The 144,179-nt window shown below is 39.2% G+C and overlaps 2 protein-coding genes across 6 annotated transcripts; one reads left to right on the top strand and one right to left on the bottom strand.

The window, feature by feature from the left end:
• The first annotated feature begins 9,498 nt into the window (after nt 1-9,498).
• On the top strand, nt 9,499-38,731 carry PLEKHG7 (pleckstrin homology and RhoGEF domain containing G7). Its single transcript, XM_042779155.1, has 17 exons — nt 9,499-9,690; nt 9,817-10,514; nt 11,666-11,688; nt 16,866-16,993; nt 18,287-18,327; nt 20,213-20,308; nt 20,942-21,091; nt 23,058-23,153; nt 25,336-25,431; nt 26,705-26,818; nt 28,486-28,660; nt 30,031-30,146; nt 30,932-31,025; nt 31,493-31,572; nt 32,829-32,988; nt 36,754-36,851; nt 38,345-38,731. The coding sequence occupies exons 2-17, from the start codon at nt 9,855-9,857 to the stop codon at nt 38,450-38,452; spliced, it is 2,235 nt and encodes a 744-aa protein (XP_042635089.1). The 5' UTR covers nt 9,499-9,690; nt 9,817-9,854; the 3' UTR covers nt 38,453-38,731.
• A 3,947-nt stretch (nt 38,732-42,678) lies between these two features.
• EEA1 (early endosome antigen 1) lies at nt 42,679-134,849 on the bottom strand. 5 transcript variants are annotated; one of them, XM_033056905.2, is made up of 32 exons: nt 134,769-134,849; nt 121,094-121,192; nt 119,899-120,095; nt 98,109-98,201; nt 95,557-95,679; nt 86,513-86,640; nt 81,863-81,917; nt 81,669-81,734; nt 80,741-80,780; nt 79,830-79,937; nt 79,622-79,743; nt 78,080-78,235; nt 75,704-75,820; nt 72,937-73,275; nt 69,381-69,530; nt 68,272-68,391; nt 67,842-68,045; nt 66,984-67,184; nt 66,666-66,779; nt 65,294-65,449; nt 63,424-63,563; nt 62,552-62,882; nt 61,014-61,115; nt 59,737-59,931; nt 58,346-58,528; nt 53,085-53,270; nt 52,517-52,648; nt 50,565-50,750; nt 50,033-50,271; nt 48,445-48,565; nt 48,002-48,100; nt 42,679-46,952 (listed from the first exon to the last, which is right to left on the bottom strand). In XM_033056905.2, exons 5-32 carry the CDS (start codon nt 95,656-95,658, stop codon nt 46,830-46,832), a joined length of 4,215 nt encoding a protein of 1,404 aa, XP_032912796.1. In that variant the 5' UTR covers nt 95,659-95,679; nt 98,109-98,201; nt 119,899-120,095; nt 121,094-121,192; nt 134,769-134,849; the 3' UTR covers nt 42,679-46,829. The 5 variants fall into 5 exon arrangements, with proteins under 5 accessions (XP_032912796.1, XP_032912795.1, XP_032912797.1 ...); XM_033056904.2 differs by lacking the exons at nt 119,899-120,095; nt 121,094-121,192; nt 134,769-134,849 and adding exons at nt 114,844-114,984; nt 116,084-116,216; XM_033056906.2 differs by lacking the exons at nt 119,899-120,095; nt 121,094-121,192; nt 134,769-134,849 and adding an exon at nt 114,844-114,990.
• Nucleotides 134,850-144,179: the final 9,330 nt, after the last annotated feature.

Here is a 144,179-nt window from a genome sequence, read left to right as displayed (position 1 = left end):
CTCGGCGCCCTGGCTGGCACGTCTGGGGTTGTAAATGTCAGAAAATTATTCACATATTGGCCGCCCCCGACTATTAGCCGCACTTCCGGGTTTCCACCAAAATTTTTGTCAAATTGCTGCGGCTTGTATTCATGAAATTACTGTAGTTAATTAGTTAATATATTAGAGATGCTACCATTACAAAATTTTGCTTTCTAGTCATCGTTACTAGATAATGTTGTTCCTACAATGATGGCTCACTGAACAACATTCTTTATGTTTTAAACCTGTAGCTTTGACCTTTCAGCTTCTGGTTTGCAGATCTCTCAAAGTCCTGTGAACTATTTCCAAGGTGCCCAAGAAAACAGATTTCTTAAAGAGCACATTTTTAGGAAAGCATATCTCTTCAGTAATTAACTGTCTCTGCAAAGTTTTCAGAAGGTTTTCTTTTCCATGGGCCAAAATTTAAAGGTCCATAAGCTGAAGGAGGTAGGAAAGCATTGAATTAAGGCTCAAAACTTTGGGCACCATTCAAATCACAACATTTTTTTAAGGACACCACATACTTTTACCTTCAGACTGTTGAAATCAGTAAAATGTTACTATCAACTTAACTACTTAGTATGGTGTCAAGCAAGTTGTAAACTTCTTGAGGATTTTCAAGGTTGCCATACTACCATGGCCATGGATTTCTTTAATATAGTAGATAACACGATCATCAGACAAGCCTTTAGTATATTAGGAAGTATCCTGGGGTGATAATATTGATTGGTGAGAAGTGGTTCCACTAATTCCATCATCATCAAACAGTTCATATGAGCATTACAAAATAGTGGTGGACTAAAGTTGTGCCAGCTCCAACTCCCAGCAAGTCAGTGTCTGCAGTGCCTGTATTCCCAGCACAAAAGAATGGAAGTTGTAAAGCTTCACCTAGAATGATAAACGCATTAAGTAGTTACTTAACTCCCTGAGCATGATAAAGACTCTTTTCAGACATTTATGATGGTTGCTACCCAAGGCCATAAAAATGAGCTAGCTTAATGCACTTGATAGAGGCACGATGCTGTCTCTCAAGGCTCCACTGGCTTCAGTCACTGCAGCCTGTCCTCAAGGTATTATGTGCAGGGTTTGTCAAAGTGCTGCTCCAGTAATTTTTTTTAAAAAAGTTAAAATCAAACAATAATAATTAAATATGTATAATATTAATTACTACTTTGGTTTTGAGGTCTGTGACAACTTCCTACTGATGTATTAACTCTTTGATCATTATAAGAGATTTTTATATTTTACTGTTATTTCTAATAAGGAAAATCTATGCTTCAGGCAGTCACGGGAACATACTAAGATTTCTGCTGGATGAGGAAATGTTGGAAGGCAACTCTCCTCTTATTTCTGCTGTATTTGTTACTGGCCTTTCCTTCCTTCATTTAGTTTAATTTCCTTTCCTTGTTGTTCTCCTCTGCTCTCTATCCTCCCCTTTAGTTACAAAAAAAAAAAAAAAAAAAAAAAAAACCAAAAAACAACAAAGCAAGACATATGCCTTTTTAAACCCAAAAAGTGCTAGGATCACCTAAGTCTGATACGCCTCTTGTATATAAGCAAGAAAGATAACCGTCATGGAGAGATTATCAGACTTTTTTTCTCAGGACATCTTCCATTCTGTCCCTCTAAGTCCTACTTGACTTTGGGACTCCTAAATTTGTAATAAGGTAACATTTTTGTTTGAATCTTTCCTAGTCTGAAGAACCCACTCCATGTACACATTCACAGAAATGCTCAATGGCTTCATTCTAGATCCTGAAAAAAACTACTATAAAGTCAAATACCAAGAAGACATTAGAAATGCATTCATTTAAGTATCCTGAAGTGAAGAGGCGAAGAAATTGAGGTGCTCTCTTCAGTGGCAGCACTGTCAAGCTAGCAGTGCTCATCCAGATGCCATGCAGGACAAGGACATAGTAAAACCTACTAAAAACAGTTGTTAAAACTGAAGGTGTCTCTTTCATACTGCAGGGAGAAAACTCACCAATATCCACAGGTGAAATACCCATCAATATCAAGGTGGTCCACTATGGATTTGGACTATAAGTCCATGAAAAATCTAACTGCTGCCATCTGATCCCAGCAAACCCTTGACTGTGGCCAGAGCCTTGAAGGTTTTCAGATGGAAAAGTCTATCTGGAAGGCCTGGCATACAAGCTATGCCTTTGGAGGTCTTTGAATCAGACTTGTTTGATGATAGCCATCAGTAAAACTTTTACTAGACTACTTCTGTCTGTAAATCCAGAAGGTGAGAAGTCTATAGGGTGAGGGGGAGTGGTTTAAAACTGAAAGACAGTAGGGTTAGATTGGATACCAAGACGAAATTCTTCAGTGTATGGGTGGTGAGGCACTGAAACAGGTTGCCTGGAGAAGCTGTGAATATCACACTCCTGGGAGAGTTCAAGGCCAGGCTGGATGGGACCCTGAGTAGCCTGGTCTAGTGGAACAGGTCCCTGCTCATGGCAGTGAGTTGGAACCAGAGGATCTCTAAGGTCCCTTCCAATTCAGACCATAGTCTTCTTCTATGATAATTCATTCACTTAATTACAGGAATGATGTTCAGCTGCTTTTTCTTACAAGAGTTAGAAGTATTTATTTGTTAAATTGTAAATCCTTTATTCAGGGTTTGGGACTGAAAAAGCTCTATAGCTTTTCCTATAGCTTGAAAAAGCTCAAGGTGTTGTAACTTGCCAGTGAGAAAGGAAACTCGAGAGAAAATGTGTGGTCACAGAGCATCCCATTGTGCCTGTGTAGATTCACCCACACTATCATGGACAATGGCTACTCAGCTGCCAGTATTAAACAATAAACAAACATCAACAAACAAAAATGTTTGACAATTTATTTAACCACTATTGAGACAGTAGTTTGTTTCTTGTCTTACATAACACTGAGAAAGAATTTGCTCAGGAAGGACAGTCAGTATTTCAAGCACAGGGGCTATTGAAAATACATCATTCATGAAAAGAGTCCTGCATCTGGGACAGAAGATGAAAGGGAGCTAAACAGCCAGCAGGATGCAAAATGACAGCTGTTTAAACCACATTTCTAATGCTGTGGTCAAGGTTTGATATCTCTGGGGAACAAGCAGGCAATCATAGAAGGGCGGGACACAGAAAAACAGAAAAGATCAGCATATTATTTCTATTGTGATCAGTCTGTCTGTTCCTGTCCTATAACAGCTAATTACCCACTGCCAGAGTTTACCCTGTTTACCCAGTCCAAACATCTGGTTATCCAGACCCTGTGTTTCTCTCTAAAGCTTTAATGGGTTTTAGCATGTTTGAAAGAGCATTTCCCTCTGGCTTACCAAGATAAACCAAGGTATAAACAGTCCCCTTGGGCTGATGCATCCTCTGCTGAGTAGTGTGCCAAATTCCCCTAACCTCCCAGGCAACTTACTTGCCCCCAGACCTCCTAACACCTGATTTACTGAAAAAAGTATCTGGTGAAGTAAATGTCCTATGTCTTGTGAGAGAGAGCATTCCCTATTCTGTCCAGGAAGAATAAAGCTGCTTGAGAGCATCTTACCACCAAATACTGTGGGGAGGATTTGCAGCAATGAAGGATGGTACCTCTGGCTCTGATACTCCTCTGCATGCTGCCTCCATCCATGACAAAGGAAATCTCCCATCAGCAGCATCCCATCTGCGAATGCTCCCAGCCCTTGACTGTTTTTTTATACTGCTTGCATCAGCCAGACCTCCACAATTCTCTCTAATGAGAGTAACTATGACCCACCCTCTCTAAATCTGTCTCTCTGACAGGAGGAAGCTGGAAATACAGCTGGAAAACCAAGTAATTGAGATCAAAACCAGTCTTCCAGGAAAATGTAGGGTCCTATGTGGCAGTGGGAAAGGATGACAAGAAGGGAGGTAGGGCACATGACCCAACTCCAAATTCCTAGAATTACTCCAAATATGCTTTACAAGTTCCCCATTGAACCAAACATCTGCCTTCACATGAAACATTTATTATTTTCTCATCCAACTTTTTATTCTGAGCACACAGAATATCTCACAGGCAGGCAAACTCTAATGTAGCACTTTGTACTGTCAGCAGCTGGAAGGTGAAAAGAATTGTGCCAATTAATGTTTTCATCCAAATTTCAGTAAGCAACTCCTACACTGCTTCAGAAAGTTGCATTCAGCTGTTTATTCCCGTTAGTTTACACTGAAACCAGTTACAAAACATTAAAATCTGGCTGCAGTACCATATGCAGAAATTGATGGTGAACAATTTGGCAAGGTGTTTGGTGAGAAGCCACAGGGTCCTGGATGAAGCTATTGAGTTTTTTTGCAGCTTACACAGAACAATCATATCAGAGGAAAAGTGTTTCTTTACACAGCCCAGTACACCTGCTGCTATTCCCACCCAGACCTCACTCCATCAAAGACACTCTGAAAATAAGAAAATTCAGAGAAAAAGAGAGAATAAGTACATGGCTGAAGCGTGGATTTTTCCTGCAGGCACTTGCTTCAGAGCATGGATGATTACCACAGTTACTGCTACCACAAGTTCCTGTTTCTCTTAGTTCCTAGACTATTCATAAGTGCTACGTCTCCTGCCTTCCCACTACACCTGTCCAACAAAATATCTCAGCTACCCCTCTACCCCTCCCAGGTGCTGTGGCATACATGTGAGTTCTCTCAGCTCCTCAAGCATGCTTCACTTCAGACCTAGCCATGAGGAGCAAGGCTGAGAAGAGCAGAAACCTTGTGACTGACACCACTACATCTTAGAAAGCCCCTTCCCCATGCCAAGGCTTATAACACCCCATGAATCTCATGCAAATCCCTGAAAATCCCATCCACTTTGATCTGGCTAGAACGAGAAGAGAGGGAAACAGCACAACTGAGATGGTGCTATGAACAGTTTCTAGGCTCCAAAATATTTAGATTGTACAGAAAGAAAGCAGAGCTAGAAATCACATCACATACTGAGACACTACAGCTGTTGATTAAGACATATCAGCTGTTCTGCTTCATTCTTTAGTCAGGAAACAGTATAAGGCTGCAAGTAAAGCAGAACTTTGTGTCTGGATCCAAAACTCATTTTAGAAATGAGGTATACCTGTCCCTTGACCTGCAAATCCATAAGAAGAAGACCTTTATCCCTTCTGCGTCAGGAAGTTAACTGACTTAATTTTCATTTGCCCATTTCGTATCCCTGATATGATCCTTTGGTCTCCCAGAGAGCTGTTCTTTTCTGGACTTTTCTCTTTTATCTTTTTCCTTTTTCCTTCCATACATAGGCACATACACACACTCAAAATGCTTCTACTATAGTTACCTGAGTCTTGTAGCTCAGGTTATGGGAGGGCTTATCAGAGAAACAGGAAAGATGAGAGATTCAGCTTAGGGAACCTTGTGCCAAAATTGAATGCAACAGCAACAGATCAGCATAGCAGGGGGTGTCAGCAATGGCTGCAAAACTTGAGAGACTGTGTCACAGGTGAACACTACCTGTAAATCTCACAAGTGGTCCCAGCTGGAGGCCAGCTTTGAAATCTCAACTACTGGTCTCCATTTGAGGCAGGACTTTACGGTTCCATATCCCATTCAACTTGGATTCCATATTACTAGGAAAATGTGTTAAATTGCAGCGTCCAGGCATATTTTTAATATATGTTTAATACATTTTTAGAAAGTATTTTTTAAAATACTTTTGTATTTTTTAATACTCTTCTGCATGAGCATTCAGTCTCTATTCCAGATCTGAGATCCCCTTACAGAGTTCTTTGTGGCTCTTGAGATTATGGAGATGATGGCTTTTATTTTACCAGAGTTCTCTTAGTCATGATTTGAATGCATTCTTATATCCACCTGATACCCACAAATTTGTCACTGGTTACAGACGTATTGGTGAGAAATACTGAGCACATACATCGGTTTATATCTGTGTGAGGTTATTATATCTGATAGATTATGTTTAAGGGACTTCAGGCACCCATGTAATCAGCCTGTGAGATACTGCACAGGAAAAAGCAGCAGCACAATGACACAGCCAGACTGAACTGTGGCATTTCCTGGTGTTTAGTGGTTAATGTCAGCCTTTGTATTTTATTTCCCTTGGATTTGTTGTTTGATTGTGATTTTCTGTTGAGGATAACCTTTCAAAAGCCTAATCCCTTCTGCTTTGAAGCTGTGCTGCTTAGACAATAATTACACAGCCTCCATGAAATGTTGTTGGTGTTTGACTCTACATTACTCCAATTCTATCATGTTATTCTACTTCCCTGTAATCGAGCTGCCTTTAAAGTAAGATATAAGTGAATTGTGAATAGCATCTTTCATTACACTCTGGACTGGCATATTTTTTTAAATTATATCCTATATAGTTTGAAATTGGTTTTGAGTTCAGGGAGCTTGGTTTATACTATGCAAGCATAGACTATTTCTTTTTAAATAGCTTTTTTCTTTTTTTCATTAATTACATGCTTTCAAAATGCACATACTTTAATCAATTAAAATCAGTTTGCAAAAAAATACAGTGCCCTGCAGTCCAAGAAGGGCTATTTCTATATCAGTTCCAATCTTTAGTTTTTAGCTTTTCCTTGAAAATGAGGCACCTTTTGCACTGAAAATTTTAGTGAGCTTTACTACATCCAGTATCATTAGCTGAGCAAATGTTCCTAAATTCTTTCGAAGTCAATTGTCTTTCCATGGAAAACTTCAGAGCATTTTAGAAAGATTTTCTATAAATAGCAATTAAAAAGGAGTATTTTTGGCTTTGTTTTGTGTTTCTTCTATAGATGATATTTTCATTTGCTTACTCTCCCCAGCTAAGAGGTAGATTTTCCCCTCTTTTGGAAAGGGTATGGCTTTGCTTGCTGCCTGTCTGAGCCCTTTCCCCTGAGAGTGTACTCCTTGGAGATCGTCAGCTCCTCAGTGTGTCTGGAGGGGTAGGAAAGGACAGCTTTGAACACTGTAAAATCTGCAGATATTTGCATATTAAGGAGTCAAAACAAAGTACAAGAACAAATAAGATACCACAAACACACACATCCCCCCCACCCCCTCCAAAAAAAACCAAAGAAAAAAGAGAGAGAAAAAAATTCTTACATTCCTAAAAGTGCTTCTTAAAGAAAATACATCTGTACTATCAACTATCAGACAGAGTGAGCACATCTCTTATTCCTAGAAACCAAACTGAATAAATACTGATAAAAATGATGTAACATTGTCATGGTTTTGCAAATAAAGTCTTTGAGTTTGTTTTCTCACTTCTGTCTCTCAGAATAATCCTCCCTCAATCCACAGTCACATCCAATACTTTGCAAAATCAAAGGCACACTATGTTAGGGGTATCTTGACTTGGTTTGTGGATGAATTTTGACAAAAAAACCTTTACAGAAAATGAAAGCATTGTACTGCAAAGGTTGCCTGCATTTTCAAGCAAGCAATTTCAAGTTCACTAAGCCCTCTGAAAATGTGTCTTAATTACACAACAGAGTTGAATATTTGCACATGTCAGTGTTTCCTCACAAGTTATCAAACAAAACCATCTTTTCCCAGGTTTCACTTGCAATTAATTAATCTAACCAAATAATCCCTTAATCAATTTTAGTATTTTCCAATCAGTTCTACAACACAATAAAACAACAAATTATCAATGATGAATTCTCAAATAATCTGGTACTAAAATCTGTGTTCAAAATGACTTAACTAGTCAGCACACTAGTTAAAATTAAAAACTAATCATAAATGATATAAACAAGGGATATACCAGTATTATACTTCCAAGAAGGATGAACAATGCAAAGTTAGATCAAGCTGAATTAATCAAGACAAGAGGGAGAGAAAAAAAGTTTGGAGGAGTGGAAGCATTTAATCTGCTCTTGCATGAGGTTTATCTTCCCAAATTTTCTCAATGTGAAAAGTCCAGAAACATAAAAGGCATTAAATTTAATCCAATGTATGGATCCTGTTACCTTTTGTTTAGGGGTGTTAATCCTGAAGCCACTTCCATCTGACCTGAAAAACAAATCCCCTAGAAACAAATCTACAAGAAAAAGCTTGTTCCCTATGTCAGCATTCAGTATGGAGCTTTTAAGAGACAAAATGCTACTGTCAAAAATGGCATCACTTAATCAAGGACTTGTTGAAAATTTGATTTAAAAGGATATGACATATTCAATTGGCTATGTTGGTAAGTTTGATCATATAGTTTTTCTGCATGAGTGTGATGTATTTCTACACTTTTTTTAACAGTGTATTTTCTTTACAAATATTTTGCTGATGAGAGATTCTACTCTTGAAAGTAACATAGAGATACCCAAAAAGAAATATGCAAATTTTTACTTCTTTTAGAAAAAGCTTGCTAAACTGAAAGCAAAAAATGGTTCTATTTTTAATATGAGACTTCCACAAAAAGATGTCTTTAAACTTTCGACTTATGGAACAGATCCCTTTTCACATGAATATCTGGAAACTGCTTGCCAAGTTGCAAAATTCTGTCTGGAGAAGAGAGGATTACCAAAAAAATAATATTTTTTTTTTTAAAAAGGCAATGAGAATAGTTGGCCAAACAACAATCTGTGTGACATGATTGTACATCACAAAATAAAAGTCTTGAAATATTAAAAAGCAATAACAACAAATCTCAGAGCAATGGTATGCCATAGCTTCATTCAAAAGGAGAACATAGTAGTAATTTCTCTTTATCATTCTGCAATATATTAAATTAGGTTTTTAATAAGCATATGTGTAAACTAGTTCTTACCTATTAAAGAGAAATTAATAAATGCTAGTATTTGTGGCTATTCTCTGCAGTTGTGAAAGAAACCATTTCTATCATAAAGATATGCTTTTCTCTCTCTAATGATCTGAATTATCATCTTCTGAAGGTTTTGATAAAAGTAATGCTACAAACTGGCAAACTTGATAAATTAACATCTTTCTAATCACTTTGTAAATCAATCTGATGGAACTATATATATAATCAGATTTTTAAAAAAAATATTCAATGTATGATATTCAATAATTCAAGAAAGAAGTCCATATAGATTTGAATAAACTAATTCTAGTAAATGACGGTTCCCCAAATAAGCTTGCAATCATGAACAGGTTCAAATTCCTCTTAGAAAAGAAGCTAAATTAAAGAGTTTGAATTAATAATCTTCATTATTACTTGACATGTCAGTCCAGTTTTAGAGAATATGTTGAAACAAAGCTTCATGAATCAAAGAACATATGACTAATTACTGATTAATCAACAGATAAGTTACTAGTATAAACAATTTTCTCCCTTATTTGATTATAACATGTACATAATAAAGTACTTTTAGGCTGAAAAGAAAGCAAGAGTGATGAGACATACCTTAACTAAGTGTTAAATTTGTATTTGCTTAAGAATTCAGCAAGAAATTAGTATTTGTGCACAAAGAATTTCGTCACTTTGCACTGAGAGCAAGTGACTTCACTTTTATCCCACGAACAGCAGTGCTACAATCTCATTTATTGATGGGGGAGTGGCAACAGGAAATCAGGTGCCTGCAGTACCAGATGAGCAGAGGTTCTAAATACAGCTACTCTTTACCATCTGATTAGTTCTACGGACTGATGGTGACACTGCTGGCACACTCAAAGTCAGCAGCTATTTAAACAGCATGCCAAAATTGGTCCTGAACCTGTTGAAGCGTGCATTTAAGCAGGATTCAATGCAAAGGTAATTTTTTCTTTTAGTGCACATATCTACTTTGTTTTGTTTGGGTATATTTTCCATTTGCATGTTTCCCATCTCAAAAATTCATATGGCAAGTTTGTAAGAACTGCTTCTGATCATGTTTCCTAGGTACGAGTAGATAGAAATCTTCACGCTGCAAATTAAGAATGCAACAACCAAGCTCTGATTATTCTCTAGATCTGGTCAAAGAAACCTGCACCAGTGTGGAACCTCTAGACAGGGAAGCTGATCTCCATAAGGAAAATGCTGACATGCAGACAGTACCAGTTTGTATGGACACCTCCTTGCCTCCAGGGGACTTCATCCTCAGAGGAGGGTACACGGAGTCTTCACTGCTGAGGCTTCCGACAGAGGAGTGTGTTGGGATCCACCACACGCCTCTCCACTTCGACCGTCATGCTCGGGCCAGAATTTCCACTTCTCCAACTTTGAGGCGTCTAAGGATGGCCTCTGCCTCACAATCACTGCCATTTCCAGACTGTTCTGACACAGCTCAGCTGGGGTATCAAAAGGAATACACTGGCTCTCTCCACCACATTTGTAAGAGCCCACCTCGGTGCATTACAATTTCTTCATTGTCACTGCCTTCTTGTGTCCATGCAAAGTTATTGTCGTCCAAAGCCAAGTCTGAGAGAAGTGTAGCAGTTCCAGAGTCTGACCTACCCAGGTCAAAGCTTCCAAGCCAAGAGGATTCCTTCAGCAATAGCAGTCCCAACAAGACACCCAGAAACTCTTGGAGAGCCAACTCTGCTACGCTGCCTATGAGACTTCCCCGCCCGAGCCCTACACTTTGGGCAGGTGTCCAGGTAAGAGGAATAGGAGGATACAACCTCTTTTTCAGTCTTTCATGTTCAGTGTTGGTCCATCATGGGCCAGTGCACAAATAAAACCCCAGCTCTTAACCTGAACTGCAAGTTGGGTCATGATCCTTTAATACAGCAGACCAACTTCTACACTTAACAGGAAGGGACATTTTTCTTTCAGTTCCAGCCTTGTCCCTTGGTGACCAGGTTAGTTTAGTCCACTCCTGTACATGGCCACTCTTTCCCACCTCTGTCCATTCACCCTGGTACTGCCGGTGGGGATATGAAAGAACAAGACTAAGTAATTAATCCTGTTCAGGATTGGGTTTAGAAGAGTATTTTCTTTCAACCCACTCTTTAACCCCTTCAGCAGGATTATTCCTTAGACAGGGAAGTTCTCTCTTCTGTTTTACTAAATGGCATTGCTAACACTAATAAGTTTAGTTGGTTGAGTCAAATTTAAGATCTGCTACTACCAAAGGAAAAGGTACCATTCCCTTTATTTACTTCCATTTATTCTGCCACTCACTGGCACCCCTCCCTTTTTATGTCCAGATCCATAAACAAAGAAGCAATTGTGCAATCTCTTCTGAAAAAAAAATTAAAAAAAAAAAAAAAAAGGAAAAAAAGAAACCCTGGTGTCAGCATCAGTAAAGAGAAATAAACAAGGGAGGAGCAAACCCTGCATCTTTCAAGAGGAAACTACAATTCAGCTCTCCACAAGGACAAAAGGAGAGGCTTTTTGTATAAGTCAGGTTTGCTACTAGATCTGCTCTCAAAGACCTTCCACTGTGTGCAGAGGCAGCTAAATTCACACACTCCCTTGACTCGGTCCTTATGCAAACCACCTACACACACATTTTATTGAAGGTGGATGGTGCAAATAGGTATAGAGTTCTTAACTAGCTGGCTAGCTTTGCACTACAAACCAAAAGTTATTTTCCTCCTCCCCCCACCCCCTTCAAATATGGAAAACATTCTGCATATCAAATCAGTTGTTCCTCAACAGTGACATTATTAAGTGCATGCCCAAGTCTATTACACTATTATTAGTACATTTCCCTTCACAAATGAGTTCTTTTTTTTAAAAAAAAACAACTGATTTCTTGCTTGTTTTCTGACCAAGTAACTAAGAATATCTCACTTGCTTTCAGGAGAATGGACTGCCCATGCAAAGGTATGCACATATTTATTTTATCTGATTCTAAACTTGACTCTCCTACATTTTTAATTAATTTGCTTCACTCTAAAACAATTATACATTGCATCTATATGTTGAGTCATGTATATATAACTCAACCTTAATTTGTAGATTGGCTATGTGAAATGCCTGTCCCCAGCTCACTAAACTTTTTAATGTGACTTTCTTTCTAAGGTAGCCCTCTCCCTAGCATGTTTAGCTACATTTCACACAATATTTCATCCAGATCATCGGGGAGCTTTGCACTAGGAACTAACTGCCAAAAGGTCTGGTTGTTTGGCTTAGCAGTGTCAAATTTCAGCTTGAAGAATGTGAAATATCTCATAATCTTGAGTGGCATTCTTCTAAAGTTTGTGGAAGGGAAAAGGGAGCAAGGGCATTAGCAGAACAGCTCAATATTGTTCTTATACATAAGTAAAGAAGATCTAGGACTGCTACTGGAGAGGGGGATTGTTAATCCTACAAACCAAGAGGAGTACATAGAATACATTGATTTTATAAGTTAGTGCAGACAAGATGGATTGTTGCATACCATAGACCTGCGCAGGGAATTGTGTCAAGGCCTTTGAAACAATTACCACAAAGTAAAAGTTCTATTACAAATTTGATTTTTATCAAGGTATGTTTCTTTCTTTAAGAAGTTCAGATGTTTACAGAAGGGAAAGGAAGTTTTATTTTCTCCCTTCACAACACGGAAGCAGGAGATAGCACCTCCATTGATAACCACCCCTCTCTCATTGATGGAGTAGTACTCACTGTACTGCGTAGTCCCCTCAAGGGTGTTTGGAACTGGTGGTGTGGAGTAGGCTGATATATTTTAGGATGTATGTGTCCTTACACAATGCAGTCCCCTAGACAAGATTCAAGAGATGTGTGCATGCATGTGAAATTACATGTTCACTGTAGAAGAGGCCTCCTAGATGTTCTGAACAGTTGCAATTTCCAACCCACTCTTTACCATTTTGAATTTACAGTGGAGATAGAGAGAGAAGGGGAGGGAAAGATCTTTTCATCTGGATGTGAAAACAAGTGAACTGTACCTTTTGTGGGAAGAGTCTGCTCAGATCCAACTCAAAACGGGAATACATAAACATCTCACTGTCACTGTGAAGATTTGCATGATGTGTAACAAACTTCAGGGGAGAAATTGAAGATACTAAACACAGATGGCTTAACAGGAGAATACTGAACATTTAGTGTACACACCTTCTCTTGGTGCTGCTTGCCTATAGTGGCTTCAAGAGGGAAGTAACTATATGTCAGCTAGGGTATTGGCCTTGGACTTCTATCCAGACACCTTTTAAAATCAAGAAACCACAACCCAAGGAAACAATCCAAGATTTTTTCCATAGCCACCAGCAGGAAAGATTGTCAAAAGGTTGTTGGGTGGATGTATTATTAATTCTATCTAGATAAATATTAGAATGTGCAAAAATATTTTAAAATGCACCAGTTTCTGCTTTAAACATTTTTTGTCAAATTTAATTTGGTCCAAGGTCTGAGTTAAGCCTGTATTCAGCTCCTCCTTTATTAAGATCATTAGCCTAACTCCTTAAGACCTAATCCCTTCTTATCACAATCAGCAAAAACTGTTGGCATGTCAGAGTATTGTCTCCATCTAGAAGCTCATTAGGACAGTTGGCAACCCTTCTCCAAGACTTACTTACATATTGTCCTGGGTAAAATCATGCCTCTGTCCTTCAGTTCTAATGGACATCTCTTCTCTCCGCTCCCAAGCTGTACTTTCAAAAAACTTCCTTAATGCACTCATTTTAAAGAGCCTTCCCCCACAGAGTCCTCAGTGAAGAATGACAGCACATACCTGTCAGCATGGCAACTTGCTGAATTGATGATGTTTATAAAGAACCATCCAAAATAAATAAACAAAAAGGGCAAGAGGGGCAGCACAGACAGAGGTATATGTGGTGGAGAGAAAGTGAGATGCTAAATCAACACTGACAAAGAAAACATTGATAAAACTAAAGCTCAAGTTTAGTCTGATCTCCTTTTCTACTTATACCATTCACCATTATCAGAGATTGGGTGGAAAACTGCATTGCACTATTTCCTACAGCAAATCAGCTAATGACGAACCTTCACAGTAACTGCCAAGACAGCTCATATTCAATGCCTTGAAGGAGCTGGCTCATCTATCTTGAAGTACTCCCACTCCTCTTTTAATATTTCACACAGCTGTAAAGTGTCACAACATCACAGAATCATAGAGTGGGTAAGGTTGGGAAGGACCACAGTGGCTTGTCTCTTACAACCTCTCTGCTCAAGCAGGGTCATCCTAGAGTACATTGCACAGGATGGTGTCCATTTTACTAAACCTAATCCCTTATACAGTCATAGAAATATTTCACTCTTGACAATAGCTCATTTTCCATGATAACTTTTTGAGTCAGGGAGTGCAAACACCCTCCCTGAGTGGCTTGGGAAACACAGTCACCGCCTGGCAGTTATTTCAGTACTGTGACCACCCTATAATACTTACCTTAGTAACATCCTCTGTTGCTTTTATTTGCATCTAGTGGATATTCCTTTAAGTAATATATCTGCTTTGTGTGTAAGGTGATCTATATAGATGTTTGTTCCCTGGGATAGCTAGGCTAAGATTAGGGACTTTCTGTGCCTTAGAAATAACTATAACTATATTTTGCCAGACCATGACCTACTTCAATGTCTTTAGTAATTTTCCATAACTTTGCCATGTAAATCTGTGACATTATCATGTATAAAAAACCAAGTGAATTTTAAGAACAAATTATTACAGATGATATCTCCTCAGATGCCTAAGTTTGTCCCTAAAACACAAGCACTTCTTTCATTCCATCACTGCAGTCCACTACCCCAGTAAGTGAAAAAAAAAAAAAAAAGCAAAGAAAAAGACAAAGCTACAGAGTCTGAAGGCATGAGAAGATGCTGAAATATTGCAGATTTAAAACCTAGTAAATTTTACTACATAGTACTTCAGTAATTTAATTTCTCCAGAAGAAAAACAACAGAAGCATCTATGTATCTAATATGTCTACAGGCATCAGGCCAGGAAACCACAGAAACCTGTGCTCCCATCTCTGAAGCATGAGTATATCATTTAGACATGGAAGGCATTAACCAGCCCAGGTTCATCAGATTGCAAAGGTATATTGTACCCAAGTGATCTTGCCATGGCCCCACATTTCACAGGCTTGTGCGCCTGTGTAAGAGCTTGTTTAGCCGTGTGTGTGCCTGATGATCAAGGCCTTTTGATCTGGGTGACTGTGCTTCCATTATTAGTCTTCATAAGCCACAGCCTGCAGCTTCAAATATATTGTGAAAATAGTAGTAGGCTAGGTGCTTTAAAAATCAATAATATACTGACAAAAATTCACTGTGAAGCCAACCTGAAATAAACCTCCTGAATTTCCTAGTACAGAATAGCACCTTTGAGGATTATCCTGGCACAATATTGCAATACTTGACTGGTATAATAGCCCAGCTGTCCAAGAGATTGCATCATGGAATCACCAGAGGTTTCAGTGGCATCTTAGTACACTCATTACCAACACTGAAAATTTGCATTGGGTAGCACTCAGTGCACATCTCAGGAAAGTACTCCTGAGCGGAATACTCCTCTCCTTACTCTGGTATGGGCTTGGACAGCCAAGAAACAGGACCCCCCACCCAATAAATCTGTTAAACCACATACTGAGGGTTCCATTTCATGAGAAAGCATAGAGTTTCATTGTAAACCCTAAAGCCAAATAAATAAATCCAATGTTCCCATTCCGTAGGACTAGCAGAAAACTTTCAAAGAGTTCTTATACTGCAAATTGTAACCTCCTGAAGATGTACTTTTTAAGCCCTGATATGTCCATGGTTCAAGTGTTCAAGTCCCAGGCCTGGTCCTCTTGATAGCCTACAGACCTCTCTCTTGTTAGGAGCAGCTTTCATCTAGACCATTCACTTACAAAAGGCACAATCTCCATGTCTGACTCCACGTATCAAATCCCAGTTCTCTCCCTCAGAGCTCAACTGTCAGTTGATAAAGTGTCAAGTAACTTTTCATTCACTTAAAGGAAAAAACATACCTGCCAGGTTTCACACCAAGTGTGGCAAAGGGCTAGATATTCACAGTAAGATAACTGCTTAGACAAAAAAGAGCTCTCAGCAAGAGTCATGCTTAACTGACAAAATCTACCATGCACAATAGGTGGTGACAGAAAAAACAGAATTTTTATATATGTACATGTACTTTGTGCCTCCTCCCTTAGCTACTGAATTACTGACCCTTTGAGCCCTAATGTAGTATTCATGTATCAGTCAATTGAAGGCAACACAACAGCAGCTGCAGACAGCAGTCCCTCTGCAGCGCATACTAACACAATTCATTAGGTATCAGAGTGAGTTATTAACAAAATACAAAAAGGTTTTTAAAAGGCACCAACAGTTTGTGTGTGTGAATGCAAGCAGCCTCTGGCACAAACATGCTGCTGGATACTGAATGCCTGTGTCACTTAATGGATCTAGATCCTGGACAGTGTTTCCATTAGGAACAACAATAGCTGGAGACATTTGTTTTCAATCAGTAGGGCCACTGAGTCATATTACATTCAAAATATTTGAAATAGCAGAAAAAAATGCCAAAAGTTAGAAGGAAAACAGCACAAACTAGCCAAAAGGTTAAACAATTTTTTAAAAACCCAACATTTTAACTGTTTCACTAGTGTAGTGTCTTTTCTTGAAATCACCCAAGTTATGGGAAGGTTAAAAGTAACAAGTCACATGTCAGCTAAAAACAGTACTTAATTGATCCTTTAAACTCCACTGCCAAAATGTAGATTCTAAAATCCCACTCACTTCTTGTCTAACCTCAGAAGAAACCAGGAATTTTCAATATTTAAATGCTCTAGTTACTTATTATCTGAGGGAAGCCATGACCGTAAGAACCTTGATGTCAGCAACAACATGGAGTTGGAAAGACAATTGGATTTTGCTGTCAATCACTGAAATTCTCTACTTGTTGCTTTTTTACGACATGATACCATAGCCCCTATGATTTGGGTTTTTATCTGATTCCCTCCTGTATGAGCAAGGAGCCCCTCAGCTGTTGCTCTGCATCCCCAAGCAGACAGAGATGACACGAGATGTGTTGTTGTTGTGTCTCACAGATCAGCCGAGCGCAGGCGAAGCTCCCTGGTGGTGAGTCTGCCAGGACTCGAGGTGTTCCCTGGAGACCTCCTGGTGTCAGACAGTGCCATGGACTACCTGCCCTACTCATCCTTCCTGCTCACTGCAGGTCAGATACAGGGTGGGCTTTGCTCCTCTGAGCCCAGCAAAAGCTGGGACTGGAACGTGCGTGCATGTGGCATGGGAGGGAGGGAGGTTGTACACGACGAGAACGTGCGGTGATGCAGCCTCTGTGGGGATCCTGTTATCCCACACCAAAGTGACTGCACTGCCAATTTTGAAATTCCTATTTTTTCCCCATTTTTTTCCCCCTGCATTTTACTGTTGAATACAAAATGCAAGTGGATGAGAGGGTAGGGCACAGATCACATTGCACCTCCACATGCTAGAAGAAACCAGAGTCCAGGTCAGGATCTTCATCTGGAAGCAGTTGAGGTGCAATTCCCTACCTCCACAGTTTCAAGCAGACAGAAAAGCAGCCCATGCTGTAGTAGTGTAGTAGTGCCCTTTGCAGTAGTGTTCTGATCACAAGGGTAGCAAAGTCAACTCATGGCTGGAGGTTGCTCACAAGACATTGCAAAACTGAAATCAGACTTGCAAGCAATCTCCACCAATAGGTCTCACAGAATACAGTACAGTGTGTGGTGTGATCGACAGGGATCCTGGTGGCCAGGGGTCAAAAAGTTTCTCAAAAAAGCAAGTCAGCCAAGGTCACAACCAGAATTTTCATGACAGCAAGTAAGCCAGCCATTCCCAGGATGGACAAGGGCATCAAAATCCAGAAACACAAAGTTTTGACTGTGATTCCCTGTCACACACCTGAAGATGGGTGCCACATAAAGAAAACCCTTTCAGATTTCTTGCTGAACAGTCATTCCTCCCAAGTCACCAGTGCATTTCTAAATCTAGATCCCCAGTTTTCCCTGTGCCTCACCAAGGATCCCAAATTACAGTCTGCCTCCCTGTACCAGCCCCATAACAGATCTGAGGCTTAGGGCTCGTAGGATTGTTTATTCACTGGAGATTTAAATACCTGCACAACTCCAAGTTATCACAATGAAAAGGCATAGACTAATTCTTGCTTTAAAACATGGTCAAAAATTGGCTTGAGGTGTGATGGTTTTCCCGAGTAAAGAACTGGCAATCACATAGTGATCACCTGCAACAAGTAGGAGTGTTTAGCATCATCCAAGATCCCACCACAGATAGTCATAATTCTTCTGGGAGGAATCCAACAAGCTTAATGGGTTTTAAGTCTGGTGCCCAAACTGCCTAAACTCAAATATTAAATATGAGCCAAGTAGAGTGTATATAGTCTATCAAGCTACATATATACATATTATAAATAACAGTTTTCTTTTTTATCTGTTTCCTTACCAATAACATTTGTTTTACCCATTAGAGTCCAAAAAGTCAAGGTGGCCATTTGCCAAAAGAGGAGTTGTGAGTATTTTTACCATTTTATTTTTCCTTGCACTGACCTTGCCTTTTCCCATAACTAACCTGGGTAAAAATAGCTTCTTTATTTTCTTGTCCTTGGAGAAAGGTAGCCCAGCAGGTGAGTTGAACTCAGAGGTCTCATCCCTCCCTGGGACTGTTTGCCCATTAATCTGCAATGCAGATCGGGTGGCTCCAGTGCAGCCATTGCAGGCGATGCACATGAAAACACAGCCAGTGACCCTGCTCCCCATCCCTGTGGGTGGTGGGAGGACAGGAGTCCTTGGCACAGGAGGGCAGCATGGGATGGACAGAGACAGCAGGGACTCTCATTCAGGGGTGGCAGCAGGCCCAGTGCATCTCCCTAGGGTAAGGTAGCACAAGGTGGACAAATCAGTGGCATCATTGCTTTGACCATGGTGTATCCTGTATTTTCTGCATGCCTTAGGGCTTTGGAGAGTGTGATGAACTCCCACTCACATGGAAGGGATCTTTAGCTTTATATACTTTTACAGTTTTACCTATCAAAGTAGTGTTCCAGGACACTTTCTTAGGCCTTTCCTGTCCTCATGTGTGTGCCCCCACACCCACTAGTGAAGGCACAACTTAGTGAATTTCCCTGTCTAACACAACTCCTTGTCTTTCCCATGTATGAAAAGTTTCTCTTACTAAGGTATCTGAACTTCCTTTCTGTTCAGCATTCAAAAAACTATTTACAAGTGTCTTGATAACTTTTTCTCCCTAAGCATGTAATTAAGAACAGTCCCTTCCCATTATTTTTTGCATTCTATCAAAGAATAGTTTGTGCATACAGAACCAATGCCAGTACTCAGGTTCATATGTACAAGAATTTTTTCTTCATTTGATAGCAGTTTCATAGCATTTGAAGGAGCATTACCTAAAACTGAGGATTTTTAAATTCAGCAAAATATTTTAAATCTGCTATAAAAAGCATTTGATATTTAGACAAAAATTATTTCTAAGCTATTAAAAGGCATAAAATTTAATTCATGAAGATTCATCTGCTGGTACACTAGTCCAGTGTGCATATATATTAACTGCATCATTTTTTCTGCTCCATTTCAATCTAGCTTTCAGAATTAGAAGCTGAACTTCAACCCTAAGTTTCCAATATTATACTCAATCACATATTTCAAAATTGTCTTGAGTTCAGTGCCCAAAGTTCAGACAATAGAAATCCATGAAGTGGGAATATACTGTTAGAGAGAACAGATAAAAATTAGGCAAACACCTTATAAGTCTGTGCCCACAGCTCTAAATTAGGGTTCATAAATAATGTTTAAATTTTTTACAAGGCCTGAATAAACAAAGACAAAACAAAAGCAATTGTTTTTATTTCATGGTCCCTCACACAAACTCCTGCTGCTCTTTCAGATTTCTGAAAGCTCATTTTACAGGCACTACTCTGCAGATGACCAAGAGAGCTTTTTCCATATGTAGTTCAAAAATTTAAATAAATAAACAAACGAACACATAAATTTGTATACCTATGACAAGATTTCAACTATGAATCTGTTGTCCCCTATCTCTGACAGTGCTAAGGGAAGCAAAACATTTCATTTGATCTGTCTTCCAAGGGTAGCCCATTGCCTGTTGCCATACCAGCACCTTGCCCTGTCAGAGATTAGTATATTACATAAATAAGACCTTACACATCCAAACCTGAGACATTTACACACCCCACCCACAGCTACAAAGAAAGCTGCCATCACTGCCTTGGCTCTATGTAGAAGAGCCTGGAAACATAAAGAAATAACTCATTTAAGGGCTAACTCTTTACAGATTAGGGCAAGGTTACAGAGCTGGGCAAACTTCTTAGCAGACTTTAAAACACCGTATGAATCAGGGGTGGTTTTTTGTCATCCAACAGGGTAAAGACAAACAGAAGCAAGCATCTGATCTGGAAAATTGTCTTTCAACTGTTAAGATCATGGACTGCTGCACAGATGAATTTTTCTGCTTTAAGGTATCAAAATACTCGGTACACTGTATCGGGGATACTTAAGGATGAAAGGCAGAATTTTGTGTTCTTTATAAGCTAACATTTTTCAGTTCATTAATCTGGATATGAGACCTTTCTGTTAAATTAATGCATAAGTATATGGTATATTTTTGTCATTTGAAATGGAGGAGCAAGTGAGAAACTGAGAGTTGCTGAGGGCTCCTGCCAATGCCTAACTTCTGTATGAACATCTGACTTTGGAGCAGGTCCATAATGTGATAGCAGCCACCTTAGGAATAAGCTAAACAATTTCCAAGTGCCTATAAAGACCTAGTCCTTTGGTACTCGATTTTATTATCCACCCAAGAGCAACACAACAGATCAAATTCCTTAGCATTTGCAAGCTTTCCACTAATTTTTGATACAGCATACCTAAACATAGACTATCATTTGTGCTGCTTTCAAATTCAGTGTGTTTGCATTTAGAGAAGAATGGCAGGTTTTAAAATATTTTAAAGGAACTTTTAAGCCTTCAGGAGAAAAATCACTAATATTGGTAGATGAGATTTACACAGTAAATAGGACACAGATTATTTCCATAAGGTCTGAAGCAGCTGATGCAAAAATCGGTAGCTTTCTTTCTTCTTCAATCAATAGAGTAAATCTTGGCACGAATTTATAAATGAGCAACAGACTGAGCAGAAAGATGGCAACAGTCGGTTAGAAGTGGAAAAAGAAGCAGCAGTGTGGGAACTTTTCACAAGTGAATGCACTTACTTTCTGGATCATTTGCTGGTTCTCAAGATGGTAATGTCATATTTCACTTTGCAAAAATAATGAAACATTATTTGTTCTGCTGTGATGGACACAAAGCCACCTGAAATCTCTCATTAAAGGTCTGTGGGGGAATGACTTAAGCACCTGGTTTTTCCTCCCACCTTGCCTGCTCATCCTTTTTCCATAGCTCCCTTTTCTGTTTTATGATGGTATCTCTTCTTCTAAACATCACTTTGAGTGATGCAATCCAGTGCTTTGTAATTACCATCTGACTGCAGAGCCTTCCAGGATATTCAACTGATAGTCCATTAGTCCTCTCACTAACACTGTACTGAAGCCATGCTCCTACCAGCTATTTCTGTACTGGACTATTCCAATTGCTAATGTGGCTAGCGTGCAACACTATATTTGGCATTTAACTTTATATAGAACTGAGGTTAGATTATCCTGACTGGAGCATGAAAGCCTCAGAATTCAGCAGACGTGTAGTTTTAATGTTACTAACAACAAGTATACTAAAAACAACTCCTCTCCCAAAAACTCTGTATTACCTCCAATACAGTGAATTTTAAGAGCTTGAAATATGGACAGGAATATTACACACTGTTACAAGAAAAGCTGCACTATTTATATTCACCACACATCAAAAGTTAATGTATCCATTTAAAAGGATGGAAGCTTCCATAAACATTTTCTTATCATTTTTCTCTTACTTGGCACAGACAATTTCTGATTTTTTTATTAAGTCAAAGAAAAGAGATTTTTGAAACATTTTCCATGTTGCTGAAAATTTAGCCTGGACAATACAAGAACTACTGCAAAGTAAAGGAAATAAATAGAGGAGTGAGCTGAAATCCTCCTTGGTGGGGCAGAACAGGAAGGGACAGAAAACAGGATAACAGGATCAGCTATTGGTTCAAGGCAGGAGAAGAGCAACCTTCTTTCTATACACTTTGTTTAGAAATCTGGAAAGATTAAAGAGTGGTGAATACTGGGAAGAATGATGATAACAGCAGGTATGCAGGCTCCTTGTGAGTCTGATGTAGGAACTCAGACAAGCCTTAGTCAGCCCTGCATGGCCCATGAACGATGATTCAGTCCATGCCAGCTTCCCAAACTCTCCTGCTAAAGAAAGAACCCACTGCATTTGGGCTACCAGTGTTAAAGTTACCTGGTTACTTCCAAGTATAGAAATATTCCAGTGATTTTAATGAATCTCCACAGGGAGCTTTAAGACAACCATAAATCCCCTTTAAGTTCTCAGGACAACCTGATCATGGTAACTAAAGAATTACATAAGGCTAAGCAAACACTCTCTCTAGCTACTCAGTCTTGGCACCTAGGTGACAGGTTTTTTTCATAGTGCTTTATTCACATAAAAAAATCTACTCACTAACCTATAAATTTTAAGCCTTTTTCAGATTCAGTACAGCTCAGTCAGTTTAAAAAAACCAAAATCTTAAGCAGCCAATAAATACACATGCAGTTTTCACTCAATACAGGTTAATAAAATAATTCAAAGACATGAAAAACCTCCACAGGACCGCTACTTACCTTAATCCAAGAATACCTTTTTTCCCTCAGAGTAACTCTAAACAATTTAGACAGCAGCAGATGCATGGGGTAGGAAGGAAAGCATTTAGAAAGGTCATGGAAATCTGTAATTAAGACTCTGATGTTACTAAGTCCTTCACACAGGGATCTGCAGGGAGCTCATTTACCCTTCTTGTGCCCAAGGGCACAGCAGGGACACAGTGCCTCCTTGGTCACCAAAGAGAAACCCCAGAGACATCACTCATACCCTATTCTGCACAAAACCCAATATTTAACCTTCAGGCAAATCAGGAGACTTTTCTTACAATGACATCTTCTGCCTTCCCAAAGCCAAATAATCCTTTCATATAAATTTCAGTAAAAATGTTATTTTCGGGGGGCAAAAAAAAATTATTGAATTGGCACAAACCGTAAATAACATTGATTTGTTTTGGTTTTAAAGATATTTATGAACACACTAAAATACCTCCAGAATAATGAATTTCTCTTGGATGTGGATTTGTGGAGACTTTTTGCAAACTTAGAGGAGTTAAACAAGGTAAGTAGAAAAAGAGAAGTGTTTTTCAGATCAGAAATCAATCAGCCCAGTAAAAGAAGACAACAAACCGAAAGCTTCTATTTAGTTTCAACAACTTGGAACTTAGTTCAAATAATCTACCTTTTCTTCCTTTCTATGTAATAGATCAGTGAGAGTCAAATACCACCCGTGCAAATCATTCTCTTGTATCTTCAGCCAAAGATACATGGTATTTTAAACATGGAGGAGAGCTCATTTGGCAGCTGTTTCTGAAGTAAACACAAGTTTGAGACTAATTGTCATGAGCAGCAACCTTTTAAAAGAGATGAAGAGAAACTACTATCCAATCCTTACACCAAAAATGTAAGCATGGCAAAATAACTACATCACAAGTCCCCTTTTGCAAACAGTTGGGCACAGACACTTCACCATCTATTCTGCCACTCCAAAAGAGAAAGTTCAAGAAAAATGCTGACCCCCTCTCTCCAGCTGAGGTTTCCCTTGGCATGTGTGTAAGGATCTCTCCCACAGAGACTGGATATTCTGTGCTCACGAGCTACTTACTCTGCACTCTCCAGGAGGAGGGAGGCTACAAGGCTTGGCTATGATGTGTTCCAGCTCTTTGCTGCTTTTGGCCAGTTCCTGGGAAACCATTTCCAGCTCCTGAAAGTTAAAAATCCCTAAATCAAAAATAGCCTTCACATCACTTTAGAAACAAAACAATTTTTCTTAGCTTGGGGGCCCTTTTACAGGACACCTCACCCTTCATTGCAAAGTGAATTTCTGAAAGAACACTGCAGCTGCCTTAATTGAATAACACTCACAGTCACATCACATGCCCTAAAGCAGCTGCTGAGTTCCATTTATTTCCCTTTCTGTAATTCCCTTGCCTTAATACTGAATCTCTCCCTTCTTAGCCAAAACAGGAAAATGGGAAATGTCTTCAAAGTAGAGACAATTAGTCAGAAATCAAACACACGCAAGGCACTGCTGCTCAGTCACAGACCTCACACCTGGTGAGCTGCTGAATGACCAAGCAGTAGATTTGGAAAATATTTTTAGCTGATAGGTTTCACTTTTGGCCTATTGTGGACTAGGACTGTACATACTACTAGAGTTCATCAGATGTGTGGTTATTGATTCCCTTGTTCAAAGAAGGGAGTGGGATCACTCAGCGTGTTTCACTTAGTTTCGAGCTTGGTCATGTCTTGAGAAAATTATCTTTAAAAAATGTCTTGCTTTACTTTCTAATTTTGTTGTCCTTATTGATGAGGATAATAAACGATTATCTGTTATGCATACTTTAAATATTGATTAAATGTAGGAGAAGCTGCTCTCAATGTCTTTGGTGCCTTTTTTCATACATTTTACAGTATGCATATCTTCTTGACAGCAGGCTGAATCTGTGAAAAAATGCGTGCTGTAAAATTGTAAAGGTTAAAAATAAAGAATGAGCATTATCCTGTAATCATCCTTACGCCCATAAATACACCAAACAAAGCAGTCTGCAGCTACTACAGTCTGTAGCAGTATCGCAGTGGATTTATGTGCCCTTCTGGCCTAACATTTGGCCAATAACTTAGCCCTGCCATGGATTTGTGTGAAAATGGTGTGTTCAGGATGAAAGTGTGGGCTTAGGAGCAAGTTTGCAGCCCCATCTGACTGATGAGGTTAGCACTTTTGAATCCAATATAAACATGCAAAGTTAACTCATGGGGAATATGTGAGTTTTTGTAGTATTTTATAGATAACTCCTTCACCTTCAATTTACAAAACAAACTCAAGCCATGGAAGATATCGTCTTCCTCAAATGACCACGAAGACTTCCTGTCACAGCTCTGTCATACACAATCATTGTTTTCCAGCAGATACCATTCACCCATTGTCATTTGTAATGTCAATCCATGTTCAATACAGCTGCTACCCCAAGACAAGTTTAATGTTCTAACTAATCTTGTTTCAAAGCTTTTGTCATCAGGCATTATCACAATGTAAGTGGGTATTTGTATAGATTTGTCTTAGCTTCTGACTAATGAAACCATTCTGGGCATAATTCTGAAGACAATTCTGGCGATGTTAGAGGTAAGTATAGACACCCATTACACTTGGAGCCTGTAGAGAGGCCAGGGATGGGAAATAAAGTTGTTTTAATCTTAATTTTGGATCACTGATGCTAATTTATCCTTTTTTTCCCCTTACTTAGATAAGTCTCAGTTTTCTGAAAGCATTTTTTGAAAGTGTGAAGAAGCATATCAGCAAGTCAGCCTCTCCTATGGATTTCAGCTCTGTACTCAGAACGGTACCATTATTACAAGTATTCTTGCTTTTAATACAACCAGCAGACCATTTAGCATGACATACAGGTGCTCCAGAGCAATCAGCTCAGTCAAGTCCATGCCATCTGCCATGGGCAGTTTGGTCTCAGTCTCAGGTTGCTCCTATCAGAAGGATTTTATTCATTGGCATGTTTGAAGCAGTCATAGAAAGGCGCTCTGTGTGTGGAATGAAACGTAGAAAGATTTTCCCTTCCTGAGGAACAGCAGCCCAGACTCTGAGGAGACTTGTCCACTGGCAGAGGCAAGTTTCCCACTCTGTGGAAGGTGTTTCCCTGAGACCAGACCCCAGCCCCATCACTGCCTCCTTCCACTCCTTCACACCAATCCTCCTTTACTCCATGGACCAGAGCCATAAGTGTTTATAATTGCTTAATTAAGCAATTGGGACTGAAATTACACTTTGGCAAGAGAGAGATAGCCACAGCTGTCCTGCCACTGCCATGCCCTGCCTGCTCTACAACCTTCTTGGTCAGCCTGGGTGGTAAACAAGGCAGTTATCTGAACAGCAGTCTACAGGAGCTCTAATTTCTGCTCAGCTTCCCACAGTTTGTGAAGGTGGAAATATTAATGAAGACAGAAAATTAGTAGATTGACCAGAACCTTCCCTTCCAGTAGAGGCCATTGGAAAACTTCTGGGAAATACTAAAAGATCCTACCTCAGCATTAATACTTTTAACAGAGAAATTATGGCTAGAGCTTGGTTTCTTGCGCCTGTGACCTCTGACTTCAGGTGTTCTCATTGGTAATGTTTGTGTGGACAGACAAAATCCCAGACAAAGCAGCATTTTATCATGCCAGACATTCTACATCTCCAACATAAATGAGGCTATTCTGTTTTCCTGTTATTTCTAAGAGCATACTCAGATATAAAACACCATGCTACATGAAGTCTTCAAAGCTGTTTCACAAATAGTGGGCTTCATCTTCAACTTCCATACAAATTTCACATCATTTATTTCTAATGAGAACAAAGTCTAAGAATGTGTTACACCTCTGCAAAGCTGTTAAAACTGTACTCTCATGCATTACTGGAGCATTGTTGTGGTGTTTTTACTACTTTAGTTTTATTGCTGTTTAAACTGCCCTTTACTTTTTTAATTACCTCTTTCCCTATTTCCCATTTTCCTAGGTACAAGGAAATCTCAGATAAAATGCGCATTACAAACCCAAAACTCCTGTCTCTCCCTTTGTCATTATTTTTTCCTTTCTTGATAAATTTCCAAACCTTTTCTGCAGTTTTTCCAGGGTGACCTCTGCCAGACACACCAGATTTATTGCCTTAATTATACCTCTGCCATCTTCTACTTGGAGAATCTGAGACAGAGAGAAGATTTTGGCATCTACCTGAAGGTAAAGTGATGGTTTTGTTGTTGTTATTGCTATTGTTGTTGTTGTCTTCAGCCTTGCTACCTTTTTACAGGATTTCAACAGCAAACTAGGAATCGTCATTAGAAGCAAAACTGTGTAGATGGTGTTTCACAGGGATTTTTTGAACTGCAAAGCCTATCAGCAATTGGAAGTCACCCTTCTGAGTGTACAATTCACCTGCATGTGCGAAAGTCTCCCTACTTGTAATTTAGAATAGATAAGAGGGGGAAGAGCTGGGCTGCATTTTTGCAGGCAGAAAATACAAGCCACTAGCCTCTTTCCTATGTTTTGCATATAATTCCGTGACTCGGTGACCTCCACCTTGACAAAGTGAAATGGTTACAGGAGAAAAAAGATACAAAAATCAATTTCAAATGTTTTACTTTGGCATCAAAACAATACCAGTAAGGGAGAACTCCCTCTAAGGCTGGAAAGAGGTATCAGTGGACTCTATCAAGTTGCATCAGTACAGCAGGTTCTGTCCTTGCTGACACTGCATCTACCTGAAGCAACTCCAGCCAGTGCACTGGTGGGGATCTCAGTCTCTGCTCTTTCTGACATCATTATCAGACCTGTGTGTCCTGTAAATACTTCAGATTAATCTTCAACATTACAGGCTTAGAAAGAGAAACCTGAAGTAGTGGGCTTTTCTCACAGGTAGCCCAAAACTGGAAGAACACCTTTTTGTGACAGGCAAGTTCTGCCGCTTGGAGTTTCACATTGCTTGCTCCTTGATGAGGATCTCATACATTCCCATCTAGGAAAAATGTTCCCCAGTGGCAAGTAGCAGTGACCCTAAAATATAGGGTGGCTTTCAAACCTAACAGGCTAATTTTCTCAGGTCTTCCTGAGAAAATTAAACCAGCAGATAAATAAGAGCCCTACTTGATGTGATAGCATGGTCACAGCATCTGGTAAGCAGCAATGCAGAAAGTGAATCTGGACGGGCAATGCAATTCCCCCTGTAGAGAGCTGTCCTTGGCTTGGCTGGCATAGTGTTAATTTTGTTCCTAGTAGCTGGTATCATGTTGTGGTTTGAATTTAAGATGAGAGTAACCTTGATAACACACTGATGTTTACTTGTTGCTAAGCAGTTTGCTTTAAGTTGAGGACTTTTCTGTCTCTCACCACCACCAGTGAGGAGTCTGGTGGGCACAAGAAGTTGGGAGGGGACACAGCCAAAAGAGGTGACACCAAATGACCCAAGGGGTATTTCACAGCATATGGTGTCATGCTCTGTAGATAAACTAGAGGGAAAGTTGGAGAGGCCTCTGCTCTGGGACTGTCTGGGTATTGACCAGTGGGTGGGGCGCATTGTGCACCACTTGTTTTCTACATTCTGGGTTTTTTCGCCTTCTGTTTCCATTCCATTTAAACTGCCTTTATCTCAAACTACAAAGTTTATTTTTTATTTCCCATTTCTCTTCACCATCCCACAGGAAGGAGTGAGTGAAGAGTGAATGAGTGGCTGAGTGGTTTAGATCCTTGCTGGGTTAAACTATGACAAGACCCTTTGTACTGCCCTTGCTCTCACTGAGTGAGAAACTCATCATTCATTAGTCCCTGTCTTGTAATAGTCAGCTAATGATGCAGAAAACTGTTTGCTACCTCCTAGCCAGAAGGAAGCTGATTTTCTTTGTCTTCAGCAGTGGTGTGAACAAAATGAACAGTGCAAGAGGTTGCATCTACCAGAGCTGCTGGTTGCTCCTCTGCATCGACTGACGCGGTATCCCCTCCTCCTCAACAATATCTGGAAGAGGAGCACTGATGAAACAGAGAAGAATTTTATCCAGTCACTCAAAGAGAAGGTGGAAAAGTCTATAAGTAAGTAACAAAGGTTAAAAGTCAGCATGCAACTACAAATTGGAAGGTTACATGGTTTTTTTGTGCATGTCCTTTGAAGTGTGACTTGGTCAAGTGTCTTCACAGAAAAGCAACAAGGATGTGTGTGCCTTTCTACAGTCCTGACCCTCATTCTGTAGGGAATGATTTGAGCCACCTTGTGTTGCCAAAGCCTCTCTGAGCAATGTCACAGGACTCCCAAATCAGTGAGTCACTTGTATTTTCTCAGAATCATCTGCAGTGACAGGCAAACAATTAAAAGCAGATCTCAAATTGGAACATACAAGAAAAATCTCAAACAAGGAAGTCTTTCAGTTGGATTTATATCTAAGGAGGATTTTTTAGGGCTGATCCTTAATAGGATAAATTTGCACTCACAAGGGGAATATTATGTCCATGACCTTTCACTAATGACAGGGTCCTACAATGTAAAGTTGTCTCAGCTACAGATTTTCTCTGGCTATTGTGGAAAACAAGTGGCTGGTCCAGACATTATTTTTTTTCCCTGCAATTTGTTTTAAATATATAATATTTATATATTTAACATATAAAAGGACAGCAGTTTTACGTGTGGCCCCAAAAGACCATGGGATGTCTGGAGAGTATTACTGGCATAATAAATAAGTCCTTCCAGAAATCAGACACCTCTGGATCAAGGAATGCAAAGATAGAAGGGTGACCCCCTCCTTACTCACAGACTCCTGACAAAGATCTGCCTTCATTTTTTGATCAGTGAACCAGTAACATAAAGAACAGTTGCAGCCCAAGCATTTCCCTTCTGGTGGGGAGGTATGGGTCTGAAACCATTATCTGCACCATCACTCCACCCAAAGTCTTGAAATTTAGTTTGCAGGTCCATTAAAGCTTTTCCCATAATGGTGTTGAATCAGAAAGACACAGTCCCGATTTTTCACATTTTGAGGGACTCTCATCTCAGTCATTTCTGGCAACACTTTCTCAGAAATTAATTCTCATTAATTTCAACAGTCTTTTCATCAGGCTATATGTAATAAAAATTATTTTTCTCTCACTGTACCAAACAGTTTAGAATGACAGAACTTTTTTGGAAGTAATTTTTACAATTATATGATTTCCTGTTCCCCAGACAGATTAGTAAACACAACCTTTTCATTTAGCAGTGAATTTAAGCATCTTTGAATGCATGAATTGAAATTCCATCCCTGCTGATGTAAGTAGAGTTTAGGCATTTTTTCAATGAGATCAAGATTTCATCTGGGGCTTCACATGTGAGGTACTTCAGCTTTCACTGGAGAAAATCAGCATTCAGCATCTTCTAGAAACAAGACTGCTTTTGCCAGCCCTGGTAGTAACTGGTGTTTCACACATTTCAGGGGATCTGGAAGGTAAAGTCAAATGGTTGGACAACTTTCAGAAGTTCAGGCAGTTGCAAGAGGTTATAATTTGGCCTCAGGTCTGGGATCGTGACAAAAGGTTCTTTGTCCCAGAGGTAAGCAGATTTCAAAGAGTTTTTTTTTTGTTGGGTTTTTTTTTTTTTTTTTCCTAGAGGAGAGTTTAGTTTCCTGTCTTCATGGTGTGGTCCAAAGTTGGCTGGTTGTCTGTATTCTAGTTAGTGGGGATAACTCTGCTCTAACAGAAGCAGCTGCAGCTTGTGCACTGAACGCACACAGTGCCTTGGATGGCAGCATGGGTTGCTCTCAGCAACCAAGAGAGGGCAATGATACAGTCCAGGAGGACTCTATCACATTTGCTTTTAGGGGACAGCATGAAAAAGGATAGACGTAAGTATTACCAGCATTCAATAAAGTAGAAATTATTTGCCTCTTTCACTTCTCAAGCTGAGCCAAATAACTTTCCATTCAAACTTAAACTGCATTACAAAAAGTTACACAGCAGACCTGGGTGTGCACATTTCTGCTGTAGTTACCCCATTACCCAGACAGACTTTAACCAGTCCTATGGTAAGTAACATCATCAAGTGGGTCTCATCTCAAGGATTATGTCTGTTCACACACAGGGCTGCAAACCCTATTAAACTCAACTTGGAAAAATAAAACACAGCTTAACATTTCAAAAGCATAAACACATTTAAGCAATAGCACTGCTGAAGAAACACAGGCATGCTCAGTTATCAGCTGTGTGATGTACTTAGCCTGAGGTAAGAACACACATAAGCTCATCTTGTTTAGCTGCTGGTAGCCTCCCAGTTCATCATCCATTATGCATGATTCCCCATATTCTCTCTCTCTCTCTCTCTCTCTCTTTTGGGTCAAGTGTTTGAAGCAAAACTTAAGAGAAAACAGCAATGAAAACATTTTGTCTTCAGTGAACAGACTTCTCCTTCATGAAGGGAGGCTGATGCTAGCAGGTAACTTCCCTGAATCTCCTGGTGTCCAGAGATAGCTTAACAGAATTACACATTGTTATGGCAGGTCCAGAATGAACCTCTGCGGCAGCATTTGGGGAGGTGCAGGAAAGAAAAAGCAACTGTATAGTTTAACAGAGAGACTGAGATACAGCCAAGTTGCCAATAGGATGAGTAGTCTGTATGATCGTTTACTGTCCTTTTTCCTGGCAAGCAAGCAGTTGTTTAATCAGAATGAGGTAGCTGCTACAAGGTACAAATTTAGTAGCCAAAATGACTGAGACATATGGTTTTGTGCATTTGAGAATGCAGACTGGAGGATGAAGAGTTGTGAACTACACTGGAAACAAGGCTTCTTTGTTAAAAGCATTCTGTAAGGTGCAGTGATTCATAGATGTGCCTCATCTTAGAAGTAGCAATACCTTAAAACAATCACACCATAAAACTGATTTTTTTGTTTTCCTTCTCAGAAAGCACAAGACTCCTTGATGTCTACCTCTTTCTATTTGATGATTTCCTACTAATTACCAAAATTAAACGTAATAAAAAGGTAATAATGTCTAGAGATAGACATGGTTGCAGTTGTCATATTTTTTAGCTTTTGGATGGATTTTGAATGTACTTTGGGAGATCAATCTAATGATAAACTACAAGATGACTAATCAGCGTGAAGAACAGCTGATACTTCCTTATGTGACTAGCAATAACACTGATTCAAAAGCCTGCTTCTAGGCTGAGTATGGTACAGGAACACTGTTACATGCAGAATTTACATTACAAGACCTTAATATCTCACTAATGTCATTCTGATGTGCTGGTTCCTAAAGCTCAGAAAAGTTTCAGGAATGTAAGACTTTTTCTAATGGTGCCTGCCACCTGAGAATTTTCTTATCACAGAGATATCAGAACTGTGGGAAAGAAGAAAAAAAATAAAAGGAAAATAATCAGGGAAAAGCTGAAATGATAGAAGATTGGTTAAACTGCTTGTTGTGCTCTCTTTGCCTTGATTTCCCCCAAGTAGAAAATTGAGCTATAAGGACTCCTTTAAAGAAAATGTTTCTTCATGAGTGATTCTATAGAGTTCTCTAGATGATAAATATCTGTATTTAGACACCAACAGAAGAACTGGATGACCTGAAATTCCTAAAGCTTCAGTGTAGGAGTGCATTTAGCTAAATAAGTTTATGAAGCTGATGTAAAGGGAGTCTAAATGAACCTGTGATAAATCTCCTAGGTTTGTTTTTTAAGAAGTGAGTGCTGTGCTTTAGAGAGAAAGGAGATGGAGAAAGCATGCAGAGAGAGGTTTTAGACTAGCAGCACCATCTCTTAGCAACGGGGTTGGTGAAGGAAGCAGAAATTCAAGGGACGTGGTACCTAAGGCAGATCTCTTTGAGGGCTTTCCCATGTACATGTGTTGGTGAGCCTTCTGTGAAGGGCTGCTAGTCATCTGGAGCTCCAGGAATTCTGTCTTGGGCACATACATAAGGGGAGATGAGGAAACTTACCCCCAAGGAATGGAGAAAAAAACCTGCTATTAAAATAAGGAGGGAAAGGGGGAAAATACTTTTGGAATGCCTGTGACTGTCTTCTGGTTGGGGACTTGTGTTTATTTTGTAGCTTTGTAATGCAAAGTGTGACCTTGCAGGAGAGCTCCAGGTGCAAGTCAGTTTTTTGAAGATTCCTCAGCAAATAAGCTGTCTGTGTATCTTTGATAAGAGAAAGCACATAATTTAGAGTTGTTTAGTGCCTATACTTCTTAAGCAGATGACAGACAACCTGCTAACCAGCTCCATTTTCTCTTCCCAGAAACATGGAGGCTCAGACACCAGCTTAATCCCTGTCTGTCCTTCCCTCACTCCTGAGCTTCAGTCCTTCATAAGAGAGGGGGGATTTTGCACAGTCCTAGACCAGCCCATTCCACTAGACAGGCTCATACTGAAAAATGTTGAACCCATCCAAGTTACAGGTATGTGCCTACATGCACTTGAATGCCTTCATATACACCACGTCAATGCAGTGTGTGTGTGGTAGCATAAGGACAAGCTGCTGTTTGCCCACAAACCACCCCCAGATGCCTGGGGTGCAAACACTGGTGCCTCAGCACTGCCTGGCTTCACAGCTCTGCTCCTGCTGTGAGGCATGAGCTTCTCACAGCCTCAGACTTCACAGCCTGCAGCCCTGGCTGCCAGCAGTGACTCACACACGCACCAGTGACTGTCACATATCCACTCACCCCAAAGGAGGTATCAAGCTTCCAACGACTTCTTTCTCATAAGCCAAGTATTCTATTGTCTTATCTCATAAGCCAAGTATTCTATTGTCTTAACTGTCCTAATACACTGCATCAAACATCTTTCCCAAGAACATTTTCAGTTTCATACTAGTTATGCAGCATTTTTTCAGCTGTACCATACATTGTTCCCCTAGGTGTCCTCCCACATACACAGCAGCCATTCTCAAGGAGACTGGAGAGGAGATTTACCTCCTGCTGCTGCTCCTACTCACATCTCCACCAGCACTTGAGAGGATGGAAATCACCCAGCATACATCAATGCTTCCTTGCTCTCAGACATCCAAAATGCATCACTGGGGAATACACCTCCTATCCCTGCTGCTGTGCAGTTGGGTGTGGAGTGAAGGAGGGCTGACTGCCACAGAGAGCCTTACCCTGCCAAAAGAAGATTCCTGAAGTCACCAAATCAGATTTTGGGTTGGGCATCAGGCATGAAACATCAGGCCTCCCCTTGGTCTGAGGCAGTGACATAGCAGGCTCTCACACACCTCACCTTGGTGGTGAATGGTGCCACATCCAGTTGGTGGCCAGTCACTAGTGATGTTCCCTAAGGGTCAGTATTGGTGCTGGTCCTGTTTAACACTTTACAGAAGACCTGGATGAGATGATTGAGGTATATCCCGTAGTCAGTTCATAGCAGGCATTAATTTGGGTAGAGTGTTAATCCACTGGCAGGTAGGAAGGCTCTGCAGAAGGATCTAGACAGGCTGCATCAATGGGCTGAGGCCACCTGCATGAGATACAGTAAGGGAAAGTGCTGTGTGCTGCACTTCAGTCACAACACCACCATGCAGCATTATGAGCTTGGGGAAGAGTGGCTGGAAAGCAGCTCAGAGGAAAAGGAGTTGGGGGTGCTGGTTGACAGCCAGCTGAACATAAACCAGCATGTGCCCCGGTGGCCAAGCAGCCCAATGGCATCCTGGCCTGTATGAGCAATAATGTGGCCAGCAGGACTAGGGAAGAGATCTGTACTCGGCACTAGTGAGGCCACACCTGTGTCCAGTTCTGGGCCACTCACTACAAAAAGGACATTGGGAATCCAGAGTGTGTGCAGAGAAGAGCAGTGAAGCTAGGAAAGGGTCTCAAGACTAAGTTCTAAAAGGCGTGGCTGAGGAATCTGGGAGTGTTTTACCCTGAAGAAAAGTGATGACATCATCACTCCCTACAACCACCTGAAAAGAGGCTGTAGCCAGGTGGGGGATGGTCTCTACTGCCAGGCAACCAGCGATGGGACAAAAGGAAATGGCCTTAAGCTGCACCAGAAGAGGTTCGGGTTGGACACCAGAATTTTTTCACAGAAAGGGTGGTTAAGGATTGGAACAGGCTACCAGGGAAGTGGTGGAGTCAGCACTCCCTGGAATTCTTCAATGAACAACTGGAGGTGGCACTTAGTGCTGTGGTCTAGCTGATATGGTGCAATTCAGTCAAAGGTTGGATTTTGGAAGTCTTTTCCATCCTTAGTGATTCATTGATTTAGTCTAACACTGCCAAGATCAAAGGAACCTCCTACATCAAAGAGAATGAAAAGAAATACAAATCTCTGGGCTCCAGGGTCATCCTAATCCTAAAGACTGAGAAGAAAAGCTTAGGGAGCTACAGTGAGAAAGCAAAACATAAGGAAAATAAACCTAGAGTCTGTAAAATTTACAATAGCTTTGAAATACATTCACCCACTCAGCATCAATGCTGAGAGGATATAAATGTAGGCAATAAAAGGCAAATTACTGAAGACAAGGGGATGAACACAAGGAATAGTTACCTTTTTTAAATACATGTTCCAGGCACTGTCTACCTGCCTAATAAATTCCCCCTACCAAACCCACAGAAATGGAGCAAATGTATCTCTTGCCTACAGGGTGGAGGGGAGGGCAGCCCCACATCCTACATTAAGCCCAGGCAGAATGCAAGAACAACAGCTCCTGGGTGCTGGAGAAGGTAGTGCAGCCACCCTTCAGTTTGCACCTAATCTATTTACCATACAAACCCTAATGGGGATGGAAATCATATTTTTGGATTTTTTTTTCCAAGGCAGCATTTTCCATAGTGATTCCTAACCAGGGTCTTTCCATCTCTGTGATCTAGCTGCAATCATGAGAACAGAAAAAGCTGCCTTCTGCATTCCTAGGCTGCCAAGGCTCTGTCCACTGATTATAACCCTTCCCTGCACCCTTGGCCTCACTGCTTGACTTCTCTCCCATATATTCTTACCAGCTTTATTACAGCTGTAGCCATGGCAGTCTCTGTTACTCACTTGTAGTCTTATAGCACCTTGGAAGCCCTATCCTAATGCAGGACCCCTTGGGGTGAGGTACAATAAAAACAGTGATTAAAATTGCTATAGGGAGATTGCAGTTCAGATTCCCACCATTCCCACCATTCCACAACAAGCAGTCATTCCAATGTCAACAGAAAATGTCCCTTTGCAGGAGAAAAAAAATATTTAATATTGTCTGGAATGTGTGACCTTGGGGAATGTTGCCAATATCTCTCCAGTCTCAAAGAGACTTTTATTACTGGCAGCACTAAAAGATTAGTTAGCATGTTCTCAGAAAGTTCATGTGATCCATCACATTAATCAAAAATGAAATTATGGTTTTTGATCTAGCAAGTACTTTTGCATCCATTAGTTTGCTGAGGGTTGACATCAATTTGAAAATAAACAAAGCACAATGCAAGTACTAGAAAAAAATATATGTTGCAATATCCTAGAAATACCCTTTTGGTAGCAGGAGGTTGATAATTATGCAGGATAATTCTTGTCCAAAGTCTTCTATGCATTAGTGAAGGAACAGAAGATAAAATGGTGTGCTCCTAACAGCAGGAATGTACCCTAAAAGCAGAACTATCTACAAACACCACGTACAAGATACGTAACTTTACATGTAAATATAATAGTAGGAACCCAGCTCTGAAGGTTGTAAGTAGCAACATACCTTCTGGTTAGGAAATCACTAGCTGACTTAATCCCCCCTTTATTCCAGATGTGTGACACAGGTGTCACTTTTCCCCTTGCAGAAAAACACACTACATGATGCTCACAGTCATCTCTAGGAATCCACATGCCAGCCATCATATGGACTTAAATAAAATTAAAATGGGACCTCTCTTTAATTTTTGGTATTTGTTTTTCTCTAACTTCAGTTATGATTCAGGCCATTTTGAAGAGAAATATTTCTTAATGATCCTCAGATAGACTCAAAAGCACCTTAGTTGAACCATGATGAAGCAATTAAAAATAAAACAAATGCAAATACAAATGTTTTGAAGTAAGAAAACTTCCTACATAACAAAATTAACTCACCCTATGAGGGTGCAATTGCCCTTTTAGAGATCAGAAAATATGCTTACACACATCATTTCTTCAATCATGATCAATGTGATATAAAATTAGACTGACAGTTGTATGGTGCATTTATATCACTTCTTACATTTTTCCAGTCTTCAGCCTGCGAAACGCTTTTCTAGTTCAGCATGAGAACAGGTATCGGCAGTGCATAGCAGTCTTCTTGCTACAAGCTCAGACAGAGACTGCCAAGGTAGGTAACATTTTTCTGGTTTTCTCCAATTACACAACTATGCTTTCCCTAAAGGAGGGTGGCAGCCTAAAAGTGGTCATGCTGTGATAAGAATTTCTTACAGTTGTGACACTTGACCAAAACTAAAAGAAAACAAAATAACACCCCAGTGCTCTGGTTTACATATTTGTTACACAATTTTTGCTGCTGAACATGATCCAGTTTTCTATCAGGAGTTGATAGCAGGTCATAGTCTTGTTGAAAAACATTATCAATTCTGATTGTTAAAAAAAAAAAAAAAAAAATCCATTTCTTGTGTTACAGAAGATGGTCAGCCCCTCCACAGAAGTCAACACCAAAACAACACCCCCTATCATGCAGTAGTACTTGGATCAGAAAGCTGTTTCATGCTCATCTATTCACATGCATTTTGCAATTTCAGACTGAACAGATGGGATGATTAATTCCACTGTTATAAAAAATTTACCCCTCATTTTCACACCACGTCACATTTCTAGTAACCGCACTGTATATAACATCTGAAAGTGTGTCAGGCACTTTGGAGTATTTTGCTTTCTCATGTAAGTCGAACTTCCCTCTCTAATACCTAATAACAGAAACTTGACCCTTGCTAATACTAATTCTTACAAGTAAATGGTGGTAGAATTTTTCTAAGAGAAGCACTGAGTGAATTCGTACCATTTTCAAGTTACTGGCTGGTACTAGGAATAGCTATTCACTCAAGAAGTCATTACTTTCTCCTATTACTGAAATATGACCTTCCCTTTCCAAAACTGCCTTCATAACAGGGCTACCATCTTCTCAATGTCACAGAAACATAGAATAGTTTGGGTTGAAAGGGCCCTTTAAAGGTTTTAGGCCAAAAGATAAATCCTTTTAGGGTTAGTCCAATGCCTAATCATAGAAATTCAGAGACAACTCAAGTTCTGTGACCAGACTATCTGGACTAGCAGAGAGAAGGAAGTTACATATTTGAAATTACCTCTCCATCACCCCATCCTCATACCTGGATGACAGCAAACATAGACCTGAATGCTGTCAGCATGATAACAGAAACTGAAATTCAGTTAGCAGAACATGGCAAATCTTGGAGGGGGACAGAACTTGCGATGCTGATAGGACTGGAGCTGTCTTAATCAGAAAAATTAGAAACCCAAACTGCAAGGACAGCATTAAGCTAATGAATAAACATTACACAGAAAGGGGTAAAATAGCCTGCAACAAACTTCACTATTACAAGCAGAGCATTAAAATCCTACCTGCCAACCAAAAATGGAAATATACACTGGAAATCCCTGGCCCCAGATACAGATTCCAGCAGCCTGAACAACTGGGAGGGTCTCAGCTGTGGGATAATTCATGCTTCCTAAGCAATTATGAGCACAAGCTTGAAGAGACACTAAAGAAAACTAAAGGCTTTGGATGTTTATGCATCTAACTTACTGGAATTTTTTTAAGTTGTCTTGATTTACAAATATTTTTTATTGTTACAGAAAGCATGGATGTCGCAGATAGAAACAGCAATCTCCAATTACACCACACAACATGAAACCAAGAAAAGCACTGCTTTCTGCTTCCCTGTTGAATCCTCTGAAATTTGATAATGTCAGCACTGCCCTGACAGAGCCAGACTATTGTGGTGACAATACAGTTATTTCTTTCAGAATGCCTTAGGTATCTGAATTTCTGACTTGACAAAAGTATGGTGCATAGACCACACCATGAAGGAATAAACTGGAGGAGGGGAATGAGCCATGCCACAAATATATTGCTCTTAGATGCTCCTTTGCTTCACCTAGGGAAGGTTCTTGTCACCCAGGGAAGTTTTAATAGAGCTTGTCTTTTCCTAGAAAGCATGACAGGGGAAAAAACCCTGTGTTGGTAAGGACAGCTCATCCACTAGAGAAGTTAGAAGGGTTATTGCATCCTTCAAACTGTATTAATAAATTTCATTAAATTAGAATTGTGCAGCCATAGCTTCTGATATTTGTGTGTCTCTACCCACTAACCTGTAATATCAAAAGATGTTTTTTGCATTAATACTGTGTGTTTATATATGTATACTTATGTATGCACTTACCTGGTCCAGTGCTCTCCAGATACAGCCTGGCCACTGTGATACACAAATTCCTGCTCTTCCCCTGTGTCTATCATGGGCAAGATTTTGTCATAGCTTCCTGGGAAGGGAACAGCCATCAAGCTCCATTCCAAATGGTGAATGTGTGAAGGTGGAGGGCAGAACAGAGTGCACCAGGGCATGACACAAGCTGCCAATGCCTCACCACAACTTGGTTGACATAGTTGTGCTCCATCCCCCTGATCCCATGCTTACCAGCACACTGCATCTCACCAAGGCTCACCAGAACCTCACAGCATCCTGAAACCAGTGCTGACAGGACAAAGATATTTCAAGCCCAGAGGAGTCACACCTGATAGACTAAGGTCTGTGCTTTGAGAGCTGGCTGAAGGGAGAGGATATTTCAATTTGTATACTTTTTACCAGAACAACCTTTATCCAGAGGTCTATTCCCTTTACCAGACAAGCAGTCACTCCTGGCGACCAGCATGTCTCCAAGGAGGACAGCCCAGGGGAAGTATTTTCACATTTATTTTTATGGACACATGAGCTCAATAGGCTCTTCGGTGGTGACAAGATAACTCAGGAAGCAGTCGAGGCAGAAATTGACTTCCCAATTCAAACTGCCTTTCAGAGGAGACCTCTCCTCTCCATCTTTCTCCATATCTACACAGAGCCCCTGCTTCAATAGCTAAACATGGTTGGTTGGTTGGTTGTGCCTCCACAATTCAACAGTGGCTTTGTCACAGGACTGATCTCCCATATTAACCATCTGGTTTCTTTCTGCAACACAGTTCCTCCCTAAAAGAGCTTTCCATTTCACAAGTGAGACTTTTATCAGTCTAAAGAAAACCCAGGTGCCACTTTTGAGTTTTCCAGTTATGCCAATTGTCCAGCTGTATCGAATGTGATGTCAGAACACAGCCAGTGACAGAAGGACTTTCACAGAATGTGGGATACTCGGGAGCCTTGCATAGCTATTGGGAATGAAAAGACCGCTCTGAATTTAACCTGTGGGAAAAAAACAGATTTGAAAAATAGTCATTATTACTGTGTCCTCAGCAATGTGAAAGCCTTTGTTGCAGCTCCCTGCAACTCTAAGAAACTGGAATATTTAGCTTGGTCTTACATCTGTGGCTTCCCACAGTTCATTTGTAAAACTATTCACCTACCATTTTGAAGTAGCTTTGCTGTCTGAAACAGGGCAAGGTAGTTTTGAATGATATAATCTGGTCTATTAGAAAGGTCTAATTTTTTATTATTATTATTATTAATAACCATTCCTTTAACAGATTAGAAAACAAAAAAGACATTTTAGCAACAATTCATCATAGTTTATACAGAACCTGTTGATGCATGATGCCACCTTCTCATTCAAATCCACAGCCACCTTCCAGATCACAGAGTTTAAGAACTACAGTGGACACTGGACTAAATCCTTTCACAATGTAAGGCACAACTACATGATCACAAGTAGTAAACACAAACACTGAAAACAGAACTTAAGAGAATAAAACTTCAATTAAAAAGAAATAAAACCAAAACAGACTCATGCAAAAAATCTATCTACACCTACCAAGATAGTATGATCCAGTTTAGAAATACAGTACTCTGTAAGTAAAACTGCAACATAAGTCTTTTATAATACATTACCGCTAAATACCAAGTAAAAACTTATATTTTTTCCATTTATATTTTATACAATTATACAGAAATTAAGCTGTATGAACAATATTCACATCTGCAATAATAAACTGATCATTACAAGTCAGAAAAGAGGCAAATGAGACCATGTAATTTGTGGCACGCATCCATTACAGAACACCATTCATCAAGTTCACATCTCAAGTACAGAAGAAAAAAACCATGACCAAATGAATGGTACATTAGGTGACTGAGGCTATCTGCATCCAAACAACAAAGCTCCATACAAAATTGGTTTTACCCAGCACACCATAATTATGAAAGCTTGTGGTTATAATTTATTTCCTGTCCAACACTGGTGTTTGCAAAGTTGAAACTACAGAAGTTAAAAGAATTTAAGAGAATTTATAATAACTTGAAACTGTTGGATATTTTCAAATACAAATTAAAAAAAAAAACTTAACTCTTTTTCTTTTTGGTGATAAACTTCTACAATTTTGGCATTCACTATAACTTTTACATAATATGACAGTGAGAAAACCTTATTAAACTTACCTAATGTTTGAATTTCACATTGAGAGGTAGCTTAAATTAAATCTTATGTAATGGCATCAAATGGGGGTGTGGGGGGTGTGACTTTATTTTTGTGACTTTTTTTCTTTTCTTACAAAAGTGAATATTTCTATACAAGCAGCATTTTGGATATATTACTATAGAAAGTTGTGGTATTTGCTAACCTCGTGAGACATTCTTTCAAACATCCCTTTTGTGCCAGGAATCAAGCTCCAACATGATACAATGTAGAACTTTGCCATAAAGCAAACAGCAGTAGCCTGGACCTGCCAGCACTGACCTGTTGACATATAACAATGAACACTCTTTCCCAGCCCTCCTTACAAAAAAAAAAAAAAAAAAAAAAAGGCAGGAAATACAGACGGATTTGGTTTTAGTGTTAACTTTCAGTCACAGGGGGAGGGAATATTGGAAAATGTGCCTTCCATGCTCCTGCTTTGATACAACATTGATCCACAGGGGTAGCAAGGCTTCATCAATCTCTAAATGCACAAACACTTCTCTATCCACTGCACAGTGAGTGCATAGTATGTGGAGAGCTATAGACAATAGGCAGAGTTTATAACAACCTAGTACCTACAGTCTTCATTATTGTGAACTTAAGTGGCATCTAATGTTCCCTCTAAACATGCAAACTTTTTTATTCAGTGTCCCTTTAAAAATAAACGGAAAAAATACCTCAAAAAACACATTTCTGTGGCAGGATTTACATGCAATTATAGCTGGTTTTAAAAAGTACACCCATTAGTGCTTTTGGAGATGCTGTGTTTGGACAATAATTTAAAACTTATTCTAAAAGGGATGCTGAGATCAAGACTTCAAAAACCAAAGAAATGGACAACTGGCAATATCCTTGCAAATATATAAAATTCCTCTTTTCTCATTTTATAATCATAAAATTAAGTTCGACAAAGACATGCATGTGATGAATATGGTTTTTGTTATATGGGCTCTCAGATGGCGATTGGTTTTTTTGGTAAAAGGAACTGTGAGTGCAATTCTCCTTAGGGCCAAATGTATACAGTGAAAAATCCAGCTGATTATAAACCTGCTGTCCAATGATTACAGCTAACACATGCAATGCACATGATGCCATTCCACTTACTCTGGATTCTCTTAGACAGCAAAAAGTGCACAGTGCAAATGACAGTGTTGTTTCCTAGTTCTCTCTGAGAATGTAAGAGCAGGAGGGATGGTGCTTGGAAGGGTAATTTATCAGTTTCAACATGGTCAAATCATTATAGCATTCTTCTTGGCATAGTTTAGACACTATTTGAACTTCAGCTCCAGCATTTTTCTGAACATCACTGAGTATTGGCCATAATTTTTTTTAAGTTTTGCAACAAGCATTTGTTCCCACTCCATGGTTAAACGATACTTAACAAACCAGAAAAGCAGTTGAGTTTTCCAGGTACCTTTCTGAATGTCACTTCTCTTAATCTAGCATGAGAAGCTCAATTGTTTTGGCTCATGTAATACAAACACAGAGAGGTTACTTCATGCTTCTGCTCCCAAATCCCTTCTTTCTTCATTAATAAGAAAGCTTTTCCAGTGAGGATTCACAAACAAACCTAATGGTCCCAAAGCCAACAAAAGTAGTTACTCGTAATTCTAGTGTACCTTGCACTCCACACTCCATGGCAACTTGGTTACTTGACACCTTCCAAAAACAGAGGCAAAAACCCTCATTTCAACCTCATTTCATTTGGACTCTTGTGCCAGACAGTGAAGCCAGCTGAAAAATGAGATCCTACTAAACCTCTTGCCTCTTTTGGAAGCTGCAGTAGAAAATTCCTTTTGTCTCTTCATCTCCAGACAGCAACTTTTCCTACTGTGACTCATTACTTTTATCCTCTTCATTCAACCTTCGCAGAAGGGGGAAGATTACATTAGGGAGTACATGGGGAGAAGAAATAAATAACAGTGAAGCAGAGCCAGCTAACATCAAACGCCTGCCACTGACTTCTGCAATGCTACCTGTCTCCAGCATGATGTACTGCTCACATGAGGCCAGAGTGGAAAAGTAGGATTTGGCATTTATGGGGCAAAAAAATGCAAGGGACTGTGGGTCTTTGACTGGGAAGAGAGGTGTTGTCTCCAAGAAGTTAAAAGAACCTCTCCCCACCCTTAGTAAGACTGTCCTTTACACATTTAAAAAAACTTCCATAGCTTGTCTCTGCCCATAAAGCAGCTGGTCTCTCACGTTTTGCTTTCACAGTAACTCTGAATGTGGATGGAGTATCCTGCAGATGGGACAGTTTCAAGAACAAAGCCCACACTTCACTGTCCCATTCCTGATGCCATAGTAATAACTAGTAACCAGAGGTTGCTTGAGGATCCCACAAACCTACTGGTTTGAGTGCTGGTTTTGCCATTATTTTCACCTCTTCCTCTATAATGGCTGCTCCTCAGTGAATCAGAGCAATCTGCCTATTGCCAGGTGCTGTAAAAACACATCACTGTACATCCTCCAGTTCCAAGACTCAGTCTCTTCTGCCATTTTATTAGTTTTTCCCTCCGTTCCTGTGTCTGCAGTCTGAAAAGCCAGTGAATAAAACTGTTTTGCCTGGAATCCTTCATTTTACTGTGGTAAAAGTCACCAGGCTTTTTTCTTGGTTTTCCTGTTACTTAGATTTTAAGGCAGTGGAACAAAAAGCCCACATTCTACTGAAACATGCTGATCAAAACAGTCAGACTCTGCAAGCATATTTGTAAATACACAGCTTTTCACCTTCCAGTTTCCTTTATTATGGGATATTTTCTTGGGCTTGAGCACAGTTTCCAACCTGGCAGTGAAGCCAAGTATTATAGAGTCAGTATACCATCAATTTGTTCACAAATACAGACCAGCACTAAGAATTACAAGTACAAAAGAAAGAGCATAAGACTCAGCAATGGAGTCATAAATTCACTCCACTGAAAGCTGTAGAAATCATGAACTATTGCTGCAGAATCAAAATTCAAGCATGAAAGTTTCTACCCAACTGTTCCTCCATATTTTAACAATCCTTCTTTCTACAAATGTGTGTTCAAAAAGCATTTCCATCCCCTCAAAAAGTTGGTTATATAAAACAGCCAGCAAAAAGCAACTTTCAAAAATCAAGCTGTTTTTGCCCCTGAAGCTGAAGAGCTCCCCACCAAGGTGAGCAGCAGCCTGCTGAGAAAGGTGATTCTGCTTGTCTTTTCACAATGGCATCCCAAAAGGCTGAATTAAGAACAGCCCTTCCAGAGCTTCTACCACTGCAGAAGTCTCTCCTGAGCTTTCACACATTCCCAATCAAAAGTAAAACACCTAAACACAACTGAATCTTCTAAGCACTTTCCTAGCTCCCCTGAAAGATCTCTATCTTCCTCTGCCACAAGTGTTTTGATCTTAGGCAGCTGTGGGAAGTTTCTCCCTTCCCTATAAAAATCCCTCCTGTTCTGAGATTGTCCTTCACTCTAAGAACCACACAAGGCTCTTGTGTGATACACAAAAGGGCAGAATGCATCTAGGCTGGAGCATAACTGTCACATCTCTATTTTTCCCACATTTCTATAGTCAGACAAAGAAAGACTCTAAAGCAATTTTTTTTGTTTCTCTCAGTAAACAAATAAATAGAAAAAAAAATTCCCAGAGGCAGAGATTCTATTCATATTTTCTATTCAAAAGATTCTTATGCCAAACAGTTACAGTTACACTCATGAGGAGAAACAGGAGTCCAGAGGCTCTGTTCATATGGAATTGTGGCAGCAGGGTTTTTTTTTTTCTCTCAAGCTCAAACCAGAAAAGCAGGTCAGTGTTTTGTACGAACCACAGTTGTAACCCAAACCCTTTTACAGTGACAAGAACAAGTTACATCAGTTGGCTTTTGAGAAATAGGAACTGAATTTTAAGAAAACTCCTTGACAGTGCAAATGTAGAACTTGCTGGGTAAGTTAAAAGGGCATATAAAACACAGATCACTTCTTCTGGAGTAGAGGGATGAAGTTTCTTCACTTGACAGTTAATCAAGACAAGTCTTTTTTTATAAAGGAGACACTTCTTCATTCACATATAGAGCTGTAACTAGATAAAAGCAAATAAGTCTTCCTAATGATGACTAAACTACCATCATTGTGACAAAATTTGATTCCTTGCCTCAGGAAAGAAGTAGAGGAGTTCAGAACACAACCTTTTTCTCTCAACAGCTGGCCAAATTTGGTAAGATACTGAAGCATTTGAGGGGTGAAGAATTTATTAGGGTATTTAAGACAAAAAATTCCTAAATATTGGAAAGCATAACTCCTGCTTAGAAGAAATAATCTTAATGGTTTTGAAAAACCAGATACAAAGGGAAGAAAAGTTAGAGACAGGTAAGCAAAAATGAAGAGATGCAAACAAAATTACAAAAAAGAAGTCTGGAGCCTACATGAGCTCTACAAGAAACTTCTGTTCCCAGTACAGAAAACATGAACAAATATTTATAGTCATATATATATATAGGCATCTTAGTTTGAGCTGTTTGGCTTATAACAAAGCCAGTTTTCCATTCTAAGCAGACTAAATCACATAACTAACATAACATTTCAGAGACTCTGGTAATGGGGGGTCACATGGAGTAATGGAATAGTGAGGTTTGTTAGATGTAGCAGGAGTTCAGCTTCTTCCACCAAGAGCTGAGGGAAGGGATAGAAGAAAAGGCCAGAAAAATTAAAGTTGTCTCAAAAAATCCTTTTTCTTAGTTGGAAAAGTTCTAGCTTGGAAGGTCTGGATGTCCCTTAGAACTGTTTCCAGAGTACGGGCGGGGGCAGAGATGTACTACAGGCTTCTACCAGCATTGTTGGTTTGCTTTTTAAAACCCACATGAAAGGATTTCTTGAATATTAAAATGTGTCAAACAAATTCGTAAAACTGAAGTCAATCACTAGGGAATTAAATATTGTAATGTATCATATAATATTGCTACAATGCCACATAAACTTTGTCTCATTATTTGTTCACACATACTTTCTCAGAGAGACAGACACACTCACACACCAACTATGCAATGTAGTATGTATAAAGATGTTACAGTACCCAAGTGTTGTATTGGATAAGGATTTGGGTGCTGATACTACTGATTTACAAGTGGGCAAATAAAACTGAGTTGAAGTTGAGTCCAGCCATTACCCTCACTGTGGACCTCAAACTTTAGAAAGAAAAATGCAAGAACCAGAGAGATAGAAAAAAAACCAAAATCACAGGGGGTTATAAAGACCATCAGATATGCAATTAAATGCAACAATTAGTTGTTTTTACAGCAATATTTGATACATAAAATCCTCACAAGTTTTAGCATCTTCTTTTTTTTTCTTTGAAGGAAACAAGAATAAACTTCAATATCACATAAATGCTGTTTCTCTTGAACAAAAAAATAAAAGATAAAAAAATACATTGTTATTCCTCTGTTTAAACTTTATTTACAAATAACGGGATATTTCTAATCTAGACATAGAAGCTCTTTCCATGATTAATGTCAGTAAGCTATGGATGATCTGAGCCCATGTCTCACAAAAAATACAATAGTTTTGCTTGGTATCAATAAACATTTTAAAATATACTAGATTTTGCCAAGTGTTACAATCATTGTCCAAACTGAATAGTAGTCTGAGTGCAGAATGAAGTGCATCAACAGAAATAGTAAATTTTAGTGTAACATTTCTTTGTCACTCACGATAGCCAGTTATCCTTGCAAGTCATTAAAGCAAGTATCACAGACTCGGACAGGCTTCTTGGAAGAAGGAGTTAAGGCATTCTTTGCTGAGCACTCAGCACAAAAGATATTTCCACACTGTCTACAGTGATGCTGCAAAAGAGAAGAAACATACATGCTGAACATCAGTAGCAGAGCAGTGACCACTAATAGAGATCACTATCATGTCAACTCTCAGCCAAATCAACTCTTATGTTTCAAAAATTAGTCTTAACTTTTAATTGGCAGTTACCTAGCACAGAGAAGGTCATTTAAGTAAATCCTTTCTTTATACCCTTTAGGGTATAGAGTAAAACATTCAGAAGTGCTTCACTGAGTCAAGAGAATATACCAGTTTCAGAAAATAGATGGTTATAGTTCAACCACCTCCTGAATTTGTTCTCTTGAACTTTTTCTGATCACAGGAAATATATTCTTATATGTAATCACCTGCTTTCACACTGAGAAGTATCCTTGAATCAAAGGATCCAGCAGCCTTTGTTCAAAGACTACCCAAAGAACATCACCAAAATAGTGCAGGCCAAGGGGAATCACCTAAGACTATATCAGGAAGCTCTGTGAAAATGAACCTCACAAATATCTCTCATCTACTTCATTGCTAAGTCACCTGTTGGAGGGGTGCTCATCTCTGGATGAAGGTCAGACCCTGCCAATTGATGCCACCATCTTAGCTGACCACAGCAGTTTTTCAAGCAAGGTCTGACTACAGACCCAAAACACATCCAGTTGTTTCTTCTGTTCCATGTTTACAAATGTAGTCACAAAGCACCAGATCAAGGTGATGCCTCATATTTCACACATACCTGATTTCAACCAATCTACACTCCTTTTACACCCATAAATTACATTTTCTGTAAATATGCTTACAACAGTGTAATTTTGCCTGCTTGCTTACAGGATTGAAGCATTTTAATACTGTTTATAAACCAATCCTGTTAAAATGGAAAAAGAATCATGAATAAAGCAAGCTCCACAGCCCTTATTTTTAATAAGTTAAGGCACCTAAAACAATAACTGTATTCTGAGATGTCTTGAGAATCACAGCACTACTCAGGCCATTTTCTGAAGTCTGTATCCCATCTAAGAGTTTGAAAACAATACAAACAGAAAATCCCCATAGACACAGAGTAGAACACACCTACCCTTCTTACTGTCACCGAAAAACCTTTTCCACAGGCCATACAATTCTGTACCTCATTGTCTTCTGCCCACTTCCTGTTGAGAGCTTGTGTATGTTTGATCTGTACAGAAGACATAAAAAAAGCATCAGGCTTTTTAGAAAATGCATGTCTAATTGCTTCTAATACTATTTCCACAGCATGCACTACCCATTGCAAAATATAAGCACTGATTCTGTCATGATACACAAGGCTTATGTTTGTTCAGAGAGAAAACCTTCCAAGCTTCAGAACTATAAGCAGATTTAATAATACACAGACAGAAGTATGGCCCTCATACACCACAAATATAACAGCTTAATTCACCCTACAAAGGCAACCCACCACCAATCTGACATAAATTTGAATTTCTCCCAAGGTCCCAAACAGAAAATCAACAGGCTTAATAGCTTCAAATCAAATTATACCTGCAATGACTGGTTTTCTCGGCCAAGTTCCTGCATTGCAGCAGTTGTATTGTCCAGCTTTTTCTTCATTTCTACAAGTTTGGCTTGAAGCTTTTCAATTTCTCCCTCACTTTTTATACACCTGAGGTAAAATAATAAATAGTCAGTTCAAAGCATTTAAGACAATGTACACTGCTCATCCTTTGGGCTGGTTGTCAGATTGAGAAGTTACCTGCATAAAATCCAGCCAAAAAAATCCTTGCTCTGAAAAGTTCTTGGATGCCTTAACTAGGAAAACATTCTGCTGTAACAATCAGTTAAAGATTATACTGGCATTGCTCCTAAGTATCTGCAGCTTATCAACACCTGCAGTTACACCCCAAACTAGGGACAGTGCTGAATGCAGTCCCTTAACAGAAAGTCCTGATAAATACCCCTGTGCAACAGGATACTCTTGCAAACCAGCTGCTGCAGATCAGATCAGGCAACAGAGCAGAAAAGAAATGTTTTTCTTCTATCAAGGCCACCTCCCATCAGCTGAAATTCAGTTAGCTGCTCAAAGACAAATTTCAAAGGATATTTTTCTGCCAAGCTAAGTAAACAGCTACTGGATGAGTTAAACACAGTACAGCAAGGGATTGCCCAAGAAAGACGATCTCACTTGAATTGATCCCATCCTTTTCCAAGGTCTACTGCTCAACAAGTCAAACCACCAAGCTTGACAGTACTGACAAAATTTTTCCCCTCTTCCTTCACCAAACGCATCAGGAAATGAGGACAAAGAAGCTTCCTGTCTTACAGATGTTTCTTCTACCCTGGAAATCACTGCATTCAGGTAGCTCCTGCTGCCTTGCAAGGACTCCTGCTGCCTGAAGGAAAAGCGCTCTGCTTACCTGAGACTTAAATACATTGTAGAGACAACAGCAGGACTGGAGAAAATAAGACTACAGTTTTTTAGGAGGAAGAAAATGCCTCCTTTGTGAACTTTAGTCTATCTCATCCACACAGCGATTACATACTCACTCTCCTAACACAGAGCAGTGGGCACACCCAGGAGTCCCTATGCAAATTCTCTGTTACTTAAGGGGTCTCTTCCAGGCTTCTGGATGACTAGGGCATGTATTCGAACTGAATCAAGCCATGGGAGCCTCAGAGTGATGAAGGACAGTTAGCTCAGGTAAGAAAAGCTCTTTCTGCCAGGTCTCACAAGGTTGACACAACAGATGAGAAGCCACAGCCTGTACACCTGAAATCTCAGAGAATTTAAATCTGAATCATGGATTTAGAAGGCTCTTACAGATGGACATAAATCTTTGAGAGCAAGCACAGAACTGTGGATTTGGTGATAAGTAAAGATCCTGATAAGCCTGCCTTATTTTCTATAGAACGATCACAAAGAGCACAGTTGGTTCCCAAAACCTCTTGCTGTGCTTTGGCAGGGATGACAAAAGGTTGCACTCTGGAAACTGCACCCACAGCCCAGGCACTAAGAACAAATGCACATTTTAATAAAGCAGGAATAGAGAATCCCAAATCAACTCAACCAAATTTTCATTCTCAGTTCACCTAATCTCTCAAACCACACTTCCACATCATCACCACAGCTTACCTCTCCAGCAATGCTCTCCTCTCATCCTGATTATTCTGGACTGTTGCTTCCAAGACAGCATTGTCCCCACGTAAATCATCTGTCTGTTTCTCCAGCTCGCTGACTCGTCTTTGACTGCTTTGCCACTCTTTCTTCATGGTAGCAAGGTTTTCATTCAGGGCTGTGACCTGCATGGTAAGCTTAGTCTCCTTTTCCTCATGTTTCCGTTTTTCTTCTTCTTTGTCTTTTTTCTCTGTGTGCTATAAAAACAATGGAAAAATGAAAAACAAGCTTCCAAGCATTCTTTCCCTATTCCCTACATTTAACTGAGTCAAAGAATTTTACTGCAATAGAATCACTACTTTTAATCAACATACTCTACCAGACAAGGCTTTCACCTCATAATATTAAATGCCTCAAAGATTTTTGATCTTGTCATTTAAAAACTCATGTAAAGTGAAACTAAAGTCAACCCATTGCTTCTTTTCTGTCCCTGGAAGAATCCAAAGGCATGTTCACAAAACAACAGTCTCATTCTCTCTAACATACTAACCAGTTTGGCTTCAATTTCATCACATTCTTTCTTCAGCTCCTCTTCTCTCTTTTTCAACTGATCTTTGACAGCTTGATGTTTTTGTTTCTCCTGTTCCAGAGCTGAATTTGCATTATCTATTTTGCCCTGCAGTTCTAATTTCTGTTGAATCAATAGCTGGTTTGCATCCTTGAGATTTGTCACTTCCTGTTAGGATGCAGAGTTCAAAGTTAAAGTAGTAACACTGTATAAATGGATTTAAATTCAAAAATACTGTAACCCTTTCCTAGGAGAGGACAGCAATAATTTTTCGTTTTATCACTGGAAGAAATGATGATTTTATAGAGCAAAGTATCTGTGATTTTCATGATCCAAGATTTTAAACTTATATTATGACCAACATGCAATTTTAAACATAATTTTAATGCATGTTTCTGCTAAAGTAGAGAGGAAGATCTGTTGTATTGTTTTTTACCATTCCTTGAAGAGATGCATCCATCATCATTTTCTAGGTACTGTTCTAAAATCTACTTCACATTGTTCTCTGGTTGCAATAATGAGGTTAAAAACTTCGTAATGACAATGTAAAACTGAATGCTCATGGAAGAAATTTAGTTTCTATTAGTCTTCAATGCATAAAAAATTACACTGTTTTAAGCAAGTGGGATGATATAAATAATGTCCTTACTTGTTCTTCTGTAACTGAATTCAAGTATGATAGTTTAATTTATAGAAATCATCTTTCTTAAAATTACACAGCGAAGCATATAGGTACTAACAGACAAATATGGGTGGACCATTTTCCATAAATCAAAATTCACACTACAAATTAAAACCAAACCAAGTGAAAAGAACATATCCTCAGAACATGAGGACGCTCTACAGATATAGATACATCCATTCCTTGCTAGGACATGGGGAACAGAATTTAAGTCTTTAGGAGACTTTCAGTCTGATTGCTTGTAGGGAGATGAAGAAATTACTACTAAGCTGATAATGGTGTGCACACTTTTTACATCTTTATAAATTTTATTCTTTAGAGTAGAGATTTTAGGAATAACAAGAATTAGAATACCTCTCCCCAAGCACAGAGTGCTCAAGAGAAAAGAAGTACAGACTTACACCCAAAAATTACAGACCATTTTTTCCAAACAGTGGAGAACAAAAGAACAACTGAAGATCATAAGTTATCACGTTACCTTCTTTTTATTAGTGTATATGGAATTGTATTTATAGTTGTGCAACAATTTAAATTAACACATGCAAATATAACTGCTAAGAGTACAGTATGGAAAACACAAACTGCAGTCTTTTAGAAATGTTAGTTTTTATAGAGACTAAAAAACAGAATATGTAGAGTGCAGTAAGAAACAGTTTTACTGAAGACAAATTATTTCATTAAAGCCTCCCAACTTTTACCCTTTAGAGAGCTCAGCTGATTGTTATGATTTTGAAGATAGTTTGTCTTTTATGAGGCTCCTGACATTTGCCTTTTATGAGGCTTCCCCAACTGTGACTTTTTAACACATTTTAAGAAACAACACTAGGGGACTTTCAACTCTACCATGCATCCTTGAGGAGTCCCAGATGTGCTTACAAAATCTGGAAAACTTCACCATCATGACTCTTTTGGACAGCTTTTCATTACAGAATAGTCAAGCAGGGGTCTGCAGAGTGAATTTAGAGTGGAACTGAAGGAAAGCCAGGACATACAACCCATCCTGAAGCTAAGACAAGTTATGCAGCCCACCTGGCTCACTAGGCCCTGGTGCTCAAGGATTATCATCAGCCAAGATATCATTGCTGAGGAATCTCAATAAAATCTGGGCTTTGGTTCCCTTACCTAATAATACCAATATTTACAGTAACCATCTTTGCAAAGCCATTCCACCTAACATCTACTGAGTAGGCATGTATTTCTCATCAGATAAGCAAACACATGAAGAAAAAAACCTTAGTTTGTCTCAATGTACCTTCTCAAATTCTTGCTTGCAGGCTCTAAGATCTTCACCCAGCTTGGCACTTTCCTTTTCAAGTCTACTCCTTATTTCCTGGAGTTCTGCCGTTTTATATTTTTCATTAGCCAAATCTTTTTCCTTCAAAATCTTGAAGAGAAATAGAAGTGCTAGAAAAAATAACTCTTCCAAGTTCACAAAATAAAAAACCCAACCAATCAAAAAACATCCAGGGCCCAAAAAATACTTGGTGGCTTTCTAATTATGCGGAAACAACTGCCATAAATGTATCCACAGTTTGTAATGCAATTAGCAGCATGACTGCAGTTTTAGATTTAAAACTAATCATGTTTTCCCACCTGTCTAGCCACAGACCTGTTGAGAACAAACTAACAGCATACTCTGAACTAAATTCACTACAACTGTCACTTTAAGTCTTTTCAGCAGAGGTTCAGTAAAACTATCACTGTTATGCACTACAACAGTGTAATGCTCTCAAATTAGGGACATAACAGAAAATAATAAAGGGTGCCTGCATAGGGTGAAATCTCCCATTTAGAGATTTCAAAAGGCAAGAGGCATTTACCCTGTCATTCTGAAGATCTTGTAGCATTTTGGTCTTCTCACCCAGCTGCTGTTCTTTCTTTGATGCATCCTGCTCCAGTGTAGACTTAGCTTTCTTCAGTTCTTGAATCTGTTGATTATTGGAGGCAATTCGATTCCTGCTGGAAACTAATTCTTCTTGAGCCAGAGCAAGTTTTTCTTCTGTGGACTAATTATAAAGAGAGTTCTGCAAGTTATCTGTCAGTACAAAAGTTTCAGATACTAAACAGCCACTCAAACATTTTCCAAGTAGAAAAACTGCTATCTAGAGTGCCGCATTTAGCTTCGAATGTTGAGAGAGCATAATTACAGAAACTTCTCATTTACAAGGTTACCTAAGTAAAAAGAAACTATGCCAGCCTCATTTCCAGGAAAAAACTTTACTGTACATATTCCAGCTTACATCCTTACACAGACAAAGGGTGAAAACATGCAGAAGGGCAGAGAACAAAAGATAACTGACAAAAAGAATACACTTGAATTTGCTCTCACAAATTGATTTTATTATCTAGGCAAAACTGTTCTATAACTCTAGACTGCTGTTACTTAAGAGGCAGTAAAGCTATACTTTGAAGATGTCAAAAATAATTCGATATTCTTTTTTACCAATGATTTAATAAAATTAGTGCTAGGACAGCTGTAAAATTTTTTTAAATTCTGAAATGAAATGCATAAGATAAAAATGCTAATATTAGGATAAAATGTTTCAGTTTCTGCTGCATAAGCATTGTAAACACTAAATTTAAACTTTCATTCAAAATCCACAGATGATACTTTATTTGCTTCTAATTTCGCTAGAAAAAGAACTTTGATTTATCTCTCTGAAACAGGTCACAAAACCCCAAGAAACAATCCAAAACTTGCACCCAAAGCCAAAGCTCATTCTGTTGGCTCACAGCAAAGTCAAACTTTGGGGTCTTTTTAAGTTAATATCCTAAAGGTTTTTTAAACCTTCTAGCCTAGATAAAGACTAGTTCCAATTGAAATCAACAAGAAAAAAATAACCAAACAGAAAAAAAACAATCAAACTCATCCTCCACTTCTCAAAAATATTGGTATTTTATGGAAATTTTTGATTCTATGATACAGGTGGTGAGGCGAGATTTATCATTAGTAATGACATTATAGCCTTCAGTGCAGCAGTAAGGATTTAAATTCTTTCAAGACAAACTCAATTCTTTTTGAAGTTCTTGCTTAAATATTAATCAAACCTCTTGTCGAAGGTTAGTTGTTTTAAAAGGAACTATAAGCAGAATTTTCACTTCATTCAATTATGCATATGCTTTAGTCACTTCCATGTTGATTTAAAAGCTAATTCATTTCTGATGCCTCATGACCCTCCTTTGTAATATCTAAAGTATTTTGCTTGTAGAGTCAGACTTAATTTGAAACAGTAGTGATGGAACATTGCTGATTCAACAGCAGTTTCAAAAATCCCCACGACTCTCAAAAAGTTCACATCAGATTTTAAAACTAATTTTCAGACAAATTACTTTACTTGCTTTCTGAGATATTAGAGTATACTACTTAATACTTTGAAAGGTGTTGACTCAGAATATTTAAAAAAAAAGACAGGAGGCACTTTTGCAGTTTCAAGGTTTCAATAGGGTGAGTATTTCAGAAACCAAAATTATCTCCCTCTGTTCCATTGTGTGCAGTGGAATACCATAATTTCCTACACTGAGGAACGATAGAAAGTCTAGCATCATCATATAACATCTTCACAGGAAAACCCAACAGTCTCTGAAGTTTTAGAAAGAAACATGGTAAAGCCACAACTTTTATTCAAATTTGTTTCCAGTAGAGGAAACGTGGTTACATTAAATTTGGTAGCACCAGAGGATGAAATTTGATGAAGTGGATAGTGACACCCACACACAGTGGGGACTTCTCTCTCAACCCACGCCTCAAAGTGTCCACACTTTATCTCACTGCATCTATACCAAGGCTGAGACAAGAAACAGGTACAGAACAAAAGAGGCCAATCAGTACTTATTTGTGTAAATATAGCGAAATGGTAGGTTGACTGGTACAGAGTTTACAAAAATAAAAATAATGAAAAATTACAGTTTTATTCACTACAGCTTGGGCTGTGCCAGTGCAAATCATAGTGCCAGCATCACAACTGGTCCTAGTAGGTAGGACCTAGATTCATTCTACCTACTTGAAGTGCACAAACAAGCATTTGAGTCTGTGTGCTCCCTGATCCAGTCCACAAGATGCTAACCTGATCTCTCTCCACTCTCTAAGAAAGAGTTTGACTGACTGTATGCAGCTTAGGCTCCTGACTTACTGAGGTCTGGCAAGTATGATTTTTGTTCCAGAACATTCACTGAATATATGCTGACAGCAATGCCAACGTTGGAGACAAAGAAACATTCTTTTGAAAACACAGAAGAAACCAGGACTGACTACTAAAAGCACAAATTCCAAAACTCAAGAATATTTGGCAGAGCTCAGGAGATCAGATTTACAGAAAGTATTCTTGCACTAAGTCAAAATCAAGGCAAAAATAACAGTTAGTACTGTTATTTTTATTAACTCTTCTATTTAAAAAAAGACTTTTTCACACACAAAAAAGTGTGAATATATACACACACACAAACAGATATTTGTACAAATATGTGTGTGCATACACAAAGATTATTTAGTGATATTCTATTTTATCAAAAATCACAGCTTTAACAAGCATTCAAGTCCTACGCTATTTCTTTTTTTAGTCACAAAGTCATAAACGTGTATGAAAGTTAGACATTTTTAAACCAAAGTAAGTTTGCAGCAAATAGTATCCATAAAATTATAACTACATTCTCACTTCAGCTTTTTTTATTTTATTTTTTTTTATTTTTTTTTATTACAACACTTCTCCAGTTCCCTGCGCAGGACTGAGGTTTGCAGAGCCACCTGCTCGGGAGCTGTGCGGACCCAGGAGCTGGGGCTGCCCGGTGCCGATGGCACTGCGGGGCGCAGCGCTCTATCCCCAGCTGCCAAACTGCCCCGAAGCGATCGCTCCCTTTCCAAGGCTCACCTCCGCCTCCCAGCAGAGCCGAGCCAGCGATGTTCCCGAGAGATGCCAGCAGATGGTGCTCTGTGCACGGCCCAGCTCCTGTCATGCCCTCCCAGGCACCAGCCCAGCCTACGCATGGCACCCACCAGCCTTTCGGGATCCATCCCCACGCCCAGAACCTCGGCCCCGGCAGCAGGACGGTGTCCCACCACGGGAGGATGGTCAAGTTTTCCCTTTGAAAGCTACCACTGCTAGGATGTCACGATATGGCCTTGGCCATGCCTGTTCTGGGCAATGCTGGGCTCCTGACAGTGCTGACTCAACGCAGCTCTGCAGGAGTTCACATCTCTGCTAAAAAACCTGCACTGAAAAACACCCAAGCTGACTCTACATACAGACAAGTTTTGAAAACTTCTACCACTGCCTATTAAGAAGATTAAGGGCAATCTAGAGCTCAGCATGCCCATCAGCTTTGGTTCCAAACTTCAGTCAAAACACACAGCTCTGGCTCAAATGAGCTACTTTTAAAAAGTAACTTGCCCAAGACAAAGCATAATGCAGACAACTGATTTTGAATAGGCTGTGATATTCTACTATAAAGTTCTTCTGCATTCTGTGGAATTTTGATATTCATCTCTCAAGACTAACATTGTCACTCTGGGCTATCTCAATGTGCTTTTTTTTCTACTGTGGTCTTCTAAAACAAGTTATCACTGCTTTAGTTTAATGTACTGAGGTAGCACAGCCATGATTAAAGTTAAGTTCCCCACCTTTTCCCTCTTCCAAAAAAACAAACAAAAAAAAATACCACAAAAAAATCCCCAAAACAAAACAAAAAACAACGGCATCAATCAGACCTCACTAATCCCAATTAATATATGCTTTTTACAAAATTTCTAAACCAAGCAAACAGCCTCCAAATTGGTACACCACTTCAGTACTTAGCACCCTAATTTCTTCAGGCTCTCTAGGCTCCACAGAAACTTGCATCATAAATCAAGTTACCTGACTGCTCACCTCAAAAATCTTGTTACCCCATTGCCATCATCTTATTTTACCTTTGTGCATAGCGCTCTCCCTCTCTCTCGCTACCATCCCCATCAGGTCTAAATACATGTGAGACACTGTTCTATTTTATACTTGCCAGAACTAAAGGTCATCAAACTGCTTTAATAACAATACTTACAGCTATTTTGCAACAAGTGATACTTTAATGAAAACTATAATAAAAAAAAGACCCAAGTTACTGAACACATCCAAAGCTTCTTCAGGCCACTCCATTACCAAATGGTGATTTAAATGCATTGCAGGAAATAAATTCACAGATGTGTATGTGCAATAGTAACAAACTGAAAGAAAGAATATGCTTAAATCACCACTGCTTCTAATCACACGGAACCTCTCCACAATTTAATGTAGCAATTCAACCATGGTGCACTCAAAGTAAAGCTTCAATAACCTGCAGAAAAACATGGCAGGTAATTTAATACCATAGAGGAGTAGGTCTAATAAAACTGCAGTGGCCTATATGTAAAGGAAGTATTTCTCTGTTTCTTAAAATAACCTGAACCTGGAGTTCAGCCTCAGTGGCAAGGAAGCTGTTCTGGGACTAACTAAAACATTGGCTTAGTACTGACACAAAAGGATCGAAAAACACCTTTGCTGATTGGCTCAACTCCCAGCAATATCTCTGAAGGCACTACACATTACTACAAAACCAGATAACTTTAGTTTAGGAATAGCAAAAATTTCAAGAACTAAATTCTGCAACTAAATCCTGGCACTTGTATTTCAGGTAGCCTACTGTTTCTATTAGTTTGACATCTCTCAACATCTACCATTAGCCAGGAATATCCTAGTTAAATCATCTGGAAGATAGCAGTTACTCACATGCTGGCAGACCTTGTCCTATTTAGCTATGCTATTCAAGTTAGTTGAAAGCTGCAGTACATAACAAGAAAAAGCAACATGAAAAAAATAACTCTTTCATGAATATAAAACCAAATCACCTTTCACTTTGCTGCTGCAGAAATGCAAGGGTATTTCAGGTAAAGTCACAAATATGTTTGCCTTTAAATTAGTTTCAGAATATCCTTCTTAATTAAACAGCACTAAATTGTATATATACCAGATGAGAATTTTTTTTCACTTATACAGTTCTTGCATTGTTTCTTGTTCTTCAAAATGGTTATTAACATCTACTAAGTCACATATCACACTAAAATGACTGCAAGTACCTTAAGGTCTTGCCTGGTTGCCAGCAGCTCAGACTCTTTCCCATAAAGATCCAGCTGCAGCTTCTCCATGTTTTCTTTATGTTTATCATGGGCCTTCTGTAAGTCTGCTAGCTTGCCTTTCTCTGCTTTAAGCTCCTGTGCTGACAAAATAGACTGCTGTTGTAGTTTATTCTCCAGCTCTGCCTGAAACACAAGAATATAACGTTTTAGTTGAAGTTACAGACAGTAAAGTTAGCTTAAGCATTTCAATAAAATGCATTTCTACTGCAAGAAGAGAATTTTGTTCTTCTTATGGACTAACAGTTCAGTAACTTGATATTTGTGATTTTACAGTAGCATTTTATAACTAATTTAACAACAAAATTTAATTCATGACAAAAAACTAAGTGAAACACATCATGACCAAACATTAAAAACTGGAATAATGTTTCCAAGTATGCTGGTTTTGGCTGAGGTAGAATTTTCTTCATAGTAGTTAGCCTGGGGGCTGTGTTTTGGATTTGTGGTGGGAACAGTGTTGATGTAACAGGGATGTTTTAGCTGCTGCTTAGCAGTGCTCACACAGAGCCAAGGCCTTTCCTTCTCACACCACACCACCAGCAAGAAATCTGGAGGTGCATAAGAATTTGGAGAAGGCACAGCCAGGACAGCTGATCCCACTGACCAAAGGGATATTCCATACCATATGACATCAGCATATGGAGCTGGCAGAAGAAGAAAGGGGAGGGAGTTTGGAGTGATGGTGTTTGTTTTCCCAAGTCACTGAGCAGCTCTGTGGTGCTGAGCTGATTGCTGGGTTAAACCACAACACCAAGACCTAATGTTTCCACAGGCTGTCTAAAGCACAAATATGAACATGTAGCATTGGGCAGCCAAAGCTGGAGCAACATTTAACAGTACATGGCACACAGCACAACATTCCCTAATTTTTTAAGGCATTTGAACTCTTTCCACTATGTTTTATGATTTTCATACTGTCACTCTGATAAATTCTTTTGGTATAATATGAGAAAACTGCCATGGACATTTTAAAACACTTCACAGTTTGTCTAAAAATACTTTCACAAAATTCTACTGCTTTACAAGAAAATGGTAGCTCTTGCTTTGCTCGTGAAGCAAAAAACCCACATTCAATCTAGCTTATTTTATCCCTTTATTAAAATTCAATTCCTATGGAATTCATATTTCAGCACTGGTTCTTTTCATTATTGCTGTTGATGTTGTTTCTATCTCCAACAGCATCTGAAGATCTCACTTCCACATCCTGACCTTATTATTTCCAACAAGACTACAGCAGAGTTTATCACAAAGTTATTGACATAAAAGCTTCGATATTTATCAGAGAAATTTACATTCATTTTCTTATAAGGAGTAAGAAAGGACAGTCTTACCTTTTCTAAAAGGGCAGTTTTTAATTCAGCTTGCAGTGTCTCACTATGTTTTTTCTTCTGCTCAAAAGATTCCTTTAACTCTCTCAGCTTTCCCTGGAGATGTTGCTCACTTTTTTCTTTTTCCTTCAGAAGACCCTGGATTTCCAGCACTTGTGCTCTTGCTGAATCAAGGTCTATAGACAGCTGCTTAGAAATCTATATTCAAAAATATTAAGTAACTGTATATAATTTAAATTCAAATCACTATTTGTCCGTGCTGTTCACATAACCAGACCATCCCACAGTGCTACTGCTGTCTCAGAGCTATGTGGTTGAACACTGGTAAGCAGATTTCAAGAACTACCATAATACATTAAAATAATCTCTTATTCCAATTTTACTACCCAGAGATCAGCAGCAGTCTTTTTTATCCATTCTAAATTAAGATCAGGCAACTTTCCTCACACCAACAGTGATAGGGGTTCTCCTGCTGCCAACTGCAGCAAACACCAAAGCCCATGCTTCTGCACTTTCCACTGAGCACCACAGCACTTCAGCTGAACAAGTGAGGAGCCAGTGAAGTAGCAGCAACAGCCACAGAGCAATTATCATCACACCTGCACATCCCCAAACCTCTTTCAGACAGTGTAAGTGTCCATTACAGTCTATCAAACTATGTCCACTGATCAAATCTTTTCTGATTCCTTTAGGGAACAGAAGATGCCTTGGGTAAAGAAATCCATGAAAGCAAATGTGTCCTTCAGGCTGCCAGCTGCACTGCATGGTCTGAATGCTCATCTTTGAAAAAGAAGTACATTTGGTCCTTATGTAGTCACAAGCAAGTGACTTGCACAAATTTGAAAAAGCAAAGCAATCCTTGAAGGATATCTGAAAATGTCCTGTCAACGACACTGAGAACATACTGAATAAGCCTGAGAATAAAATAGATCGAAGGATATGAAGTAACAACTTTTATTGTATGGAAATACAAAAGAAAATGGGTACACAGTAATACCAAGCCACCGTTTCACTAATGAAAAAAAAGCTGAAGGGCTGAAATCCCCTGCTATGGTATGTGAAGCACAGAAAACTAAGACTAAAACCTGTATTTTAAAGCTACACATTAACCTCTAGGAAAGTTTTAGTATCACCTTATTTCAGTCCCAAAGATAGCTTACAATTTGAGAATTGAAACATCTTTATCTCTCATCAGTCCCAGCAAGTGAGATTGAAAATCAATCTTTTAAACATTTATTATTATTGGTTTTTAGATTTTTGAAAGCAAGCGGACAACTCACCCCCTCCTTTTTCTCCAGTGAGTTTTTCAATTCATTCCTCTCTTTAGCTACAGACTCTGTTTGTATCTGAAGTTGGTGTTTTAATTCTTGGCAAGACTTTTCCTAAAAAACATAAGACAAGGAAATATTTCTGTTAACTTCTAAGACTGTGTATGGAGTATTTTTGCACAAGTTACAAATCCTTAAAAATATTGCTTTCATTTTCAAGGAAAAATCTTACCTTCTCAACTGCAGACATTTTCAGCTCAAAACCTCTCAAAACTTTAAGTGGCAAATCTAAGCCAGACTTTAGATGCCATGTACTAATAAACTGAGCCAAGTGTCAGAGTTTTTCTGATTAGGGATAGTTTGAAGCTGTGGTTGGGACCCCTTTTCCTTCTTAATGAAGTAGTAGGCTCACTGGTCTCCTCAGGATCTAAAATTCCCTCATGTTCTAAAACTCACAAGCAAGTGTATTTGCAGACCTCCATGCATATGCAACCACATGTTAAGCCCAAATACTACACATTTAACTCAGTGGAGAGACTCCAAAAGACTACAGAAACAGAAGCAGAATACTGGTTCTGGACTACTATCTTTAAGTCTAAACTGGGGAGAAAATCCTTCAAGCTTTTAGGAGAAACAAATCTTTAAAAGTAGTAACAAAGAAAAGCAAACAAAAGAGTTTTTCTTCATCAGGTGAATGAGTAAGAGAAAAATGTTCTTTTTAACTAGAAGCAGATTTTTTTTTTAGATCAGAATAAAAGCAGCTCTGAATGGGTTCTGGAAAATGGTGACATGTAAGACAAGAAGAGTATGAGAAAGACACCCTTTGCTGCCACATCTGAGACAAGGGTGTCAGAACAACTGTATTAATATAGTGCCCATTCATACCACCAAGGCAGAAGAGGTAAGAAAAAAGTGTGTTTTAACCCTAGTAATAGTTTACTTTCTTTACCATAATAGATCAAGCACTTGTTACACTGTCACTTTCTGAAATTCAAATAGTTCTAGTACTCCAATAACACTTTAAGCTAGGCATTCCCCAAATGACAGATATGTTACTCCCTCTACCTGCAGTATGCAGATTTCCACTACATCCAGAAAAGTGCACAGGAAGTTGTATACACAAAGACTTCAGAAAGGAAATTAAAATTACCTCAGAAAAATAGCTTCTTAAATGCAACAGCATTTTAGCTAAGGTTCTAGAACTTAGTATTGTTATAATACAGTTGATTTATTTTTTTAAAAGGAGGACATTTTCCATTGTTTCACTGCTTTGTCATCTCCATTTAGTTTCTTCAATATGTTAAAGCATGCAGCAAGAAGAAAGGATCCTGTTATGAGATATGACCGATATTTACTACTGTAAATATCCAGGCAAAAATGTAAGGTGGGAAACATGTATGAACTACTAAAAATCACAGTTTGGTTTTCCTTACAGTAATAAATTTTCATGCATTGTCATCATATGTACACTGTTTTCAAGAAGACAGCACAGTCATTTTATCAGAATGTGTATACACCAAACTTAATGCTGAATTAAAGAATCTACTAACCATTTCTGCCATAACTGCTTTTCCTTTTTTAATTTCTTTTTCTAATTCCTCCTTTCTTTTTTTGAAGGATTCAGAGCTTTTTGAGAGCTTATCTTTGGTATCTGTAAGGTCTTTTAATAGAGTGTCCTTCTCTAATTTCACTTGTTGCAGCTCTGATGTGGCTGCTTGCATTTTACAATCAAGTTCCTTGAGCTGTTTACTTGTATCTTGATTTGATTTCTCAAGGTTTTGTTTGAGACTGGCCTTTTCTGCCTCCTGCTTGGAAATTTGTTGGTTTGCTTGGTCAAGGGCCTCAGATTTCTTCTGCAAATCCAATTGCGCATTAGACATCCTGCAAATACAAAAGGATAAAATGTACTTTTAAAAATTTCTTTTTCACAGGTTCTTTTGTATCCTTAAATGTCTCTATTTTCATCCATGGCCATTACATTTCTTCAGTTAAGATGAAACAGCAACTTCAGAAACTAGTTTTGAGATGACCCTTTCTTCCTCAACCATAATGAACAGAAATTACCCCTTTGCTGCTTATGCATAAATTGCAAATCTGTATCTGAAAATTATTACAGAGCTATGGATATTTAAAGATGGACCTCACTACATCAAATTCTTCTGATATTGTACTGACAACAAGCACAGTGAATAAAATGAAGCAGTGTAGTGAATCACAGCAGTCAGTGATTCCTGTGAGACAACATGGCGGATGGAGTGAAACACAAATGGGACACAACACAACTCTTGTAGCAGAGGGGACACAGCACTTATTTATGACTTTATGAAATCACAGGAGAGAAGCAGAAAATTTCAACTCTAGTCCAAACTGCCCCAGTGTTATGTCTGACTTTGAAAAGTACTGTAACACAGGAAATGCATACGCTTCTCTTGCTGCTTCAAGTTGTTTACTCAGTTCTGCTGTCCGGAGGTCTAATTCTTTAGACTGATGTCGCTGTTGCTGTAACTCCTGAAGAGCTTGGTCTTTACTTGCTCTAGCATCAAGAATGTCACCTTCAAGTTTCTGAGAGAGAAAAATAAAAAGATGGAGCCATCAAAACACAACCAACAAAATAAAAATAGCAATAAAAAGCAAAGCCATCTAGTCTGTGAGTAGCATTAACTGTAGAAAGCAGGCACAACTTTCACTCATCATCTTCCTGTTCCATTACTTTGCAATTGTTTAGTTCCTGCTAATCACTTGCTCCTCCAGACCTGAACTATTTTGGTAAAACATTCTGAAAGCATCTTTAAATTACAGGCCAAGCAGGCATTTTACTGCAAATAGATAAAAAGCTTTACAGCAAAAGCAAAGACACAAACTACATTGGTGAAGAAATTCTGTGTTTGCCTGGAGGAGGTTTTTCTTCTGTTTTTTTCCAAAGCTACTTTTTCACTCACATGGAGTATAAAGAACACAGGAGCCTACAGCAATTGGGCACTGTTTAGAGTCTTCAACATACTGGCTGTTTTACAGGCACTTCTGCTTTCACACAGAGACCATAAAACAAAGCAGCCAAGTTTCTCAAAAAAATTTCCTGAGGGATTTTTTTTTTCTAATTTTTTTAAATGCCACACATTCAAATGGAAAAATCTCTAAGAATGGTGATGGTGCCAAGATTTTACATACAATTGCATTCCTGTTGACAGCATCAACAACCCTGCTCAGTGTCACACTTCAGCTACCAGGAACCTCATAAAATCATACGCAAGCAAGCTCTGTATTTCTCCCAAGCATTTGTGTCTATTGGCTACTTGCGAAACTTCAGCAAAAGAATGAAAACTAAAAACACAAATCAAAGTAGGCAAGGAAAATACAATACCCAGTGTCCAAAATAAGAGATGGAAGAACAAAATAATGATGTTGATAATGAAATGCATGACAGCTTTAATTTTTAATAGCATTGGATTTAAAATTTTGTACACAGAAAACAATTTTTGTTCTCTTTTATAGAGCACAAAAGCTAGGAAAAATACTCAAATGAGTCTGGAGCATAAAGACTACTAACCTCCCTCAGAACAGACAGGCAACACTGCAAAACCAGTTCTGCATTGCTCCCATGATCCCTGTATCCTGTGCTTTTGTGTGTTATGAATTTTGACTACTAAGTATTTTTTTTAAATAGTGAACAAAGGTCAAAGCCCAAATTTTAACACTTTCAAGCATTAGGACTAATCTACATCCTTAACCGAAAATATACCAAAACACCAAAAAGGTCTGCAAACCTTCTGCCAGAACTATGTGGACTTTAAAATAAAATCTGATTTCAGAACTGGAATGCAAAACTCTAAATCAAGTTAAGAGATGAAATAGTGATAAATGAATCTTTCTAAAAAGCCTAATGAAAGGCTTCAGAAAGAAATTAAACCACACAGGCAGTGTTAAGCAGGGCTAGCTAATGTAACACATATTCCCTGCTACTGTTTGTAAAGTGTTTAAGTTCAAACTTGAAAATTCTAATTTTGGGTCATGTTCATGCTCCCTCACAACTGTTTCCAGGTAGCAGAAGCACACACACAGGAAAATTATAGAATAGTGGCACTGTCTTAGGCCTTTCTTCTTCATGTGATATACTAGCATGGAAGGAGAGAACAGGATTAAATGGTGAATCAGGAAACATCAGTGAGAAAGAAAACCCACAAAAGTGATATTGATATAATCCTTCCCCCCTAATTTAAGCACAGCTTTTACCACATGCTACCTAACAGCAGAGATCAGTTTCTTTAAGTCCAGATACTGTGTTCAGTACAAACCTTAAGTTGTGCCTCTAGTTCTTCAGTTTTCTGTTCTAAAGAAAGGCATTTTTCTTTGTACTCCTTAAGACTGGCTTCCAGCTGAGTACAGTATTCCTGCTTGTCATTCAGCTTAGCTGTAACCTGATCCAACTGAGCGCTGACCTTATTTAACTCCTGGGTAAAACAAAAATACAAAGGTTGTTACTTTTTAAATAATTTCAAAAATTACTAACATCGTATATGTTTTAAATGATCTAATGTGTTCAAGTTAAAAAGGAAAAAAATGTTTATTTTTTTATTCTGAGGGGCAGGAAATTTAAAGGGGAAACACATGCACAAATTCCCTCTGTTTCACTGAAAAAATATATTTTAAAGCCTCAATATTCTCTCAAACCTTACAGGTTCTGGGCTAAATGTTAACAAAGGTGTTTCAAGCTGCAAATGAAATAGGAACTGCAGGTAATAAAGGCACTAGATCCTCAAATTACTACAGTAGTAACTAGAAAATAACATTAAAAAACTTAGATAGAATATTTGGTGTCTTTATTTGTCATGAAATCAACCATCAAAGAGGAAAGCTAATAACGTGACAATGCTCAGTTCTCCACATATCAGAGATGATTTCAAAACATTTTGTTCAACACAAAACAAATAAATTCTGCAAGAGACATGAACACATTCACTTAGTGACCACTAGGATGACAGCTACATCAAAGTTCACTGCTCTCCAACCAAGTCGATGCATTTAGTTATTAATTAATTATTTAATGGCTGCAAAAAATTGTGTCCTGGTTAGAGCAAATAATTACATTCCCATTGTACAAAATGGTCCCATATTAACATCTGCTGGATGCTTCCATGAAGACCACAGCAGCATTGATTTTAACTATGCAAAAATTTGATTCAACAGACAGTAAAATGCTTCACTAGGATTAAAACACATTAAAAAAAATCTAATTTTATCACCAGCCTTTTTGAGTTTTTATGCCAGATGGCACACAGAGAATTATTTCTGCACACCATTAGGTGATATGACATTTATCTGAGTCAGCAATAAGAGTTAAGAGTTCTTGCTTGTACTGAGTGTGTTCTACAATCTTTTCTTCGTAGCATACACACAAGAATTGAATACTTCCAGAATACCTAAGGAAAGCTTAGATTCTGAGTGATAACACTACAACAAGGAGCAGATTCCCAAGTAAATTCCTAGCACTGCAAAACATATCTGCTCCAGGGCAGCAAAGTAAATGAGTGCATACCACATGGTTAAAATATTCTAAACAATCATCTCCCAATGCTTATTCATATGTTATTGAGTTTGTAAACAGACTCTTATTAGGCTTTTAAGCAGTTTTTAGGTAACATAGAAACTTTAAGTGTTGCTTAATACCTGTTGTTTATCTTGCAGTGCATTCTGGGCAGTGTCCAGATGGTTCTGTAGATCTGCTCTCTGAGCAGCTTTTGATGCTTCTGCTGAAAGCAGCAATTCAGTCTTTGCTTTTACCTGAAAGACAAATTGTATTTCACTAAAACATCTGTTTTACCATAGCTCATTCTAACTTTTTGATAGTCATCAGTAAGTTTAATAGTAAAATCAGCAGTATTCATGTGTTAATGTATATATCTGCTTGTAGAAAAATCCACCTTTTCAAAAATAGGAAATCAGAACCAGAATTTTTCATCACTGTAAAATACAGAGATTCATTACCTGCACATCAAGTTGTGACACTTTCTCTTTACTTTCATTTAACTGACTGGTTAGTTCAGTGATGTTTGTTTCCAGGGAAAGCACACGATCTTGAGCAGCTCTTAGGTGAGCCTTTTGTTCCTGCACTTGTTCATGCAAATTCTCTTGGGCTTGTTTATGACTTTCTGATTGATTCTTCAGCTTCTCTGTCAGCTGAGTTACCTGCAGTGGGAAAAAAAAAGAATGTGAGAAGCTGGAACAGCATGTCCAAGGAAGTAAAAACTTTGTTTTAGTGTGTCTAATTATGTCTCTGAAGACTCAGTGCTATCACATTTCTTTTCCTGAACTATTACAGTAAAGCTATATTGTACATAACACCAGACTTTAAATAGGTTACCAGCTAAAACAGAAGCAAAAGGGATTTGTCAATTTGGCCTTAATGTAACAGAATCAAAATACTAAGGAGACAATGGATGCAGGTTAAACTGAATTTTGGTGCTGAAAGCAGTAATCAAACCTCTTCTTTAAATGAGTGAAACAAATATATCTATTTATTTATACATAGCTATAACTATATATATAGTTTTTTAAAAGTATACACATACACAAATAGATATATAAGGTTACAAATATTTGTAAGTACATATTACTAGCAGATGTACAAATGAAATATCTAGGAATTCCTTTCCCTATGCTAATAGTATGGAAATAACCAAAACACAAGTCATGTGACTTTTACAGTAAGATCTTTAAAGTAAGTTTTAAAGAAATGGAACAGTATAGAAAACAAGAGCATCATATCTGATGACACAGAAAAAAAAGGGAAACAAGATTCAATAATGCGAATGAATGTAAAGAAACAGACCCCAAAGTTCTTACCTGTATTTGTAATGCATGGTTTTTCTCTTGTAGCTGGTTAAGAACCGCGGTTTCTCCTTCACCAGCTTGAATTTTTGCATATAAATCCTCTCTTTCCTTTTCTAGCAGAGAGATGTTGTCCTTACTTTTTTGAAGCAAAGCCTCAAGATTTTGAATTTTTTGGTCCTTATCTCCAATTTGTCGTAGTACTTGCTCCAGATCATTCTAGACAAGAACATAATAGTGTTTAATTATAAGGACATGAAACTTGGGCCTAATGCATGACATATTGAATAAATTTATAAACACTTTCTGTATATTTTATTCCAGATATGTAAGTTAATTTATTGAAACTAATATAATTCCTGCAAGTCACTTTTAGTATGAAAAATTATTTAGCATAATGAAACCCTATAACCCACTTTCATATGAGGATACATAAGTACATTACCTGGGCTTCTCGTAGTTTTGCTGTTGTATTTTGCTGAAGTGTCTGCTGCTCCTGGTGCTGTTGCTTTGCCTTTTCTAATTGATGTTGCAATTCTGTGGAATTTGCTGCTTTTTCCTTTAGCTAAAAAAAAAACCAAAATCAAATAATACCAAACAAACCAACTAATGATTGGGGAAAAAAGCACAACTCAGTATGCCAGTGTATTCAATGTTCACTCTAACTATAAAAGATTTTAATGTAAGCATTGATATTTAAAAATTTGTATAAAAACAAAAACCTGTAATGCTAGATCAAAATCTAATCAAAGCATTCATTACAATTAATCGGTGAGATTCTATACCACAAGCGAGAACTATAAAACAATTATCAGACGCATGTAATTTAGCTCTCAAATAATCTAAAACATAAGAAATTTTTAGTATGTTTTTTGCAATAGTTGTTAAGATGTAACATAACTGATAATACAGATACTTGTAAAACAACGTTATTATTACTTTTTTCAGCAATTTCAGTAGCAACTGTCAGTCATTATTTTAGTAGCAACTTCAGTTTAGCAGTCTCTCCACTTCTATACTAGTCAAGGCTTTACAAATTAGCTAAATTAGAAAAGTTAAAGCTTTGACAACATACCACTCAGATATTTGGCCAATCCCCCTACAACCAGCAGAAAATCAGCAACATATACAAGATATTGATTAAAACAAATAAAAATTAATAAAACAAATGTTTTCTGCCCATCCACTCCACACTGATTATTAACTATCGATGACCTGCTGTGCCATGTTCATTTTTTCTTCATGTAGTAGTTTATCTTAAAAAACAATCTACACACAAAACTATCCAGATGTGCCTATGTGCACCTAGGTAATGTTTTCATATGACCCTTAGACAAAGCTCATAAGTGCAAAATGCACAACTTTTGTTCATTTGTTAAGCACCACAAACACATGTACATCTGTAAAGACAAGCAGCATCTCAGCAGATCTTAATAATTTTACTGTAAGTCCTTGACAGTACAAGTCAAAAGAAATTTCCATGAGAACAAACTTTATAAACTACAATATCACCAGAACCAGAACAAACTGTAGAATCTGCATAAAAACCCCTACCTGCTCTTCAGCACGAGAAAGTTTTAATTGTAGGTCAGCCACCTGCTGCTCTTTGTCCATCAGTTTCTCACTGGACAGCTGCCTCTGTTCCTTGAGCCGCCCATGCGCTTCCCCTAACTGGCGCTCTGTTTCCAGGAGTTTACTGTGCAACTGCAAAAAAGAGTCAACCATCTTTTCAGTCATTCCTTAGCCAACAGTGATACAGACTCATTTTGTGCAATGTTTATAGTATGTTTTCATAAGCCAGAGTAAAACAAGTCCACGAGCTCCTGAAACACAAACCATGTTTAAAAACAGGATCAACTTCACATGCAAGAACAGATAAAAAAAGAACTTTCAAAAAAGTGGGTCAAAAGCACCCAGAAACATCCTCATTTATCTACAGGAGCCCTTCAAAACAAAAATTAAAAAGATTTAACAGAAACTGCATGATCCTTCAAAGCATAAGGACTATCATGTAAAATAGTGATGCTTTGAGCCATCTTGGCTTATCCAGTTCACCAGCTGCCTCCTGTACATCCAGTGGCTGAAGCACCCTGCCTTTACCTGCTCCACTGCCTCCCACAACATACTGTTCCTCTCTGCTAGAATATTAAGAGCGTAGCTTTTAGCTTGAGCAGGATACATCAATGGCATTCATTCTCTGCAGAGAAGATATACATGAACAGTGTAGGGTACATAGCAACTTTGATGGCTTACAGTCCAGTACCTTCCAGCAGCAAAGAGCAAGTAGGTGGATGTGCTCTTTCACCTGGACACAAACCTGCTTCAGGATTTTATCAGTCATCAAAAGCAGTACTGCACCATCTTCAAAGTGCCTTTTACAATTCACTGTTCTAAAAAGCTCTTTTCATAAAATAAAATAAGCTTACGCTTAGTGAAACTGCCACTACAGGTCCTGGGTTACCTCCTGCCTACTTCTATATGAACACATTCAAGGACACAACAGCCTTTTAACTCAGTGCAGAGAATGGATCAGACCTTGCAGGACAGCAAGAACTTTTCATAAGTTGTGAGAAAGCTATGAATGAAGCTTCCTCCCCTATGCATTTGTGTCCAAGGCTCTTGAACCATTCCCCTTTAACTCCAGGTCCTCCCCTCAATACCCCTAAACCTTCCTCATGCTTTCCTTAAATCCCTGCTAATATCTATGCAAAAGACAAACCAATTTTATTTTTCACTGCAAGCAATCACTGTTTAACCAACTGGTTGCCCAGCAGAGTAGAAAAAGGAACAGTGATTATGATATCATTATACTTTCCATGCAGGTGTTAAGGGGGAGTGAAGACTCTCTCCTGTTATCTGTTTCCCAGAGAATTTAACATGGAAGAACTTTACACTGAAGAATTGACACTGAGTCCTTTGGGCCATCTGTCAAAATTTAGCTCAAGTTATCAAACAATGCAAAAGTTTAAAAGGTTTGGAGACAGGGAAATAAAAGTATCCATGATTTACCTTCTTAAAAAATCAAGCTAAATTATCTGTCCACAACCACGAAAATCGTAAGTGAAAAGCTGTTTGGTTTGTGGTCGAGATGCTGATTACTAATGGTGACTGTACAGTTAAGAAAGAGGTACGAGAAAAGGGAGGACAGAGTGAGTAAAGAGACCAAAATCTCCCCTCCAGTAATGAAGAACATTTGTCTTTTCTTGCAGGATCACCAAATTATAAATATTTTGTCCTCACTAAAAATACAAACAAGAACTGTAGAAAAAAAATCTATTGAAGAATGGGTGCAACAAGATAAATAGCAACTATTCATGGCTATGCTGATACTGGGAGAAAATACTGGAAAGAGGGAAATCAATAAACAGTATTTTTCACTAGTTACTTTTATTACAGGCATGGTTAAGGATCTTTAGGATGACATTTAAGTAAACAGGACCATAAAATCCAGGATTAACCTATGCTACAGAATGCAAAAAAAAAAAAAAAAAAAGAAAAAATATCTAGATTTTAAAAGATACAATCAAGTGGATTCAAGTTTTCTGAACAGAATTTATTAGCAATTAATATTTCTTCAAAACTGAAGGAGTCCATACTCTCTCATCCATATCCTCCTCCTACTGTCATGCTGGAACCAACACTGTTACTGAAGTTTCTTCCACTAAGATCATTTCTTCCACATCACCCAAATTCTAAAATGTATACACTTAACCAAACATGCACCCATTCAAAAGAATTTTGAGAAGATGACAAGGATTCTTTAAAAATGTGATTTGAATAAACAACTATACACGTACCTCCATGAACAGAATTCATATTCGAAATACAAGCTAATGGACTACATGCATAAAAAAGGTAATTCCAGTAAAGTACCAAGTGAATAAACATGAGAAATGTAGCCTTTTCATTACAATAGTAACTGAACTCTTCCTCACAGAAAGAGAAAGGAAAAGATGTTTATGGTTGGTTTTCTTTAATATCAGGTACAAAGGGGGTTTTTCCTGCACTATTCTTTTACTATACCATTCTAAAACACATCCTGAAGTCTGGTGACTTGTTGAAGATTTCTTGCTTAGATTGTCTTCTTTTCCAACGGTACCACCAGAGAATGTGTCATACCTCTGTTTCCTTTAATAGGAATTAATTCAGCAATGCTTTACTCAGCATCCTCCTTCATTTTCCCACCCTAAAAATCCTTCTTGAAAATGCCCTCTCAGGCAAAAGACAGATTTCAGCTTAACCTCTTGGCTATATTTCTGTTGCTCAGGCAGACTGAGGCAGTTTCACCAAATGCAGATTCCTATGCAGATAACTAATATAATTATCTCCTCTCACCCTGACAAAAGACTGATGAGAGAAGGAAAGACATTCTGGGGATGTAATACACACGTAAACACGGTTTAGCCAAGTTCACAGTTCTTCCTAGGTAAACTCTACACAGAGAGTTTGCAACTTGATCCGATTCAGATTTTACAAAGGGTTGTAACATTCACTTTAAAATAAATAAGCTTTAGCAAGATTAAAATGAAGTATGCCATACTAACAAATAAAGATAAAATTTTTTACATCTTAAGACTGGACATGATTACTGATACACAAATATTTCTCCAGTCTAACACTTTACTCTCAAAAAAAAAAAGATAAACTGAATTCAACCAGCCTCAAGTTTCAAAATGCTCTATGTTATATGAAAGTCCTACTTCTCTAAGTCATTTGACTCACCAGAATAATAGGTTCTAGTGTGGGGAATGTATGCTCTAGGTGCTGATGCAGCTATCAGCAACATACAGAGAAGTTGTCCGGGGAGAAACACTAAGGAAGCAATATCAAGATTTCAAATACCCTGCTTTTTCACGCTAGGTATTCTCTATTATATTAACTACTCCAACTCAAAACAAGTCAAGCACTGTTCTAAAGTAAAACCAAGATTCACTTTTTTCAAATGTCTTACAGGGTAGTAAAATACAAGTGCTGGTTAATTACTCTCCTTCAAATAAGGTAAAGTAAATGCATGTTCATAAGAAATATGTATGTGTAGTTTTTTAAACTTATGAGATGATTTTAAGGAACCATTCAAATAGGATGATGTAGGAAGCTTAAGGAAACTTACCTGACTGAGCTCGCTTTGGAGTTGAAGTCCATGCTGCTCTTTTTCCTCCCTCTGCTGCTGGAGCTGTTTACATTCTGCCTTGAGATGCTGGTACTTTGTCTCTACTTCAGACAACTCTTCTTTAAGTTTCTGGCTTGCTTCTGCCTTCTCACCTAGCTCTGTCTGTAATCTCTGTATCGAGGCTTCAGATGCAGACAGCTTTGCCTGAAGCTGTTGGCAGTCCAGGTCCTTCTGGTGAAAACTTGCCTGCACATTCTTCTTACTCACTGATATTTCGTTGTGTTTTTCTTCCAGCTGGGTGTAGTCCTGTTCTTTCTTCAGCAGCTTCTCAGTCAGACTCTGTGAAGAGAGTTACATAGCAATTCAAGTACATGTCTACTTGCAGTTGTTCAACATATTCAAATTTCTTTCTAAGAGTTGATGCTGAACAGTGAAGAACTTGTTCAAAAACATAATTAAAGAAACTGTTAACCTGTATCTTGTATTACACATGTTGGTTCTGGAGCCCATACAGTACACAGTTTCAACTGGAAATAGTTTTTCATATTCGCACATAAATCCACTTCCTCTTACTGAGAACACCACACAAACTCTATGTCCACATCCTGAAAACTAATTTGTTTTCCCTGAATGTTCAAATTAACTTTATTATAACTGCAATTGCGTGGGGAAAAGTTGAAAAGTTTTCCATGCTAGCTATCTTCTGGGCTACAGGTCCTTACTGGCCTCTGCAAGGCAAGCCAAGCCCCATAATTACTGTGCTTTACAAATGATGAAAAGAGAGTTCATGCTGGTTTCAGAGAACTGATCCTATATACTTATATATACCTCTGTTCTTCTCAGTACAGCTCCTGAAAATATAAGAAACAGCTTTCTTGCCTGAGGTTGTGCATAAGCTTGAAAAACTTCACATCAATACACAGAAATATCTTCCCACATTGCAACTGGATTATAAGTCAATGTTTATATAAAATGTATTATATTCTATATATTCTACACATAATGTATTCTATCATGAATTAATGGCTCCTCCCTGACAGATTTTTCAAGGATGACCAACTGTTCTGACAGTTTATCTTACAAATTTCTCTTATTGGAAGCTAGTCTTACCTTTTCCAATTCTAAGTCCAGCTCCTCCAGGGCCAAATTTCCTTAGCTAGCATATAATCTTTATGGACACCACCTTTCAAAAAGCTGCATAAAGAGATGGCTGTAAACTGCTTTAAGTCACTAAAACTGAAAGAGGAAAAGTAGCTCACTGCCACTTCTCTTCCTATTCCTCAGTGTTTGGCAGTAACCTGACATAGCAGAGGACTCTCAATGTGTGGTTATCTTATCACAGAGCCACAAGGTTGGAAGAGACCTTCAAGATCATTGAGCCCAACCCATGCCCTAACACCTCAATCAAACTATGGCACAGAGTGCCACATCCAGTCTTTTTTTAAACACATGGTGACTCCAGCACCTCCCCCAGCAGACAATTGCAGTACTTTATCACTCTTTCTGTAAAAAACTTTTTCCTAATATCCAACCTGTATCTCCCCTGGTGCACCTTAAGACTGTGTCCTCTTGCTCTGTCAGCTGCTGCCAGGAGAAAGAGACCAACTCCCATCTGACTACAACCACATAGAGAACAAAGGCTGGTTTTACCCTTCCTTTTGCCATTAATATATTTATAAAAACAATTTTTATTATCCTTTAAAAAAGTTGCCAAATTAAGTTTGAACTAAGCTTTGGCCTCCCTAATTTTTTTCCTATGTGCCCTAGCAACCCCCTTAAATACTTCCTTATGCATCAAATGTTTCACTCCACATTGTTAATGAAATACCAACAGATTCAGGAAAGAGCTCTATACTGTACAGCAACACTTCTGCCAAAAGTTTGATTCATTGTTGCTGGTCTGTGGAAAATTACAGCATGACAATTCTTACCTTCTTAGTTCTACACATGATTTAATGAGCCAGAGTCATCCTGCTAAAGGTAGTTTCATTCACCAAATTTTAATTTCACCTTCTTATATTTTTTGCAAATGTTTTCATATTAGATTACATTAAATACACTATGTTTGGTCCCTGTCCTTTCCTATTTTCCAAGGCTGGCAAGGCTCCTGGTAAATGATGTATGTAATGTCCAGTTCATACACAGTGTTACATGCAACATAATGCAGTACACATCTTTGTCCTTGTTTCCTGTCATCCTTTATTTCCATTTTTACCCCCACAACACATGATTTATGATTTCTGAACACAAATACAAAACACAGTAAGCTCAAAGAGCGCTGATAACAGCTCTCAAAGAATATAAGTTGAGAAGTTTCTGGAATTAATTTCCATTTTCTACCATTCATGGTACCACTAAATGGTCAGAAAAAGACGATGAAAGTACAACCCAAAAGCTAAGAAACTGGAAAACCAATAAAGAGAACTAATAATATCTTACAAATTATCATTTTTAGGCAAAGGTATTATTTCCGGGGTACTACTTTTAATGTGTGAGATGGCAATTCTGCTTAATGATAGGTAAGCATAAATTGCAGCAATTAAAAAATTTGCAGTCATAACAACCAAAAGAATTTCAGCAGTGGGATATGATGATCATTAAAATATGGTGCTTGTTTGCACATTAAAATAGTCCAATTGTTAAACAAAATGGCAAAGGAATTCTCAACTTCTGCAAGAAGTTAGTCTTCAGTGCTTCCAAAGGCAATATGTGATGTGTTTCCATTTTAATGTGAGCTGACAAGCATAGGAAATAATAGCAATCTCACCTGATTCATCTGTTCTAGCTCTTTGACTGAACTTTGAAGTTTTTGCAGCTCCTGAACGTACACAGCTACCTCCTGAGGTCCTTTGGCAAGTTCAGCTTTTAGCTGGTTAATGGTAGCCTGAAAAGACAAACAGAAAAATCCACATTTAAAACAAAACTTTGCAAGCATAATCGAACAAAAGCAAGACGTCCAGTAGCAAAATAAAAATACGTCTTCTATACAAATAAAAAGCCTAAGGAAAAAAATCACCAGTAAACTAAACTCAGAGCACCATCAGAAGTATCACTGAGTGCAATTTCCCAGCTGAGATTAATTTATGTCCTATTTTGGAAGAACAAAAATCTGACCCAATCCAATAGCACATGCCAGGTTGAATCCAAAACTGATGAAAATCATAACAGATTATCCATTGATAATTATCACAGTTCTAGCCAAAGGTGAAACCTTTCCAAGTCCTTGCAGTTACACGACCAAAATCTTAGCCACTCTAAGAAGGGAAATGTGCTAGAAAAGGTTCTAGAAGCAAGTCTGGCATTTGATGCAAACTTGGTGTGTGACTTTTGGACACATCAACCCTGCAGGTCAGCATAATCAGAGGAACAAATACTACACCATTAAACAGTGTTAGTGCAGAACAGAACATAACATTGACTACATAGTATTTGAATACACTAATGAAAGAAAACAAGAAAAATACTTCAGGGCATGGGTGCCCTACAACATGTGTATTAATGCACTCATTTCAAATACACTGTATAGTAGTGACCTTTATTGAGAAGTTTTCTTTCCTATTGTTCTCATAAGCAGAGACTTCGGCACAAACGCATAAATGCTGAATTAAAAAGTGAACTAAAGCACAACAGAAGTAATAGACAATAATCATCCAATTTACAACCTTTTTACAGAAAAAGGAACAGCAAAGAGAACATAAGAACACAGTCTATGACTGCATAGTTAACTGACTTTCTGTAATGCTGTGCTTCACAACACTGTTTCATAACCAAGCTGTTAGTTAAAACACATCCTAGGATCAGTCTTTTTTGGCCAAACTTTCCAGGATGTTATTAGAAAACAGTATGGTTATTTCATATTGAGAGAATATAATGCAGAAAATGTGCAGAAGCTCACAAAGGACACCACTGCAGCCTTTCTAACTAGAATAATTTAAATGCATAAAGATCCATTTCTTGTTCACAATTCAGTAAGATCATCCTCCATTACTTTCTTAACAAGGAAATACATCCTGGGTAAATATTCAGTCCTGATATTTTCTTGCTGATATGTCTGTATGCATAATGAACCATTAAAAATTAGGAATGCTTCTGTTTAATAACATCTTGAAATTGTCTTGATATGACAGAAATTTGCTATAAAAATTAAATGTTTTCCAAAACATTTACCTCAAATTTAAGTGTTTCTATTAGAAAGCAGAAAAATTAAAAGGATGGATGAAAGATGCAAAGAAGCAGTCGCAAAAGCTGTAGTAGGTGCACTGCCTCAAACTTGTTTTATAAATATTCCAGTGTTTCTAATGACTTTGCTTAGTGGGAGGGGAAATAAAACCCAAACAAAAAAACACTAGTCCTGGCTTTATTAAATTTACCCTCAATTTAGGCTACTAATTTTGTTTATTTCCTTGGGCACTCAAGTTAACAATCAAGCCTAAGTGCTTCATTTAATGAAGATTTATAAGTTACTGAAACAAATCCCAATAAGCAGAGATTCAAAGCAATGCTTAGCTCCAAAGCAGTGCAGCTGTTTTCATAACATATTTAGTATGCAGGAGCCACTATAGTGAAAAACTATAGATGAAAGGAGATGCTCAGTATGAATATTCATGTGAAAGATGTAGAAGCCAGTTTCACAAAGCTCTGAAAAAAGGTATAAACACCCAACGGATTTAGGTGACAATTGAGACTGTACTATTCTTCACATCCCTCTCCTGCAGTATTTGAAGATGCCAAGTATGGTGTAAAAAACACTTTAAACTTTCAGTCCTTGATGTGGTCTTAAGAGCAAAGCTGAGATGAAACATGGCCAAACATTTATGTCAAGCACTGCAGCCAATGTGTCAATTAAGGACTTCCAGTTCTCATGATCTTATAAGTAGCAAAATTGTGTTTTAGCCAGGAGCTGTTTGAGACAGTTTGAGGAGTGAAGTTCCTCTTAAAGATCCAAATCTGAGATGATGCATCTGTTTTTCTCTGCTTGTAAAGAAGTTGTAACTGATAGAAGAGCAGAATAACCAAAACTTTTGGAGAAGTGAGAAGATTCAATTAAGAAAGATGCTTCTTCATTATGATTAATTACTATTTTCCATTTTCATGTGATAGTCATGGCAAAGCTAGAACACACATCTTTGTGCATGATTATTACCTCAGAATTAGCCTGCTTTTCCTGCAAGTGCTTGCACTCATCTTTCAGCTTTTCAGATTCTCTCTCACGATCCAGGGTCATTTTATCCATCAGTGTTTGAACTTGGACCAGTTCCTTTTTCAGGACAGCCACATCTTCCACACCAGGCCTTTGTAGCTGAAAAGTTGTGAGCAATGAGTAACATCACATCGGCATGCTTCTAGTGACAATGTAATTTCTAAAAATCTATCAAATCATCAATTTATAGACAAGGTGACATATACATTATGACAGCCAGGCTTAAAAAAAATAAATTAAAAATAATAAAAAACCTCCCCAAAAAACCCCAAAACCACAGAAAAGTGCTTATAATTCCCAAAGAAAACAGGATTTAAGGGCTAGTTTTTAGTTTTTGTCTGCTAAATTTGGAACTTGTTGATTGATTTCAAACAACTAACTTTTATGTAGGTAGATGTGTAGATACAGGATACTACCCCGTCTTCAAGAATTTTTTCATAAAATCACCACATACAAAACAAAAGGGCAGCTGAAGGCAGTGTCTTGAAGATACTATCAGATATGACTCATACCAAACCCACAAGTAAAATCTGTTGGTAATTGCATCTCAAGCACCATAACACGCTTCATCATGAAACAGTATGGAGGGAAAGGAGAGAGATGGCAACTAGGAGCACTAGAGTAAGCAGAGAAAAGGTGTGTTGGCATCCTTAGAAGAGAAAAGGAATAGAAAAAAAAAAAGATAAGGAAAAGAGAAGACAAGAAACAACTGAACAGGGAGGAATGAATAGGTCCAGCATCTGGGCAAGGCCAATAGGCCCTTGAGGGCAGTCAGCTACAGGGAAGAAGGGGGATAAACAAGTCCTACTTTCCTCCAGAGTCTAAGCAGTAGCTGAGTGGGAGAAACTAGGAAATTCCTCGCACTACTGCATTAGAAGTGGCCTAGCTTGCTGAGTCACTGGGATTGCTCCCTGGAGCCATGGCTGAATATAAAAGTCATTAGGAGCCAAAATCCTGGAATACACACACATTGGTGCTATCAGCCAAGCACAAAAGGGACAAGATTAATATAGGCATGATGATGACAGCTGCCAGTTTTTCAGCCACCATGTCACAAAACACCTCTCTGACCACTTCTTAAAAATCCAGCTGCCCAAGGATAATCAGAGCATAACACCTCATGGAAAAAGAGTGACCTAAAGATAGCTGTGGAAGTCAGCAATGGCATGCTGCAAGTTCAGGTCTGTGCAGCACATCTATATGCATAATACACTGCAGAATTGCTGAAGGGTAGAGCATCAAACAAGAGGACTATACCATATGCAGGGTGAATTTTAATATATGTCAGAAACAACATATAATTTCTCTCCAGAAAAACAGTGAAAATGCAGATCAAAAACAATGGTACTCTGAATTTTTTCAGTCTACAAGCAGACATCATCAAGTTCAACAGAGTTTGACTGTTTTAAAACTGTGTTTGCCAGCTGTTAAATAAACCTCTCCCGTGACCTGAAAACAACAAAAATATTAATGTGATGTGAGTACCAGCTCTGTCTTTAAGTCTTCTACTGTACTTCTCTCTTTCTGCAGTTCCTGTCTCAGGTTTGTCACCTTCTGTTCTGCACCTTCCCGAAGGCTGATTTCTTCATCATACTTTGATTTAAGATCTAATAAGAAGGAAGTGGAATAAATGATCCCTTTCACAAATTGCACAAGTAAAGAAGAGAATCAGATCGCATGCTAATACACTTACCCACAATTTCAGTGGCCAGTTGTGCTGCTTTTTGCTCAAATAAGTCTTTCATTTGCTTAATGTTAAAATTTTCTACTTGGATCTCTTCTAGTTGCCGTTCTAATGATTCTATTTCCATAAAAAGAACAGTATTATTTTCTAGAAGAACTAGGACAATACAGTTCCTCATGCCCATCATTAACCATGAGAGGTGAATGTGTAATCTAAAATCCCTTAACATCCAATCATCTTAGCAAAGTGAACAACCTTATTGAAGTTAAATATCTGCAAGGATGATGTCACTGTCACTAGCTGAGTACTCTGCAGGATTAAGTACATATTGGTTTTCACTGGTCAGAAATAGTCCTTCAGATCACTGCAACATGATGTTGAATTCCAAGCCCTGAACTGCAATTAAAAGCTTTAATCAGTATCAGTCAGCTAGGTTATGAACAAATAGGGAAGATTTTATTCTATGAGTGCCTCATAAAGGAAAACAGAGCAAAAATTATGGGTCTTCAAGACAAAAAAATTCACTGCTTTCTTTGCTAGCAATGAGCACACAAAAATACTACATACAACCATCATTAAAGAATGCTATATATATATATACATATATGCATATCTGACTGCTTGAATATAAGAAATCATTTAAAAAGTGTTCAAAATGTCTCATGAGAACTGCTTTCAAATTCAGAAGAACTCCTGTTTTGCTTCTAAAAATTTCAAGCCCTGAACCCCTAGAACATTTTCCCAGACTATTACTTAACATTAACTGCTCTTAATAGGTCTTACAATGAGGTTTTTTTGCCAGTAATTGTAACTGTAATTCCAGATTTGTTTAATTTACCAAAAGTGCTAATTTACCTAAAAGCTAAACCAAAATAAATTCCAAAGTAGTGCAGAAATTAATATAATAAAATGTTAGCCACCTGCAGACGTAGCTGTTGTCAATCCATCAGATTTAGAATCCTTAAAAAAACAGAATAAATGCAGCATTAGACAGTAGGAATAAAAACTACTACTTCCAAAGTTCATCCACTATTTTAGAAAAGACTGGGAAATAAAGACTTCTATGCTCAAATACTGCACAGTAGTATAAAAATACCGAAATTCTAACATATATTATCTAACATATAATATATATTTCCAGTCTTCCAAATATATATTATATTTGGAAGACTGAAAAAGGTCAAGATGACTTTTCATTTCATATATTGCTACACTATTAAGGTTTCTACTCATAAGGCTCCAGTAAGAATCCCCTCCCCCTCCCTTTCCTCAATATAGAAACCTCTGTCCTTAAAACAGAGGTTATAGACATTAAGAAGTACATTCTGAGAGGGAGTTTTGTCAGAAAGCAATTTCTGAGGTTTGTAACTATCCTGCATCTAAGCAGCTCATAGTAATAAAAAAAACAAGAGCTTCCTTTAGGGCACAACACACCACAATTTGCCTTGCATTATTTTTTGAACTCAGCTGGATACCTATGAAATACCACTGCTGTTTTCCAAAAGTTCTTACAAGAAAGACTCCATAGTTTTTTCTCATAAAAGATGAAACGCCGCATTCAATTTACTTCCTTTTCTAAACTGAGTTCTGAATAAGTTCAACAGAAGGAAAAGTCTGAATTGAACTTGTAGTGAGTAGTATGGAAGAATCGTTATCTATTCTGACTTTGTTCTTTACATTTATATATCTGGTTACATTGTGCAGAGATAACTAGTTTTGTTTTCAAGAACATGTCAATATTTAAATTACAGAACTAACTAAATCAGGCCACGTGCCTTACAAAAAAGGTTTTAATCTTCAATGTCAATGCTGACGATAAACCTGCTTCAAGTATTTTAAAGCAATTACTTGCTGCCGCTGCCCCTGCAATTTCTCTAGTTCTTTCTTCAGCTCTTCTGAATACCATCTCTCCTCCTGAGGGGCAAAATGATAACAAAAAAAAGAAAGAGATGGGGAGAGAGGCTATCAATTTGGTTGCTTAAGACAGTGGAACACTTCAATTTGAAACAAAGAACCAAGTGCAAGTAAAATACATTTCCAACCTTCAGCGAAGCTTGCAAGTCTTGGACTTCTTGTCGGAGCAGTGATACTTCATCTCTGAATAAATATATCCACAGAGTGGAGAAAATGAATACACAGTGTTTATATTTTTTCAATTACATACAAGTTGTAACATATATTAAGTAATTTGAGTGATAGCCATGTACTACATAAATATAACTTACATAATTATAAATATTTCTTTTTAGATTTTTTTGAAATCTGGTTTGGAACAAACTAGATTATTACCACTTTGCACATCATTTGAAAAATGCTAAACATATAAAATGGAAAAGTAAAGAAACAGATATGAAAAAAAGTCTCATGAAAACAGAATGTAAATCTAAATCAGTGCATCAGCTCAACCACATGAGTTCAGAATGACAAAGCTATGCATTGGTGGAACATTTAACTGGTTTGCACGCCTTTGTACAAAAAGGACAGGTTTCTTCTCCTTCCCATATCATGTAAAGGAACACTGCTAAGTGACAGCATGCTATCCTACTTCTGAAATATGCAGTTACATAATTGTTCATCCAAAGACATATTCACTTAATGGTCTGGATATTTAAAGCCTTAGAATTTTAATTTCTCAGATTTCATGATCAAGCCTCCAGACATGCAAGAACACAAGATCCAAGGCTATAACTGTTAGGAATTGATTCACACAGCACCCTTCAAAATCACAGGTCTCCTTACAGAGTTGCACAACTATACACACGAGGATAATGTTGCATTACTGAGATACAGCCACTCCAAATCAAGAATACAAGGGTCATTAAAATAATGCAAAAATGCTCTTTCTTATTGCTTGTACAGTGGCAACACTAAGAGTTACACAGAATATATACATGAGGGTACCAGTGCCAACAAATCCTCTCAGTTTTATACAATTTTATTGCTGCTGGTGTACATTATCCCCTCCTCCACAGATGTTCTTTCAAATTATCTCATACTTTGGAGAAAAGAAACCACCAAAGTAACTTATTCCTTAGCTAAACTGGTGAGGAATAGATTGAATATACACTAGCATATTAGCATCAGGTCAAAGTCATCAAGTAGCAAGTGAAACATGCATTTGAACCAGTGGAACAAGAACTTCAAGGTGCACCAATTTTAATGACAAAAAACCCATGGGATATCAAGAGATTTACAGTAATTTCATAAATACAAGCCGCACGGACTATAAGCCGCATCTCTGGGTGATGGCAAATATTTCGTTCTTTGTCCATAAATAAGCCGCACCTGAGTATAAGCCGCTCTGTCGTTCGCAGCGAGGAACTGCGTGCAGCAAAGTTGCCAAATAGTAACAGAAACGCGGCAGGGCGGGGTTTACTGGTTGGGTTAAGGCTGTGAAGGCTCGGCCCACTCGGGGTTGCCGATGGGGCCAGGTGGCCCAGCCTGGTGGGGCCGCTTGGCGGGGCCGCTCAGGGCCAGCCGCCACTGCCACTGGGCTCGGTCACCCTGGCCTGGCGCTGCCCCGTGGTGGCAGGCAGGGACGGAGACCCTGCTCCCATGGTGGCAGGCGGGGACAGAGCCTGCCTGCTCCTGCCGCGGCAGGCGGGGGCAGGAGCCCCCCGCTTACCCCACGGGCCATGGGAATGACAGCACGGAGCCACAGAGCCCCCTGCCTTCCCCCCAGGCCGCAGGAATGAAAGCACAGGGCCCCCGTCTCTCCCCCGGGCTGTGGGAGAGGAGGGAAGGAGGGAGTTCCCCTGCCTCTCCCCCCACCCCTCCGCGCTACCTGCAGGGAGCCAGCTCCACCCGCGGCACAACAAAGTAACAATTTGTAACAATCGCAAAATGCTGGCTTTTACTGGTAGGTTGCTCGACTCGGCACCTCGGTTTCCACTTCTAGGGGTGGAAATGTCAGAAAATTATTCACATATTAGCCGCTCCTGAGTGTTAGCTGCATTTCCGGTGTGGGAGCAAAATTTTAGTAAAAATGGTGCGGCTTGTATTCGTGAAATTACTGTACTTTTTTCAGAGGAAAATTTTGTTATTTACACGTTATTCTGCCTATGTGATACATTTACTGGAGGTTTGAAAATACAACTTTATTGAGGCAGGTGTAGATGCATTCCAAAACCTGTACATTGGTTGTGAATGGAGAAGAGGGAGCCACTTTCTCATCAATACCAGTAAGTAAACGAGCTAAGATTCAGATCTAAGATTATAGATAAAAAAACATGTGGAACAGTTAAGTGTATTGAAGTTGGGCAGAACATATACCAGACTTGCAATATCAAAGCTTTTAAGATGCTCTGGTCTTCACAATAGATTTAAGGGTTTGAGTTGTATAAAGCTAGTTTCTAGTAGAGGGGAAGGTAAAGGGGAGGAGAAAGGAATGAGTTTGCAATGTACTTCTACAGTAGTTGCCTTGATATCCCCAGCAAAATTTTGCTTGGCCACTTTAAAATGAAACCAAATTTAGTTTAACCAGTGGAAAATGGACTAGGGGGAATTAGTGTAAGGGATCACTACAGACACTGTAACTTTGATTTTCTTCCCATCATCCAAATCCTCACCAAATATCCTTTTCTGCTAGTTCTGTGACGATCCCTTCCTCCTCTCAGCACATCTGAGCCTACCATCTGGAAAATCCTTAGTGCCTTTTCATTATGGTCCACTCTTGTTTCCTACTTGTAATGCCAGTGCCTCCACCCTAGTACTGAGCACTTACGGCCTTGCTGAATCACACTGTGGGGAGTTACATGATTTACTCTTGGAACTTATTCATCATAGTTTACTGGGGAGTGGGAGGAAGAGGAAACTGTGTCATTCCCAGTACTTAACTTTTCCTATTGACTACATATGGAATTTCACCTCCCAGTCTTGGTCCTGAGAATTGCACGTAAGCTTCACACATGGAGAGCAAGTGGAGTGGATCCCTGCTGCAGTCTGCAATATTTCTTTAATATTCCAAGGAATTCCAAGGTTTGGGAAAACATATTTATGTTGAATAAGGGTTTTCTCAAGCAAACAGGCAAATGAGCAGAATTAACAAATGCCACACTAATAGGAAAATATAGCTCATGTGTTACACAGTGGTTCTCACCAGGCTCTCTTTATTCCACCAAAACTCTATGACCTTATCCACTTTTTCAATTATGTGAGAGAAAACAAAACTACTTGTCCCTAAACTGTCAAGATCCAGGGGAAAAAAAATAAATAAATGTCACCAGCCAACATCTGGTTGGTTTTGGAAATTTATAGGCAAAAAAGTAAGTATTTCATAAACTATATAAACAAAATAGTTATGACCAATGTAAATGCTATTATCCTACAAAAGTAACACTTCAGGTCTAAGTTTTACTCTAAGAATTACTGCAAAAAGGCTTAAATCAGGCATAAAAAGAATAAATAGTCATTATTGAAGAAATGTGCACATCAGAAGCCCAATATGACTTCACTAGTACCCTATCGCTTTATCCTGTATAAAGCCTCAATTTTGATTTCTTTGATGCAGCACCTAAGAGAGAAGCCAGCTATCCACAAGGAAAGAGTCATCCAAGACCTCTGCTAATGCTGGCTCCTACTGGCTTGCCAGCTTTGCTCAGTACTGAGAAGATACAGATCTGCATTTGGGTAACAACTGAAACATGTTATCTTCCACACTGTTTTCTCACCAGAGCCAAACTCAAGAGAGTTAGTTACATAAATATACGTATTTCTTTCAAGGTAATTATTTGTAATTTTGAGTTACATTTCTGCTTTTAACAAAACGTTTGAACTGCTTATTTCCCAGGATCAGCAGAAGCCACAGGGCCATGTGCTGTGTACCTCTCTGCTACTCACTCTGACTCTCCTGTGTACAAACCGGGAGAGTCTGGGGGAGTGTGACATAACAGCACCATGGACTGCTATTTACAACAGCACAAAACAAGCACTGAACAGAAAAAGGATTAGCAGGAAGCAAGGGGGAACCTATGTAAATTTTACCCCCAAGATAAACCTTTCCAAAGCAACTCAGACTACTCAGTTAAACATTTCTAAAGAAAGTTCCACATTATCAGTTCCTGCTACATACCCCTGCTCTCAAAAATAAAACAACCTGATATTCTTCCTAGGGATGTACTTAACAACACAGTTTTGACAAAAAAAATTAAATAAACTAGTTAAGATTTCTGAAGACCAGCATAGAAACACAGAAGAAGAATTACTGGCACACACAGAAACTTCTCAGATTTGCAAATAACTAAGTAATAAGGGAAGCTATTCAGGTAAATACTGATATTGCAATTACCCAGTAAGTATCCTAATTAACTAGGGACAAAACTGGGTTTTTTCTCTATCTTTACAGTTGTCCTCTCCACTCTCAAATGATGATATTTCAGGTCTATGTCAGAAATTAGAAGAAACCCATATTTTATTCTGTCACACTTACAAAAATCGTTCTGGTCTGTAATGCTGCATTGTCTGCTGAATCAGAAACAGGTGGCTTAACATCATAAACACAGGTATCTGATTTTCACTTACTGTCAGATCAGCATCAGACAACACAAGTTACAAGCTGCCTTTTAATTCTAGTTGGAAATGGGACATGAACATTTAAATACTTGACTGCATAAGTTCAAATCAATAAAACCTTCAGTGTAACTAGCAGCTCAACACCAGCACAAAAGCACATGCACAAATGAGTACTGTTTCACCTTTCCGGTGACAGATGACCTTCCCCTCCATGCGTTGAATCAATGCCAGAATTATGAACTGCTTCATAGTGTTTGAACAGCTCCTCTGCTGATCCATGAGACTTCATACAGAGAGGACAAATAAAGCCCTATTACAAAAAGGAAAAACAAACAAACAAAAAATATCAGACACATTTCTTTTCCATCTTATTTTTATACAGAACTGTAAATTTTCTTGGCACATTTAAGAAGTAGTAAATGCAATTTTGAAGATTCATACTAATTCTTTCATGTGCTAATACCAGTTTTTGCAATTAAAAAGTTGGAAAATGCCTGCAAAAAGGCATATTCCATTATTCAGTAAGTTTGAATGTGTATGCTGATAACCACAAAAAGCACTTATTTATTAACGTGGTATTCATGGCATTTTGTTTCATGAGCCACTAAGAATTCAACAACATTTACATGGTTTTAACCCAGGAAAACTACCATTTCAGCTATTCAAATGTAGCCAAAGCTCTAAAAAGAGCCTTCACAACTTCTGTTATTTATTTAGTGTTTCAAAAATTAAATACTAAGTGCAGTCGCTTATCAAGTCCACCCCACATCACATGGAAAACTAGTTTTCTCACAACTAGATAAAAAAAAAAAGTACACACTTCCCTAGACAATAAACAGGCATTTAACCTTAACAACCATTTATTTATTTGCAGAGTTGATCAGCAGAGTTTCACTCCAGATTAAATCAAGTTAACCAATATATAAGTATACCTACAGAAAATTTGTTCAGCTACTATGTTCCCAGTAATGTTTATCTGATACAATTTGCGTAGGATGCCAGTGAGAGTCACTCTGAGTGCAAGAACCAGAGGGAGCTGGCTGGCATGCAGCAAATGTTAATGAACCACAGGGGTCACAAAACATGGGATTGGGTTTTTCCTAGTAAGCTCTACACAGAAAGCAGTCAGCTTCATACAATGACAGTGCAGTGCAACAGTAACCTTTGGGGGTGAAACTCTAGTAAGCAGTCCTCAGTGTTGTGTTTAGTTTCCCAGCGATGGGAAGGTCTGCTGTTCATAGAGAAAAGTATATGTTCCTCATAGTTCCAGTAAGCACATCTAGAAAGAATGAGTGTAGAAAATTGCTGTGGCCTCTCCTTCCTTTTGCCCTTTATCTCTTTTCATTTAAACAACAATATCTGTTTCTTTGCTTGGGTTTTTTGGCTTTTTTTTGTTTTGTTTTTTTATTGGTTTGGTTTGGTTTGGTTTTGGGGGGTTTTTTGTGGTTTTATTGTGCTTGGGGTTTTCTCTGTGCAAATAGGAGCCCTAGAGAAGAGGAAAGAATAGATTATATGTGCAATTAGCCCAGGAGAACAACAATCATTCATCTCAATTATTGGGCAAAGCCAGCCAAGATTTCCCAGGCAGGCAGGGAGGCAGATTTGCAGGCAAGGTCCACAAGGACAAGGGGCCAGAGGCAGAGCAGAGCTGCTGACAAAAGGGAATGTGCTGCAGTTGTGAGCCTGTAAGGGTGGATGGGAGCTCTGGGGAGGCAGGCATACTGTCATTGGCAGAGGGAGGACGTGTGGACAAAACCTCTTCCTCTTCTTGTTAGAAACTGCCTTCCTCTCACACAAGCAGAGATAAGGAGTGCATCACTCACCAGTCACAGGCTCTCCACCAGCACTGTCATGCTCATGGCTGGCCTCAGTTTTGGGAGACCTGGCACTGTTGGAGTCAACTAGCACATGCACACTTAATTTAATGCGGGCTTTGCTAGAGGTCTGACATACAGGCTCTAACAGAGTGAACCATCACCACTGAGCAACAAGGTGCTCTTGCCATGGGAAATGTCATCTTTCCTGTGCAGAGGTGGACAGGAACACCAGCTCCTACAGATGCAGACAACTACCACTCATACAACAGAGCCTCAAACTGCATGAACCCAGGAACCAGCTGCACCTCACAGACTGATAACATCCAGTGTTGGCTCTGACGTCAGAAGCACTAATTCAGTTCTCTTTACAGTAGGAAAATCAGAATCATCAGGATCTTCCTGGCAGCAGGCAGTAACAGGCAGAAGCATATAAGTTTCTTGGATCTGTTACTATCAGCCCCAGTGACAATCTTGTTTGGGAAATTGGGTTGGTGGATCATTAATTTTCTCTCTTAAAAAAAAATTAAAATTAAATACAGTCAAATAAAAAATATATCTCAGTATCATCTTGAGATGAACTTTGTAAATATGTTCAAAAGTGTATTTTACTATTACAAAGACAAACATGTAAGAAGAGGGGAAGAAACCTGATGGTCTGAGATGCTTAAATTTAGTGAACATTTCTGTCAATTGGCAGGAATTTATATCAGGTCCAACATATTCCTACACCAGGAGCACACCTGTCTTGGACAAAGAGGAGATTGCGTAGCACCAACCAAGAGATGGTTGTAGAGAGATCACAGCTTTGGGGAGGAGCTAAGGCATCCTGCCCAGTAAGCCTGCATCTGAATATCTTAACAGATTCCTTTACAGAAGAATTAAGTATAAGAGTATCTTGAATTTTGTTCGGTTTTCTTTTAACATGTACTTAGGGATTACTTTGCATAAAGCACGGCCATGGAGAAGTGAAAGGTATTTCACATTCTTCATTTACTAAAACCAAAGACAGCGCTTACAGCTCCTTCAGTGCTGCACCGTAACACTCAATTCCCTGGCTGATGTTTCTAGTTGGGTTTTATCTTTCATTTTACATAGGAGGAAAAGAGCCTAAAATAAGTTAAATGATGATTACTTGGGTTTGTTTTCATACCTTCTTACCAAGAAGTGACAATTTATTGAATTCAAAGATTTTTGCAGATGCCTGTCAGTTTCACAGTAAACAAAAAATAAACCACAACAACTACATGCTCTAGTTTTTATCAGGAAAGAGTTCTTGAGATCACCACAGTTTCTGAAGTAATGCACTTTCTGAAGAAAGAACAGTAAAAAAAAAAAGGTATTCAAACCAAACCCCAATATACATGCACAACCAACCAACTAGGGGACAGCACACAATTTAAAGCTCAAAATAGGCCCTGACCCAATAGTCCAGGCATTTCAATGACAATGAGTGAGACACTAAACTTCAAATCCCAATTTTCTGATCCCAAGGGAAATGTTCCTCTTTCAGGAGGCCCACGAGCCATGCCAAGCATCAAGCACTACCAGAGCACAATGCTGTTTGCAGTGGGACAGGCTTCCTCAGTGCAAAGACTCCAAAGCACATGAGTTTCACTCACAACAGAACAGAAAATGCTACATAGAAGTTTTGTAGGAAAGCATCTTGCCTCAGCTTGAGTTATAATGACAAATTTCACCAAAGAGCTCAGACTCTGTGAAAACACCAGAAGCATTTTTCACCTACCTTTCTCAAGACAGACTTAAGAATAAGCCCAAAAAAACAAAAAACTGCTTTTCCCCTCTAACAGTTGGGATTTATTTTCAGGCTTGATAAAGTTAAGCTTCTCAGTGCTCCATCTCCTTAAAGCCATTCAAAGTAAATTATTTTTTTCTGGTAACATTAATATTTGTATGAATCATTAAGACAGCATTCTTTGGGAAGTATGCCAGGATACTAAAAGCAACACTTGCTACAAAAACTAGTGTAGGGTTTGAGGGGGTTTTGTACTAAAATAATTTACAGAGCTATTAACTATTGGAAGAATTTTGCCCTACAACATTGAAATACAGTGCCCAACAAAAGTAGGGCACAGAACCACAGGCAGACAAACTGCAGGCTACCACAGAGTCCTCCTAATACTCACATGATTTTAAACTGGATGCAGAAATAGTTTCTGCAAGGGGAAATGAATGTGAAGGACTAAATGGTTTCTGGGTTTCTGTCTTCTCCTTGTATTACTCAGTAGGACTAGGGGTAATGGGGTTGGCTGTGTAAAGAAGTATTTTGAAAATTTCAGCCTTTTCAGAATATTGTCTTACTTACTTACTTTTTTTCCATCAGCTCAAAACTCCCAACTGAGGTTTAAAAAAACCCCCAACATTTAGACACGTAGATGTCTACTCCCCAGTTAACACCAATGCAGAGCTATTCAACACGGTGAATGGAGCAAAAAGCTAGTCATCTGACTCAACAAATATGTATACCTTAGGTAGGGTCAGCATAACAACTCCCAGGGCTCCATCATCAGTAATTGGAGCCTGAGACACCTACATATAGATGCATTCAATCTCTCTTCCTCTGACAACTGCTCTCCTTTTCCCCTCAGCTTTAATGAAATGGTCTTTTAGAGCTAATACGAAATCTTGCCTTAATTAGTTAATGAGTGAGAGCACAGTTTACCTCACTCAAAGTTCCTTTTTCACAAATTAAAACTGGAGTTATCTGGCAGACAGATGACACCTCTTGAAGGACAGTCCCACAGACAAAACAGTTTTTACAGGATGGAATTCAGATGCGCTCAGGTCCTTAGAATCCAAGAAATAAAGCACCTTATTTAAGTTTTAAAGCCACAGCCATAGCAACTCAGCTTCCTTAGCATCTTCTAGCAATATCTGATGATAGTGTAGTCAATCCTATTTTAATACTGCATAGAATTGAATAAGCAGTCCCATTTAGGGTGCTGTGATTGCTGCTGATCTACAGCTACGTGTGGTAGAGTGCCATACAGCACAACCGCTTCATTTACTAATACAACATTCAAATACTAAAACAAAGCTTCTGCAACATCTTATATTTTTATTCCAGCATCTAGATCATAAGTCAAGCTTAGAGAATCATGTAACTTCACTGTTTCACTGTTTTCCATTCTTGGAAAATATTTAAGAACTGTGGTAAACAAAAAAAAATCTAACTTAAAAAAACCTCCATCCCACAGAATCATTTCAGGATAACTGACACTTTTACCATATGGAAAACATTCATGACTATTCTACCATACACATGCCATAGGACACCTTAGCCCAAAACAAAAACCAGGATGCACTTTAACATGTTTGGCACTCACATGACTAGGCTTTATGTGTAAATGCATTTGAGGATCTAAGTTTCACCACTGAGCTTCCAGAAATACCATGCCAGCACCCCCAACTACAGCCTGTTTCCAGTGAGCTGCATGAACAAAAAGCCAACAGCAGTGATTGAAGACCAGGGCTGTAACACCTTCTGGTCATGACGTATGTTTGCCCATCTTTCAGAATCCAGAGTTACATTAGCAACTCTCACACAGCTGTATTGGTACAATAAGCTGTATGCTGTGAATAAAGGCCAGCATGTTTAGAAAAACTGAAAGTAAGCTTACCATTCACATTTCTTCCACTGCAGGTAAACCTCCACAATTTTCCTTAATACAAGATACATATCTTCACCAGCACTCAAACAGTAAGTCCAAACTAAAACCCAGATATTCTCCAGTTACACAGTGATTTAGAGTCTGAAATACTTTACATGATGGAATATCAGAAACTATATATTTAGGGCCAGCAGAGAGGAACATAAGTGATATTTCAGAGCTCAAAGACATATCAAGTAGCTTCTAGATTGTATTTTTCGAATACATATCAAAGCAATTAACTGTATCCTCAGGAAGTTCTCAGAAGCAGATTAAACAGTCTGCCAAGACAGCAAGGGCAAGACTACATTTCATAATTTATTTCAGTGGGCTTACATATTGATTTAAAAAATCAAGATATATTTTAAGTTAAAGAATAAATAAATTAGGTCACTCCTTTTATATATTGCTAAAAGGAAAATACAGTTGACATTTTTCATGCCTTTCACCAGATAAAGCCCTTTCCTCTGTGTTTATGTAAACAGTAAGATGACAGTGGCTTTGAGACAGCATCTCTATTTAATCATTAGAAAAGTAGGTTAAAAGGTCATGTTGAGTATAATTAAGACCTGTAGTCCATTTCAATTTTACAAGTATTTAAATTTCTGGACAAAGAGAGCAAAGGTGTATTTATGTAGTATTTTATACCAGAATGTAGAATTTGTTTCTTCCTAGAAAAGAAGCTATATTCTTCCTGAGAAGAACAGAACCAACATAATTTCTGGTTCAGTTCTCTTACGTTTTTACTGCTATTGATGATTAAGACTAAAATTTTGTCACAACCTACAAGACCACAATTTTGTCATGAATTAGAAATTCTAATCTGGTGTGACCTCTAGTTTTTAAAGAAAAGTCATATTCCATGGCCAAGTCAAATCAAATCAGTATCTCTAATTCTTCATTCTCTTAATACTGCTCAGATGTTGAAGGAAGTTAATATACTAATGTAACTCCATCAATAATTTTTGTTCATATGCAAAGCAGGCAAGTACTGTTGAGGTGAAAACAGGCACCACAACCTAATTTGAGAAGCAACTGAAAGAGAATAAAATATCAGCTTTAAAGCATTGACATGAGTTTCTGTGCAATAACAGCCTGCAACATTCCAAGGGTATGCACAAAACCAGAAGATTCACTCAATTGCTTCTACAATAAGAGACAAGTAGGAAAAATAAACCATAAAGAATGTGGTCTTTTTAAAGACTGTCTTAAAAAACACACATTTTTGCACAACTACTATGCCAATTTACATTCCCTGGAATTCTGTTATGAAAAGTTTATTCAGAAAACATCAAGGTCATCTTGTTTGTATTAGCCAAGAAACACATTCTTACTAAACGTCTGAAAATTATGAAGACTACTCAAAAGAACTGTCTTAAAATTGTCTTAGATTTAGCCCAATTGGTAGATAAGACAATAGATGTTAACAGCCACTATATTCTAAATGCTGCAGGGGTACCATTCAGGCTGGTTGCTTTGGATGCCTCAGATAAAAACAGGACAGGAAGTCTCAAACTATGCCTCTATACTGACTCACTGTTTAGATGCTCTGAATGTCCAACAGAGACTGTCAGGAAATGCAGGACACAGTTTAGAAATAATTCCTTTCAATAAAAACAAAACAGAAGCCACCACACAGTTTTTGTTAGTGACACTACTGTACATATGAAAGTTGGGGAACAATATTTGGGAACTTGGAGATGCATGACTTTCATATAGCATTTGTTTAAGTTGGCTATACATGGACAGATGTTTGCCAATATTTTGGTGGTTTTTCCTGCAGTTGAATAGGCCATTGTATTATAAAGCAAGGCTTCATCACAGCTTGGGGGGTAGCAGAAGTATTACACTGACATTTTCACCAGTTAACAAACCAGTTTCAACCTCTAGTTTGAGAAAGAGGGCTGCTCAAGAAGATGGTCATAAATCAGGCTGTAGGCAAGTGGCAAGAAACCTTTCCCATAACAGGAGCTGTGCACTGCAGGTGTGAATGTTTGTGACTGAAAAACAGAGACCAGCTCTCACTGCATGGAGGACAGAGAGGAAGGAAGAACAAGGAGAACAGAGGGGCACTTGCTAAAATTTCCATCAGCTTATAGAAGAAGGGTTAGCAAAGAAACCCCATATAAAATCTAAAGCAAGGTATTAAGGCTTTTATTAACCAAGCAACAATTTTTCAGGTCTCACAAAGTGTAACCAAACACTAGCCTTGCAACACATCCTATCTTCTTGTTTAAGCAGAACTCACTAGCAAAAATCCTGAACTCATAAGCTTCTTCAGCATTGTTTCCAACAAAAGGTATTTGAACTCTTCCCAATAGTAAGTACTATCCACATTACTATTACCTCTGATGGCTCACATCCCACAGTCTACTGACACAAGTACATCAGGAATGGCACAGCTTATTCTTACACAGCACTTGCATTGTGACCAGATAATAACAAAAGTAAGAAGTTGACTTGACCACAATAGAGCACTACTGACAGCCTCTGCTTCAACAAGAGGCAGTGAGTCCATCAAAAGCCATACTCAAGTTGTCCTGGCTCTGAGGAGGTCCCACACCACTCCAAGAGAGCAGCACAGGTCAGTCTTGTCACAGATCCTTCTCACTTTAGCAGGTGACACTTCACACTAGAAATGACACCTCAAGTTATCTCGAGAATAATCAATGTATTGATTCTTTCCATCATTTTTGAGAATAACATCCAGCAATTTGAAGTTTTCCCTTCAAAAATACAGTACAAATACACATCAAGCATAAGGAAAAAAGCACTACCTAGCAAATGTAAAAATAAACCAAATAAAATCACATCACACACACATCCTAGAATAAACACTTACATTTCAAATTGCAACAAAAGTAATATTGGCAGAAGCAATGCAAAACTTCACCTCTATACAAATCCATTTAGTACACAGCAATCTGCCTGCCCCCAGATTTCCAATCTGCTCTCTCAAGGTTTGCAGCAAAAAGAATCAGATAGCCTTGTGCAGTTGGAGGCTGTTGACTTCCAGAATCTAAATTCTTCTAGCTCTTGAGCATAAAACCATACATTTTGTTTTAAGTGTGCAGTTTTACAGTGCACAACTGAAAGAAATGCACCACAATTTACATCTATTTACTGAAACAGCCTTTGCATTTTCTTGGGGGCATAAAAAAATCCAGTCAGACTATCTATAAAAAAATTTGTTTTTCTAATTATTTTTATAATGTTGGTGCAATACATAAGCTCTTAGACATGTTCAAAAACAGAGGTTTCTGAGATTTTTATATTGCCACCATCTGTTGTCTTTACCCAATATACGATCTTGCACTAGAAATCCGCTTTTAAAAAAAGTTAGCTAATAAGAGCTCAAAATATTTCTTTTCACAAAGAATGTGCCTGATCCAACACCACGTTTATCATGATACTGAGTCTGATGTGAAGAAAAACAAATAAGGAAACAGTCTTATTTATAAGAAAATCAAGCAAAAGCTGTTAATAAAAAAGTGTGTATCAGTGACTGCAAGCCTTCCAATACTGCAAATGTCTCATGTGACAGAAAACTTCAAACCAGAAAACTAGACATGAATTAACTCTTCTGCTGAATCTGTACTCTGGAATCATGCATATGAGATCAAATTGCATTTAAGCAAGGAATCAAAAGAAACAATTTAAAAGGCTGACACCACAAAAATATGCAGTTCATTTAAAGCACCCCATCACCAAAGCTATTTAAACAAAATAAACAAGACCCACACTAATAGCTGCGAGGTCACGAAGCTCCTGTCTTCCTTCTGTCCCAGTATGCTCACTCTTGTAATGTTCAGACAGATCAGTGGGAGTTACACACACTTTCATACATAATGGACAGATGAAGCCCTGTGAAATGTATATTTGTTTTTAAGAAATTAATAAAGACAAGAAAAAATGCAGACCTGGAATCAAAAGTTTAAATTCTTACACTGAAAGCTCCCTACAACCACCAAAACCAAAGTCTGTTTTCCTTTTGGAGAGAGAACTTTCACAAACCATACCAGTACCATACAGAAGGCAAGAATGAAGAGTTATTAAGGACATGAAAATAAACAAATATAAAACATGCCTTAAAAACTAGGACTATGCTTTATACAACTGTGTTTTTCCTTACGCTCTTGGTGCCCCCATCCATGTGACAGAGGAACAAGCTGCATAACAAACAGTGAATGGAGCCTGACAAGGAATTACGTCACACCCATCACAAGGTTTCCCATAAGGGTATTCAGATGTTTCAGATAAAGAGGAAGTTGTGGTGCAGTGAGATTGCAGAAATGCCTCTATAAATTAATAAGCAAGTTTGCAACAGCAGCAGGAGAGGCTGAAGCAAACTTATCTGGCTAACACTACACTAAGGAGAGCATCATCTCACTGAAGACTTTCTGCAAGCATGGAATATTTAGCAACCCTGTACTGCAGAGAGTTGCACTGGGACCTAAGCTGCAAAGGTAAGAGAGTCTCAAATGTTTCCTCCTTGGGCAGACTGCGCAGTGAATAAAAGATTTCATTATGGCCTGTGACCTGAAGTGCCGACACAGTCACAGACAAGGACACGAGCAAATTTTTACTTCTTATTGAGCAGTCTGAATTCAGACTTTCCCACTCCTTCTGTTTCAATTCTCAAAAATCAGGATTTATTTTAACCAGGCTTGAGAAGAAAGGAAACGTACAAATCTGCACAGATTTAATATTGCAACAATACAAATTAGAAATTCTAGCCAAGAAACCCCAGTGAAAACAAATTAATGGACTTCTGACTGCATAATAATGGAGAACCAGGTAGGAATACCGTGATCAAGCAAACATTCTGCAGAGAACAACTATGGTGCTCCTGAACAGAAGTTCCAGGAGAGACAAGACCTCAGGCAAGCTGTGAGGGGAAAGGAAGGCTAACAGATTCGAGTAGTGCAAATCTAAATATCCATCACCAGGTTCAGAGCTCAGTTTCAAACAGACTTTGAAATTCTATGCTAAGGATAATATCCAATGCAAGAAATGATGGAATTATGGACAGCTAAAAGATACTTTTTTTATGTAACACATGCATATCAATAGTGACAAAGCAGCCTTTGGTCTGATCCAGTTTTGACTCAGCAGAAAGAACAGCCAATGGGGCAATAGTGCAGGCACACCACCACACTGAAAGCCATGTCAAGAAAATACTGCTCCATTAGTACTGAGGTGCCTTATGGCACTCACAAGCTGTACAGTCAGTGATGGTGCACTCATGTTAACAGAACTGTATTATTTTAGCCAAACTTTAGAAAGAAATAATCATCTCATTACATGTTTTTATGCCTTAATCAACTACAAAAGTAGTAGATTTTAGTCTGCAATTTAAGAATATTTATTTATTAGGAATTGTTAAATGAACATATTTGGACTCTAAAATGTGTGACATGCAGAACATGCAGCAACATATTAAAGAATGTCTGATCACATTGACTGCAATAAGGATTCAAGAAAGAAGAAATAATCAGATGCACAGACAGGATTTTAAACAGCACAGTGAAAGTTTCTTTTATCTTTTATCATATCACACACAGGAGTATTTGAATCATCACACACCTTATTCAGTGTAAGAAAGAGCACTTTACTCCCTTCAATGTTGTAATAGGGGTAATTAACCTTGCACTGTGTTTGTATGTTAAGCTCAAAACATTTTTAAGATAGGTAATCAGGCTACATTAGCACAAACGAGCTCCAACAGTCAGTGAAGTCAGTTTGTATTTTTCAGAGTTAATGTCAGACAACACTGTAAATACAAACACATTGTAATATGGGATTGCAGCAAGAATAATAACTTATTCTGCTGATTAAGTACAGCATACAGCACATGAAACACTGATAGGATTTATACTCCAACACCAAATAAAACCCAATATATTTGATAGAAGGAAGAGGTGAAACTGGAGTACAAGCATGATAAAATGTCAGTCCTTGTTTTTTGCAGCTCTCATTAAAGATTTATTAACAAGGAGTCTTAAGCTTACATCTCATTGCTTTTAATTTTAATAATTCATCTCTAAAACTACAGAAAGCATTGCTTGTGACCATTTGGATACATAAGCCTAATTAATAGTTACATATAAACATAGCTTAGTCTTCCTTTTTTATTTAGATAACAAACAATTTTTAGAATATGACATTTGCAAGTATTTGTTTAATACAGCTGATATTTAGGAAGGGCATAAAAAGTTATTCCAACAGTTCCATGGATGAGAGAAATAGCATCCAAGATTTAAGACACCAGTCCCATGTAGGGTGCACAGTACCTCTGAGGAGCCTTCATTGTTCACGTCCACGGCATTTCCAGGTGTGGCAGATGAATCTGAATCTGAACTCTGAGACCCACCTCTACCTGGAGTCTGAAATAGATTGGGAAGACAAAAATTAAAGTCTACATTTTTATACTTAATAAATATTTAATAAAGTGCAGTACATATCCTATGCAAAGGCCTCTCTTTTACTTATTGGAATAGAGAAGTATTTTCCTGCCACAAGAAGTGAACAGGCTGATAAGCAATAATATAATTTTCAACACAACATTTCAACAAAAGCTTCTATCCAACACTCTCCATCCATAAAAAACCAAGCAGACACCACAAGCAAAGGCCAAGATTTTAAACCACTTCCTCTCATGAATGCTCACCACAATACAAAAACTAAACTCTGCCCTTGTATCACTCTTGGTGACATTAAATTAGGTTGCTATACCCTATATGAAAACAGTAGAAATTACAATCTGAAAAGCTTCATTCGTAGTAAACTAGTATCATTCTACTTTCTTGGTAACTTGTCCACATTCTGGACAAGCCCTCATACATAGGAAAAATGGAAACCTAAAGTTTGAGAATCTTGTTGATTCACCAAGCACATAAGCAGGTACGCTGCTTTGATTTGGAAAAAAATAAAAATAATAATCAAGCCTGTGGTAAAGTTAAAACATGCTAATCAGTAAGACATACTCCTATGAATATGCTGAAAATCAAAACAGTAATAATTTGAAACCACAGACTTATATAAATAAGCAAATAAACTTTAAATATTACATAATTCAAAATCTGGGTAGATGGATTTTATCTTATAGTCCTTATTTAACTATAATTTTGATTTAAATTTGATTTAATTTCTCTTACTCATCTCCAGAATGTCACTGCTTAACTGATGGCAGTAGAGTAAGCATTCTCAAAGTAAACATCATTAAAAAATTATCTCAATACATATATGCAATCCTAGTTTCAACAGAGAACAAAAAGTTCATTATCTGGTTCCAGTATGACAATCTCAAATGGGATAAAGTAATGCTACTGTTGTATTTTAGTCCATCTGGAAATACTTGTAACTCTATAAAGGATTTTGTAATTTAATATGAGGATAAAGATAAAGAGTTTAAATATATATAGACCGAACTCTACAGAGAGAGGGACAGAGTTTTACTTTCTTGATCTTGGTGCCTCCAAAATCTTATTTGGAGAAGAATTTTCTTGCTCAAATGGATCCTTTTATTGAAAACAAATCAGTTATATAACCTCTTATAAGATAACTGCAGCACAGATGATTCCCATTCTTTGAACATTAAGTATATTTTTCTGCTTTGTTTTAAAAAGAATGTTCTATTTTCAACTTTCATAAATAAAAAGATAACAGATAGCAAAGACAACAAAGATAAAAAAGATAAAGATTTCGAACATAACAAAGATAACAGCCTTTTACTATTTCTCAAATCTAAAATATATGTCATTAACAGGTCAAGTTTACTGATTAAAGACCTGATTCCCAGTGAAATACATTTCAGTTTTGGAAAGGCTCTGACGACTGGCCAAGGAGAAATGAGAAGCATTAAGCTATGGGGGCTGGTGACAGGAAGAGAAGACAACCATCTCTTCTCACTTCAGCCTTCTCTGAGGTCACCAATTAAGTGATCAACATACTCTGGTTTTCCTACTCCATGTCTTTTTCACATTAGCTGTATTGTATTTCTAAAGAAAATGTGAATGCCATTTCCTTCTAGTACAGCATACAAAAGCAACAAGCAAGGCAATGCAAGCTCTGCAAGATAGTAACAGAAGGGGCAAAAAAGGGGGTAAGCAGAGATACTATACACATGCAAAATATGTAAACTGAAGGCATCGGTACTTCTTCCCAGTGTGACTGACACAGATAGATACTAAACAATGTACATTCCAGCATGGACCACAGGTGCACACTATTCAGGTTTCCACATGACATCAAACTGGGAGCACCAGCTGATGCACTCAGGGGCAGGGCTGCCACTCAGAGGGACCTAGAAATGCCAGGAGAAACAGGCCAAGGGGAACCCTATGCAATTCAAAAGGGACAAATGCAGAGTCCTGTGGCAGGGAAGGAAAATTCCTGGCAGCAACAGAGGTCTCTCTGCTGAAAAGGACCAAGGCCTTGTGTCAGCCAGCGAGCTGAAAAGGAGCCCACAGTGTGCCCTGTCTGCAGAGATGGCAGCCAGAAGCCTGGACTGTGTTAACAAGGAGCCCTGACAACTGATCAAGGGAAGTGATCCTTCCCCACTGGCCACCATCCATTGGACCACATGGGGATACTGCTCTCCCGATCCAGGGAGAACACTGATAAACCAGCGTGAGTTTAGCAAAAGGTAACCAACTCATCTGGGAATGAAGCATCTGACCTGTGGGAAAAGCTGAGGGAACAGGCTGGCTCAGCCTGGATGTAGAGACAGCTTTGGGAGCACCAAATAGCAGCCAGACCACCACTCATGAAGAGGCCATCTAACAGAGGAAACCAAATGGTCTAAGCAGCACACAGTGGGAAGACCAGACACAAAAAGTGAAATGAGAGATTCCTACTGGATATAAAGAACAGCTTTTCTAGTATGAGACAGACCTGAACAACTTGTGCTTGACCTCCAAATTGATCCTGTTCACTCCTCAGATTCCTGCCCCAATTGTTCTGTAGCACTTTAAGAAGTGCTGCCCACAGAAACATACATCCCACAGGAAAGCTTTGAAATACAAGTTAAGTAACTCCCTTAATGAACACGTAGATTGTGTTCAATTGACAGAAGAATAATATCTAAACCAAATTGTAAGTTGTAGCCAGGTTTCCCAGGAAGCCAGGTAAGTTAGAATATGGCATCTAATGTTTCAGTAGCACTAAGAGATGCTCCAACAGTTTCTTTAGACAGGCAGCATCTACCTCCACTTTCGCAATATCTGAGCATACACTTTCAGCACACCTAATGAATCATTTCATTCCAAACCCAAGAATCTTCTGCAACAATTAACACAATATTTTCTTCACCTCATGTCGTAATTCCTTATACAACACTACTGTACATTGTTAATTGCCCATCCCATTTCACCCTAGACTCCATTTTGCAATGAGATTTGCATATTAATTTCTGCTAGTTCTAGCACTACAAATTTGAGATTATTACAGCCTCCAGGATCCAAGCTCTTCTGTTATTACTCCACTGTACACTGTTATTACTCCATGGTTGCTCAAAGTACTTGCTTTATGAAACACTTCAGACATACTATAATCACACTAATAAGCACTGGATGGCATGTCTTATTGCATGCACTGTGTGACAGAAATTATTACACAGTACCTGGTGAAATCCTTCTAACCTTTCAAATATCAATGTGTGCTCTTGAAGAGAGAAAGCATAATTCCAAGCTAGATTTTGAAAGCTTACTACAAATGGTGATATTTTCTGGTGAGTGCCATGTGCGGGAAAGAGGAGTGGAAAGGAAACCGGACATTAAGTAACTTTAAAGTTATAGTCTATAGTATCCATTTGCAAAATATACAGAGTAGCAAGAAAAACTAAAAAAAAAAAAATTTGGAAGAATGTTAAGGAAGCCAAGATCAAAAATGAAATTAACTTATCTTTCCAGATTGTAATGTAATTTAAATATCCTTCACCATCCAAATAAAGAATGGGGCATTGGGAATGTCTTGTTTTAATTGATCATTGCATCATCAAATTGGTTCACACACATAGTTATGCTGCTGTGCTCAGGTACCACTGTGGTATCACATTCCACTAAAAAAAAGAATCACAACACATCAAACAATTTGGACTTTGTGATCTACAAAAAGAATTCAGAAAAATGTTCTTTGTTTTTAGATGGCCTATACAGGGAGCAAATAAATTATTTACTAATCCCAGAGAAAAAGAAAATTTCCACACAGGCTTCTGTGTATGTACAATTACAAAATTTACATTTGACATCTGAAGGCATACCCAGAGATGAAAGACTAATGCAAAGTTAGTATTTTATCCAGCATACTTCTCTCCTAGCTGTCAATTACATTTGTTTACTTTGCAGAACAGACTATGTTTCTACTGGTGGAGAAGCCCTAGAGTTGTAGAAGTAATATTCTAAACTTCATAATGCCGTTCTCTGTGTTTTCTCAAAAGTGCAAGCTAATATAAAGAAACATCAGTAACAACAAAAAGGATAACAATGATTGCAGCTTGTTTTCTGAAAAGGAATTGAAAATTATATAATGACTGAGTTGAGTCAACGCTTTAAGATGAGGGAGTATAAATATGGACCACTACTATGTCATTTTTGCATAGTTTTTTATCTGTCTATAGCTACATTCCTCTCAGTCAGAATACTCTTTTCAGCAATTTTAAATTCAGAATAAATTAAAACCTCTGGAAAGAAATATGTAAAGCCTTGAGAAAATGTGAAAAAAAGTACAGTAGATTTAGCAATTTTTTCAGCACAGATTTAAATACTACTACTAAGGGTACTACTACAGCCATAAAAAGGCCCTGAAGCAAAAGAACAAGACACAAAAATGAGAAGGTAAGAGGGCCAAAGCCCTTGTTGCCAAAGAACTCTCAGTGCTAGGAACAGGGTATTTTGCCATACAGAACGGTAACACCATTTACTTCTAAAGTAGTGTGACGCCACTTTATGACTCTGTAAAATGAAATGACTCCTGACTTCAGAGGGCATAAAACTTTTCTTTCCCATCATGCCATCAGTTTCACACAAGCACTTTGTGCCCAGGAAGAAGCACACATGCTCCCTTTGACTCCTGAGGAGAGGGTAGAAGCTCAGCTGCAGTTCAGGATCCATCCAAGTAAATATGCTATCTGCATATCTACTGCACTTATAAATGCGAAAAGTATAAGTCAGGTATGAGATGCAATTACCTCAGACAAGTAAAGTATCTCTGTGCCTGAGCCTGGAGTAAGAGAAAAGGTGACTGTACTACCTGAGCTGTAGAAATGCCTGCAAAGCCCTGTTCTCCCCCAGACACTAAGATCTCAAGTCCAAATACTCAAGCATTAGTTAGAAACAGAAAGCAATAAAAGAGCACAGAGAACACCCAAACACAGCACAGCAGCCAACAGCTGTAGACACTCAGTTAAAGACAAATAATGGAGACAAAAACTAATGTAAACAGTAGTCACACTGGTCCAATAGATGAGCTGGCCACTAAAAAATCATGAGCAATGGGCTCAGGAGAAAGTCAAAGTAATCAGTTTTCTACCAGTGGAAAATAAATGCCTCCTCCTTGCAAATACCAGAAATAAGCTCTGCTTTCGCAGGCCAGAGGCACCTGTGACTGTCCCACAAGATTAACAATACAGAAATCACACAATGCCCACAAAGGGCATCAAAGTTGAACACAATAAAGATAAGACTGCTCTCCAAGGAATCCACTGACAAAAATCAAACTATTTGAGCAGGAAAGTTGTGTCTCGGACATTCCCCGCAGATGCCTTTTGGGAAAAACTGCCTTTTTTCCAGACCAGCATGATGAACAATGCACAAAACCAGGAAGTGGCAACAATGTACAAAAGGGGTTTTATTGTGCAAACACACAGAACAGGTGGATCCCTGAGATGTCATGTTGAAAACACACACAAAATTTAGAAACTTGTGAAAAAATTTAGAAGCTTGTAGGGAAAGGATGTCAAATGAGGAGCTAGTTGAAGACAGCATGGAGATAATAACCTCAAAAACTAAGTAAGCAATGTTCAATATATAATACTTTCTACTTTGAAAATATGCCATTCAAAGCCAGGGTGAAGATGCTTTTAAAAACAGAAGTTATAACTGTGGAAGAAATAAAAAGGTGATCAAGGTAGAGAAGTAGTATAAAGAAGAAACACCTGATGTTTTGAAATTTCAGCAATCAGAAACTATAAACTGTATCTTTGTAATTGCTGTCTGCCCTCTTTGCAGCTTGCCAGCCAGCAGAGTTACAACAAAAATGAATGCAATAAATAATTCCTTTTTCAAAAAACCATGCTTTCATAACTCAAGTAATATCACCATTAATGACTAGCTCTCTGGCTAGAAAGGGTGGCATCACCTATAATCATATAAAAAAACAAATAGATGTGCTGTGCAAGAAGCTATGTTTCAGTGACAGAAAGGCAGGCTTTTTTTGCCAGCTATACAAATGATGGCAAATAAAAGGGTCAAGAGGAAGTTCTTTATCCTTAAATTACTGCATCAGACACATGAAAGATATTAACTATGTTCTTTATTAAAATAGCTGACATAAACCTAAGGTTCATTATTAATACTAAAGTGCAGCAGAAATATTTTTTCAGTTTGTTAAGTGACTTTTCACACCTGCCAGAGTGCAAGTCAAAACGGTATGTATTCACAAGGTTGTGCATGCAATCACTGTTTTTACAAAATTCCTAAAGCCCCTTTTAGTATGGGGTTAACTTTTAAATGCATAGTTATTTTCAGCAATTGAATGGTTAACACCTTCAAAAATCTTGGCATTTCTCTATTTAATTTTTAGGCAGGAAGAAGTCTGTTTCACCTTTCTTGACAACAAGCTCTCCTGTAATCCTGTCATTTTCAGGAGAAATTGAGAACAACTGTTTGTTCAATCTTTCAGAATTTTTCTCCCACAAAAACTTTTGCACTGACTTTAGATTTTTATAAGACTTGTTTAACTGAATTCATACTTAAGGGAAAATATCCTTTGGCAATGTATGAAGCTTTTTCCTCTCTCACAGAAGCCTTCCTTGATGGCCTAGTGTTTCTCAGAATCAATAAACACCCAGTTAACTGCTGCCAATATTTAATTAGGTCCGAACTAAGTTTCCCTGCTTGTTAGCAGGGCTCCCCATTAAGCTTCAGGAAGGAAGTTTTTCCTTGTATACACGAAGCTCCAAATAGACCAAGATTCTTCACCTGCTCAGGGTCTATGACCGAAAAATAATCTGAGGTATGTTTTATAGTGAAAAAGTTGGTGGTATGCTTACTTTATTACCCCTAACTCTCATTCTTGTAGCAACGCTTCTTTGCACGGCAGATAAAGAGAGCAAGCCAGCGTTTCCAATAAAACACTCTTTGGCAGAGGTGTTACATAGACAGCACGCTTTGGAAGCCGCAGCAGATAACACGGGGCGAGCAGCTGGTCTCCTCTCTATCCGTGAGCGCCTCCTGCGTGACACGGACACCGCTCTCTGGCGGTGCGGGCTCTGGAGCGCTGCCTGCCCAGCGCCGGCGTGACTCAACCCTTTTGGGTGCATGGCCCTGCCGTGCCGGCCGCACGGAGCCGGGACCACGCTGGCACCTGCCCCGCGCCAGCGCCTCCGGGTAGCTGCCACCCGAGCCGCAGGCCAAGCGCAATGCGACCTGCACCGGCGCGGGGATCTGGGCAAGCGAGAAGGCTTTCGGAAACGGGTGTCACAACTTGGCTCTCCAAGCCCGCCAGAGCTGCCGGAAAAGCCGGTTCCTAAAACACCGGAGGCGGCCGGACGGAGGATGCCGGGCTGGCTCTCGGCGTTAGGAGCCTGCTGCCCGCCAGCCCCTGAGGAAAACACCGCAGGTCCCGACGGCAGCTCTCCCCAGGCCGGGCTTCCCTTCATCCTGCCCTATGCGCGGGCGCCCGCAGCCGCGGCGACGGGCGCAGGCGGCGGGCGGAGACGCCGCCGTGCTACGGAAAGGAGCCACGCCGGCCAGGGCCGCCCCTCGCCCCTCCGACAGGCCCGGCCGCGGGAACCGCCCGCCGCCAGCACCTCCGCCCAGCCCGAGGGACGACACCGCCCCCAGCCGGGACAGCGGGCTCGGCTCGGCCCGTCCCGTCCCGTCGGGGCTCGGGCGGTCCCCCGGCGAGAGGGCGGGGGCGGACAAACTCACGGCATCCGGGCCGCGACGCCCCTAAGCCGTACCCTGCGCCGCAGGACGGGCCGGACAGGGCCGGTGGCTCCGCTCCGCCGCGGGGAGCGCAGCTCCGAGGCCGGCCGGCACCAGGAAGCGGCACCGGCACGGCACGCCGCCCTCGCCGCTGGGGCGGGTCTCGCTGCCTTACCCGCTGCAAAATCCGCCTGAACATGGTGGTAGAGCGCGGATGCCGCCGGGCGGCCGCGGCCAGGCCGAAGGGAAGCCGCGGGGCCCCGCGCAGCGCCGCCCCCGCCCCGCAGGAGCCCGGTGCGGCCCGCTCGCCCCGTGACAGCCGCCGCGGCCGGGGAGGCGGGGCAGCCGCCGCGCTCCGCCCCGGGGAGGGGCGGGTCCCGCGGGGAAGGGGCTGCGGCCGCCGCCCGGCCGCGAGGAGCAGGGCAGGCTAAACGGGGTAGGGGTGCGGAGCGTGCCGGGCCGGCGGGGGCTGCTCCCGGCACGGGATGGAGTCTGCGCCCCGATCGCTCCGCGGGTCCCGGCCCCGGCCCCTTGCCGACGCACCGGGCCCAGAGCCGCAGTTCCCGGTCTGTCCCTGCGCTGTGCCCGGGGTCTCCGCAGCCCGAGAGGCGTCCTGGCTGCTGAGGGCGCAGGGGGAGAACGGAGGGCAGCGGTGTCTCTGCCCCCGGCCCTCGGCCCTCTCCCCTTGGGGGGGCTGCCCCAGGCTCCCGACAGCTGAGGGCCCATTGCTATCGGCACCAATCTGGCATCGGCCGAAAGAAGGAAAAGCACTGTAGTTTGATCTTGCGGCGGAGGGCTCGCGGAGGGAGGCAGAGTGCAAATGTACCACCTGTTACTTTGTTACTCATGCGGCACTGAAAGTACTGAGAAATGCGCGTTGAGTGAGGATTGTTGCACCAAACTTGTTTGGATAATTACCGGCAATTTAATTCTGATGAAGCAGCTCCTTGCTTCAAGCCCTCAGCTGAAAACACGACCTTGTGGCATGACCCATTAGGTGCTTTTTAAATATCAGAAAAGAACATTTTACTCACACAATCATACTTACCTTAAAAAAAAAATAAAGGTACAACCCAAAAAGCATCCATTTGAAAGGAATGAGAAGGAATCATCTTTACAACAAAATCTGGGCCTGGTGGTAGATAAGGCCAGATACAGAGGGGTAAAGGAAGCAATGGGGGGGAATCATTGATTCCATAGGAATTCCATTTATCGACACAGACTGTTACTTACTCAAGACTGTGCTAAATCTCTGGATTTAGAGAAAAAGAACAGAGATACAGAGAAAACAGGGGGGATATACATTAGAAGGGGACCTTAGGTGTTTTGGGTAGTCTGTACCTCTCAAGTACCTCACCCAACAGGGAAAGAGTGGGAGAATGTGGCCAGGAAATCAGGATAAAAAGGAGGGGCTGTGTCTCCTAAAAATTTTGAGAGACCCCATGGGGAATGCCCCATGACCTCTCCCTTTACTCAAATAAAGTTACAGGACTCTTCTGTCTCCTTTTTGGACATAAATCTCCGGTGTTGTGGATTAATTTTCCTGGCAAGTTTAATTGAGAAAGAACGGGTATCTTTAGGTGCTGAGGCAAAACCCCACATCAGATGTGGCAGGAGAGTTGCTGGAATACACGTACCCTCTGGAATACGTAATTCAACAAGTTACAGCTCCCCATTCTATCCAAAAGCTGCACTTTTGGCATGTTGGATGCCAGACAAAGGGTCATGAGTAAATAATCAACTTGGTCAACAACTAATTGTGACTAGAACAAATACCACAGCAAAGCACCAGTTGTGCTGTAAAGATCAAAAACATTTTTTCACCCAGAAGCTGACATTTCTAAGTACTCTAAAATCCTCACACATTGTGTGAGTTGTGAGCACATGACCAGAAGAATTTGGCTGCCGTAGCTGGAGGCTTGAAGCATGGCAGTGTTATGTGACTGGACTCGGTTTGCTCCAGCTACAGGTTCCAGTGTGTTTCATGTTAATGTCATTGGATCCACAACTGAGGCACATTAAGAGCACACACACACTTGGTAATGGCTTCAGCTGATGAGTGGTGACTGGCAGTTAGGTTTTTTTTCTGAATTTTGTACATGGGATTAATAATAGGAATAAGATTGGTTTTGTACAGTTGTACAGATCTTTAAATATTTAGGCAGACCATTGATACTTTTAATCTAAACAGAAATGAATGCAAGTTTTATAGATATTTCAACAAGAGTGGCAGCCTATACAGCAAACTGCTGGAGTGCTTAGGGGAGTTGTTTTGCCAGACCCAAGCAACTTGACCAACCCATTTTTGTAGAACAGTTTTTACTCTCCTAGGTTAGGAATTCCTGACTGCTCAGAGGAAGATGATAGTGATTTGAGGACCCTAGTTAAAAGTCTTACATCAGAGGAGGCTTTTTTTAGCAAGACTTGAAAGGAAATACGTGATCCTTTCCTTGTGTGGATGTTAGAACACATGCATCTGTCTCCCTGTCCAAGCATCGGTCCATCAGTAATTTGTTCATCTATGGGCCAATTTCAAATACAACAGAGTCAGATAAGGTTTAAAGATGCTAAGTTCCTACAAATTTAAATAGGTAGCCAAGGAGAGGAGAGTTCCTATTGAATCCTGGCTGTAAGGAAATACTGCAGTGTGGCTGCTTTTACATTCCAGAAAATCCACATAAAAACTCACCCTTGGGGCAGAGATCTAGGGGGAAAAATAAATTTGTCCCATTTCTAGTGGAAGTCCTTGGTTTTAATTATTGTATGTATGGTAATGTCTTCGAATTCATATCATGTGCCCTCCTAAAATTCAACAGAATTTTCAGGGGTTGGTAAATAAGCTGTGTCCTCAGGCATGTGAGCTGTAAACTTTCATTTCATCTAAGCTCATAAATTCTGTTAAGGGTGACACAGAGGTTAGAAGGTGCCTTTCTGAAGAGTCAGTTGTTGGTAGAAAGTCTCAGAACACAATCACAGCAAAGACTTTTCCAAAACCAGCTGGGAACAGGTACTTTATCCTTTAAACACAAGTTGAAGCCTGAGAGTCTGAACTACAACCTTTTGCAGCCTCTGTCAAAGTCAGCATTTTTTTATTTCAGTACAGAACTGAAATCAGTCTTTTGACTGTACAACAGTTTTCAGGATGGCCCACCGTGTACCAGCACCTCTCAGATCATCCAAAAGATAACTGCAGGGTTTTGTCGGGAGTTTGGGGAGGTGTTCTTTATTTTTAATGGCTATGCATACAGTCAAAAACCAAGGAGGTCTGGACCACGGCACACAAGAATTGGTGTTCACACAATCTTTTACCCCCACTGAGGCTACAAGGAACCACTGCCATTTGGCAGAAAACGGCAAGGAACACATGTGGTATGTGCACAGTACACATGCTTGCTTACACTAATGGCCTACAAGTTTCTGGGTTATTTATTGTCCTACATGTTTTCAGTGTTTACACAGATGACTATTTTCAGTCATGTAAAATTCCTGACCTCAAAACCACTTGGTCACAAGCTCCTTTGGTTCATGATGTACAATACAGGAAAAGTATCCCATTTTTTCAAGATGTTGTTTCTAAGTATCCTATTTATAAAAGGTATCAGCCTCTGGTTGGTTATCTTTCTCCTAGCTCTTTAACTGTACACTTTTGACTGTCACTGTGTGTTGTTCCATATACTATCAGTAAGTAGCTTTCAAATTTACCCATATCTTTTTCTGAAGCTCTCTCCTTTCAAGCTGACCTCAGTCCAACACAGATAGTTTAAAATATATGGTTTAGTTTACATGGTGATAGTTGGTCAAAGGTTGGACTTAGTGATCTTGCAGGTCTTTACAAACATCGATGATGCTATGAAAGGTGTATGAAAAAATTTGGAAGATTTACGAAGTGCAGATTTGGACAAAAATGTATTTACAGCTGAAGGCAGGGCTATTTACCAGCACATAGGGTAGTTTTAATTTATGCTTGAGCTAATCACCAATGGTTTCTGATCCATTCCCTTCTCACTGAAGAGAAAAATAACAGCTCTCCAATTCTTCACTCATGGTACTGAAGAGGCTGGCCAGAGTACTTCTCCCTGCATGTATTAGAGTGTGTTTGCTCAGCTGCTTTAGAACCTGGCTGACTCTGTGGTGATGTCTCTAACAAAGAGCTGACAACTCAAGGCTGGTTCCTGTGCTACAGAGAGCCTCTTTCAAGTCAGTGCAATTACTTGCATGAGTAATGAGTGTGTGTACTAATAAAGGTTGCATGGCTAGCATTAATACCAAATCCAAGAGCTCCAAGTCATGACTTCATTCTAGTATTACAGAATCTGAACATTGTAAACACAGCTCTCCCTAAGAAACCCCAATTAAGGACAGAATAACAGAATTATCTCTATTACCAACAACAACAACAACAACAAAAATTGCTCCAGTCACTGATTCCTTTTCCATCCACCTCAAAACTTAATCCCTGTGTAGCATATGCCATGTAGCTTTGCTGGAGTGGCCAGACAGACAGGCACTGGAACCACAGAAAGCCCAGCAGCATGCAAGGGAACTTAAGTCATAAATATGTATAAGTTTGTGTAAAAAATAAACCACATATTCATATAACCAAAATCTGACATGGAGAAGATCTGCTGCTGAGTCATGCAGAGCATTCTTGGCCAAATGCCTCAGCTAAGAAATTATTCTGCATAAAGTTGAAAGCCTGACACAAAAGAAACATTTTAAAATTCCACCATAAAAAGCTCTGGTGACACCATGTCCATTCTGATCCTATTAGTCCAGAGCTGTTAAGAATTGTTGGCAATTCGCCCAGGTACTTTCCAGTAAATGGCACAGAAAAGGGGTCAAAAGGAACAAGAAAGGGGTTTTGTGGAATTTCAGTGCAGAGTAAAATGAAAATATTTTGAATAACAGATTCTTTGGGGTAACTTAACTGTCCACCTTGGCATGTGCTAATATACACGTGTAGTTTCTCTTTCCCTCCTCTTAGACACAAAGTTATTCATCTCCATCAGTCTAGGCATGTTTGAAACTATTGCAAAGATTTTTAAGTGAAATGCTTTAAATGCCAAATCAAAGAAGTAGGGGAAATAGTGATCATTTGCATGTCAGTATTAATGGTTATTAAAATGAACCTTAGTAGGACTGTTCTAGTTACAGCAGAAACATTAGATGAATTTTCAGTGTATGAAGATTTAATATTTGAAAATTTAATAATAGCCAGGGCATCATTTTGGTCACCCTTCTGCATAACTGCAAAAAATGCTGAAGGTCTGACATGGGTTGGTTTTTTTCAAACACAGATCTAACCAAGTGCAATAACAAGCTTTTGCTTGGGTTATGTTGGTTGGTTGGTTGGTTGGTTGGTTGGTTGGTTGGTTGGTTGGTTGGTTTTTTAAAAAAATAAGAAGGTCCATACAGCAGTGCTTCACTGTCCTCTCTCTGAACACTAATGCACTATTTGTTCATGGCCTTGTATATAAGTAGATGCAATAAATGTTTATTGAGAGTCACTGTGTACATGTGTTGCATCAGCAATTCAGTTAAACATTTTTAAATTACCAGAATACAGGCTGCTAAATAAAAAGGCTGAATTTTAACTATTAAAGGAGGTTAACAGGCTTTCTTAAAACAGTAAACAAATAAACCCATAGCTTTACACTAATCACATAATGCTTAATGGTATCTGTAATTATAAAGTTAACCTCTCTAAGTCATCCAGATTTGTATTTTAATGTCTGCTGCATCTAGGAATCAAAATGCTATTTTTAAAGTGTACAGATAAATGCACACTACTAAATGCTGGCTGGCCAAACTTGTCTATGTAGCAATTGTAGTAATGATTTAGACTGTTCTCACTAAAAAATTAAAGAGTAGAACCTTTCACTCATCCTCTTCTGGTATAGAGCAGGTACAATCTGCAATTTCATAAAATTCTGAAGCAAAAAAAACCCCAAAACCATCTAATTTATTAATGGAAAATAAAATGCATACACCAAAGCCTAGGGCAAAGAGGCACTGGGTATCAGTGAAGGAAAAAGTAACAAATGCATTTCCTTTGGCATGATGAAATGCCACATGGTCACACAGTTATCAAGGACCAACCCTTCAACAGCTGAGGCTCCTTTACATTAATGCCAGCTAGATGCATTGCTGGGTCAACTAACAATACAGATTTATTCTGGAACAAATACTCATGCACCACTGAATTTCTGTATCATCTGAGGTAAGAAGAGTGTGGGTTACAGTGTTAAAGCAGTTTTATACTTTCTGTTGACTGCAAGAGATTTAGAGAAAAGAGCAAAGAACAAGTGCTGGCTATCCAATCTATTGTGAAACTGGTCAGAAGAAAGTAACTGCTTTAAAACAACGTTAATACATTTTGTGAGGTAGAATAAATTAGCACAACACCTGGAATTTTGCTATTTGTGCTGGTAACTTTTCTGGTAACAGCTAAGTACTCTGAAGCCAAATTTGCCAAGCCATGTAAACCTAGCCTGGCCTCTATACCTCTCTCCTCTTAGATGATTGTTAGCTGTAATGGTAAGAGCCATGCTAGTGATGTATCTGCTCCAAAAATAAATATTCACTCCTTACTTCCAGCTTGGCAATGAAATGGCTCCCCCAAAACTGGATATACATTGTAGAAGGTTTTAGTATGGACCATCTCTGCCTCAAAAAGTTTTAAAACCAAAGAAGGAAGAAAAACATCATATAAATATTTTTTTAAGATTTAGGATTACAAAACCAAATAAAATCATCCAACCTAAAAAATGTCTCAGTGGTGGTTTAACTATCTGGCTAGAATATGTGTTTAGTGCACCAAAATCTCTTTATGAGTTTGCCAGGTGATTTGAATGATCAAGAAATGGAAAATCAAGTGTATTCATTGAAGTTAGAGCATTTTATTCATATTAGACATTTCTGACCAAATATAGAGATTTCCCATAGGGAATAATAAAGCCCTTTTTTGGTAAGCAGTTGGACAATACTGATTTGTATGAAAAAATTAATTTTTTAAGCTTGTGTAACGTATTCCCGGATTCTGAAAAGTCATTTGTCTTTAGGAAGGAGATGAGGGTCATCTACTGCTACATCATTTTTCAGCAGTATTATGTCCACAATAATTTGTAGAGGACATCTGTTTTGTTGTCTGGCCCAAAGCAGAAAAAGAAATGAGGAGGTATTCAGTGTTTCAAGACATTCAGAGAAATATCTCAATACTGAACATTGGACCCTTGGCTCTCTTGCACACAGTGGACCCTAACTTCAGTTACGTTTTGAAATCAATATTCCAGTCTACACTAACAAAAGAGAAAACCCATTACACATGGTTCATGACTGAGCAGGGCTTTTTTGGTCATCCTAAATTTTGATTCTCATTAAGGACTGGTGTTCCTGTTAGGTAGAAGCACAGCTGGGGGCTCTGTTTACATGGAAAGGTGGATAGCATGTGTATGTTCCTATCAGGGAGGTATATGAGACCATAACCATAGATATGGTTGAGTGTGGGAACCAGTGAGAATCCTACAGATGCACAATGCAATGGCCTGCCTTTGCAATTCTCCTTTCACAAGGAGACCTGAGACTTAGAAATACATGGGAAAAGGAAGGGGAAAGATTAACTGAGGGTCACAGTCTTATACTTTAATATTGGGATACCAGATATGGAGTTATCTCAGTCTCACTGAGGCTTTGCAAGAAGTAGCCATAGAAGAGAAAGGATTTTATAAAGTGGTGGGCAATTAGTAGCAATAAGCTATTTACTGAAGTGATCCAAGAAGCTTATTTTTTTCAAGGTTCCTTTGATGTTAAGTACTATTTTTATAATTGTAAGAAACAACAGATAATAAAAGGTGTTCTCAGATCCAAGCAAAAATTGATGCTGAATGAAGTTAATAAAGTGAAATATATTTTAAGAGTATTAAAGAAAGTTCAAACTGAAGTCACATTCAGAAGCCCAACTTGCTGTTTCTTATTAAAGATGTTGGTTTCCTGATGCCTGCTACTGGCAAAGAACAAGTGCTGGCTACTATATCTCTGCAGTGCAAAAACTGTTACAGATGGTTATAGCACGTCTGTCCACTTTCAGCTGTCAAGACCCAGGCTATTTCCTACAAAGACAAAACTATGTAAAGGCTAGAATCTTAGAATTTTATACAGCTTCTATTTACTTCTCACAAATTTTTAGGACCCTTTAGACCCCATCCAGAGGATGTCTGGTATTTGAGCTCTCCAAGTTACACTCCTCTGCATCTGTAGGGTCATCACACAAAAAGTGAACCCCTACCCACAGCCTGTGATGGCTGGGGAGGTCTCTAGAGCTATCCCCCTGCAAGGCTCACCCTAAATCTCTGCCCTCACTGAATCCTCCCTTGAAGATGCCAAATGCATTTTTGCTAGAGTCTTTAGCATGCCCTTCTTCTCAAATGTCTTTGTGTTTGTTCTTTCCTTGTGATACCACTGGGAACATCTTCTCCACAATAGTTTCTGGCATTCTCTAAGAGCTGAGCTGACACTGGGACAAATCTCAAGGGCTGTTACCCCATGGCAGCATGCTTCCATCAGGTGACCACATTCATCAAGCAATGCACCAGGGGAGCAAGATTCTTTGTCAAAATGAATTCCATTTCCTTTCCATATATCAAAGGATATTTTTAAGACCTACAGCTGATGGCAATACTTTTCCCAACAATGACAGCCCAAGAAACAAAAAGCTACTTATTTGGTGCTAGGCAAAGATGCTGAAAGAAAACTATTATCATACATTATTTTACATCACCTTTGCTCCCAGCTGCAGTCAAACATTATGAAGTCTTGTAATGCATGTGGTTTTAGTGTCATTACACAATCAATCACTGGCTGGGTGCATTTTTACCCCTCTTACCCCTGCCTCCTAAGTGTCTGCTCACAGCAGAGGTTGGTTCCATTTTCCAGAAACTAAGGAAGGCTGTGGTGGAGAGCAGAGGACCTGCTGACCAGCAATTTTCAATGTAGTGTGGAGGGGCACGTGGTTCTGTTCAGCTCTCTGTTCAGAATGAATGAGAACAGTTATTTAGGGAAAATAACAAAAAATATTGGTAACAACAAACATGCTTCAATCACTCACTACCAAAACTGTCCCTACATGTCCTACTCCTCCTCATCCTCCATGGAGGCCCTGTAGCTTCTTTTGCTTTTGTGGAGGAAAGAACAAGTGACTGATTCAATTAAGTTGGATGTAATAATAGAATAAAGCCATATTATACTCTTACAATAGACATACAAACATAGAAAGATTGATTTAAGAGGGTATAGACTCTCTTAACTAAGGAACCCTACACCAGTTGAAAACTTTACAATTTGGCATTAATAGTAATCTTCCACCCTATTATTTTTTATGCAGTTAATACATAAGTATGTCAATAAGTTTATCTGTCTACACTTGAAACAGCTATAGATACATTTTTACCAAGTCCCATTGAAAACATTTTACCTATTAACTTTTCTCTGCCTTTGGCAATTCCAAGTAAACAAGAGAATTTATTTCTTACCTCAGACCCATTCATTCTCTTTCCAGGAAGCTGTCAAGAGCCTTCAAATTTAATCTTACTACTTATTTTTTCCTTATTTCACTGTTCTGTTGACACAGTCATATGCTTATAAACAAGGATAAACTGCTGTATGCATGGCATGTCCAACACCACTACAGAGCTAAAGGCAAAATGGGGGGTGGGCTCCCTCCAGCCCAGAAGCTATTTTGCCCTATCCACTGCTTCAAGTCAGTTGCCTACCACAAATCCTTCTCTTCATTGAATTTTGTTGTAAAGTTCAGGCCAAATCCATCTGCAAAGCAGTGATTTCTAGAATAATATAAAATTAAGAAATCTACAATTTTTCCAAATTATAGCTATACTAGGAAGATGTGAAGGATAAGATGCAGAGGGCTCCTACAATTATCTAAAAATCTACTAAGTCTTTCTGGATTTGCCAGAGCACAAAGGCTGTGAGTCACAACTCCCAAGGCTTCCACTTAACAACTAAAAGGGAGAAATGATCAATAACATTTTTCTCAGTGAGTGATTAAGACTGCTTTTAACAATGCAGTCATGCATGCTATGTACTAAAAGGGATGATTCATTAGTTACTTGGAAGAGAGGCATCTTCTTTTCTCAGTTCAGAAGCCAGGGGGATGAGCCAGTGCTCCATGAACAGGGCTGACTAGCATGTAGAAAAAGAGGAAATACTGGCTGCTTTTGTCCCTGTCTCCACATCTGCAGAGCTCTTCTCACTAAAGCAAGAAAGAAATAGGGGAATTTTGTATTCAGAAGTGGCATTGTTTTAGTCATGCTTTGCATAAGTCTGACACCAGAGCTGCTGGCAGCTACTGGCAGCTCCCTCCTCTGCCCTGCAGTCACAGGTGCCTGTCCCCAGCCCAAAGCATGATCTTCATGGCCCCACTGATCAGCCCAACAACCATACCAACTGCTCTGAACACCACTTTCTGACGTTGCTTTGGCACATACATGAGAAATTTGTTTGTCCTGATTTTTGCGGCCATTGACTCTGCTAGCAAAGAGGATGATGACAAGAAAGGATTTTTTTTTAATTGAACCCTATTGTGCTGAAATGAATTTTAAACCAACACCTCCCCTTCCATCATCTTAAGTTTGCTAATGCTAATCTTCCTTTGAAGATGAGGTCATGCATACAATAACGTACACTTCACTCCCAAACCTTGTTAGGTTTGGGTTGCTCCACACTGTAAGGCCTTCTTTACAACACCCTGGTGGTGCAATACAGTTGTGTGGTGGCATAACCATATGAAAGGTAATGCTGGGTTGCCTTATGGTCTTCTTCCTGTGAGGAGAAATGATGTTGCCAAAGCCTAAATGCAAAACATTTCCATCAAGCAGGAATTGATGTTGTTGTATTTTAATCACAACAGGTGTTTAATTCATGGGCATGTACAAAATTTCAGTTTTTTGGTTTTTGGTGTTTTTTCTGATCAGACTGATCAAAATTGTCAAATAAAAGACCTACATTTCTTTGCCCTTTTCTTGAAGTCTGAATATCAGATACAAGCATAACTTGTGCACATTTTACTGCAGACTTGTAATAATCATTTGGACACACTGCACTCAGAAAACTGGCAGTGATTCCAAATTGGTGTGTGTGACAGACCTCTGGCACCAGCTTAGAGATGATCAGTATCTATAACGCTAGTATACATACAGTGCCCTTGCATCCAAACAACAATCACACTATTCCTAAGTACACTTGTATCCTGGATTTTATCAATCCCATTGAAACTCTGCTTCACTCATCCCTGGGCTAACACTTTGCCTAAATATTTCTCTCTGTTTTTGCTTAGCCTTTCTTCTGACCTAATCCTGGCTACCTCTTTTTGCCTTTCACTGCTCTCCTCCTCTGTCACAGGCTCCCTCCTTGGCAGCCAGCACCAGCTATTTAAGCAAAATCATTCATCTCCCTTACTCATGCCTCTGTTTCCCTCAAGAGGTCAGGGTGGGATGAAAGGAGGTGTACCCTCCACATGCCAGGGCAACCCTGACCCACATGAAGAGGTTAGCAGATCTAAGGACTGGAGAGGAAATCCCTGTCAGTACTTCCCTTGCCAAACACAGTTGAGCAATATCCTGCCCTGAACATGGCCTACCCTCAGCTCTACTGTATGCATTAGTATTTATTACCATCCTTTTGTTATCTGAATCCCTTTTTATTTCAAGTGCAGAGTATACTTCCCATAGTATTGGGAGTAGAAAAAGGGCATCTCTAACTGCCTGTCTAGCTGAGTTCCTGATAAAAAGACCTTAGGGATTTTGGTTATATTATTCATTATGTAAGAGTGCTTAAAGCCTTGGCTACATAAATGCCATGCAATTCAATTCCAAACATACAACTTTAAGGAAATATATTACTACAGAAATAAGATGTGCTTTAGGGGAAAAAAAGGGGGGCTGGTTTGGGGTTTTTTTTTCAATTCAAAAAGACAGTATTTTGGTCTAAGGCAAGGATCATTTTTGTGGTTTTGAAGGTCAAAAATGTCTCTTGAAAACCAAACAATTGACTTGAAAGACAGACATTAAGTAGTGGAATATATTATCTTCTATAAAAAAATCTCATCTTCAGTCAAAAAGTTTAAATCTCCTCAATCTCCTGAATAAATGCACAGCGCATACTGGATACTAAATTGAATCATCTTAATTATATATATAAGTATATAACCACTGAAAACAGATATAAAAACAGAGCATTATCAATTCCATATGTGAGGTATTGTGAAACTTACATGATTTTTATTTTCACCATTACGCTTCAGCTTTCACCAGAAACTTCAAAGACAAATAAAACATTAGTCATTTAACTGGTGACATATAATACTCCCATTTGTAATCTCTGGCAAGGTTCTGCTTTTAAACTTAAGTTGAAGCAAATTAATTTGCGTCCTAAGAGACATAAGAACCTAAACTTCATTGCAGCAGATCTCTAATAATGCTGACCATAGAGCAAGGTCAGATATTGGGAAGGAAAACTGAGCACAGGGCTGAATGACTACCATGATTATTTTTTTTCTGTAACTCCTGAAATCTCGTATGCTGCTCTTCTGACACTTCATTGGAAATAGCTGCATCATTTTAGCTAAAACATTTCCTGCCTTCTCTCCTCAGCTACCCACAAGAAACAGCCAGAGGCAGTTATTTAGCATTAAAAACGTCTGAACAATGTATTCTCATTCCAGAAAGTATGGAAGAACTGAAAACAGTATAATTTAGTGGAAAGAGCTGGGCTGGTTTTTTTTTTTTCTAGGAGGTATTATCCATGCTCTGCATAATGGAAATGTTGCTATTTTTTTAAATCAGTAACTTACTGCCTTGTCACACTGCCACTCTCTGTAATGGTTAATATATAACTCACCAATGTGTCAGTTTTTCCCTCAAGTGTTACTTCAGGCAGTGCAGGGGAATTCCCTTTGATATCTGTGCCAGAGCAAAGGTACCCTGGCAGCTGCAGTTATCCAGAAGGGGGACTTCAGCTGCAAGGATAGCTTGTGAATGTCTGTCTCCCATCCCTGCCTTGCCTCCGGCTACTTCTTCACACTCATGCTTCTCTGCAACTACTTTTGGGTTTGTGCTGTAAATCAGGTCACTGAGCTGATCCAAATTACAAATAGGCTTTTTATTTACAGAGTTGTTCTTAATACAGGTTGCTGTTCTCACCAGAACGACACTGGAAATTGCAGTGCTGGTGCAACTGAGGAGGCAGAGTCCTGGGACAGAGAGGAGAAAAAAGCAGTTGGGAGAGAGGACACTGATGAGGAAGCATGCCTGAGTTCATGGAACTGCTGGCTCAGACGGTGCCTCTTCCATTAACATGGGTGGGATGCAGTTAGGAGGTTCTTGTCATAAACCATTAAAAAACAGCAAGTTCACACAAAAGGGTCATGCACTCGTTCTTAAAATGAGACTAAAATTAAATAGTGAAACAGCTCCATCTGTGACTTTTGCAGAAGTAGCTATAGACATAGATTAGAGAACATGTGTGGCCATGTGTACACACGTGCATGTGCATACACACAAATGCATATTCACACACATCTACATACACAAAAACAATCTCTAAATTTAAAAGAAATGCAAAATATGTCTCACTTCAGCGTTTTTGACAGTCTTCAAAAGCATGCAGCTCTGATTCCCTGGATGGCTGGTTCGTGATAGCAACAACCAGGAAAGCCTATAGAGGGAGCAGGCTGCCTTCTTTTCCCTAACAAGAGGAGTTTACAACCTTAAGTGATGATCCCGAGTGAAAGGAAAGGTAGAGGAGGAAAATGGCTTAGGGAGCAGAGCCCTAAGCAAGGGCCAGAACAGTTGCCCTGCAAACAGGGGGAGCAGCACCAGACCTGCCTCTCAGGGCATGGGCAAGAAAGGTTCAGGGTCACACCTACCGTCCTCCTCCTTCCTCTTCTTTGTGTTCACAGTTTGTGCTCTACAGGGAGTCAGGAATTTCTTAGTGTTTCCCCCAGTCTCTCTGTTCCAGCATTTCAGCAGCTTCTCTGCACATTGCAGGATGGATATTTGGTTGCCTGGAAGTCGAGCAGAATTTCATCTTCCAACACCTACAGCCAAATTAATAGAGCAGTGCCTAGAAGAAAAGGAAAGATGCAATCAGAACAGCCTGGCATTTCCTGTTGAACAAAGAGAAAAACGAAAAAAGGCTAACCATGTCACAGACAACATAAAAGAAGCAGTATTAGCCAGAGCCAATTCAGAAGTCAGAATATAAAGAAATGTCATAGTCAGTAGAGGCTATGTGACTGAACTGAACATTACATGTATTTGAATTCACATGTGCATACCATGTTAAGCCTTTAAGCCATGTATACTTGTATTGAAGTTCCTGAAAGCTGGTAGTTATTTGTATGGCTGTAAAGCCCAGAAGGTCCACCCTAGACAGATTTGTGTTTGCTGAGCATGACACAAATCTGTACCAAAAGCCTCTGCCTTACTGTGCTTATTATTGTCCAATAAAAGAGAGGATAAGATCTTTTTCTTTTTAACAGATAGTGAGCTGTGACCAAAAAGAAAGTTTAACAAAAACTCTGTGTTATTAAACCAACCCAGTTTCAGTCTTAGAGACCAAAGGACTAGCAGCTAAAAAACACCTGCTCAGGGCTTGACCGAGCAGTATATGTATTCTTAAATTAAAAATAACAATCAGAAATTAAAAAATAGCACAATACATGGCAAACACACATGCATTATTTACCAAGTTGCACCTGTGAGTTCTTCTTGTAGAATGACTGGCCACCAGAGTGTGCATCAGGTAACTTATATTTTGATAAAAGTCTAAGGATGGGTATAAAGCATGCAATATTTATACATAAAAAATTATACTAAGAGCTTTCCCTCCCATGCACTTAGGTCTAATAATACTTTAGTATGTTTCCCCTGAGGAGCAAGAGCAGGCCTGAGCACGGCAACATAAATAGTTAAGCACAAGCCATGCAGCAGTAAAAGAGAAAAGGAATACTCTATGTCCTTCAATTCCAAGGCAATGCAGCATGAGAAATATAATTTTACAAAAATGAAAGGATATACTACATTCCCTCATAATACAGTTCATAGTTTGTCTTTTAATACCAGGTTTGCTTCTGTTTTCTTTTTTGCTTTTTTTTTCCATCATTAGAGAAAGGCCATTTGAGGAATATGCTCTGCTCAGTGATGTGATTCAGCAACTTTCTGGAAAACAAAAACACAGCTCTCTTTTTGGTGCACTAATGAAACACAACTGGCACTAATTTTCATTGAATTGAGCCTAACTGAAAGCAGGCAATGCACCATGTTAGTTAAAGCTCAGTGGTCTTAGATCACAGTATTATTTTTCATGGGTTTTTATACATTATGTGCCAAACATAACCTGCTGTTAAATCACCCCAATGACAACAAATATATTACTGTACAAGTGTTGTGTTACCAGGAATGGCTCAGCAAATACATTTGCCTTTTTATTCAAATTCGAGGTAGCTTCTGTCCATACCAACATGTGAGTCCATTGTTCCTGAGTATCTCCCAAGGGCATGTCCACAGAAATGTTGTCCAGCAGTTCCACAAAGGCAGAGTGCCCTTGTCATGAGCTTGCCATGTCAACATTTTTCCCATGAGGATACTGAATGCTACTCAGACACACGATATAATTTTACATATTTGGTATTCTTTACCAGGAGTCTTCCAAGTCTGGGAAATTAAATCAGGATCAAAAGGAGGTAGAAAATCCCCCACAGTCACACAGAGAGTAGTCAAAGAACTTAGGAAGCCTTATGCTTCATAGGCGTGTTTCCATCAAAAATACCTTAAGAAAGAGATCGTTGTCCATTTAGTCTGACAGCGAAGTCCTGTCTCCAGGCAGGCATGATGTGGACACCAGCCATGGCAAGCAGTGAGTGCCTGAGCTGGGGTGTGCTGCATGTCCTGGCTTAGGGCATACGCTGCTTTTTCTCCAAGCAACATGTGGAGGGACAGGCAGTATGTGTCCCATGTACCACCAGGATCATTCCTGCCTGGAGCCACAGGAGAGCAGTCACTGGAGCTCTGCAGCCAAGCTCTGCCCCAGTGAGTGCAGCTGGTGAGGAGTGGGTCCCACACCCTCTGTGAACCCACCTGCAATCAAAAAGTGCTGCATGAGCACCCACCCTTATTATTCCTGGCAGAGCTGCATGGGGACATTGGCACCCAGGACCTGGGGGCTTGGCTAACCACCAACCACCACAGAGCCTCTACTCTTAGAAGCACCAAGCAATATTCCCCAAATAAACTGCCATTTGCAAAAGAAAGAGTCATTTTGACAACAAAGTCCTCCAGTGACTAAGTGGCCAGGGTGTTGCTGGCATTACAGAGCTGGCAGAATTTCTACCATAAATATTTCTATCAGGCTATTGTATATCAGCTGTAAGAGCTTGTTCTGGGCTGATATTTGGAAAACAAGATCCTGCAAGATAATCCTTTTAAAAACCCATTATCCTATTTGAGTGCTCTACAGGTATTTAAATCAAGAAATCTGCAAGTATAGGCCCCACTGACACCTTTGCGGATTCTTCTTTGCTGATGCTATGGCCATTAGGGAAGGTGAACACTGGCCATTCCAAAGTTCTTGGTCCAGGACTTTCCTTTTACCTCCAGATGCCCTCAATGGTTCAAATAAAAATTCTGGGGAGAGATAGGCAGAGCAGATAAGTTGTTGTCAAAAACGAAGCATGGAGAAAACCTCACCCAGAAGAAAAGACCATCTCCTGAGAAGGCACAATATAGCAAGATATGGATCACCTTTGCACACAGGTGAAGAAGACCCACTGTTGGAAAGTTCCTGAATCCTGCCTAGATGTATATGCCTCCTTCCAGATCTGGAGTAAGCCAACTTTTCCAGATAAGTGAAAGAAAAATTGCACTTATTTCTATCTCAAAGGAAATTTTGGCTGTTGCTTCAAAACTAAATCAACTTATTGGTCACAATGGCATAACACTGCACTGGCCACACAGCCCTCTTGTTTTAGAAGGTCTCCTGTGGATTCTAGCACATTTGACATACACTTTGGTGGAAAACATGTCAACTGGCCCTTCTGAATGGAGATTTCCAGATGTGCACAGAATATGCCGAGGAGAAATAAGTGGTCACATGCACCAGGAATGGAAAACTCAGTATCCAACAAACAGTAGCAACTTTTCATGTACTAATGATATAGTATTCAGGATTTATAATTATAAATACTCTTTTCATTGATTTCATTGTTAGAAATCTGTTACATCTAAGCATTTTTTAAATGCTGAATCTCATTTCCAAATACCCTTAGGGAACAACAGCCACAACAACAAAATTGGAAACACATTACTGAAGACAAAATTAGAATAACTAAGCTCAACACTGTACAGGGAAAACGCAGTGTTAAAATGTATGAGGTAAAATTGTTTTCTAGCTACCCTGATGTTAAACATCTTTTTGTCCTTGGAATGAGCAAGGGCAGAAATTTGTGATATGCTCTGACAGTATTACTCTCAACTATGGTTTATGGAAGTTATGTGTTAGATCAGTATATTTTCTCAGTATAGTTAAGGCCAAAGAGATTTAATAAGATATTTTTAATTCATTTTAATTAAAAAGTCTTTTAAAAAAATACTTTTAACCCTTCCTTTCTTTAGGGCCATGATTCCAGGAAGCCCTGAGAAAATTGGTAGTTTATTTTTCAGTACTGTTTATACAGGAATCCTGGAGGGATATCTCAAAAAGAGAAAGAGATTCACCAGCAAGCAAGGAAAACCCACTGCTATCACACCTATCACATTGGTGGCAAAAGCAGCAGAAGGTGACAGATATTCTCCAATCTGTACCAGGGCAACCCCTTGGATACTTTGTAGTGAAGTTTTCTGAGGTTGGAAGGACAAATGTTTCAGCACACACACACTACCATGGCCTGGGTTAGAGATAGGCTTCCGTTATCACTCCTGAACAAGTCTTCATGAAACATCCTCACATCACCTGTGCACAGTGCATGCACATGTTGCGCTGGCTGGACAATAACAGTTTCTTCTCACAACGTTGTTTCCCTTTTTTCAGGAGCAAAAATAGAAACCACGCATTTCCAAAACCAGAACTATGTCATAATAGCCAACACAGGACAAGAGGAAAAAGGGGTTGTGGTCTGCAATATCTTCTCACATTAGTACCCCATCCTTCTTCCCCCTTTTCCAGCTTCAAACATGTGGCTGTCATAAACTCTTTAAGGCAACACTGTCAAATACATTCACCAAATATTCTGATTTTTAAAAAATCGTTCAAATTAAATTAAAAAAAAAAAAAGCGGTGATGAAAGTACTCTGTTTAGAGCATTGCTTCATATTGGTGAATAGCTCATTTGCTATTCCTGGATATTAGAGTTGAGCTCAGTACTTTTGTAATAGATATTTTTAAATATAGGTTAAAGAACATGTTTGCCCTGTGTTACATACTTGAAATGTCTGTGGAAACAAGCAAGCACCCACTTCTTAGGGCACTACCCTATGGTACTACTACCTCTGGTAGTATCTGTAAGTCTTGAAATAGGCAGACAGGCCAAATACACATGGGTTTCACAAATCATTCCCCAGCAAAAATCTGCATTTATGAGCTGACTTCTTATCTCCACTTCAATCAAATGAGCTTATTGTTAAAGTTTTACAAAGCAACCCAGCAGCAAGGTGAAAGATGAAGAGATTATTAAATAATAGATAAGAATATTTTTAGTCAGCTCAGATGTATTCATGTATCTGAGAAAGCACCACGAAAAAAGCCCTCAGAAAGGTGCTGGCTGAATTCCAGCAAAAGCAACCTGACTGTCAGAGCACTGCAAGGGACAGGGTCTTCCCATGAGAAATGGCAAAACAGAGCTGCTGGGGAGGCACCAAGAAACCCAAGAGAGTCTCAGCCCCAGGCACTGGGTAACTCTGTGGGAATGGGGACATAGGCTTGTGGTGGCCCCAGCCTGGGGCACTCACAGCTGAGCAGGGCTGCCGGAGAGTGGCTCAGCTGAAGCATCGCTGTTGGCAGGACCAACATACAGTTATGCAGAGATGCAACATTAGTACTAAAAAAGTTGTCCATATTTCTGGCCCTGCAAATGATGAATTTTTGCTTCTTTTTCACTAATGGCTTTATAAGCAAACAATCCTGCCCTTAAATTTGCAGTAGCTGGAAATGTAAACCTATTCCCAAGGTCACTCTTCCCATCAGGTTTCCTACAATGTAGTTAAATGCCTGGGCAACAAAGCATTTGTAATGATATGGAAAGCACCCTCCCTATGCACAAAAGAAGAAAACTTCCAAATTGTCTGATTCCAGCACTGTTCTGCCTCTTACCCTGCATCCAATACCCAGTGAGAGTCATCATTCCGTTATTATGGCCTGAAGAGACAAAGAGTTTTAAAGGCTCTTTTCACTGCATGAGTCAGCCCTCTCCCTGTTGTCTTTCCTTTTTAATGAAGATCACAGTGTAGTTGACATCTTTGATCCTGAGAGCCTCTGAAGAAGTGAAGGTATAATGACATTATTCACTTAAGAGCTAGGGAGATACCGACTGAAACAACATCAACTGAAATAAAGTAGCAGTGAATAATGAAGTGTCACTTGGATATTCAGAACTTCATTCATTAAAAAACATTTCTGAAAGGAACTAGTTCACGTGTCCCTTGAAACACTAACACAAGATGTGCCAGGCTAAATCAGACTTGGCATTCAGTCTAGAATCAAAGTACTTGAACATAGTCCATCCTCCCACAACACTGACTACAGAGCAGAAAACCCTTCTCTTACCTTGTCTAAGAGACTATATGCAGTAGTGGGACAGAGAATCTCTTAAAAGGCAGATGTAAACAGGGAATACTTATCTCAGCACTATTCTAGAAGCACAGCTCATCACAATGTAAAGGTATGACAGCCCCCAAAATACTGTACCATGTGAAAAGAACCAAATTTTTGTCTTTTGGACCAGGGACAGTGATAAACCTGCAGCACCATGGAGCTCACTGTTGCCTAATCTACCTTGATTTTTTGACAGGACATTTTCTTAATAACTCCTTACTCCCTTAACTAAACTTCTGTAGGCAACTGAGTTAACATTCAAAATTAGCTTTGTGTCTAAGTTATACCTTGGGTCCTGTAGAGAAAGAACAGATACAAACTGGGAGTTGAAATTGCACATTGACATAGCCCAGCATTTTGGACCTCGGTCCAGAAAGGCATTTCAGCACACATGTAGCTGTAAGGCTCTGAATAGACCTGGCAACTGCTTTAGCTTAATAATGGTGAAGCATGTTGTGAGCTCCTTTCTGGATTGAAAATTGTCTCTGAAGGCTTTTGAAAAATGCAGTAGAGCCTCAGGAAGCAGGAAAAAACATTTATTCAATTTCTCTCCTCTCAACCTGAATGCACTGGAAGTAGGATATTTTGGCATAAAACCCAGACATATTTAAGCAAATGTCAGAGGCCATCAAAAGCTCAGGAAAGTCAACTTTAGTGGTTATGGGCAGGTACAGAGAGGGCCCTTTGCCAAAGCCCAAGTGCCAAGTGACAAAGTTCAGCATGAACACCAGCAACATGGAGCCACATCATCTTTCTGTGTGGACTTGGACAGGCTATTGTGCCATTGCAGCATGCAGGGCCCAGAAGAGTACTGCAAGTAGCACAGCTTCTTAAGAAAATAGCAGTAAATAAATCTGTGTGCAATGCTCTCCATCTGGTGACAAACCAGTACTAAAGAAACCCACAACAAGCACCTTCAGCAGAAGAACACCATGCAAGTGTCCACACACAAACACAGAGCAACAACAGCATATTTATCCAAGACAATCTCACACAGTATCTCACTTCAGATCTTGTGGATCACATAGAGGCACAGGGTCATCTGCATGCAGATCACTGCTTTTGCAGCTGTTTGGATCTACCATCTACATCTTCTGCGTCCCAGCTCCCTCAAAGTGAAGTTACAGACAGACTGAAATACTGAAAAGTCTCCTTGCCTGCAGACTGCAACATTTGGAAATGGCTGTGTCAGCTGATATTCCCCCCTGGAACAGTACCATTTGATATTTGAAGCTGGTTTTTCATTTCTGGAGAATAATGCACATGCCTCAACTCCCTTCTCAGATGTGTCATCCCACTGCTATTCCTTTCTTCTTTAAGCTACAGTTTGGCATTCTTTCAAGTGAACATGATTACCAATAAAGCAGTCCCCACTTTCTCCCACTCTCACAATTTCTCTCAGATCATCTGTTGTACTGTGCCATCATAAATATTTGTTTGGCTGCATGGTTAACCAGATCAAGGAACTGATCCAGATGAAAAACAGCCCCTGGGAAAAAATATGCAATTTTTGCAATATAGTTCCCCACAAAGTCATACAAATGTTTATGCTGCAGTTGTAAGAAGGTTTCCATAAGAATGGGGATGACTGACTGAGAAAATGAAAGAGGAAAAATTCGGTTTTTCAAGCAGTTTTTCTGGCATTAATGTGGTGCCATGGTTTTGCATTTGCTTTCACCAGCATTTGTCCACAGAAAGCACATAGAAATTCCTCCTTTAAGGAGTAAACATGCAGAGCTATTGAAAATTCCTTCTGAATAGACAGGGAAAAGTTCTTTGCACAGTAAAATGTAACTCTTGCTAGCACTGGAGCCCAAGTCCATAAAATCCAAAACAGTGTCTTTACACTTGAAGAAAAACATTCTCCCACCAATGACAAGCTCAAGGATCCATTGTAGTCAACTGCTATCACTTCAGAGGCAAACAGCCTATTTCTCTCACTTTCTCTGGATTTAAGGACTGGTGAGACAGAATGCTGCCTCATTACCTATTCCACAGCCCTGAGGAAAAGTATGGAAGCATTATCATTGGATTGCATTTTATCAAAAAGCCTTTTGAAAACAGCTCACCTGCCCATTTAACAGTTTTTAACAAACCAAGCCTGGAACTAGAGACAGAAAATCTTGACAGCAATTCCCTCCGTTTCACTTTTTTTTTTTTTTTACTTGTTTTCTTTCTTCACAATAAAGTGACAGTTCCACTGCTAATATTTTTCAGGACCCATGTGATAATCTTTTGTGAGACACCTGAAAACTGCAATTAAACGAAAGCTTGCTGGTGAATAAAGCTGCACAGAAGGCAAAAATGTTACCTCCTCCACTTTAAAAAAAAAACAATAAAAGAGAGCCAAGAATTATGTTTTCTCCTCACTGGTTTGTGGTGTGAGGTAGCAGGGATACAAAACTAGCTGATGCCATGTGTGGGAGGACTGACTACAAAGATAACTCTTATTGTTTCCAGTAACTGTACAATTAACTTAAATTGTGGCTATCTTTTCACCAGTGGGCTTAACATATTCAGACTAAGGATAGTGTCTAAGTGAACATTACAATTTCCTGGAGAGATTGCAAACCAGTGATCCTCCCTGAAATTGTATACCATTGCTTACCCTTCACTAACCCAAAACATGAGGGCTGTGTGTTACCATAGGCTAGGGGACTTCCTCCATACAGTGTCTGTGCCATGGCAAGCACAGGGACAGAGCTCTGACACAAATGGTGGGCCTATTTAGCACGAGGCAGTAAAGATCAGGAGAAAATGTGCAGAAAGATACTAGAAAATCCTCATCATATCTACTACCTGGGTAGCTCTGCAAATTTTGATGAAAGCCAAGAGGCGCTCAGCTGTAGAACTGAGAGGTGAGCACTTTTAGACATTAAAGGTGTTTGAACTCTAAGGAGCTCAGAGAATGTAAAATCTACTGCTGGGCAAAGACTGCTTAAGGAAGTTAGAGGCCTGTTTTTGACACATCCTTGGGAAAGCTGGCAAGAATTGTCTTTGAGTTTTTCCAGCAACTGCCGGTTCCCTACACATCATTCTGTCTCTACTTCTGGTTGTATTCATGTGGCTTTTGGAGCTGTGATGTTCTGTGAACATGACCAAGGCAATATTTGTAAGAGCAGGCTCTATTTTTATTAAATTAAAGTAGCAAGAACCAGATAGATTTTCAGGCACATAAACTCATCTCCATGTCACTGAAAGTCAGTGTGCTTAGAAGTGTGTCAGAGCTTTTTCTAGCTACATCTGTCTACTAAAAGATGACATTCCCCTTCAACACCCCTCTACTTGATCTGATGCTCAGCTTTCTCCCTTCCCAGTAAAGCCTTCTCTAACCCCATCTCCATTCTGACAGCATCCCCAGCCTTGTCTGGATGCACTGAGTTTTCATAACCTCATTTCCACCTATCTTCCCATTCTTCTCACCCTGCCCCACCACGTCTTCAAGGCCTCATTGAGCCAATCCTCTGGATCCCTCACTCTTATTACACACAAGTTCCTTTGATAGGCCCCTGTCAGGCAGGAGCAGTTTCACAAAACTTAGTCTTCTGCAAGGCAAAGCCACCAGAGAGGTTCCTATCCAGCCAGAGCCACTTTCTCTGCCAGGCACTGCCTGATAATTGGATGATGGTGCTGTACTACTGACTACACTGCTGCAGCTATCAGAAGTATAAATAACCCTCAGAAATGGAGTTCCCTTCAGTTTTGATCATCTCAGCAATAGGGTTCAATCTGCTTCCTAGCACACAGTTGCAGGGACAAAGCCAGCAGGATAAAGCAGAGATGGGAATGAAAGGCTGAGCATAGAGTAAAGGAGGAAAGTGCTGAGGTGAGGTAGAGAAATTCTTAGGGTGCCTCTGCCCTGTAGATAACACCAGGGAGTCAGAAAGGAGCCTGTGTAGCAAGGAAGCAGCCTGTGTACAATAGGCATTATTTTTCCCTGCAGTTCATAACAACAGTATTTTGTGAGCTTTGTTCACAGCTGCTGTACAGAAAATAGAGGAGCATTTTGCAATACTTTTAATGTTGCTGTGTCATAATATTCTTCAGTTCTGCATGAAGTTAAAAGGAACAAGAACAGATTAGGACCCAGTTGAGAGAGGGGAAAAGAAAGGCTAAGGAAGGAAAATTGCCAAATGGCCCTCAGTGGGCCATTAAGAACTCAAAGGGCAGCCCCCTGCAGACATGCACAGGTTGGCAGCACAGCGAGCACCCTTCTGACACTGTGCTGCTGCAACTGAAGACTGAAGAAAGTCTCTTGAAACGAGGGGGAAGAGGGGCGGGGGCAGCAGAAAAAAGAAATTCTAGCAATTCACTGTAGAAGACTGAATCTCCCCACAGTCAAGCTTGGCTAATGGCAGAGTGGTGAAGAGTAGGAATACCTCAGATAGGATGAAAGAAGAAAAATAATGTCCCAGGTTTCTGTCTAGCACAGACTGTATAGACATTTGAGCTGACGATGAATCAACATGAATCAGCCCCATTATAATCCAGACCACAACCATGATGTAAATCGAGGTGATGCAGTAGCTGATTCAGAGGCACCTTGCACGTCCTGGGTGAGGCACAGAGCTGGGGACAGCAAGCTATCAGCCATACCCAAATAAACTCATAAAGTCTGAGCAACAGGCCTAAGGTATTTTGCCCTCTCTAGTTCAAATAACCAGTATGCATCATGCCAACATGTAATGTGCAATGGCTCCCTACCTTCCTTTAAAAGAGCAAGTTCTCCTTCAGGATTGCTTTGTCTCACCACTGACGTCACTGACAAGTGGAGATGCTGTGACTACAGCCTGGCTCACCTCACTCAGAGGAGACAGGGACTGGTCAGTATATATGATCTTCTCCCACCTTGGACATCTGGCAGCAAAGCCACATGAGGCAGCAAACCACACAGCAAAATAATACAGAAGACATTATCTTTACACTTTAGCATTGAGTATCCTGCTTTTACTTTTATGCATACTAAAAAGAATTTCATGGGTTTTTTTAAATTGATATTATGCAGGCTGCTGAAAAAGCACAGTACATCGCTTTGAGGCCTGGACAAAGTGCTCCTTTTTGGCCTTGGGTCTCTTTGTGCAGGATGTTGCGGTCTTTTTGAATGTTATCTCATTGGAAAACAGCAGGGGCTGACAGAGTTGGAATACCAGAGGGACATGCCAGATGGATGGGAACCATGGACTTCAGCACTTTCTTTGATATCTGCATTACTGCAGCTAGAGTGGGGCTGCCTTCTCTTTCACTCCCTCTGTATTTTGCACAAAGCCAGGGACATGGAAAGGAAAAGGGCTCTCAGCAACAGCTTCATGGAACAAGGAAACAGTTATATGTTCAACATCATTATACAGCCTACTACCACTATACTGCAGCCCTGATCCTGAGAGATGATACCAGAGCTTTCAAGGATAGTCCCATACCACAGAAGGCACTGCCTGCTTTGCCATTGGCTATGTAAGAAGAGGCATGGGTATCACAGAAAATCTGACAGTGGTGCAGGTACAGGGTTACCTGCTGTTTGTACCCAGACATCACCCTTTCAACTTTCACTACATTTACAATTAACAAATTGTAACAAATCTAAATACAACAGCCTATATGTAGTGCTGTGTTTGCAATTCTTACTTATGATAAGGCAGAAAAGAATAAAGAAAAGTTCCAATACTGTTCTTCTTAACAAATAAAATTGTGTGGATGTGATCTGGCTTTTACTCTGTTGACTATATCAAATGTTCAGAGGGCCTCTATCTCTGTTGAACAGTTTTGATCTCAGCTTTGTATTTGTATAGAATTAAACATCTGCAAATGCCTGACAGAGTCAAAGGATGCCTGGAACAGGATTTAAGTTTGAAACATAGAACCACAAAATAATTAAAGTTGGAAAGGACCTCCAGAGCTCACCTAGTCCAACACCCTGCTCCAAGTAGATCCACTGCCAACACCATATCTGGTCACTTGATCAGCTTTGCCTTTGCTTTCACAGCACTTCCCTGGGACTGAGGCTTTGGCAGCAATGATGCTTTTGCCAGCTGAAGCCATTCCTACTCCATCTCCAATCCTGGTTCCCACAGTGTCCTCCCAGCACAAACATTTGTGTAGTCTCCTAAGGAAGTGAATCAGTTGAAATATAATCTGTGCCACCAATATCATAATAATTTTTTTTCTATCCAGAACAGTTCCCCAGTCCAACATATTCTGCAGTCATACAACCATGGTAGAGGAAGAGCCAGACAAGGACAAGCAGCCAAGAGGATGAAGGGAAAGGAGGAGGAAAAAGCAATGAAAATGCCTGTCTGAGCCAGAGTTGCAGATTAATGAATTCTGCGTTAATAGCAACCCTCAGACAAGGAAGGTTCAATTCCTGTTCAAGCCCCTTCACCACTACAATTTCCTTTTTGGGGTGGGGCAGGGTGATTAAGTATTGCTTATTGAATATAAGCACTGAACTTGGGAAAACTCTATCAAATGTATAGGAACCGGGTGAGTCTGTACATGTGTCAGAAAGAAGAAACAAGCAGAAAGTTGACCTGAACAGAAGTATAAAAGAAATAAAATTTTCCAACAGATATAGCCAGACTGGCTGAGCTACAGAATCTGGGATGTCTCCACCCAACATTTTGTGGAAAGGCATTCACTTCAGAATTAAATCAAGCCTGAACAAAGCTGGAATGAATTAACCTACCTTCACTCCAGCTTTCCCATCTTCACAATATTTCCATATTTGCAGTAATGATTCAAAACGCTATTTAAAATAACTGACAAGAAGATCAATCACTGACCAAAACAATCTGAGGAAATTCCAGAGAAGGACTAGATTGCTGAAAATTCAGGCAATTGATCTCCATTAGTGCTACTGCCAACATACAAATAACCAAAAAGATCTGATTAATTCCATCTAGCAGCAGGTATTTAATGCAGACATCTGAGTCAGAAACCAGATCATACTAGTCCCTCTGTGTAATCCATGAAGAGTAGCAAGCACCTCCTGAAGATAATTCACTCCAACAAACAATTTACCATTTCTGTATAAGCTCATCAGAGGTGCCCTCCAAGCAATGCACAAATACTCACACTCATCACCAAACCAGTGAGAGACTCGATGCACTATCCTGTCACTTTTTATTTCAACCTCATTTCTGCTAGGAAGTGTTCAAAATGCAATTTGAAAGCCAAATACAGATTGAACTAAAAGTTCAGATGCTAGAGAATAACTTACCAAAATCAATCCAAAACTGAAGCTCGAAATAATATTTTAAACAACATAATGGCATTGATTTTCCAGATTAAAGATAATACTCCTACCCAGAGTATAATATTCCCATATAGATTCAGCAGAAGCTGAAGTCTCCAACTAGTCCTGACTCTCATCATTACCTGACTTTAACATTACATGTATCCTTATAAACACTTCCAGGCCAACCAAAAGTGGAAGTAGCAATTAGCTCCTGGCTCCTAGCTGTCAAAAATCCTAACTCATTTCCCCACATGTACCACAGAACAGAAGGTACCAAAAAGCCACCTTAAGAGCAAGGAGTGGCTTTAACTAGAACCCTGCACCAAACCTTTAGCCTCTGTCTACAGTTCTATCACTGATTACAAGTTCAAACTGACGGGTGACTTGAAGAGCCACAGCCCACAGATCAAAGATATCCAAGTACGGAATAGATACAGTGCACATGTTGTATACTGACATAAACCAAACTACTGACAGTGCTTCTCACAACTCATATCAAGTACAGAGCTGCATTCCTTCTTAAATAGAGTACAGTATTTGAAATCAAGATATTCCCTTTCTAAAGTGTCAAGAATAACTTAACTTTCCAGGATTGAATCTAAGGACGACTTACATAATCAAGGAAACGGATGTCCTAATTCCACTTCCTGCTAAATCCCATCCCACAATTTACTGCCTTATTCAGAAAGCCAAACTCACCCTTCTCCAATTAGGTAATGGAAATAATAACAAATGACTTAAGTAACTAATCACAGCTAAATAGAACAGCTTGTATTGTGGATACCAAATATTCCATACTGCAAAAATACTCCCAGAATATGAACAAGGACAGTGCAGTCTGTCTGTATGAACTCCACAAGTGGAAGAGGTTACTCACCAAAATGTAGATAATTAAAAATTATTTGGGACTAATATGCAGGGAAATGCAGTTAATACATCATCATTCAGAAGCATTCCACTCCAGTGTGTTACTTCATTTTAAAGATGTTATATGGGATGTTTTCTGCTACTAAAAGATTTTACATACAAGTGGGTAGATAAAGTGAGCTGTGCAAGACCAGTGAGTAGAATACCTCTGTCTGACTGCTCTACACGCATGCAAAGGGAACGATCAGACTGAAAGCTGATTACACTGCTTTTAAACATGTCCCTGAGTGTCATGTACAGTCTGCACAGTGATTTTTAAGTGGCCCATGATTATTGTGTAGAAGCAAGCTAATCTTTGGTGTATATTAGCTTGAAGCTTTCAAACAGCATATCTTTTCCCACTGTACACCATGTTACTAGTCCTGAATACAAAGAAAAATTTAATAAAAACTCCAATTAGAAGCACTCCTGATATGAATATGGTCAACAGCATTTTGCAACTTGAAATCCAAGTGCTAGCATATATATCTTAAATATTAGAAAATTCTGGCAGTGAGATAACTAGTGAGATTACAGCAGGGCAGCAACAAACAAAGGCAACCTTCATTCTGCTCCTTGCTAGCAGATTATTTGTAATAGTTCATGGATGAAAGGACAGGAGAAAGATACCAAAACTCTGCTTTTGCAGTGCAGTAAAAAATACTCTTGTGTGCTCATAAGCAGAACCACTGTTACCATATAAGAGCAGGAATTAAGAGGGAGGATGAAAGATTAGTTGCCCCTTTTGTCAAGGAGGAATGGCCAGTGATTCAGACTCACCTCTAGTCACTCACCTGACTTCAATTTCTCACCAAGTCAAGAGACCCATTGATTGTGCCTTCTCCTGTAAAACGGCAATAGCAGAACATCATTACTTCACAGGTAGGGCAGAAGGAAGCCTGGAGACAGAGAGGTGTTGAGATGACATGAGTATAGCAGATGTGTAAGGAACAGGATTTGTTTGCTCAAAGCAATGGCTGGTTGTTTTAAGATGCAGTGGTCCTGCTCCACCACTTTCTTTCTCTCCCTTCCTTGTCTGTTTCCCCTTTCACAAACACATAACCTCAGCTCCTCCCCTGTGTAACTTACAATGCTCTATCTGTACAATGAAGTCAATTCAACTTACTAAGCAGAAAAACCCCTATGCTATGCTTTTGTTTTGGAATTATTTTATGCTTTAGTGCTGTTGAGTTGAATCAGATCACTGTACAGTTAGATGAGTTCTAGAGACAGTGAAGAGAACAGCTGGAACTATGCAGCCTGATGAGGGAGGAACAGAGGATGGGAGAGCAGCAGGATCTTTCCTCTTTAGCATCAGCAATTCACCAGACTGGAAGCTATAGCACATAACTGCCCTTGACTGATGGACACCTCAGGTGCACAGGTACAGAGAAAAGGAGCGGCTGTTCTTCCCTTGGAGTGGCGATCAAAGCCTCATCCAAAACAGGCACCAGAGTTCCAAAAGATTCCAAGAGATTGACAAAGAGCTCGCAAACATATAATAGAGCTGGAGCTTGATATAATTCTTTTTAAAGAAGACTGAAATAGTAGCAGACCAAAAATATAAGCAGGAAAGTTTACTGTCAGCTAAGAAGAATGCCCTCTATCCCTTATCAGAGAAGTTATTAAGTCTTTGTTTCAATTGATTGCACAGATGCTACCCCACCAGATTTGATACTGTTATTCAGTATGTTTGCAAACAGTATCATCTTCCTAATCTATTTTTCTTTCATAACATGCTTCAAGGACAGGCTGTGCATTTAAATAAGGGTGTGCCAAGTGGCCATCTTCAGCAAGAGAAAGCTTTGGGTCTGTGCAGTAGAACTTAGTAAAGACATTATCAGTTGACTAGATGTCTGCATCCAGTGGGGCCCAACAGAACATCCAATGCCACATTAAGAACTGTTGCTAGTTTTGGAATAATATTCCAGAAAATTATAACCACAGTGTTAGCAACATAACAGCACATAGATGTTACCCCTGGGAAAGCTAAGGCTGTCTGCCTTTGATGCACAGAGGCTTTCTCAATCTGAAGCATACCATGCACCTTGCTGGGGGACTCAGGAATATTCTCCTGATTACACTGAGTCGTGAGTTCATCCGTAAGAGGTCAGTGATATATACCTACCCTAAGTCCTGGGTGAATACAGCCAAAAGCATGCCCAGAAACATGCAGAAGCACCAAGGACCAGCATGAGGCTGTTGGCACCACCCCTGCCCACCTTCCACTTGCCAGCCTGCATGACTAGGCATTCATCTAAAGCAGGATCCCTTGGGAACTACTGTCAGCACACATTTGAGCACAGCCTGTACTCACAACTCTGGCTCTGTGACCAGGTGTCCTAATTCCTCTGCTGACAGGCCCCTATGGACTGACACAAATTACATTATTAATGCCTGGCTATAGCTGTTGGAAGCTGTGAACCAGGTTTATTAAGCAGATAAATGCACCACCTTGAAGAATAATGTATACTTTACCTTTCACAGTTACTTCTCTGCAGTATTTATCCCTGTGATGATGAATGAAGAAGGCAATCAGATAATAAAACTTCTATATATTCCTATACAGTGTGATTAACAGAGAAAGGAAATTGCAATTGCTTACACCCGCTATATACATTTTTCCAGATGCTCAGAATGGTGATTAGATTTTGTTTTCTCACTTTCAAAAGATAAATAAGAATACAATCTGCCAGGCTTCAAGAGTAGATCAACTGGTCTATTCTCAGGCTAATTCTAAAATAGCAGCATTTGAAGGGCAGAGAGCATACCTAGCAATATGTGCTGCAAAGCTCCCAGTGCACTAGAAGTGCAATAAATAAATGATCATAACAATAAAGCTGTCTTGCATGTAAAACAGTTTACCTTGATGTTTAAATTTAGCAAGCAATATTTCCCACTGTACATCAGTTTTGATGCACCTATGGTAAATTAAAATCATGAAGTGTTATTCTGATGATCTTAACATCATGGTGCAAGGAATGGGACATAAAAATTAGGTAAGGACAATTTAGGAAACTGAAAGACATAAAAATATACTCTTGGGAAATTAAAACAACACAAAGTGTCTTCATGACAATTCATAGAAGATTCAAGGTAATCTATAAGTTGTTTAAAAAATTGTATAGAAAGGATAACTGGCATCACTCAGTTTTAGGCACTTCACAAGGAAGCAATTCTCACCATATCCAGCAGAGAGAGAGAAGTTCCTTCACTGGTCGATCAGGACTCTTTTAACTCAGGTGGTTTTGGTTGCCTTGTCCAGGGTGTCACTCTCTGCTACCTACAGAGAAGGTTTAGACAGCCTGGGAGGCTGATGTTGTGGCTGAGCCCACAGGATTCAACAGCTGGACTGCCTCAGGCACCATGAATGCTTGCCCGAAGCATCTAATGCAGGCAAAAAACATCTTTTCTTCCCTATCTGATACTGCATTAATCTGACAGTCTTTACTCATATGTTATTTCTGAAACAAAATGTTTTGAAATTAATTTAGTTGGTATTGTTTGGGTTTTACGGGGGTTTTGGGGGTTTGTTTTGTTTTGTTTTTTTGGTTGTTTGTGGCTTTTTTTGGGTTTTTTTTTGTTTTGTTTTGGGTTTTTTGGTGTGTTTTTTTTTGTTTTTGTTGGTTTTTTTGTTTTGGTTTGATTTGGTTTTTGGGGGGTTTTTAATTTTGTTTTCTGAAGATCAATGTAATTTAAACACAGTCAGTGCAAAAAACAGTCTAGTAATATGAAAAGCAGAATTAAATAAATGCATAAAAAGTAGTAATATTTTCCCCTGACATAGTAGCCTACAGGATCCTAGTTGGTCAATGCTTCTCATCAGGCAGCTTAAGAAACTTCAAACACTTTCTAGAATAAAGAAGAGAAATCTGAGGTCTATTTTTTACTTTTTAATAGCTAGATAATCTCCAGACATGTGTTTAACTGATTATTTTTCAGAAACTTTTCATTTGATTGTAGCTCTTTTTACTGAAATTCCATTTTCTGCCTTCTTACAAAGGTTTGGTTTGATCATTTTATCTGGCACGTTGAAAATCCCTGATGGAGATATGACAAGATTGTCTAATAGTGTTGAAGCTGGCTGGTCTGGAGTGTCCTAGGCTGCCTGCTCCTCTGGGGTTGAGAACACAGCTGTAACCCATGTCTCCCAAACCACCAGAAACATCATTATCTAAAACCCAACACACATTCCTCTAATCTTGGGAAACATATGGAACCAAATGCACAGAATAATGTTCAGGTTTGTAGCTTAAACTATACACACAGTTAGAGAAACAAAATGTGCTGCCACCAAATAAATGCAGCCAAAGGGGAAAGAGAAGGAAACTAGACAGGTCAAGAGGACCATTATTACATTGCCCAGAAGCTGTAATAATACAATGTCCCTCCTTCTCCTCCTTTTTCCAGTGGGGTTAGATTACTTTTTCACTTATACAGACTCACTTTCTAGAGCTCTAGAGCTCTCCTGCTCATTGACAGGAATACCAAAATCCAGTAAAACAAAGCAGATGCTCAGGTAATGGCCTGAGCAGGTAATCATGAAGGTTAAGGGTTTCTATGCTCTTTAGAGCAAGGACAGATGGTAACACAGGGCTGACCAGAAACACAAGCCCTGATATTCCCTTCTGAGCACTATTCAGTTTAGCTCATTTGTAGTTCAATCCTGCCCAAACCAGTTATATTTTCTGCACGTCACCTTCTACTAGATGTCACTTAAACCTGTACAGCATTATCCTGTCCCTTTTACTCTTCATGTCAATTTGCTTATCAGTCACACACACTTCACTGATTCATAAAAACGTGGTTTGGAAAAAAAAATTTCTTCTTATTTGGTATTTTTCCAACTCTGTTCCATTCCTATTCCACTAATACTTGCCCTAAGGAAAAATATTCAGCAGAACATTTAGTGGGCATCCAGCAGAAGCTGCTGTGTAGCATTCTCTGTTAAAAAGAGAACAGCAGCTAAAGACAAAACCACAGCTAAGACTTATTCCTGAACTCAGGTAACTAAAACAAGAGTTTTCATCACCAGCTCATCATTATTGCAAGGATCATTAATTTCTTTTTTAGTTTTTCAACCAATACAGTTTGACTGTCTGGTTTTGCATATAAATGCACCCAGTGTAGATGTTTAATGGTTTTAATCCATTCTCTAGAACATTCTTCTTTCTCTTCCAAGACATCTTATTTTTTGTCTTTTCACACTGTTCCAATTAGGAATGCTTTTTCTTAATTCTGTATTTTCTGTATTCCATCTAGATTAAAAAAAAAAAAAGCAAAAAAAAAAAGCCCTGTAAGCCTGAAAACCCACACTGGCACCAAACTGAAGTAGAAAGCTTTTAAAATGCTTCTAAATTTTCTTTCAAGACAGAAGCAATATTACAGTGTTTTTCTTGGCATGCCTTGTTCCCTTTGAAATTCAGAGACTACTCTTGATATGTTCTTGTTTTCCTTGTATTTTATTTTAATGAGATATGTCCTTTGGGAATGCATCATGAATCCATTTTCATAGGCTGGCTCTGTCATCTAATTGTGGCATCTTTCCAGTGCCAAGTATGCAATGTATATTTTTGTTAAGTGTTATTTAAGTGAGGTTCAGAAATTTTCACAGACCTACGCAAGTGTCATAGACTTTGACACCAGATGTGATATCTAGTGGTAACCCCAGAACAAAAAAAACCAAAGTGCTTTTTGCAGGAAAGCCAGGTAAACAAGTGTTGGAGTCCTTGAAACAACATGAAAACCTTTTTGAAACAGACTCACTGAATTCAATACTTAACTTCCCAGTTACAAGTTGTTCAGAAATGTCACAAGTCCCAATACCCTGTTCTAACAAAATGCTGCAAAAAGCAGTTTCAAAAACATGACTGACAGGAGATAAAGGAATGTGGACACATGGATAGAATTAGAAAAATGTGTTGATAAAGATGAGTTCGTTTGATCAGAAAACAGTAGCAATGTGACTTCAAAAATGCAACTTAAAAATCTGTCCCCTAAATTTCACAGTATCATGATTTTTAAGCTGGTATCAGGATCCTTTGAAGGGCCAAACTTTTAACCTTACAGTACCTGGGCTGCCTGTACTGCATACATGTCATAGATGGTGAACAGTCCATGCAATTGGTCAAATACAACTGTAATGACGGCTCCAAGGCTTTCTAAAGCTTAAATGTATTCATTATACTGAACAAAATGAGAAACAAAGAGCTATGTAGGCTGTTTGGAACAAATCATTACTTTAGTCCTCACAGATCCTTTCAGTTATGGATATAGTTTAGAGGCTAAAATTTTTCTAATGTCCAAAAAAAAAAAAAAAAAAAATTCTAAATTTCTGCACTAGCAGAAAATTAAAACCTTTTTAGGGATACTTCAGGACATTCAGTGAATGTGAGTGGCAAACCATTCATTCAGCTTGCTGGCAACTTACAGTAATTTCACGATCATAAGGCGCACTGGACTATAAGGCGCACCCCCCCAGGAGTCGGCAAAATTCACAACTTTGTAGATCATATAAGGTGCACCGGACTATGAGGCGCACTTTTTTTTTGCAGCAAGGATCCACCCCCAGCTCCCACTGCGCGGTTGCTGGCCGAGGCCCTGCCTCAACCCGGCAGCCATTGGCCCCTGGGCCCGCCTGTACCCGGCGGGGCCAGGCTACGCCTGCCGCTGCTTGGCCCTGCCTCCCCGGGACCAGGGCATGCCCACCGCCACTCTGTGCAGCCTCCCCGGGGCCGGGCTTATGCCCGCTGCTGCTCGGCCCCGCCTCCCCGGGCCCCCGAACCCGCCTCCACCCAGCAGGAGGGGCACTGCAGCTCTCTGGGCCCGCCTCCACCCGGCTGCCACGGCACTGTGGCCCCGTGGGCCCGCCTCTACTCAGCTGCCGCGCCCCCAGGCCCACCTCCACCCGGCTGCTGTGGCACTGCTGGCTTCCCCCACGGCTTGCAGCTCACAATTCCATGTTGACAAATTTCCGAACTTTGTACATTATATAAGGTGCACCGGACTATAAGGCGCACTTCCAGGTTTGGGACAAAATTTTAGTCAAAAGGGTGCGCCTTATAGTTGTGAAATTACTGTATGTTCAAATCCATTCCTGACACTGATCTTTTTCCACAGTTCTTGAGGATCTCCTGAACAAAAAAGACCCAAAAAACCCCTAAAAAATTATTCAGGAATGGTTATGATATCCACTTGTAGTTTCAAACAATCCACTTTCTCTTTTCTTCTCTCATTGCTTGATGCAAATATAGCACAGAGTACTATAATGCAAAACTATATTCTCAGTTTCCCTTTGATACAGCTTTCTGGACATCCACAGAATATGTAAAGCATGTGAGTTTTCTTGGTTGCCAGTTCCAAGTTCAGACTATCTTGGAATTTTGAAATATTTATTAGAGAATTGTATCATCCTATTGCTTAGCCTTCCATCCTATCCAAGCTTAGCCTTCATTTTCCTTTTTTTTTTCCTTCTCCAAATAAGCAAAAATTAGTAGTTATTGTTGCTATCCCCGAAGAGGATGAATTCCAGGGTTATATGATATGGCAGGTAAACAGAAAAACTATCCTTCTTCTTGTACAAGCCATACATACATTATGCTAAATTTGGTGTAGAGAAAGCAAACCTTGCAAGCTCTTGGCAACCTAATTCCATCACCACTTGCAGAAGAAATGAGATGACTGGTGATGGTAGGAAGGCTGAGAAGAAAAGGGGGTTTTAAATTACATACACTCGGTAATTCATTGCAGAAATTAAGCCTAATAGGTACAGCTGCTTCATGGCTGTGAAGATGTTTCACATGGCCAGCACTACCCTTGACAGCAGGTGGGGTTTTGGATAAACAGCATCAGGAAGTAGCTAGCAAAAGACAAAAGAAACACTTTTGGAAAAACTATGTTGGAATTTGATCAACATGTTTTCCAGACATCTCAGCTCCTAAGAGAAAAACAGATTATTTCAGTTCAAAAGCAATATCCAACTGGGGAAAAATCCCAAAGACAAAAAACTGCACAGCAGTAATGCTTGGTTAAAAGGGCTTGAGCTACTCTAATACTTGTGTGATACATAGCAGCCACTGCTTCAGTTTTAGCACCTCAATTTGAAGACCCAGCGTTAGACTTCACCCTGAAAAAGAATGAAAGAAAGGAGGGATATCTTGCAGAAACACTGTTTCCAGTGTAGGCTCTTCCTGGGAGCACTCTAATCTGAGTCCTGCTATCCCTCTCACCACTATACGTTGCAGAGTCAGCACTGCAAGTGTGCAAGGGCAAGATTCAGCTGCTGTGAGAACCGTTCCTGGATGGGTGCAGGTCTAAGACCTGTTTTTAATCTGCAGGGTTACTTCCAGTGCACCCCTGTTCCTAAGGGATTCAGATGTTTGGCACCCCAGACACTTATTTAAAGGCTGCCTGCAGAGAGAGACAGGATGAGGAAAAACAGAAAACCAGTTTCAAACCAGTGCAGGTGGAGCATGATTATCCATCTCCAAAGAAAAGTTCTGCAGAAAATAGGGCTTTCTCAGACCAGTTTCAGATTTCTGGTTGAGTTTCCACTGGAATTATCCCCAGCACAAAGCTCACTACCTTATACTCTGAATGTGAGTCAAAAACATACATATAAAACCACATATAGATAATATAATAACTATTTTAAAAGAAGCCAAAAATAAAGAGAGCACAAAAGTCCTCTTTAGAATGAATGGGAGAGAGAAAACCATATCTATCAGATGATAATTCCCCCAGTTAATGCACTTCTGGAAGACATTCAACCCTGTGATGTGCAGCATATAAGAACCAAAACAAAACTTACATAACATTGCATTACATTGACATAGTTTTCTGGTAGAGGCACTGGCTGGAATTCATATAAACATATCCATGGAAAAATAATATCTCATCCACATGTACAAGATTTACCAAATAAGAAGAAGTATCACAGCACTTGGCAATTATCATAGCATGCTCTTCATAAAGTAGAGCTATAAAAAACAATATCCAGTGTTTCCTAGTAGGAAACAGCTAATGGGGTAAAAGTGGGTTTTATTAAATTGTCTCCTGCCTTGCAAGGAAACAATCTTATTCTGTGAATACTACACAACACACCCCACAATTCTAGGCTTGGTTAGCACTCCATATTTTGATTTTGATGCAACACCAGGACATATTTCACATTGTCTTAATTCTTACATTGCTCCATGTAAAGCTATTTCGGAAGCATTTAAATCTCAACCTCCCAAACAGAAACATCAATTAACATTTCAGCTACGAAGACTATTTTTAAAAGAGTTATGGTGGAGCTCTTATCCTGCTAAGCAAAAATTCAAAACATTGAACCTGCATGTTAAACATTACAAAAAGGAAAGCGAGGATCACCAGCAGCTTCATCTGTAAGCTTGTGTAAGTATTTTTGGTTTTGATAAGCAAGAACTAAGCAAAAACCTAACCATGAGATTTGTCAGCAAACTTGTATAGTTGCACACCACCTTGGAAAAAGACATAAATAAACCCAGACTTTGCTGAGAATTTAGAAGTATTGCTTCCATTATATTTCAGGCTCTGTTTATTTTTTAAAAAGAGTTCTGAATCCGATCTTAGTGACTTCAACATAAACCCTTGATAAAGAGTTGAGTAGAGCATTCTTCTTTTCAGATTTTTCCTCATGTGGTGAAATAAAAGGCATGAAGTTATTCCAGAGACCTTGATCCAAATAGATTAAAGGAAGGAACTGAAGGAGTGCCTGATATTACAATAGACTCAATGTAAATAAATTTTATTACCCCAGCCTTTGATTGCTCCTATTCAATCCAGATACCTATGCCTCTTCTGGCCTTTTTGCTACCACAGCAATCTGCTCAAAGAATTCTATGAAGCTGTGTCTATACTGTAGGAACCAGCAGGGTTTTGTAAATCTCAGGTGCAGCCATATCTGGAACCTGTCTTGACCTGAGGTGTATCAAGACCCAGGGCCACTTGTCGGCATTTGGCTTAAAAGAAAGGAAAAGTGTACAAATTGCTTTCTCTTTATTTTTCATCCTGCTGTAAGAAGAAAATATAGGCAGGCAGAGTGGGAGGGCATCACAACGTGGTCCAGTTTATACTCTCATTTAAACTTTGTAAGAAACCATACAAGGAAGTGAATCATAAAATTAATCCTTAATAGCGGTGCTTATCCATTATTTTGCACATCTTTAAAGGACTAATCACTC

Source organism: Catharus ustulatus, chromosome 4, assembly GCF_009819885.2.
Source record: "Catharus ustulatus isolate bCatUst1 chromosome 4, bCatUst1.pri.v2, whole genome shotgun sequence".
NCBI lineage: Eukaryota > Metazoa > Chordata > Aves > Passeriformes > Turdidae > Catharus > Catharus ustulatus.
Note: the sequence above shows the minus strand (reverse complement) of the source record. Positions and strands in the feature narration are given on the sequence as shown.

Coding starts and splice junctions, on each gene's coding strand:
- PLEKHG7 (XM_042779155.1), top strand. CDS start 9,855: ATGCAACAACCAAGCTCTGATTATTCTCTAGATCTGGTCAAAGAAACC. Junction 31,026..31,492: donor AGGGAGGCTGATGCTAGCAG/GTAACTTCCCTG, acceptor TTTCCTTCTCAG/AAAGCACAAGACTCCTTGAT. Junction 36,852..38,344: donor CTCAGACAGAGACTGCCAAG/GTAGGTAACATT, acceptor TTATTGTTACAG/AAAGCATGGATGTCGCAGAT.
- EEA1 (XM_033056901.2), bottom strand. CDS start 106,161: ATGTTCAGGCGGATTTTGCAGCGG. Junction 69,531..72,936: donor TCCAAAGCGAGCTCAGTCAG/GTAAGTTTCCTT, acceptor TCTTTTTTGCAG/TTGCACAGTAAACTCCTGGA. Junction 48,101..48,444: donor GAGAAAACCAGTCATTGCAG/GTATAATTTGAT, acceptor TCTTCTGTACAG/ATCAAACATACACAAGCTCT.